At 35.6% G+C, this 144179-nt stretch overlaps 1 protein-coding gene across 3 annotated transcripts; it reads left to right on the top strand.

Annotated features, from left to right (window-relative positions):
• Positions 1–29621: 29621 nt before the first annotated feature.
• On the top strand, positions 29622–134075 carry LOC126975746 (connectin-like). 3 transcript variants are annotated; one of them, XM_050823763.1, is made up of 3 exons: positions 29622–29772; positions 131566–132608; positions 133226–134075. In XM_050823763.1, the coding sequence occupies exons 2-3, from the start codon at positions 131582–131584 to the stop codon at positions 133954–133956; spliced, it is 1758 nt and encodes a 585-aa protein (XP_050679720.1). In that variant the 5' UTR covers positions 29622–29772; positions 131566–131581; the 3' UTR covers positions 133957–134075. The 3 variants fall into 3 exon arrangements, with proteins under 3 accessions (XP_050679720.1, XP_050679721.1, XP_050679719.1); XM_050823764.1 differs by lacking the exon at positions 29622–29772 and adding an exon at positions 99017–99180; XM_050823762.1 differs by lacking the exon at positions 29622–29772 and adding an exon at positions 99017–99264.
• Positions 134076–144179: the final 10104 nt, after the last annotated feature.

Raw genomic sequence — 144179 nt, 5'->3', positions numbered from 1 at the left:
AGAACGATTTTGTGATCAGTTTTCAAAACCAAGATGACCGCCACTCAAAAGTATGATAACAACATTATGGGTATCGTGTCCGAGGTTCTCGAGGGTGCTGAGAACGATTTGGTGATCATTTTTCAAATCCAAGGTGGCCGCCGCACAAAATTATGATTTTAGCAATATGGATATCGTGTCCGAGATTCTCGAGGGTGCAGAGAACGATTTGTTGATCATTTTTCAAATCCAAGATGTCCGCCGCAAAAAAATATGATTTTTGCAATATGGATATCGGGACGAGGTTCTCGAGGGTGCAGAGAACAATTCTGTGATCATTTTTAAAATCCAAGAGGCCTGCCGCAAACAATAATGTTTTCAGCAATTAATGGATATCGTGTCTAAGGTTGTCGAAGGTGCAGAAAATAATTTTGGGATCATTTTTAATTCCGAGATGGGCGCCGTGCAAGATTATGATCAAAAAATATGGGTACCGTATTCGAGGTTCTCGAGACTGCACAGAACGATTTTGTGATCATTTTTTAAAATCCAAGATGGCCGCCGCTCAAAATTATTATAATTACATTATGGGTCTCGTATCCGAGGTTCTCGAGGGTGCAGAGAACGATTTGGTGATCATTTTTCAAATCCAAGATGGCCGCCGCACAAAATTATGATTTTAGCAATATGGATATCGTGTCCGAGGTTCTCGAGGGTGCAGAGAACGATTTGGTGATCATTTTTCAAATCCAAGATGGCCTCGGCTCAAAAGTATGATAACTACATTATGGTTATCGTATTCGAGGTTCTCGAGGGTGCAGAGAACAATTTTGTGATCATTTTTCAAATCCAATATGGCCGCGGCTCAAAAGTATGATAACTACATTATGGGTATCGTATCAGAGGTTCTGGAGGGTGCTGAGAACGATTTTGTGATCATTTTTCAAATCCAAGATGGCCGCCGCAGAAAATTATGAATTCAGCAATATGGATATCGTGTCCGAGGTTCTGGAGGGTGCAGAAAACAATTTTGGGATCAGTTTTAAATCCGAGAAGGCCGCCGCTTAAAATTGTGATTACTACATTATGGTTATCGTATCCGAGGTTCTCGAGGTTGCAGAGAACGATTTTGTGATCATTTTTCAAATCCAATATGGCCGCCGGTCAAAAGTATGATAACTACATTATGGGTACCGTATCCGAGGTTCTCGAGGGTGCTGAGAACGATTTTGTGATCATTTTTCAAATCCAAGATGGTCGCCGCACAAAAAAGTGATTTCTGCAATATGGATATCGTGTCCGAGGTTCTCGACGGTGCAGAGAACGATTCTGTGATCAGTTTTTAAATCAAAGATGGCCGCCGCTCAAAAGTATGATAACTACATAATGGGTATCGTATCCGAGGTTCTCGAGGGTGCTGAGAACGATTTTGTGATCATTTTTCAAATCCAAGATGGCCGCCGCACAAAATTATGATTTCAGCAATATGGATATCGTACCCGAGGTTCTCGAGGGTGCAGACAACGATTTGGTGATCATTTTTCAAATCCAAGACGGCCGCCGCACAAAATTATGATTTTAGCAATATGGATATCGTGTCCGAGGTTCTCGAGGGTGCAGAGAAAAATTCTGTGATCATTTTTCAAATCCAAGATGGCCGCCGCAAAAAATTATGATTTTAGCAATATGGATATCGTGTCCGAGGTTCTCGAGGGTGCAGAGACCGATTTGGTGATCATTTTTCAAATCCAAGATGGCCGCCGCACAAAATTATGATTTTAGCAATATGGATATCGTGGCCGAGGTTCTCGAGGGTGCAGAGCACAATTCTGTGATTATTTTTGAAATTCAAGAGGGCTGCCGCAAACAATTATGTTTTCAGCAATACGGATACCGTGTCCGAGTTTCTCGAGGGTACAGAGAACGATTTTGTGATCATTTTTCAAATCCAAGATAGCCGCGGCTCAGAAGTATGATAACTACATTATGGGTATCGTATCAGAGGTTCTGGAGGGTGCTGAGAACGATTTTGTGATCATTTTTCAAATCCGAGATGGCCGCCGCAGAAAATTATGAATTCAGCAATATGGATATCGTGTCCGATTGTTCTGGAGGGTGCAGAAAACAATTTTGGGATCAGTTTTAAATCCGAGAAGGCCGCCGCTTAAAATTGTGATTACTACATTATGGTTATCGTATCCGAGGTTCTCGAGGGTGCTGAGAACGATTTTGTGATCATTTTTCAAATCCAAGATGGCCGCCGCACAAAATTATGATTTCAGCAATATGGATTTCGTACCCGAGGTTCTCGAGGGTGCAGAGAACGATTTGGTGATCATTTTTCAAATTCAAGATGGCCGCCGCACAAAATTATGATTTTAGCAATATGGATATCGTGTCCGAGGTTCTCGAGGGTGCAGAGAAAAATTCTGTGAACATTTTTGAATTCCAAGAGGGCTGCCGCAAACAATTATGATTTCAGCAATATGGATATCGTGTCCGAGGTTCTCGAGTGTGCAGAAAACAATTTTGGGATCATTTTTAAATCCGAGATGGCCGCCGCTCAAAAGTATAATAACTAGATTATGGGTATCGTATCCGAGGTTTTTGAGGGTGCAGAGAACGATTTTGTGATCAGTTTTCGAATCCAAGATGACCGCCGCTCAAAAGTATGATAACTACATTATGGGTATCGTGTCCGAGGTTCTCGAGGGTGCTGAGAACGATTTGGTGATCATTTTTCAAATCCAAGATGGCCGCCGCACAATATTATGATTTTAGCAATATGGATATCGTGTCCGAGGTTCTCGAGGTTGCAGCGAAAAATTCTGTGATCATTTTTGAAATCCAAGAGGGCTGCCGAAAACAATTATGTTGTCAGCAATATAGATATCGTGTCCCAGGTTGTCGAAGGTGCAGAAAATAATTTTGGGATCATTTTTAATTCCGAGATGGGCGCCGTGCAAGATTATGATCACAAAAATATGGGTATCGTATTCGAGGTTCTCGAGACTGCACTGAACGATTTTGTGATCATTTTTTAAAATCCAAGATGGCCGCCGCTCAAAATTATTATAATTACATTATTCATTCTGTGATCATTTTTTAATTCCAAGGGGGCTGCCGCAAACAATTATGTTTTCAGCAATATGGATATCGTGTCCGAGGTTCTCGAGTGTGCAGAAAACAATTTTGGGATCATTTTTAAATCCGAGATGGCCGCCGCTCAAAAGTGTGATAACTAGATTATGGGTATCGTATTCGAGGTTTTTGAGGGTGCAGAGAACGATTTTGTGATCAGTTTTCCAATCCAAGATGACCGCCGCTCAAAAGTATGATAAATACATTATGGGTATCGTGTCCGAGGTTTTCGAGGGTGCTGAGATCGATTTGGTGATCATTTTTCAAATCCCAGATGGCCGCCGCACAAAATTATGATTTTAGCAATATCGATATCGTTTCCGAGGTTCTCGAGGGTGCAGAGAATAATTCTGTAACCTTTTTTGAAATCCAAGAGGGCTGCCGCAAACAATTATGTTTTCAGCAATATGGATATCGTATCCTAGGTTCTCGAGGGTGCAGAAAACAATTTTGGGATCATTTTCAAATCCAAGATGGCCGCCGCTCAAAAGTATGATAACTACATTTTGGGTATCGTATCCGAGGTTCTCGAGGGTGCTAAGAACAATTTTATGATCATTTTTCAAATCCAATATGGCCGCCGGTCAAAAGTATGATAACTACATTATGGGTATCGTATCCGAGGTTCTCGAGGGTGCTGAGAATAATTCTGTGATCATTTTTGAAATCCAAGAGGGCTGCCGCAAACAATTATGTTTTCAGCAATATGGATATCGTATCCTAGGTTCTCGAGAGTGCAGAAAACAATTTTGGGATCATTTTCAAATCCAAGATGGCCGCCGCTCAAAATTATGATAACTACATTATGGTTATCGTATCCGAGGTTCTCGAGGGTGCAGAGAACAATTTTGTGATCATTTTTCAAATCCAATATGGCCGCCGGTCAAAAGTATGATAACTACATTATGGGTATCGTATCCGAGGTTCTCGAGGGTGCTGAGAACGATTTTGTGATCATTTTTCAAATCCAAGATGGTCGCCGCACAAAAAAGTGATTTCTGCAATATGGATATCGTGTCTGAGGTTCTCAAGGGTGCAGAAAACGATTCTGTGATCAGTTTTTAAATCAAAGATGGCCGCCGCTCAAAAGTATGATAACTACATTATGGGTATCGTATCCGAGGTTCTCGAGGGTGCTGAGAACGATTTTGAGATCATTTTTCAAATCCAAGATGGCCGCCGCACAAAATTATGATTTCAGCAATATGGATATCGTACCCGAGGTTCTCGAGGGTGCAGAGAACGATTTGGTGATCATTTTTCAAATCCAAGATGGCCGCCGCACAAAATTATGATTTTAGCAATATGGATATCGTGTCCGAGGTTCTCGAGGGTGCAGAGAAAAATTCTGTGATCATTTTTGAATTCCAAGAGGGCTGCTGCAAACAATTATGTTTTCAGCAATATGGATATCGTGTCCAAAGTTCTCGAGTGTGCAGAAAACAATTTTGGGATCATTTTTAAATCCGAGATGGCCGCCGCTCAAAAGTATGATAACTAGATTATGGGTATCGTATTCGAGGTTTTTGAGGGTGCAGAGAACGATTTTGTGATCAGTTTTCAAATCCAAGATGACCGCCACTCAAAAGTATGATAACTACATTATGGGTATCGTATCCGAGGTTCTCGAGGGTGCTGAGAACGATTTTGTGATCATTTTTCAAATCCAAGATGGTCGCCGCACAAAAAAGTGATTTCTGCAATATGGATTTCGTGTCCGAGGTTCTCAAGGGTGCAGAGAACGATTCTGTGATCAGTTTTTAAATCAAAGATGGCCGCCGCTCAAAAGTATGATAACTACATTATGGGTATCGTATCCGAGGTTCTCGAGGGTGCTGAGAACGATTTTGAGATCATTTTTCAAATCCAAGATGGCCGCCGCACAAAATTTTGATTTCAGCAATATGGATATCGTACCCGAGGTTCTCGAGGGTGCAGAGAACGATTTGGTGATCATTTTTCAAATCCAAGATGGCAGCCGCACAAAATTATGATTTTAGCAATATGGATATCGTGTCCGAGGTTCTCGAGGGTGCAGAGAAAAATTCTGTGATCATTTTTGAATTCCAAGAGGGCTGCTGCAAACAATTATGTTTTCAGCAATATGGATATCGTGTCCAAAGTTCTCGAGTGTGCAGAAAACAATTTTGGGATCATTTTTAAATCCGAGATGGCCGCCGCTCAAAAGTATGATAACTAGATTATGGGTATCGTATTCGAGGTTTTTGACGGTGCAGAGAACGATTTTGTGATCAGTTTTCAAAACCAAGATGACCGCCACTCAAAAGTATGATAACTACATTATGGGTATCGTGTCCGAGGTTCTCGAGGGTGCTGAGAACGATTTGGTGATCATTTTTCAAATCCAAGATGGCCGCCGCACAAAATTATGATTTTAGCAATATGGATATCGTGTCCGAGATTCTCGAGGGTGCAGAGAACGATTTGGTGATCATTTTTCAAATCCAAGATGTCCGCCGCAAAAAATTATGATTTTTGCAATATGGATATCGGGACGAGGTTCTCGAGGGTGCAGAGAACAATTCTGTGATCATTTTTAAAATCCAAGAGGCCTGCCGCAAACAATAATGTTTTCAGCAATTAATGGATATCGTGTCTAAGGTTGTCGAAGGTGCAGAAAATAATTTTGGGATCATTTTTAATTCCGAGATGGGCGCCGTGCAAGATTATGATCAAAAAATATGGGTACCGTATTCGAGGTTCTCGAGACTGCACAGAACGATTTTGTGATCATTTTTTAAAATCCAAGATGGCCGCCGCTCAAAATTATTATAATTACATTATGGGTCTCGTATCCGAGGTTCTCGAGGGTGCAGAGAACAATTTGGTGATCATTTTTCAAATCCAAGATGGCCGCCGCACAAAATTATGATTTTAGCAATATGGATATCGTGTCCGAGGTTCTCGAGGGTGCAGAGAACGATTTGGTGATCATTTTTCAAATCCAAGATGGCCGCGGCTCAAAAGTATGATAACTACATTATGGGTATCGTATCAGAGGTTCTGGAGGGTGCTGAGAACGATTTTGTGATCATTTTTCAAATCCAAGATGGCCGCCGCAGAAAATTATGATTTCAGCAATATGGATATCGTGTCCGAGGTTCTCGAGGGTGCAGAAAACAATTTTGGGATTAGTTTCAAATCCGAGAAGGCCGCCGCTTAAAATTATGATAACTACATTATGGTTATCGTATCCGAGGTTCTCGAGGGTGCAGAGAACAATTTTGTGATCATTTTTCAAATCCAATATGGCCGCGGCTCAAAAGTATGATAACTACATTATGGGTATCGTATCAAAGGTTCTGGAGGGTGCTGAGAACGATTTTGTGATCATTTTTCAAATCCAAGATGGCCGCCGCAGCAAATTATGAATTCAGCAATATGGATATCGTGTCCGAGGTTCTGGAGGGTGCAGAAAACAATTTTGGGATCAGTTTTAAATCCGAGAAGGCCGCCGCTTAAAATTGTGATTACTACATTATGGTTATCGTATCCGAGGTTCTCGAGGTTGCAGAGAACGATTTTGTGATCATTTTTCAAATCCAATATGGCCGCCGGTCAAAAGTATGATAACTACATTATGGGTACCGTATCCGAGGTTCTCGAGGGTGCTGAGAACGATTTTGTGATCATTTTTCAAATCCAAGATGGTCGCCGCACAAAAAAGTGATTTCTGCAATATGGATATCGTGTCCGAGGTTCTCGACGGTGCAGAGAACGATTCTGTGGTCAGTTTTTAAATCAAAGATGGCCGCCGCTCAAAAGTATGATAACTACATTATGGGTATCGTATCCGAGGTTCTCGAGGGTGCTGAGAACGATTTTGTGATCATTTTTCAAATCCAAGATGGCCGCCGCACAAAATTATGATTTCAGCAATATGGATATCGTACCCGAGGTTCTCGAGGGTGCAGACAACGATTTGGTGATCATTTTTCAAATCCAAGATGGCCGCCGCACAAAATTATGATTTTAGCAATATGGATATCGTGTCCGAGTTTCTCGAGGGTGCAGAGAAAAATTCTGTGATAATTTTTCAAATCCAAGATGGCCGCCGCAAAAAATTATGATTTTAGCAATATGGATATCGTGTCCGAGGTTCTCGAGGGTGCAGAGACCGATTTGGTGATCATTTTTCAAATGCAAGATGGCCGCCGCACAAAATTATGATTTTAGCAATATGGATATCGTGGCCGAGGTTCTCGAGGGTGCAGAGCACAATTCTGTGATTATTTTTGAAATTCAAGAGGGCTGCCGCAAACAATTATGTTTTCAGCAATACGGATACCGTGTCCGAGTTTCTCGAGGGTACAGAGAACGATTTTGTGATTATTTTTCAAATCCAAGATAGCCGCGGCTCAAAAGTATGATAACTACATTATGGGTATCGTATCAGAGGTTCTGGAGGGTGCTGAGAACGATTTTGTGATCATTTTTGAAATCCAAGATGGCCGCCGCAGAAAATTATGAATTCAGCAATATGGATATCGTGTCCGATTGTTCTGGAGGGTGCAGAAAACAATTTTGGGATCAGTTTTAAATCCGAGAAGGCCGCCGCTTAAAATTGTGATTACTACATTATGGTTATCGTATCCGAGGTTCTCGAGGTTGCAGAGAACGATTTTGTGATCATTTTTCAAATCCAATATGGCCGCCGGTCAAAAGTATGATAACTACAGTATGGGTATCGTATCCGAGGTTCTCGAGGGTGCTGAGAACGATTTTGTGATCATTTTTCAAATCCAAGATGGTCGCCGCACAAAATTATGATTTCTGCAATATGGATATCGTGTCCGAGGTTCTCGAGGGTGCAGAGAAAAATTCTGTGATCATTTTTCAAATCCAAGATGGCCGCCCCAAACAATTATGTATTTGGCAATATGGATATCGTGTCCGAGGTTCTCGAGGGTGCAGAGAAAAATTCTATGATCATTTTTCAAATCCAAGATGGCCGCCGCAAAAAATTATGATTTTAGCAATATGGATATCGTGTCCGAGGTTCTCGAGGGTGCAGAGACCGATTTGGTGATCATTTTTCAAATCCAAGATGGCCGCCGCACAAAATTATGATTTTAGCAATATGGATATCGTGGCCGAGGTTCTCGAGGGTGCAGAGCAAAATTCTGTGATTATTTTTGAAATTCAAGAGGGCTGCCGCAAACAATTATGTTTTCAGCAATATGGATACCGTGTCCGAGTTTCTCGAGGGTACAGAGAACGATTTTGTGATCATTTTTCAAATCCAAGATAGCCGCGGCTCGAAAGTATGATAACTACATTATGGGTATCGTATCAGAGGTTCTGGAGGGTGCTGAGAACGATTTTGTGATCATTTTTCAAATCCAAGATGGCCGCCGCAGAAAATTATGAATTCAGCAATATGGATATCGTGTCCGAGGTTCTGGAGGGTGCAGAAAACAATTTTGGGATCAGTTTTAAATCCGAGAAGGCCGCCGCTTAAAATTGTGATTACTACATTATGGTTATCGTATCCGAGGTTCTCGAGGTTGCAGAGAACGATTTTGTGATCATTTTTCAAATCCAATATGGCCGCCGGTCAAAAGTATGATAACTACAGAATGGGTATTGTATCCGAGGTTCTCGAGGGTGCTGAGAACGATTTTGTGATCATTTTTCAAATCCAAGATGGTCGCCGCACAAAATTATTATTTCTGCAATATGGATATCGTGTCCGAGGTTCTCGAGGGTGCAGAGAAAAATTCTGTGATCATTTTTCAAATCCAAGATGGCCGCCGCAAACAATTATGATTTTAGCAATATGGATATCGTGTCCGAGGTTCTCGAGGGTGCAGAGACCGATTTGGTGATCATTTTTCAAATCCAAGGTGGCCGCCGCACAAAATTATGATTTTAGCAATATGGATATCGTGGCCAAGGTTCTCGAGGGTGCAGAGCACAATTCTGTGATTATTTTTGAAATCAAGAGGGCTGCCGCAAACAATTATGTTTTCAGCAATATGGATATCGTGTCCGATTTTCTCAAGGGAGCAGAGAACGATTTTCTGATGATTTTTCAAATCAAGGATGGCCGCCGCTCAAAATTATGATAACTACAGTATGGGTATCGTATCCGAGGTTCTCGAGGGTACAGAGAACGATTTTGTGATCATTTTTCAAATCCAAGATGGCCGCGGCTCAAAAGTATGATAACTACATTATGGGTATCGTATCAGAGGTTCTGGAGGGTGCTGAGAACGATTTTGTGATCATTTTTCAAATCCAAGATGGCCGCCGCAGAAAATTATGATTTCAGCAATATGGATATCGTGTCCGAGGTTCTGGAGGGTGCAGAAAACAATTTTGGGATCAGTTTTAAATCCGAGAAGGCCGCCGCTTAAAATTATGATAACTACATTATGGTTATCGTATCCGAGGTTCTCGAGGGTGCAGAGAACAATTTTGTGATCATTTTTCAAATCCAATATGGCCGTCGGTCAAAAGTATGATAACTACATTATGGGTATCGTATCCGAGGTTCTCGAGGGTGCTGAGAACAATTTTGTGATCATTTTTCAAATCCAAGATGGTCACCGCACAAAAAAGTGATTTCTGCAATATGGATATCGTGTCCGAGGTTCTCGAGGGTGCAGAGAACGATTCTGTGATCAGTTTTTAAATCAAAGATGGCCGCCGCTCAAAAGTATGATAACTACATTATGGGTATCGTATCCGAGGTTCTCGAGGGTGCTGAGAACGATTTTGTGATCATTTTTCAAATCCAAGATGGCCGCCGCACAAAATTATGATTTCAGCAATATGGATATCGTACCCGAGGTTCTCGAGGGTGCAGAGAACGATTTGGTGATCATTTTTCAAATCCAAGATGGCCGCCGCACAAAATTATGATTTTAGCAATATGGATATCGTGTCCGAGGTTCTCGAGGGTGCAGAGAAAAATTCTGTGATCATTTTTGAATTCCAAGAGGGCTGCCGCAAACAATTATGTTTTCAGCAATATGGATATCGTGTCCGAGGTTCTCGAGTGTGCAGAAAACAATTTTGGGATCATTTTTAAATCCGAGATGGCCGCCGCTCAAAAGTATGATAACTAGATTATGGGTATCGTATTCGAGGTTTTTGAGGGTGCAGAGAACGATTTTGTGATCAGTTTTCAAAACCAAGATGACCGCCACTCAAAAGTATGATAACTACATTATGGGTATCGTGTCCGAGGTTCTCGAGGGTGCTGAGAACGATTTGGTGATCATTTTTCAAATCCAAGATGGCCGCCGCACAAAATTATGATTTCAGCAATATGGATATCGTGTCCGAGATTCTCGAGGGTGCAGAGAACGATTTGGTGATCATTTTTCAAATCCAAGATGGCCGCGGCTCAAAAGTATGATAACTACATTATGGGTATCGTATCAGAGGTTCTGGAGGGTGCTGAGAACGATTTTGTGATCAGTTTTCAAAACCAAGATGACCGCCACTCAAAAGTATGATAACTACATTATGGGTATCGTGTCCGAGGTTCTCGAGGGTACAGAGAACGATTTTGTGATCATTTTTCAAATCCAAGATGGCCGCGGCTCAAAAGTATGATAACTACATTATGGGTATCGTATCAGAGGTTCTGGAGGGTGCTGAGAACGATTTTGTGATCAGTTTTCAAAACCAAGATGACCGCCACTCAAAAGTATGATAACTACATTATGGGTATCGTGTCCGAGGTTCTCGAGGGTGCTGAGAACGATTTGGTGATCATTTTTCAAATCCAAGATGGCCGCCGCACAAAATTATGATTTTAGCAATATGGATATCGTGTCCGAGATTCTCGAGGGTGCAGAGAACGATTTGGTGATCATTTTTCAAATCCAAGATGTCCGCCGCAAAAAATTATGATTTTTGCAATATGGATATCGGGACGAGGTTCTCGAGGGTGCAGAGAACAATTCTGTGATCATTTTTAAAATCCAAGAGGCCTGCCGCAAACAATAATGTTTTCAGCAATTAATGGATATCGTGTCCGAGGTTCTCGAGGGTGCAGAGAACGATTCTGTGATCAGTTTTTAAATCAAAGATGGCCGCCGCTCAAAAGTATGATAACTACATTATGGGTATGTATCCGAGGTTCTCGAGGGTGCTGAGAACGATTTTGTGATCATTTTTCAAATCCAAGATGGCCGCCGCACAAAATTATGATTTCAGCAATATGGATATCGTACCCGAGGTTCTCGAGGGTGCAGAGAACGATTTGGTGATCATTTTTCAAATCCAAGATGGCCGCCGCACAAAATTATGATTTTAGCAATATGGATATCGTGTCCGAGGTTCTCGAGGGTGCAGAGAAAAATTCTGTGATCATTTTTGAATTCCAAGAGGGCTGCCGCAAACAATTATGTTTTCAGCAATATGGATATCGTGTCCGAGGTTCTCGAGTGTGCAGAAAACAATTTTGGGATCATTTTTAAATCCGAGATGGCCGCCGCTCAAAAGTATGATAACTAGATTATGGGTATCGTATTCGAGGTTTTTGAGGGTGCAGAGAACGATTTTGTGATCAGTTTTCAAAACCAAGATGACCGCCACTCAAAAGTATGATAACTACATTATGGGTATCGTGTCCGAGGTTCTCGAGGGTGCTGAGAACGATTTGGTGATCATTTTTCAAATCCAAGATGGCCGCCGCACAAAATTATGATTTCAGCAATATGGATATCGTGTCCGAGATTCTCGAGGGTGCAGAGAACGATTTGGTGATCATTTTTCAAATCCAAGATGTCCGCCGCAAAAAATTATGATTTTTGCAATATGGATATCGTGACGAGGTTCTCGAGGGTGCAGAGAACAATTCTGTGATCATTTTGAAAATCCAAGAGGCCTGCCGCAAACAATAATGTTTTCAGCAATATGGATATCGTGTCTAAGGTTGTCGAAGGTGCAGAAAATAATTTTGGGATCATTTTTAATTACGAGATGGGCGCCGTGCAAGATTATGATCACAAAAATATGGGTACCGTATTCGAGGTTCTCGAGACTGCACAGAACGATTTTGTGATCATTTTTTAAAATCCAAGATGGCCGCCGCTCAAAATTATTATAATTACATTATGGGTCTCGTATCCGAGGTTCTCGAGGGTGCAGAGAACGATTTGGTGATCATTTTTCAAATCCAAGATGGCCGCCGCACAAAATTATGATTTTAGCAATATGGATATCGTGTCCGAGGTTCTCGAGGGTGCAGAGAACGATTTGGTGATCATTTTTCAAATCCAAGATGGCCGCGGCTCAAAAGTATGATAACTACATTATGGGTATCGTATCAGAGGTTCTGGAGGGTGCTGAGAACGATTTTGTGATCATTTTTCAAATCCAAGATGGCCGCCGCAGAAAATTATGATTTCAGCAATATGGATTTCGTGTCCGAGGTTCTCAAGGGTGCAGAGAACGATTCTGTGATCAGTTTTTAAATCAAAGATGGCCGCCGCTCAAAAGTATGATAACTACATTATGGGTATCGTATCCGAGGTTCTCGAGGGTGCTGAGAACGATTTTGAGATCATTTTTCAAATCCAAGATGGCCGCCGCACAAAATTTTGATTTCAGCAATATGGATATCGTACCCGAGGTTCTCGAGGGTGCAGAGAACGATTTGGTGATCATTTTTCAAATCCAAGATGGCCGCCGCACAAAATTATGATTTTAGCAATATGGATATCGTGTCCGAGGTTCTCGAGGGTGCAGAGAAAAATTCTGTGATCATTTTTGAATTCCAAGAGGGCTGCTGCAAACAATTATGTTTTCAGCAATATGGATATCGTGTCCAAAGTTCTCGAGTGTGCAGAAAACAATTTTGGGATCATTTTTAAATCCGAGATGGCCGCCGCTCAAAAGTATGATAACTAGATTATGGGTATCGTATTCGAGGTTTTTGACGGTGCAGAGAACGATTTTGTGATCAGTTTTCAAAACCAAGATGACCGCCACTCAAAAGTATGATAACTACATTATGGGTATCGTGTCCGAGGTTCTCGAGGGTGCTGAGAACGATTTGGTGATCATTTTTCAAATCCAAGATGGCCGCCGCACAAAATTATGATTTTAGCAATATGGATATCGTGTCCGAGATTCTCGAGGGTGCAGAGAACGATTTGGTGATCATTTTTCAAATCCAAGATGTCCGCCGCAAAAAATTATGATTTTTGCAATATGGATATCGGGACGAGGTTCTCGAGGGTGCAGAGAACAATTCTGTGATCATTTTTAAAATCCAAGAGGCCTGCCGCAAACAATAATGTTTTCAGCAATATGGATATCGTGTCCGAGGTTCTCGAGGGTGCAGAGAACGATTCTGTGATCAGTTTTTAAATCAAAGATGGCCGCCGCTCAAAAGTATGATAACTACATTATGGGTATCGTATCCGAGGTTCTCGAGGGTGCTGAGAACGATTTTGTGATCATTTTTCAAATCCAAGATGGCCGCCGCACAAAATTATGATTTCAGCAATATGGATATCGTACCCGAGGTTCTCGAGGGTGCAGAGAACGATTTGGTGATCATTTTTCAAATCCAAGATGGCCGCCGCACAAAATTATGATTTTAGCAATATGGATATCGTGTCCGAGGTTCTCGAGGGTGCAGAGAAAAATTCTGTGATCATTTTTGAATTCCAAGAGGGCTGCCGCAAACAATTATGTTTTCAGCAATATGGATATCGTGTCCGAGGTTCTCGAGTGTGCAGAAAACAATTTTGGGATCATTTTTAAATCCGAGATGGCCGCCGCTCAAAAGTATGATAACTAGATTATGGGTATCGTATTCGAGGTTTTTGAGGGTGCAGAGAACGATTTTGTGATCAGTTTTCAAAACCAAGATGACCGCCACTCAAAAGTATGATAACTACATTATGGGTATCGTGTCCGAGGTTCTCGAGGGTGCTGAGAACGATTTGGTGATCATTTTTCAAATCCAAGATGGCCGCCGCACAAAATTATGATTTCAGCAATATGGATATCGTGTCCGAGATTCTCGAGGGTGCAGAGAACGATTTGGTGATCATTTTTCAAATCCAAGATGTCCGCCGCAAAAAATTATGATTTTTGCAATATGGATATCGTGACGAGGTTCTCGAGGGTGCAGAGAACAATTCTGTGATCATTTTGAAAATCCAAGAGGCCTGCCGCAAACAATAATGTTTTCAGCAATATGGATATCGTGTCTAAGGTTGTCGAAGGTGCAGAAAATAATTTTGGGATCATTTTTAATTACGAGATGGGCGCCGTGCAAGATTATGATCACAAAAATATGGGTACCGTATTCGAGGTTCTCGAGACTGCACAGAACGATTTTGTGATCATTTTTTAAAATCCAAGATGGCCGCCGCTCAAAATTATTATAATTACATTATGGGTCTCGTATCCGAGGTTCTCGAGGGTGCAGAGAACGATTTGGTGATCATTTTTCAAATCCAAGATGGCCGCCGCACAAAATTATGATTTTAGCAATATGGATATCGTGTCCGAGGTTCTCGAGGGTGCAGAGAACGATTTGGTGATCATTTTTCAAATCCAAGATGGCCGCGGCTCAAAAGTATGATAACTACATTATGGGTATCGTATCAGAGGTTCTGGAGGGTGCTGAGAACGATTTTGTGATCATTTTTCAAATCCAAGATGGCCGCCGCAGAAAATTATGATTTCAGCAATATGGATTTCGTGTCCGAGGTTCTCAAGGGTGCAGAGAACGATTCTGTGATCAGTTTTTAAATCAAAGATGGCCGCCGCTCAAAAGTATGATAACTACATTATGGGTATCGTATCCGAGGTTCTCGAGGGTGCTGAGAACGATTTTGTGATCATTTTTCAAATCCAAGATGGCCGCCGCACAAAATTTTGATTTCAGCAATATGGATATCGTACCCGAGGTTCTCGAGGGTGCAGAGAACGATTTGGTGATCATTTTTCAAATCCAAGATGGCCGCCGCACAAAATTATGATTTTAGCAATATGGATATCGTGTCCGAGGTTCTCGAGGGTGCAGAGAAAAATTCTGTGATCATTTTTGAATTCCAAGAGGGCTGCTGCAAACAATTATGTTTTCAGCAATATGGATATCGTGTCCAAAGTTCTCGAGTGTGCAGAAAACAATTTTGGGATCATTTTTAAATCCGAGATGGCCGCCGCTCAAAAGTGTGATAACTAGATTATGGGTATCGTATTCGAGGTTTTTGAGGGTGCAGAGAACGATTTTGTGATCAGTTTTCAAAACCAAGATGACCGCCACTCAAAAGTATGATAACTACATTATGGGTATCGTGTCCGAGGTTCTCGAGGGTGCAGAGAACGATTTGGTGATCATTTTTCAAATCCAAGATGGCCGCCGCACAAAATTATGATTTTAGCAATATGGATATCGTGTCCGAGATTCTCGAGGGTGCAGAGAACGATTTGGTGATCATTTTTCAAATCCAAGATGTCCGCCGCAAAAAATTATGATTTTTGCAATATGGATATCGGGACGAGGTTCTCGAGGGTGCAGAGAACAATTCTGTGATCATTTTTAAAATCCAAGAGGCCTGCCGCAAACAATAATGTTTTCAGCAATTAATGGATATCGTGTCTAAGGTTGTCGAAGGTGCAGAAAATAATTTTGGGATCATTTTTAATTCCGAGATGGGCGCCGTGCAAGATTATGATCAAAAAATATGGGTACCGTATTCGAGGTTCTCGAGACTGCACAGAACGATTTTGTGATCATTTTTTAAAATCCAAGATGGCCGCCGCTCAAAATTATTATAATTACATTATGGGTCTCGTATCCGAGGTTCTCGAGGGTGCAGAGAACAATTTGGTGATCATTTTTCAAATCCAAGATGGCCGCCGCACAAAATTATGATTTTAGCAATATGGATATCGTGTCCGAGGTTCTCGAGGGTGCAGAGAACGATTTGGTGATCATTTTTCAAATCCAAGATGGCCGCGGCTCAAAAGTATGATAACTACATTATGGGTATCGTATCAGAGGTTCTGGAGGGTGCTGAGAACGATTTTGTGATCATTTTTCAAATCCAAGATGGCCGCCGCAGAAAATTATGATTTCAGCAATATGGATATCGTGTCCGAGGTTCTCGAGGGTGCAGAAAACAATTTTGGGATTAGTTTCAAATCCGAGAAGGCCGCCGCTTAAAATTATGATAACTACATTATGGTTATCGTATCCGAGGTTCTCGAGGGTGCAGAGAACAATTTTGTGATCATTTTTCAAATCCAATATGGCCGCGGCTCAAAAGTATGATAACTACATTATGGGTATCGTATCAGAGGTTCTGGAGGGTGCTGAGAACGATTTTGTGATCATTTTTCAAATCTAAGATGGCCGCCGCAGCAAATTATGAATTCAGCAATATGGATATCGTGTCCGAGGTTCTGGAGGGTGCAGAAAACAATTTTGGGATCAGTTTTAAATCCGAGAAGGCCGCCGCTTAAAATTGTGATTACTACATTATGGTTATCGTATCCGAGGTTCTCGAGGTTGCAGAGAACGATTTTGTGATCATTTTTCAAATCCAATATGGCCGCCGGTCAAAAGTATGATAACTACATTATGGGTACCGTATCCGAGGTTCTCGAGGGTGCTGAGAACGATTTTGTGATCATTTTTCAAATCCAAGATGGTCGCCGCACAAAAAAGTGATTTCTGCAATATGGATATCGTGTCCGAGGTTCTCGACGGTGCAGAGAACGATTCTGTGATCAGTTTTTAAATCAAAGATGGCCGCCGCTCAAAAGTATGATAACTACATTATGGGTATCGTATCCGAGGTTCTCGAGGGTGCTGAGAACGATTTTGTGATCATTTTTCAAATCCAAGATGGCCGCCGCACAAAATTATGATTTCAGCAATATGGATATCGTACCCGAGGTTCTCGAGGGTGCAGACAACGATTTGGTGATCATTTTTCAAATCCAAGATGGCCGCCGCACAAAATTATGATTTTAGCAATATGGATATCGTGTCCGAGTTTCTCGAGGGTGCAGAGAAAAATTCTGTGATCATTTTTCAAATCCAAGATGGCCGCCGCAAAAAATTATGATTTTAGCAATATGGATATCGTGTCCGAGGTTCTCGAGGGTGCAGAGACCGATTTGGTGATCATTTTTCAAATGCAAGATGGCCGCCGCACAAAATTATGATTTTAGCAATATGGATATCGTGGCCGAGGTTCTCGAGGGTGCAGAGCACAATTCTGTGATTATTTTTGAAATTCAAGAGGGCTGCCGCAAACAATTATGTTTTCAGCAATACGGATACCGTGTCCGAGTTTCTCGAGGGTACAGAGAACGATTTTGTGATCATTTTTCAAATCCAAGATAGCCGCGGCTCAAAAGTATGATAACTACATTATGGGTATCGTATCAGAGGTTCTGGAGGGTGCTGAGAACGATTTTGTGATCATTTTTGAAATCCAAGATGGCCGCCGCAGAAAATTATGAATTCAGCAATATGGATATCGTGTCCGATTGTTCTGGAGGGTGCAGAAAACAATTTTGGGATCAGTTTTAAATCCGAGAAGGCCGCCGCTTAAAATTGTGATTACTACATTATGGTTATCGTATCCGAGGTTCTCGAGGTTGCAGAGAACGATTTTGTGATCATTTTTCAAATCCAATATGGCCGCCGGTCAAAAGTATGATAACTACAGTATGGGTATCGTATCCGAGGTTCTCGAGGGTGCTGAGAACGATTTTGTGATCATTTTTCAAATCCAAGATGGCCGCCCCAAACAATTATGATTTTAGCAATATGGATATCGTGTCCGAGGTTCTCGAGGGTGCAGAGAAAAATTCTATGATCATTTTTCAAATCCAAGATGGCCGCCGCAAAAAATTATGATTTAAGCAATATGGATATCGTGTCCGAGGTTCTCGAGGGTGCAGAGACCGATTTGGTGATCATTTTTCAAATCCAAGATGGCCGCCGCACAAAATTATGATTTTAGCAATATGGATAACGTGGCCGAGGTTCTCGAGGGTGCAGAGCAAAATTCTGTGATTATTTTTGAAATTCAAGAGGGCTGCCGCAAACAATTATGTTTTCAGCAATATGGATACCGTGTCCGAGTTTCTCGAGGGTACAGAGAACGATTTTGTGATCATTTTTCAAATCCAAGATAGCCGCGGCTCAAAAGTATGATAACTACATTATGGGTATCGTATCAGAGGTTCTGGAGGGTGCTGAGAACGATTTTGTGATCATTTTTCAAATCCAAGATGGCCGCCGCAGAAAATTATGAATTCAGCAATATGGATATCGTGTCCGAGGTTCTGGAGGGTGCAGAAAACAATTTTGGGATCAGTTTTAAATCCGAGAAGGCCGCCGCTTAAAATTGTGATTACTACATTATGGTTATCGTATCCGAGGTTCTCGAGGTTGCAGAGAACGATTTTGTGATCATTTTTCAAATCCAATATGGCCGCCGGTCAAAAGTATGATAACTACAGTATGGGTATTGTATCCGAGGTTCTCGAGGGTGCTGAGAACGATTTTGTGATCATTTTTCAAATCCAAGATGGTCGCCGCACAAAATTATTATTTCTGCAATATGGATATCGTGTCCGAGGTTCTCGAGGGTGCAGAGAAAAATTCAGTGATCATTTTTCAAATCCAAGATGGCCGCCGCAAACAATTATGATTTTAGCAATATGGATATCGTGTCCGAGGTTCTCGAGGATGCAGAGACCGATTTGGTGATCATTTTTCAAATCCAAGGTGGCCGCCGCACAAAATTATGATTTTAGCAATATGGATATCGTGGCCGAGGTTCTCGAGGGTGCAGAGCACAATTCTGTGATTATTTTTGAAATCAAGAGGGCTGCCGCAAACAATTATGTTTTCAGCAATATGGATATCGTGTCCGATTTTCTCAAGGGAGCAGAGAACGATTTTCTGATGATTTTTCAAATCAAGGATGGCCGCCGCTCAAAATTATGATAACTACAGTATGGGTATCGTATCCGAGGTTCTGGAGGGTGCTGAGAACGATTTTGTGATCATTTTTCAAATCCAAGATGGCCGCCGCAGAAAATTATGATTTCAGCAATATGGATATCGTGTCCGAGGTTCTCGAGGGTGCAGAGAACGATTTTGTGATCATTTTTCAAATCCAAGATAGCCGCGGCTCAAAAGTATGATAACTACATTATGGGTATCGTATCAGAGGTTCTGGAGGGTGCTGAGAACGATTTTGTGATCATTTTTCAAATCCAAGATGGCCGCCGCAGAAAATTATGAATTCAGCAATATGGATATCGTGTCCGAGGTTCTCGAGGGTGCAGAGAACGATTCTGTGATCAGTTTTTAAATCAAAGATGGCCGCCACTCAAAAGTATGATAACTACATTATGGGTATCGTATCCGAGGTTCTCGAGGGTGCTGAGAACAATTTTGTGATCATTTTTCAAATCCAATATGGCCGCCGGTCAAAAGTATGATAACTACATTATGGGTATCGTATCCGAGGTTCTCGAGGGTGCTGAGAACGATTTTGTGATCATTTTTCAAATCCAAGATGGTCGCCGCACAAAAAAGTGATTTTGCAATATGGATATCATGTCCGAGGTTCTCGAGGGTGCAGAGAACGATTCTGTGATCAGTTTTTAAATCAAAGATGGCCGCCGCTCAAAAGTATGATAACTACATTATGGGTATCGTATCCGAGGTTCTCGAGGGTGCTGAGAACGATTTTGTGATCATTTTTCAAATCCAAGATGGCCGCCGCACAAAATTATGATTTCAGCAATATGTATATCGTACCCGAGGTTCTCGAGGGTGCAGAGAACGATTTGGTGATCATTTTCAAATCCAAGATGGCCGCCGCACAAAATTATGATTTTAGCAATATGTATATCGTGTCCGAGGTTCTCGAGGGTGCAGAGAAAAATTCTGTGATCATTTTTGAATTCCAAGAGGGCTGCCGCAAACAATTATGTTTTCAGCAATATGGATATCGTGTCCGAGGTTCTCGAGTGTGCAGAAAACAATTTTGGGATCATTTTTAAATCCGAGATGGCCGCCGCTCAAAAGTATGATAACTAGATTATGGGTATCGTATTCGAGGTTTTTGAGGGTGCAGAGAACGATTTTGTGATCAGTTTTCAAATCCAAGATGACCGCCACTCAAAAGTATGATAACTACATTATGGGTATCGTGTCCGAGGTTCTCGAGGGTGCTGAGAACGATTTGGTGATCATTTTTCAAATCCAAGATGGCCGCCGCACAAAATTATGATTTCAGCAATATGGATATCGTGTCCGAGATTCTCGAGGGTGCAGAGAACGATTTGGTGATCATTTTTCAAATCCAAGATGTCCGCCGCAAAAAATTATGATTTTTGCAATATGGATATCGTGACGAGGTTCTCGAGGGTGCAGAGAACAATTCTGTGATCATTTTTAAAATCCAAGAGGCCTGCCGCAAACAATAATGTTTTCAGCAATATGGATATCGTGTCTAAGGTTGTCGAAGGTGCAGAAAATAATTTTGGGATCATTTTTAATTCCGAGATGGGCGCCGTGCAAGATTATGATCACAAAAATATGGGTACCGTATTCGAGGTGCTCGAGACTGCACAGAACGATTTTGTGATCATTTTTTAAAATCCAAGATGGCCGCCGCTCAAAATTATTATAATTACATTATGGGTCTCGTATCCGAGGTTCTCGAGGGTGCAGAGAACGATTTGGTGATCATTTTTCAAATCCAAGATGGCCGCCGCACAAAATTATGATTTTAACAATATGGATATCGTGTCCGAGGTTCTCGAGAGTGCAGAGAACGATTTCGTGATCATTTTTCAAATCCAAGATGTCCGCCGCAAAAAATTATGATTTTTGCAATATGGATATCGTGACGATGTTCTCGAGGGTGCAGAGAACAATTCTGTGATCATTTTTAAAATCCAAGAGGCCTGCCGCAAACAATAATGTTTTCAGCAATATGGATATCGTGTCTAAGGTTGTCGAAGGTGCAGAAAATAATTTTGGGATCATTTTTAATTCCGAGATGGGCGCCGTGCAAGATTATGATCACAAAAATATGGGTATCGTATTCGAGGTTCTCGAGATTACACAGAACGATTTTGTGATCATTTTTTAAAATCCAAGTAGGCTTCCGCACAAAATTATGATTTTAGCAATATGTATATCGTGTCCGAGGTTCTCGAGGGTGCAGAGATAAATTCTGTGATCATTTTTGAAATCCAAGAGGGCTGCCGCAAACAATTATGTTTTCAGCAATATGGATATCGTGTCCAAGTTTCTCGAGTGTGCAGAAAACAATTTTGGGATCATTTTTAAATCCGAGATGGCCGCCGCTCAAAATTATGATGACTACATTATGGGTATCGTATTCGAGGTTTTTGAGGGTGCAGAGAACGATTTTGTGATCAGTTTTCAAATCCAAGATGACCGCCGCTCAAAAGTATGATAACTACATTATTGGTATCGTGTCCGAGGTTCTCGAGGGTGCTGAGAACGATTTGGTGATCATTTTTCAAATCCAAGATGGCCGCCGCTCAAAAGTATGATAACTACATTATGGGTATCGTATCCGAGGTTCTCGAGGGTGCTGAGAACGATTTTGTGATCATTTTTCAAATCGAAGATGGCCGCCGCACAAAATTATGATTTCAGCAATATGGATATCGTACCCGAGGTTCTCGAGGGTGCAGAGAACGATTTGGTGATCATTTTTCAAATTCAAGGGCTGCCGCAAACAATTATGTTTTCAGCAATATGGATATCGTATCCTAGGTTCTCGAGAGTGCAGAAAACAATTTTGGGATCATTTTCAAATCCAAGATGGCCGCCGCTCAAAAGTATGATAACTAGATTATGGGTATCGTATCCGAGGTTCTCGAGGGTGCTGAGAACGAGTTTTTGATCATTTTTCAAATCCAAGAGGGCCGCCGCTCAAAATTATGATAACTACATTCTGGGTATCGTATCCGAGGTTCTCGAGGGTACAGAGAACGATTTTGTGATCATTTTTCAAATCCAAGATGGCCGCCGCTCAAAAGTATGAGAACTACATTATGGGTATCGTATCCGAGGTTCTCGAGGGTGCTGAGAACGAGTTTGTTATCATTTTTCAAATCCAAGATGGCCGCCGCACAAAATTATGATTTAAGCAATATGAATATCGTACCACAGGTTCTCGAGGGTGCAGAGAACGATTTGGTGATCATTTTTCAAATCCAAGATGGCCGCCGCACAAAATTATGAATTTAGCAAAATGGATATCGTGGCCGAGGTTCTCGCGGGTGCAGAGAACAATTCTGTGATCATTTTTGAAATCCATGAGGGCTGCCGCAAACAATTATGTTTTCAGCAATATGGATATCGTGTCCGAGGTTTTCGAGGGTGCAGAAAACAATTTTGGGATCATTTTTAAATCTTAGATGGCCGCCGCTCAAAAGTATGATAACTACATTCTGGGTATCGTATCCGAGGTTCTCGAGGGTACAGAGAACGATTTTGTGATCATTTTTCAAATCCAAGATGGCCGCCGCTCAAAAGTATGATAACTACATTATAGGAATCGTACCCGAGTTTCTCGAGAGAGCACAGAACGATTTTGTGATCATTTTTGAAATCCAAGATGGCCGCCGCTCAAGATTATGATAACTACATTATGGGTATCGTATCTGAGGTACTCGAGGATGCAGAGAATAATTCTGTGATATTTTTTTGAAATCCAAAAGGGCTGCCGCAAACAATAATGTTTTCAGCAATATTGATATCGTGTCTGAGGTTCTCAAGGGTGCAGAAAATAATTTTGGGATCATTTTTATATCCGAGATGGCCGCCGTGCAAGATTATGATCACAAAAATATGGGTATTGTATCCGAAGTTCTCGAGAGTGCAAAGAACGATTTTGTGATCATTTTTGAAATCCAAGATGGCCGCCGCTCAAACTTATGATTACTACATTATGGGTATGGTATCCGAGGTTCTCGATGGTGCAGAGAACGATTTTGTGATCATTCTTCAAATCCAATAGGGCCGCCGTGCAAGATTATGATCACAAAAATATGGGTATCGTATCCGAGGTTTTCAGCAATATGGATATCGTATCCGAGGTTCTCGAGGGTGCAGAGAATGAGTTTGTGATCATTTTTCAAATCCAAAATGGCCGCCGCCCAAAAGTATGATAACTACATTATGGTTATCGTATCAGAGTTTCTCGAGGGTACAGAGAACGATTTTGTGATCATTTTTCAAATCCAAGATGGCCGCCGCTCAAAAGTATGAGAACCACATTATGGGTATCGTATCCGAGGTTCTCGAGGGTGCTGAGAACGAGTTTGTGATCATTTTTCAAATCCAATAGGGCCGCCGCTCAAAGTTATGATAACTACATTCTGGGTATCGTATCCGAGGTTCTCGAGGGTGCAGTGAGCGATTTTGTGATCATTTTTCAAATCCAAAATGGCCGCCGCTCAAAAGTATGATAACTACATTATGGGTATCATATCCAAGGTTCTCGAGGGTGCTGAGAACGATTTTGTGATCATTTTTCAAATCCAAGATGGCCGCCGCACAAAATTATGATTTAAGCAATATGGATATCGTACCAGAGGTTCTCGAGGGTGCAGAGAACGATTTTGTGATCTATATGATGATATCTATAAATAATATTATTACGTTGATATAATCCTTTCATTAATAATTAGGTATAGTTACGTAAAAAATGATAGTTCAGCTACCTATATACGCACTTGTTTATTAAAAATTATTTCATTTTCTAGTACACTCACTGCAACACTGACTTTTTCACATAATTTCCTAAAATATTCTACGTCGATCATCCCGCAACAGACAGCATCAATATTTCGTCATTTCTCTATGATCGGCTTGGCGTCGATCGGCGTTGTCATGGCGATATATTTATTTTGTTAGATAAATAATGAAATCAAATAAAATGTTATAATTCTTGATTTCTTAACTGTAGTAGGTAATTCGATGAATTGATTTTTACTTAATTAGTGTATCTTCCCATACCACAAGACGGCATTTTAATACTGTACCTATATCAAATTGTAAGCAATTCTGTCAACAACAAACGCGTGCGTACCGTTTTCGTATCGAGAGAGCGACTACGACCAAAGGGACCAATTGTCTCCATTAAGGCGATTCATTTTTGGCGTGCTAGTGACATATCTACCTCTTTTAATACTATAATATCATTGTAGACCAGAAGGTACTCTGTAAAACCCAGGAAATTGTTTACATTATCTACGTACTATGTAAATTGTAAAGGATGTGGGTTGCCCTGCTTAATATTATTCACAATACATCTACACATTGTCTGCACTACCGGAGATCTATTAATTATATTGGGATCGTATAGAATACCCAAATCATGCTAATCGCCGGTAGCGTCTCTACAAATAATATAAAACTAAAGAGTTTTATTATTTACTAGTGGACCCAACAGACGTTGTCCTGTACACATGTTTTAAATTTGTAAAATCGGTCCAGCCGTTAGGAGCAGTTCACTAACATACACATGATCAGGAGAATTATATTATATGGGCGGAATTGAGAATCTAAACCAATCTCAAATTTACTGAAACAAACAAAAAAGTCATCAAAATCAGTCCAGCCGTTTAGGAGGTAGTTTAATTGTGAATCTAAACCATTTTCGAATCCACCTGAAGACACACACCAATCTCAAATTCACTGGAACACACAAAAATATCATCAAAATCGGTCCAGCCGTTTAGGAGGTAGTTCAGTTGTGAATCTAAACCATTCTCGAATCTACCTGAATACACACAGAAAGATTCATTAGAATCGGTCCAGCCGTCTAGGAGGAGTTCAGTGACATACACATGCACACAAGAATTATATATATTAAGATTTGAACGTGCTAATCTCTGTATCCACCTGTCAGATTTGGATAATTATATTTCTATCTTAATAGCCAGCTTTGTGTAAAGTCTATTAATATTGGGCCATTTAGATTAGTCGCCAGAAAAACCGCTCCAGAATTGCTTTATTCGTACCGACTCTTGTTATTTATATGATAAATACGCAATTCTAAGTTATGTAAGTACAGTGTTCTACTAAGATCATCCGTCACATCCGAAAGTAAAAGTTCGGAATACTTTAAGCCTGTGTACAGATACGCCGCAAATTTGACGTTTATTTTTAAAGCAGGTGATAAAACATGACATAGCAAGTTAATACTCTGTTTACTGACTATTTAACTATGGTAATAATAACCTAAACACATGATCGGATTTGGTATGGTCAAACCATCGGACGCGGTCTGATATCGGACCATATTTATTTATTTATTTAAGATGTACCAACAATAACTCAACATTAACAATTGATTTGCACTTACATACTAATTCTAGGTTGCTTATTCTAATTAGGTTCTAATTTTTTCATAATTTAAATGCTGAATGCATTTAAATTATGAAAAAATTAAGTAACTTAGAAATAAATCTTAATTCTAGAAACTATACAATGTAAATAATTATAAAGAGATAAGTGTGGAATTACAAAAAATAAAAGTAAGAATTAATAAGTCATTAACAGTCTAATACAAACTATTATCTACCGTGGTCGTTATTTTTTCTTAAACTTTATTTCTAAATGACTTAAACGTGTCGTGAAAAATGTCAACGTCATGATCGTTAATATCATTGAATGTTGTAGATATTGTATTATAAGGACCGTATTGTTTCATATTCGTTCTAGAGTAATTATTTGAATGAATATTCAATAGTATGTCGCATTGTCTATCACACAAAGTTATTATTATTTCTGTCCACACCCCAACGAGTACGACGCCGCGCCGGACCACCGAACCTTCCGATGGTCCGGCCGTACCAAATTTGGAACATGTGTTTGGGCTATTAGGTTAAACCAGGCTTGATAATATTTTTTTGACAATCATCTTATTCTCATGAATGGTTTCGCGAGAGCGTAGCCTGTATTTGTTGTTTAACATCTAGCGAATTAAATTATCGTATTAAATTTATTTGAAGCGTTTCTCGGCAACACACTTTATCGGGATAACTCATAACATATTGAGGCTTTAAGACAACTTTCAACGCAAAACACATTATAAATTTAATTACTTAACAAGTTATAGAAGAACGCGCTTGCTTTCGCTGGTATAAATGTCAGGTATTGGGTGATGACCGAGTTCCTTTTCAAATATGTCGGTAGCGCAATAAGGAGAATCATTCCCCCTGACGGCACTCCCAGTTCGATCCTCGCCCGCGTACCAAATACGTGTGTTCTCTGATTTCAAATTCATACGTACGTTTTTTTGTCAGTCAAAACTTCTTTAGCGCCATTGGGCACTCTTGGGGCGTCTTTGGGATGCGTATAAAGTTTTAAACTCGCCTCAGTTCACGTGGCCTGATCGGAAATTCGTAATACAGTCGTTGAAATTATGGATGAAAGATTCTTACTTCTTTTTTATTTTTAATTTATTTATTATTTATATATATTATAATTAAATACATTGTTCTACATGCCTAATATAAATTTACAGTCTCAATCTCAAAAACAGAAACAAAGAGGCACCTTTAGATTAAATTCCTCTGGATGGCTCACTAGGAAACCCTGTGCAGAGCCAACCAGTGATTACCGTCTGCTATGTAATTTTATATAATGTTAATAATTAATGAAATAGAACTAAGACTGACACTTAAACAATATTTATCTAACTTTAAAGCATACCTATCTTATAATAAGAACTGTATAAAATTAATAATAATAGATAAAGCAAATAGTTATATAGATAAAGTAAAGTTATAAACAAATATTCATAATTAAATACATAAAGTTATATTAATTTTGAGTTAGTAATTTTCTCGGTTTCATCATAGCTTAACTGTAAAAGCCACTCTCGTACTGTAGATCTTACTTTGTAAGAAGAGAGGTCCGCAATTTTTATTTTATTATTTACTTGGTTATATATTGAAGGTCCTAGATAGTTAGCATGATTTCGACACATGACAAAATTGAACTTCTTATTAATTATAGTTTGGCTATCTCAACTTGATGATCATATGGTCATTGGACCAGTGGTTGGATCATTGTGATTGCGAAGCCGAAACACCGCGAGGTCGAGGGATCGAATCATAATGGCCCGCTAATTTAAAACAGCGGCTAAGGAGTGTTTTTTCTCATTCTGACTTAGGTCAATAGAAGAAGACAGGGTGAGACTTAGCAATGCTTTAAGTTAGCAGACTATTAAAGTAATAAAGATGGTGAAAAAGTTGATTTCTCTGAGAGATAAACTTTTTTATGCAAAATAATATTGTAATAATTCTGAATTGTTAATTTAAAAATCATTTAAACTCTTTTGCATATTCCTTTTCATAGCTATCTTGAAAAAATCTCTAAAAATATAAAAATCTGAATATTTCATCAAAATTGGTCAAGCATTTTTTGATTCCATATTGAACATACAGACACAAAATTTTATGTTAATCTAATACATTAAAATTAATTATTGCCAATTATATATATTGCATACGGATTATTATATATATTGTATAGGATATGGAGAGCCGGTTATACTGAATGCGAAAACTACTGAATTGATCGGAATAATATGTATAAACCTTAGATAAAGGATTGGTCTCCGCTGCACTCCAACTAGATACCGTACTACCTAAGAACAATAGCTTTTTTATTACGGCAACTATAAGATGCTTGTGTGCGTGGCATCTTGACACTCAATGGCATCTTTCAAATTTTGTAACATACGCTTCGTGTTATTTTACATTGAAATTAATAAAATACAAAATACTTACTGATGATATGGAATCCCAGTGTCTTTCTTATTTCTTGTAGTATTATTTTACAAAATTTTACTACGCGACCCGGCATTATAGTGTCAATTATTAACAAAGTTTAACAGCACATATGGCACTTCAACGTCACTCATTATTCGAGACTGGCTTGAGTAAGCCCCTTTGGGCGTAGTATTAGTTGCCGCACTTTGCAACTACGCCTGTGGTATCTAGTTGGAGCGCAGCGGAGACCAATCCTTAATCTAACACTTATACATAGGATACTACTTGTAAAAAAATGCATTTATTTTCTCAAAATTAATTCCTTTAGAATTCTTTTTGATGTCATTTCTAATACTCAAATACGAGACACTACTACCGCTTCGGAAACAAATGGCGCTCTGAGAGAGAAGAAGCGGCGCAAGACACTCTTCCAGCACTTTTTTTGCGCTCTTTTTAATCAAATATACAATATTGTATTGTCATTGCTATGTTTTTAGTATCTGACTAGTTGACCCGACAGACGTTGTTATGTATATCATAAATAAAGATTTTTATTAATTTGACAAGAATATATCATAACATCAAGAATTATTTCGTAAAATATGCTCCCTGTTGTTGTAATGACATTGTTTCACAGCAGAACTGTCAAACCGTGCGTCAATAAATTCTCTCATAGAAAATATGTCCATACAAAACAAATATCGGACGACGGGGGACACATCAAAGGAAAAACAAAATTGTTGTTTTTATTTAATTCCGAACACTTTCATATTTATTCACCTTTTAAACCTTCCCTGGACTTCCATATATAGTTCAAGACCAAAATTAGACAAATCGGTCCAGCCGTTCTCGAGTTTTAGCGAGACTAACGAACAGCAATTCATTTTTATACATATAGATATGGTGGTGATTACATATCGGAAACCTATATTTTTTGACTTAGAAATACATATATATTCGCAATACATATAATTGTGTGCTCAATTACATTTAATTAACACATTACAATTCACGAGATGAGACAATGAGCGGGCGCGGAGTACTTGATTTATATGACAAAACAACGTTTGCCGGGCGACCACTTGTATATTATATCTATATCCTGAAACGAAAATACAAGTGATTGATTCAAATTTAAATATTTGTATTCAAAATAGGATAGTGACATCACTTATTGAAAGTCAAACACCCATTCCAAAATGAAAGCCTCAGACCTGAGAAGAATGGGCGCAACAAACTCCGCGGGCTTTTTTTTTTCATCAAAAAACTATGTTTACAATTAAACATATTATTTAATAGCCTGAGGACGGTCGCTCCATTCCCAATCTGTTGTATCATTAAGAAAGTCATTAATTAGTCATTAATTAATTTAATTAAAGACAAATATTGGCCGAATTAACACTAAAGAAAACACAAATCATTTTAATCATAAGATGTTAATTTCTGTGAATTTTGCTCTCAATTATTTTTAAGGACCAAGATGATAAATTGTTTCTTCGTATTTCTTTTTCAAAATCATTTTGATTGAAACAACGAGATGAACCCATAAAATTTGAACATGCCTGGTCAAATTCTCAAACTTTACATGGAACTAATAATTTTAAACGGACCAATGCAAGGCGCAGGCGCAAAACTGTACGTAGACATTTGAAAAAGCCGGTTTCCTACGCACGTTCCGGTACTGACACGCCGGCAGTCATAGAGAATAGAACTTACGCGAATTACGAATAGTTAAACAATAAATACTTTAATGGCTTAACAAACTCATTAATAAGTTGACTAAAGTGAATATCATAGTGTAATATAGTGCTTCGTTTGCTTACAATAATAGATGGACTGGTAAGTTTAAACTTGTTTTATTATTTTAGTTTTTAAATTGCATAGTAAGTTTTAAATGTTTTTTTTTTTTAAATAATAATATGTGAATTGTTTACTACCGTACTTTACTATAGTAATATCTTATTCGAAGTGAGATAAATAATTAAATTGTAGTTTTTTTTCTGAATATTAATAGGGTTTACCTAATGTTTAAAGTGATATCTATTTTTCATACCTGATATGTGGTTAGGGAGTTTTTGTGTGTTTCATGTGATTACTTTTTAAATGTCTTTCATATTTTTTTTTCTTTTTCTATTCCTTATGGTTCTTTTTATGTTTACGAAATATCTTGACACCAACAGTGAATTAAAGTTCTGAAGGTTGATGCTGCTTCTATAATAATAATAAATAATAAATCATTTATTTTCAGGCATTTTACCAATAAATCTACAAACAATCTTAACTTAAATTACATTATACTTTGATTTTAATTAAATTACAGATATAAAAAAAAGTTAATATATTGTCATAATTACAATTTAAAAAAGAAATAATTAAATTATAGAAATAAAAATTATAAAATTAATATAGTCTAATACAATTCAATGATGTTTAATTTAATTTCAGTTCATGCATTATTAAAATATATATATATATATATATATATATTATGTCAAATATATAATATAAATAAATTGTCACAGGTCACAATACATATATTGTAATAATTAATTCGTGTACAGTTTATGTTGTTTCCTTTTTGATTTTTAAAAAGTTTTTAATATACATACAATTAATATGTTTTATTAAAACCTGTATAATATGACTTTGTTACACCAACGTTTTCATTTAAATTCAAATACATATTTTAATTCCAAATAGGATATATCACTTATTGAAGCTCAAAAACTACCACCCATTTGAAAAAGTATGTGTGTTAGTAAGTGTTTTAATAACTAATTATCAACAGTTGCATACAAGACTTTATCTACCCAGAATATGAATCCTCTAAAAGATTCTGAAACAGTTAGTCCTAGTAGTAACCTAATATCATCCATTACTGATTATATACAAATAAACTAAGTATTAATGAAAAAAATATTTATTTTAGTAGTAAGTTACAGTTTGTATAGTGCAATAATTAAAATTCACTTGAATATTATGTTCTTTTGCAGCGTTTAAAATGAATCGCTCCTATTTTGTAAACAAAACAATAAAATATCGAAGAAAAATGGCGGGGATTCGAATAACCTACTTTGTTTTACGGCGCGCGACGTTCTGGTAGTGTGGAACGCGCGTAAACGAAAATGTTTTTTTTTGAAATTCATACAGATCACGCATCGTGCAATAAGAATGTGGCTGTCTGTTCAAACTGTTTGAGCATGAAGGGATTGAAAAAAAAAATAGGAATGTTTTTGTTATGAAATTCAGTACAACATTACAACACTCATTTGGATGATGTAATGGTTATTAGAACATTGGGTGTTTTAATGTTGGCAATAAGCTAACTATTTCAGAATCTTTAATAGAGGATTCAAAGCATCGGTGTAGATAAAACTTATTATAAAATTATATTTTAATAGATTTCTAACACATTAAAGTTATAATGAAAAACAGAAACGCACTAAGTATTTCACCCTGAATAAGTAATTATTTTTAACTTGGTTCATTAATACGTCTAGACAAAATGTATCTTTTTTTATTTATGAAAATTTTTTGAGCAATGCACGCACACTAACACACAGTAACAAATAAATCGAGTGTAAGACGTGGCCTGTCACGCACACTAAAGTAATAAACCTGGCCTGTTTTCATCGGTTGCCTAGCAGTAAAAGGCTATATAGCGATTTCGCTTCTAGGATTAAATATACAAATTTTAATTTACATACTAAAATTTATGGACGACGAGGGATTCGAACTCGCTACGACCATTTAGCCAAACGTCCGAATGACGCATTATCATAAAGTTTTGATAAGAGTATGTTCGTTCGTTCAATTATCGAGTTAGGGCGCCATCTACAGGATCAACATAACAGTTACATGCTCAACCCTTATGATTTCCATATTAGCAAATATTAGTAGATTGACTTGAAGTGTTTCTCTTTCTCTTTCATTCTGATGGTGCCACCTGAAGAAGAAGAAGTGTTTAATTAAATGTATATTTAATTAAAAATTATATATATATATTTTTTTATGTATATTAAATTTTGTCAGTTGGTATTATCATGTTTATTCTACAACAATACATAGAGGTACTTAAATAAATTCAATCAGTTTATTTCTCAAAATAGGATAACTGGATTACTTTTTGAAGTCACAAGAAAATATATAATAGAATAATTATCTACTGTTTACAAATTAACATATGCATAACTTAAAATTATTTACATTGCTTTAATCCATGCACTTATCTGTAAAAACTGAAGCCGGTATATTTCTGAACGATTAAGTGTGTGTCGATCTTCTGACTCGCATTCGTATTTTTAGTTTTCGTAAACTATATAAAAAAATCGGTAATGGGTCAGTGGCACAAAAGTTTGAACCATTGTCTCTCACCATGGAGCACCGAGTTCGATGCTCGCCCGCCACGTGAAAATGTGTTTTTGGGTTTAGAATGCATATGTACAATGTCGGGCTCCTTTGCACAGGATGCCGGCTTATGGGTTCCTCAACGGCGCCTTTTTCCGCCGTGAAGCAATAATGTGTAAGCATTATTGTGTTTCGGTCTACAGACATGTAGGGCGCCGCAGCTAGTTAAATTACAGGGCAAATGAGACTTATCATCTTATGTCAAAATGAGACGAGCGCAATTTTTGGGGTTTCTCAAGAATCCTGAACGGCATCGCATTGTCATGGGCAGGGCGTATCAATTATCATCAACTGAAAGTCCTGCTCGTCTCCCCCCCTATTTGTCAGTCATTAGAAGTGTTCGTTAATTTGACGCTTTACGCTCTGGTGATATAAGAGAGTAACCGCGGTGATAACATACCATAAAGTGAGATGTTTGCTCGTTCGTCCTTTCTTTCGAAATAAGAAAAAAAATCAAAACTGTAAATATATTATTTATATTTGTCAAGGTCCAGACATGTTCATGGCTTCTTCATCCCATCAATCCTTTTATGGTACTCTTAAACTGCCTTATTATTATATATTATATCTTTATATATTCTAGCCCAGTATGAATGTGTACTGCCTCAAATATTTTTCAAGAAATCTACTAAAAAAATTGTATTTTGTTTATTCATAACCATCATCATCATTTCAGCCAGCAGACGCCAATTTCGTAGTCACTATACTATACTATATCTGGAGGGCAAAGCCAAATTGGCTTCGAAGAAACTGGGCGTCATTAATAGAGCACGGCAATACTTCAAGCCGGCCCACATACTAGCGCTCTACAAAGCGCAGATCCGGCCACACATGGAGCATTGCTGTCATCTCTGGTCTGGCGCACCCCAGTATCAGCTCGATCCATTTGACCGCGTGCAACGTAGAGCAGCTCGAATTGTCGGAGACCCAGTGCTCGGTGAACGGCTGGATCACTTGGCGTTGCGTAGAGATGTCGCTTCATTGTGTGTCTTCTACCACATTTATCACGGGGAGTGTTCCGAAGAGCTGTTTAACCTGATTCCTGTAAACGAATTCCACCTTCGCACGACACGCTACAAGTTAGGATATCATCCCCACCATCTGGATGTGTGGCGATCCTCCACAGTGCGGTTTTCAAGGAGCTTTCTTCCACGTACTACAAAGCTGTGGAATGAACTTCCTTGGTGGTGTTTTCGGGACGATACGACATGGCTACCTTCAAAAAAAGCGCGTACACCTTCCTTATAGGCCGGCACCGCTCCTATGATTCCTCTAGTGTTGCAAGAGATTGTGGGCGATAGTGATCACTTAACAACTGCTGGATAAAGGCTTCTCCCAAAGATCGCCATGACAATCGGTCCTGCGCTGCCTTCATCAAACGTATTCCGGCAATCTTGATCAGATCGTCAGTCCATCTTGTGGGGGGCCTACTAAGACTACGTTTATTGCAGAAATATAAAATCATATTATATTACTATTGTGATCTCCTTTTAAAGATAAAAGTCCTATAGAAGAAGACCCCGCTCTTCCATAGCAAAACAAAGACATAATCTTACTATACATAAATTACATGACACGTTGTTTGTCCGCGATGGGCTCCTAAACTAATGAACGGATTTAAATGGGGATTACTTCATGGAGTGCAGTTTAGTCCAACTTGAGAGATAGTATAGTTCTTATTTCGATTTGGGACCTATAAATATTTTTATTTTCAATATTTGTTTTGTATGGACATATTTTCTATGAGAGAATTTAGTGACGCACGGTTTGACAGTTCCGCTGTGAAACAATTTCATTCTAACAACAGGGAGCATATTTACGAAATAATTTTTGATGTTTTGAAATATAAAACAGTTGTTTTTTTACTATCTACAGAACAACGTCTGTCGGGGCAGCTAGTATGTATATATAAATTACATGACACGTTGTTTGTCCGCGATGGACTCCTAAACTAATGATCGGATTTAAATGGGGATTACTTCATGGAGTGCAGTTTAGTCCAACTTGAGAGATAGGATAGTTCTTATTTCGATTTGGGACCTATAAATTTTGTTATTTCAATATTTGTTTTGTATGGACATATTTTCTCTGAGAGAATTCATTGACGCACGGTTTGACAGTTCTGATGTGAATCAATGTCATTGGACAACAAGGAGCATACGTTACCTATGAAATAATTCTTGATGTTTTGTAATATTAATGGCAATTTTTTTTATTTATCTACAGAACAACGTCTGTCGGGTCAGCTAGTATCATATAATTTATAAGGAACTATGTACATAAGTATTATAAGCTAAAAGTAAAAAATCTTTACTAACAATAATATGATAGGTATTAACAATTGTTTATAATATTGCGTTGGATACAACATTCTCTGTATCAACCTATCGACCTCAATTAGAGTTATTTGCACACACGGTAGGTTAAAGCTTGCCAAATATTTTAATATCAAACGAACTTTTTTTATTGAACCTCAATCATTGAGGAATTTCTCTATCTGTCAACGGATCCAATTTTCGTATAAATAAACTGGAATGGGGCTATGAATTTATAGTATTATATGGGTTAAAAATAACGAAATGTGTGAATCATTTTTAACCGACCCTCTGTCGATATCACACGTCATATTTTATCGAAATAGTCCTTCCCGGCGTGATTTCACATACTATGCATTTTTAGGCGGAAACTCGCTAATAAAAATAATATTTAAAATTTAGTCTAAAGACATACACAAATATAGATTTTTTTTGTTTTTGCATATGACGTCATGAAGCTGATAACTCTTCTCACATTTTACTTACCCTCACATACCTATAAATGTGTGACGTAATTTCCGGCTGGCCCCAATTACGATCAAAACCAAAACAATTAAGTCACTACAGAAGAAAATAATTAAGTTCCAGAGGAGTTGCATTTCCGTGAAGGCAAATCTGTTAATCAAATATTGGAACGCTCGAGCGTCGAGTGTTCAAGAGTTGATTACGCAGGACCATTCAGTTCAGCAAGTTTATTGGAGCTGGCGTATTTTTACGTATACATAAAACTTTGGTATGTGATGAAAATGTTTTAATTGTTCAAAGTTTTAACATCGAAAATAGCTTCAACTCTGTGAAAACGTATTTAGTACCAGTCGAAGCCGTATGCAGTGCCAGATTAGTCATTTCTATAAAAGTAGCAATTTCTACGGGCCCCGCGCGAAAGGGGCCTTACATATTAAAACCCACTCAAACTCGCCTGAGCGTAATTATTCGAGTGAAGAAGAGCTAGAAGTGCTAGAAGAGAGGTGGACCAGCAGGGTAACAAAGTGGAAGGGTAAGTAGATGGGCAGACGATATAACAAAAAAAAAATAATAGTTGGGTACTGTTGGCTACAAATAGTTAAAGATAGAGATAAATGTTTTTTTTTATTATAACTGACGAGACGAGCAAGACGTTTAGCTGATGGGAATTAATACGCCCTGCCCATTGCAGTACAGTGCCGCTCAGGATTCTTGAAAAACTCAAAAATTGTGAGCAGCACTCGCGCTCTTCACTTTGAGACATAATATGTTTACATTTTACTGCTTCGCGGCAGGAATAGGCGCTGTTGTGGTACCCATTATCTAGCCAGCATCCTGTCTCATATGTGAAATGTGTGTTTTATAAATAATGTTTACTCATTAATGTTACAGACAACGGCAGAAATATCCGCCGTTGTAGTACCCATATTCTATCCGGCATCCTGTGCAAAGGAGCCTCCCACTTCTTTAGAGGAGGCCTTCACCTTCGCCTAAGCAGGGGTTCTTGTATAGGTAAATAATTACCTTATTTTCTTTATATAGTAATAAGCATTTAGTTAAAATCCACGTAATCACTGTAATCACAGATTTGCAGGAAATAAAAGGCTTTTACTTTATTTATATTGAGTTTACTTCATGTCACAAAAACTTGAAACGTTACACCTTTTCCTACTAATACAATCTACGTCAGACGCATTCGTTAACCGACTATTTCCAATATTGATCAAGGGCTCTTTGAAATAATTTGCTCGGGCCCCGCGTTTACTTAATCCGGCCCTAGCAGTATGAATGTATTCCGTATCAAAATCAAACATCTGCTTCTTACAATCAGTGAAGTTTTCAATTAATTTATTTTGGTTAAATTTAATTCATTCAGCCATCTCTCGGGTAAGCCATTATCCGCATGAAAAATAGGTAGACAGACAGATAAAAATGATTTAAATTAGTTTACTGCTACAACTTGTCATCATTTATATTTTATATGCATTTAGTAAAATTTTTTTTATAAGTAGATACGTCTGTTTCTATTTTATTTATTCTTCACCTTATTGGAAGGTAGGTACTTTTGTATTAGTACTCGTAATAATAATAACTATATTAAAATTGCACTACGTTAAAAGTTTAAAAACATATACTTTCGTATTGCCACTGACCACTGGACAGGCTTTTTCATATGTTTGACAGCAAATTTTTTGTGCCTATTTGAAGCGCCACTCGCGAGCGTCCAGAGAACTAATTTTGACGTATAATACAAATGTCTGCAAACGAGCGTTCAATATTCTAAAGTATTTTTGCATTTTGAATTATTTCGCTCGTTTTCCATGTTATTTATACTTCAGGAATCAACGTAATAAACTACACAATTTTTTTTGTAAATAGTTTTCCTATTGATGTTTGCTTAGCTGCGGTTGTCATCACTAGTTTTAGTACTGCAGACTCTCGCTACATGGCCAACAGCGCCAAAATGGCGAATACAGGCACAAAAGCACTGCTGTGACAATTGGGCCGAAAGCACACACGTCTACTGTGTCGAAAGTGTGTCATTTAATTCGTACAAATATGCAGGCAGAAATGTAGTTTGAGATTATATAAGTATAACTAACATACCTATTGATGGGAAACGATACTGGAAAGACACAGTTCATACAAACTTTATGACAGTACATAAGTAGTTGGAATCGCTTACAATATCCTTACCATTCTATATCCCTTGGTGTTGTATTAGGGGTTAATGTATGAAATTGCCGTTTTATTGTGGTACACAAATAAAATTTTAAAAACAAAATTTTATGAACGATGCGGGACTCGAGCCCATGACCTCCGGCGTTCCGTGGGGTTTTTCAGAGGTTGGTTAGAGCCCGGTGCTCTCTGAAATTTTGTTTTTCAAATTTTGTTTGCGTATTTATCCTAGAAGTGAGGGTTATCATTTATCACTTTAAAAACATAACATATTGTAATAGGTCCTTCGAATTGACATAGAACCTTCATGGTTTGAGATTTTTGAGTGAAACTTTTTTCACATAAGTAGTTCTTCTTAAAAAAAATGTGCAACATTCGATGATCGACTTTCAGTTGTTTTTTTTATTCAGCTTATACAAAAAAGATGGATACTTCGAAAATTCGAGTAATTTTTGATTTTACTTATTGAATGTTTAATAGTTAATTTTAAATTGTTGTGACTAATGATAATCACCATATTTATGTAGTTTTCTATAACATTTAGCAGCTAAGATCATCTTTATCTAGTTATATATCTACTCTGTTCAATCTATTATTTACCATCCTACAAATATTATGTCCTGCCCAGTGCCATTTAAGCAGCCGTAATTCTTATCTGTACATCTAATATTTTGTTTCCCTTCTTATACTCCCATTACTAATTATTTCTGTGTGAGTACCACGAGAGGAAAAAAGGAAGAAAGAGAGACCACATAAGAGATGGAGAGACATCTTCAGCAAAATAATAATATGTGGATCCCATTGAATGCGGATGGCACGGGAAAGAGATATTTGGAATGATTTAGGAGATGTCTTCGCTACGGAAGCGTCAAAATTTTAATAAATCGTAACGTAAATAAATAGTACTTAGTTAAAAAGAAACTGAAAAACACGAATTTTCTAGAAAACCGAACTAAAAAATAGAACATAATATTTTCTACTTTTTAGTTTGGTTTATTAATAAAAGCGTTATTTTAAGGTTTTTTAAACTATTATTTGCATTGTTAAATTAAAAATTCCCTTTGGTATTCAAAAATTTCCTTATATTAGATAAATCGGTTAAAGATAATGGTTGAAATTTAAAATTAACTCCAATTCCTGCCTTGAAAATTAAATAAATTACCGAAAATCTTATTTTGCAAATTATATAATGGAATAATTTTATCAAATTAATATATTGTCATCGGTCCTCAATATATCTACGAAGTTTGAACGAAGTCTGACCGTTTAAAGTGGATCAAAATCGAGCCCGAATGAGTCGGTTACAAACAAACATACATGCAAGTGAAGCTAATAACAAGCGTGTAAAAACTAGTTTAATTTAGTATTTAATTAATTAATTAAAATATCTAACGTAATTTTAACGTTAAGTATTTTATAGTGGAAAAATAAGAGCTATATTTATTTTAATTTTAAGGTCCTCACGACCATAAATAACATTCTTTTGTTAACTGAAAGGGTTAAAGATCAAATATTTTCAGCAAACTTTGCGTATGAAGCCTCTGTTGTTTGTCTACCATGACTTTTAGTGTTTACATACCCCAAAGGTAATTATTATGTATGTTTGCTCTCCTGTTAGCCAGAGCTTACGAGAGTTCCGTGTCTGGTTTCCTTCATCAGTGTTAGTTGCACGTTTCTACAACAAGATTAATTAAACTTTGTTCAAACTACTGATAGTTGCCACACCTGTGGAAACTTAGAAGGTTCTCGAATGATCGAGTCGCATTCTAATATGCTCAAATTCAGCTTTTAGAGAATTTATTGAATAAGGCGTCATTTTGCTTAAAAATTTATTATTACAAGTGGTACCTTTGCACAGGATGCCGGCTTGATTATGGTTTATTTTTTTTTTTTGAGAGGAGGAAATACGGTTACGTATTTACGCCCCGGAACGGGGCGTAATATGTCGGACTTGAGTGTCACCCCATACTGACTAAAACCTCCTCTGTGCTGTTAGCAGCTCTGGCTTTCACAGCGAAGTAGGACGTGGGCCGTGGAGTGGTTTGCGGTGGTTGACCGCGCCTACGCCTGCGAAGGCGGTGTGTGCGTGTCTGTGTCGGTGTTTGTGTGGGTGTCGCGTTCGCGATGGTGATGTCGTCATCCGGGTCTACCGTTACGTGTCTGGGACGTCTTATTGGGTTGAGACTATGGTGAAGGGTGGTGTACCCGCATGCCTTCCTAACCAAGATGTTGGGATGGTTAGGCGCCTTGTCAAAGAAGCGTCGCGAGATCTCTTTAAAGTGTTGAGCTATCGTCGGAAGCTCTAGGTCGCGGTGACGGTCAACGTTTCGGATGAACCACGGGGCTCCGGTTGCCATGCGCGTGAATTTATTTTGAACTACTTGCAAACGACGTAAGTAGCTCGGTTGGGTGTGCGCGAAAACGACGCTTGCGTATGACAGTATGGGCCGTACGATGGTTTTGTACAGCATCACTTTGTGTTTGAGCGGAAGTTTGCTTCGCCCACACACAAGTGGATAAAGGCGACTGAGGACAAATCGGGCTCTATTGCATACCGTATCAATATGTTTCTTGAAGTTCATATTGCTGTTAGTTCATATTGCTGTTAGGAGATTATGGGTACCACAACGGCGCCTATTTCTGCCGTGAAGCAGTAATGTGAAAACATTACCGTGATTAGGTCTGAAGGGCGCCGTAGCTAGTGAAATTACTGGGCAAATGAGAATTAACATCGTACGTCTAGAGGTGACGAGCGCAATTGTAGTGCCGCTCAGAATTTTTGTGTTTTTCAAGAATCCTGAGCGGCACTGCATTGTAATGGGTGGGGCGTATCAATTACAATCAGCTGAACGTGCTGCTCGTCTCGTACCTTATTTTCATAAAAAAAAAACATAAAGGTAAATGAAAAAATCTTTACAGTTTATTCTTATTGACAACATCTAAAATTATCCAAAAAAAAAAGTCGAAAATTCTGACTTAATATGTAAAATTATTGCAGTAATTGTAGATTACATGTTAGTGATTTTTATATTTCACTTAAAATAACTGAAAGCCTTAGCGAATGATAAAGACTTGTGTGTTATTCAAAAAAGAGTTACTCAAAATATTGTATTAAAGCCATGGCGTCTTGTAAATCTGAAAGAATTAGTTAATAATTTGTTAGGTTATAAACTTAGATTAAGGATTGGTCTCCGCTGCGCTCTAAATAGATACCACACTTCCTAAGAACAATTGCTTTTTTATTTACGGCAACTATTAGATAGATGCTTGTATGCGTGACACTCAATGGCATCTTTCAAATTTTTTAACATACACTTCGTGTTAATTTACATTGATATTAATAAAAATACAAAATACTTAGTGTTCACTGACCTCTACTATATACCACTGGACAGGCGGCTGTCAAAGTGCTTTTGTGCCTGTTTGATATTCGCCATTTTGGCGCTGTTGGCGCGAGAGTCTGCGGTACTAAAAATAGTAATGACAACCTCAGCAAACATCGATCGATGGTAGGAAACTATTAACAAAAAAAATATGTGTACTTTTTTACGATGATTCTTGAAACATAAATAGCACGGAAAACGAACGAAATTAATTCAAAATGCAAAAATACTTCAGAGTATTGTTACGTTCCTTCGCAGCCATTTGTATTATACGTCAAAATTAGTTCTCTGGACGCTCGAGAGTGGCGCTTCAAATAGGCACAAAGATTTGATGTCAAACATATGGAACAACCTGTCCAGTGGTATTTATACAGGTCAGTGTTACTGATGATATATCATGATCCCAGTGTGTTTCTTATTTCTTGTAGTATTATTGTTACAAAGTTTTACTACGCATCCCAGCATTTTAGTTTCAATTATTAGCAAAGTATTGCGTAGAGACGTCGCTTCATTGTGTGTCTTCTACCGCATTTATCACGGGGAGTGTTCCGAAGAGCTGTTTAACCTGATTCCTGCTGCTGAATTCCACCTTCGCACGACACACCACAAGTTAGGATATCATCCTCACCATCTGGATGTGTGGCGGTCCTCCACAGTGCTTTCTTCCACGTACTACAAAGCTGTGGAATGAGCTTCCTTGTGCGGTGTTTTCGGGACGATACGACATGGGTACCTTCAAAAAAAGCGCGTACACCTTCCTTAAAGGCCGGCAACGCTCCTGTAATTCCTCTGGTGTTGCAAGAGATTGTGGGCGGCGGTGATCACTTAACAACAGGTACGCTCGTTTGTCCTCCTATTCCATAAAAAAAAGTATAACAGAACATGTTGCCGTACTTTGTGACTACGTCTGTTTAGTTGGAGCACAGCGGAATTAATCTAAAATTATGAAATAGGAAAGTTTGACAAGGAGTTCAATGGAATTTATTGAGCTACAGATATAACTACGTCACATATAATTTATTCAAATATCTCATCGAAGATCTTCATTATCTATAACATTGTCTCTACATTTAATTGATAATCGTCTCTGTTGTCTAAATTAGCATAATATTAACATCCGTTGAGTGACGCACCTCATAGGAATGTCCTCCAGACCCTTATTACATCATTTGTCTGTAGGTCACTCAATTAACAATCGACGAACAAGTTAGAAAGGGCGTGCAAACACACCAGTTGTTTACCTAACCTTATAAACGTTGATGGTGAGGTAATTTTTAACGAGAATATTTGACCGAATTTCGTGTTTCATTTGAGAGATTCGATAGTCTAATGTATTTCGTGGCACAGTGTTAATTGATTAATAATCATTAAAGTGTGTGTGTTTACTATTTTAATAGCAGAAACAATACAATTTGACTGCTAGTTCACTGGTTCTTACAGAGTAGTAATTTTACAACAATGATATTTAAAAGTATAGATGGGTACCTATAGACCGACCGTTTATCTGAGTCCTCGCCTGCGGGGTACAGGGGCGCGGGGGTATGACGACAAAGGGGACTATCGGCCTATAGACAACATTCGATGTTTGTGAATGATACACTAACGCACACAATATGAATAATTTAACATTGCAATAGCACACTACATTATGATTACACGTCAAAGAAGGATAGAAAATGCAATTAAGCAAGCGAAAAAGAGATAAATCTAATCTGCTAGTTGATTCGTAATTCGAATAGAAAAAATGCAGAATAATTCATCAGATATGATTTTTTACCGTACACCGTGATTTATAGCTAAAATACGATTCTTCGCAAGACGGTATTTTAATATTTAACATTTACTTTTACGTTGTTTGACATTATTATGATCGTAACTACTTCACTTTTTATGGTTATGTCTATGATTCCGAAACGAAAGAACGACGAACTTCGAATTAATTCCTATTACCAAAGAACTTCGGAACGGAGAAGTGCAGACGTTCGTTTCGGAATCATAGACATAACCATAAAAAGTAGTTACGATCATAATAATGTCAAACAACGTTAAAGTAAATGTCAAGTGAATTTGGGAATAAGGTAAACCAAAGACAAAATGTCTCATCGCGAACTTCGGATCCGAAACACTTTCGTAATAGGAAAATGTACGATCCGTCAACCGAAACTTCGTGTTTCGATTTTGTTAATAGTTGTTCTGTACATTCTAGATAAGACACGATATTGGGTCAATTAAAAAATAAAACCCAAAGTATTTCGTTTATTTCTTGCCCTTCTTGTTTATATACTGAATATTGGCAACAAAGCTGTTATTGTAAATTTGTAGTATGTATGTAACAATTACATGATTAAATATTAAGATATGCTAAAGGTAATCTACAGTTTGACCTCGAAGTCTGTTAACGAACCATATGCCAACACCTTGCCGAAACGTGTGGGACGATTAAGGTCGCCTAGATCTGTTTTAGGCTAAGCAAATATTAATCTAGGCAAACACTTCTAAGATTTGTTCCGTTTGATTTATTTTTATGAAGCAAACATTCGAAAATACTTTTATGGAGTTTATGTTGAGTGGGCTACTTAGGCCATGCTGCATGTTTATGGATTCTAATTAATATGCCATATATTATGCTTATGATATATTTATTGTTATTCAAAGTATATTTCTTCACTATTTTCACACTTTTGTGTTTTTTTGTAACAATTTTATTAAGCAGTTATTCCGTTCCATTCTTCCTGAGAGAAACTTGAATGTTTTTAAAGATTTGTATTGCAAATGGCTAGTGAAGAAATTTACAGTATGGTCCACGCACATTAACAAGTTGACGATCTGATTTTTACATGCGATTCAAACCAGAAATACAATAATTAAAAATTGTGTAAATTCGATATTCTATAAATTGTCTATGTGCCGGGCTTTCTCTCTGAAACAAATTTTGGGGAGACTTTCACTGGCAGATAGACGATTTTCTAAGTAGTTGAACAATACTAGCGGTCGCACGTGATTATTTCGCGGAGAATAGATTTTAAAACTACGCTTTAGAAACTTACCTTACTGTTGTAGTAGAAAATGGACAGTTTCTACAATCAGTACACATGTACCTAACGCACTCATATTCTGGAAGGGGCAAACTGTGATGACTCCCATCTGAAGGGTCAGCACCGAATATCTCTCTACCTCTGGCACTGCTGATTAACATGGCTGGTTTTTTACATTCCACCAGGTAATATGCCATATAATAATAATATAGACACACTTTTACACAAATTTACTTGCCCCAAACTAGGCATAGCCTGTACTATGGGTACAAGACAATGATATATTTAATAGAAAATACTTACTTCACCACATATAAATATCCATGACTCGAAAAGAAACATCCTTATTGTATCATAAAAATGTTTGCACCTACCGGAATTCGAACTAGGGACCTCTAGCTCAGTAGGCAGGGTCACTAACCACTGGGCTATATGGGTCGTCAATAATTAATAACCTATTTGATAGTTTCCCCCTCTTTTTTTATTTCCTCTAGGCATCCTGCATTATAACCTAGCCTTAACTTAGGCTAATAAGTAATTCCATTTTAAGTAAAACTACTCGATGTATTAAGCTAAGAATGTGTCCATTAACACATTATTTTGTTAACGTCTCTATTAAGAGAAAGTCACTTTGTGCATGTGTCTTTTATAATATCACTGTTTTCACTAATATAACAAATACTAAAACAACTTATGAATCATCTTCCATTTTCTACTCCAACTAGGAATTTAAACCATCTTGGTTAAATTTTACCAGTAGGAGGCTCTTTTGCACTGGATTCCGACTAGATTATGGGTACCACTACGGCGCCTATTTCTGCCGTCTCAAGGTGACGAGCGCATTAATTATCCGCAGGGCCCTTATTTTAATAAAGAAAATTGACAGTGAAGTATCCAATTAGTACCACCATAATAAACTTTATACATCCTGCCATTCCCCAAGGATTCTAACCAATATATACATGAGTAAACAACTCGTATTCCGTAAATGCAACGTTGTCGGTTATATTTCAAGTGCAGCTGAGATTTAAACCGCGCTCTCGTAATTCATAAATATTTTCCGCTGAAGAGCTTTCGCAGGCTTTGGATTACTACGGTCGTGTTTTGTTTTTATTGTAGATTTTCCACTATTATAATACCTAGTCTTGCTTAAATACTGAAACAAACAAAAAAGATTTTTATATTGCAAATAACATTTTTTAATTTTACAGTGTGTTAGTTTAATACATAAATATAAAAAATATATAAAAAGCTTATTCGAAGTGGTCTCCATTGGCTGCAATATAGTAAATTACCGAATTAAGAATTGCATCAGGTTGCGTACTTCTATCATCTTGTTGTACGTCCGTCTGACATTCAAAATACTAAGGAGCCAGGCGTGGCGGACTGTATACGACTTGTCAATCAAAATCGGTTACAGAATCAATAGATTCACTTACCTTTTTTCCTTTCTTCTCTCTTGCATGCAGTGTTTGGCTATACGCTAGCATATTGTAAGTCTTTGTTCAAGTCTCATTCTCTCAGGAAAACGCTGAGGATTAACATTAAGTACAAACTTCTATGGTCCTTGTGTAACAATAAAAATGTTTCTTAATTATCGTGACCAAAGAGTACCGCTATTTATCTGGTCATACCAAATATCTTAAGACGCAGGGATGCCAAAATCTAGAGTATCTTAACTGAAAATTTTGTAGGAATATATACTCATTCGAATTTGATTAAATCAGAAATGAGGAGGAATCCCAAATGATTGCGAAACTGAAGTGGCAATTCATTATCAACGTTAAGCAACACGGCCCCACCACGGCACCGTGAATTTTAGAGAAAAAAGAAGGGGAATGTAAAGATTTTAATATATGCAGCCGAATTTTCATTACAAATAAAAATTGTATGGAGTGGCGCGCGAAAGGGCTACGAGAAAAGCACTCAATTCTCTGTAACAACGCATCCACACAGAGCAATGTTAGTTGAACTGCTAAATGGCTTGAGATTTGAACTATCTAACAGACGTTTAACAAAATCGTAGGAAGAATAACAGTAGTATAAAAAAAAACTAATAAAAACGCTTTAGTTGAAAATATAGCGGTTCAAAATTTAAAAATGAATATCAATTCCTGCTTTATCGACGGTAGATGAAAAAATTATATAAATTAACAAAACCTCATTTTGCAAATTGAAAGATGGATTAATTTTACCAAATTAATGTATTGTCATCGGTCCTCGATAAATCTACGAAATTTTACTAAATGAGTCAGTTACAAACAAACATACAGGTCAAGCTAATAAAAAGCGTGCAAAAATAGATACCTTGCATGTTACCATTCATTTAATACGTGCTAAATTGTTTTTGGTTAAGCAACTTTTGTTTCTCGATTGGAAAGAAACAACACTTTAACATGTAAGAGCTTGCCTTATCACATCAAGGAAACGCATTCATATCGGTTTTGTTGTTTCTGAGGCTAACCTACGCACACAAAAAACCAAAGATTCTAAAAACCATATTAAGTCCCGCTTATAAATAAAGTAAAACGTCTTTATGGTATCATGAAAAAAAAATCGGCTTAAGTACTCACGAATATAAACGATTTTAATTTATTTGTCACGATCACCATCACCATCGAAAATAAAAGCATGACATATATATTTTTAAGTATGGAATCGAGTAAATCAACCTATATAATATATAATAGTATTTTCGCGAGTGTTACACATATAAATAAAAAACATTTTTAAAGGATTAAAACACGTGTAATTGCAACTTTATTTTTACATTAGATTTTATGCGTATAAGTTACATTTGTATTATGTCCCCTTGAAAACGAGAAAGGTCTTGAACGTCGTGTTAGCCACAATAATTACAAAGCAACATAATGTTGGCAATATAATTAGCAACGTATTTACACAAATTTATTTAATAAAAGTTTATTTAATAATCATTATTATACGTTTTAACGTCACCAAACATTCTGATCTTTTCATAAAACCAAAAATATAAATACAAAAACCAAATTCAGCAGCATTCCGAATTAATGCTTGAATAGCTCGGTTTAAAATTTTAAAAGCGCAATGGGCTGCATTTAAACGATAAGACATGAAAATATTACGTAATTTAACGCATTCATTTCATTGAAGCGAAGAATTTTTTAATTAAAAGCACCCGTTATGAAACTCTAGAGTAATTCAGCAACGAATAGGCACTCAAACTTTTTCAATTCGACTATTTTGTTATGTTCCTTATAATCCCGTTGGGTCGGTTTCTTAATCGTGCGCTACGAATTTAAATACAACGATTTGCATTCGATAGAGACACTATTCTAAACAAATTATTTTCTTTTTCTGAGCAAATATGTCCAAACCGTCTCCCGCTCCCAAATTCGGGGCGCACGATTGAAAAATGTTACCTCCCGTTTTCCTAACTAACATTTTCCGGGGCATTTGTTGAAATGTCTTCCATAATACTATTTAAATATTTAGTTTATATGCTTCACCTTGAAGTTTTCCGGAACGCAGTTCAGTACGTCGCGAAGAGAAGTTCCCTTTGAACTTGGATGGCTATAGCTTAACTACTGAGTTCCCCATAATAGAGTATTCATTTTATATCTATATATATAAAAATGAATTGCTGTTCGTTAGTCTCGCTAAAACTCGAGAACGGCTAGACCGATTTGGAAAATTTAGGTCTTGAATTATTTGTGGAAGTCCAGAGAAGGTTTAAAAGGTGAATAAATAGGAAAATGCTGAGAATTAAATAAAACAAAAAATTTGTTTTTCCTTTGATGTGTCCATACATAATTTCTATGAGAGAATTTATTGACGCACGGTTTGACAGTTCTGCTGTGAAACAATTTTATTACGACGGCAGGGTGCATATTTTACGAAGTAATTTTTGATCTTATGATATATTATTGACAAATTTATATAAAAACATTATTTTATTTATTACATACAGAACAACGTCTGTCGGGTCAGCTAGTTATTAATAAATTCCCTACGAGATAACTAAATAAATTGTTCTCTGTAGGATTATCCTTTGTAATCTTCGAGATTGAAGTTGGGGTTGAAGATTTCGATCTAAGCTACCTTTCGATATTCCTAGGATAAGGGTCTATCGATTAGCAGACCTTTAACGGCCGTTCCCAATATACTATCTACATATAGAGATAAATTACTACCTTCTACTGTCAGTAATTAGCTGTCAATAATCTGAAGCTGTCCCAAAATACCCGATAAGTCATTCTTATCGCCTTATATTTGGACGCGTGAATTGCAATTTCCATACAAACTTATCGCTGGTAAGCTATACGTCGTCCCATTGACAGACAGCGTGCACGGATAAGGTGTAACCGTCGATAAGTTTATTGGGACAGAAAAGTCAACGATAGTTACGATTTTTATTTCAAGTAGGAGATAGACTGAATATTGGGAACGGCCGTTAGGGCTTCTCGTAAAAGTAATTCTAACTCCTTCAATATTTTCTGGTGTACGAACTGTTCTTCGACGTCCAGGCCTCTTCAAATTTTGTTCAGAACCATTTTCACGCCAATGACGAACCCATAACTTAGCAGTTATACGATTTGGCGCGTCACCCCTATTGTTATTATTAAACTGACGCCGGAATGCAGGCCTAACTTCTCCTATTGAATTGCTACTTAAGTAAGTTTCTACACGAAACACACGTTGTTGGACTGAGTAATCTATGAAAGTTCAAACGGATGTTGGAATAATGTTTCAAAGCAAAAAAAAAATATTGATGAAAACTAACACACTTCTCATAAATCAATGACGTTCCACGAAATTATGAATTAAAAATTTATTTTTGACAGACACCTACTTGATTAATAATTTACTTAAATCCCAAAGAGTACAGAAGATAATCCCATAGAGAACAACCTATTTAGTTAACTCGTTGGGAATTTATTAATTATATAAAATGGGTTGTCTATTTTGGGGAACCCAGTATAAAAAGTAAAATACTGTATCAAGGAGTTCTTATTCGCACATAAGAACTAATTGTTATGCGGTTGACCGTATTAAAAAAAAATTACAACTAGCTGACTCGACAGACGTTGTTCTGTAAACAATAAATAAAATAATGTTTTTTATGAATTTGTCAATAATATATCATAACATCAAGAATTACTTCGTTAAATATGCAACTTGCTGTCGTAATGAAATTGTTTCACAGCAGAACTGTCAAACCGTGCGTCAATAAATTCTCTCATAGAAATTATGTATGCCACATTAAAGGAAAAACAAATTTGTTGTTTTTATTTAATTCTCAGCATTTTCCTAATTATTCACCTTTTAAACCTTCTCTGGACTTCCACAAATAATTCAAGACCTAAACTTTCCAAATCGGTCAAGCCGTTCTCGAGTTTTAGCGAGACTAACGAACAGCAATTCATTTATATATATATATATATAGATTGAAAAGAGGTACAGAGGAGATCATGAAGTTAAGTAAGAACGGTCAAGAAGAAAAAAATGGGTAAGTATCAATTTTATTGTCAATTTGAAATGGAATCATCCATCATCACATTATTTTTTTTTGGCTTTGGGCGCCTTCTATCCTTCGCTTCACTTATGACTCCATACAACTTTCTCGCCTTTGTTCGAGAGTTAATTTTCAATACTCGGATGCTAACTTTAGAGCCCATTGCTACTTTTACTGTTCAATATGACCCTCATGATGTAAGACAGTGCTTTAGTCCCAAATCTACTGTACCAAACTTTCTGGAAAAAATATTTTCGTATTGATATGATAACTGGGTCGAAATTGCGTTATTTTCTCGTTTGTCAGTGGACAGTAGTACCTAATATTCTAACATGCTACATAATATTTACCAGTGGGAGGCTCCTTTGCACAGGAGGCCGGCTAGATTATGGGTACCACAACGGCGCCTTTTTCTGCCGTGAAGCAGTAATGTGTAAGGATTACTGTGTTTTGGTCTGAAGGGCGCCGTAGCTAGTAAAATTACTGGGCAAATAAGACAACATCTTATGTCTCAAGCTGACGAGCGCAGTTGTAGTGCCGCTCAGAATTTTTTGGGTTTTTCAAGAATCCTGAGGGGCACTGCATTGTAATGGGCAGGTCGTATCAATTACCATCAGCTGAACGTCCTGCTCGTCTTGTCCCTTATTTTCATTAAAAAAAACATGTATCATGTTACTGTATGTATGAATGAATGAATATCCATTTCTAACGTTCCATCACGCAGCTGCAGACAGGATAAATGTTTGAAATTCCATTTTCTTACGTGTTCTTTATATAAAGATTCACCTGGTTAGAGTATTACATACAAACAATGTGACAACCATACCATGATCTTTTTTTAAGTTGATCCCGGTTAGGATCATCTATATAAGAGATTTTATATATGAGAGATGTTAGAGTCCTTGATTCAAAGTTCCAAATTAATACGACGATTTGAAGGGGTCAAAAACTAAGTTCAATTATTTTTTATTTTTTCATTTTTTCATTAGTTTATTCCATTATTAAATCAAACAAACATATCAAGGTAATAAAAGATAGACAGACTGCCTATAAAAATTATTGTAGTTATTATTAAGTGAGAAAATAAAACTTTACGGACGTTTTAAAGTGGGTGTAAATCCCATTCAAAGATTCTTTTATGTTTATATATATACTAGCTGCCCCGACAGACGTTGTTCTGTAGATAATAATAAAAAAACTGTTTCATAGGAATTTACCAATAATATTTCAAAACATCATGAAATATTTCGTAAAATATGCTCCCTGTTGGTATAATGAAATTGTTTCACTGCGGAACTGTCAACCCGTGCGTCAATAAATTCTCGCATGGAAAATATTATGTCCATACAAAATAAAAATAATCATGGGGCCCAAATCGAAATAAAAACTATCCTATCTCTCAAGTTTGACCAAACTGCACTCCATGAAGTAATCCCCATTAAAATCCGTTCATTAGTTTAGAAGTCCATCGCGGACAAACTATGTGTCACGTAATTTATATAAATTAAGATATATTCTTAGTATATTTATATACCCAGATTATAAATACGTAATACAACTATTGTGTAAGATAATAAATATTGTAATATAGCTTTGCTTTGAGAGTGTACTAATAATAGTGTAATAGATTTAATAATCATTGAGATAATCACTAACACAAGTTTAGACTGACAAAATCCTAAGTTAATTAGTTCCATCAGGGTTAAAGTATAATTGGCAAGTCACGGAATGTTATTAAGCTGAGGACTCTTCAAATGAAATAAGAACAAAGTAACTACGCTCAAATTCGCTTGAAGTTTTTTATTGTTACTACAGAAACGTTTTCTTAGACTGGGTACAGATTAGAGAATTATTTTCCCCTGAATTGAAACGTAAAAAACCATCCGAAATCCTAAGATTAATAAATAAATATAAAATACTAAAAGTCACGCTTTAATAGAAAACCAAACTAAAAAGTAGAAAATAATTTTCAATAACTTTAAATAATAGGAAGGAATAGTAAGTTTAATAAAAGAATAGGATTTTACTGTAAAAAGCGAAATTCAAAGCTATTTAACGAATTAGGTTTATTGCAAAGATATTTTCCTAACCTAACAGACCCGCTGAGTGTTTTGTACTTTTTCCCATTCTCTCTATATGACCAAACTAACTTTTTTTATGGAAAAGGAGGACAAACGAGCGTATGGGTCACCTGGTGTTAAGTGATCACCGCCGCCAAGATTCTCTTGCAACACCAGAGGAACCACAGGTGTGTTGCTGGCCTTTAAGGAAGGTGTAGGCGCTTTTTTTGAAGGTACTCATGTCGTATCGCCCCGGAAATGCCGCACAAGGAAATCCATTCCACAGCTTTGTAGTACGTGGAAGAAATTTCCTTGACAACCGCACTGTGGAGGACCGCCACACATCCAGGTGGTGGGGATGATATCCTAACTTGTGGCGTGTCGTGCGAAGGTAGAATTCCGCGGCAGGAATCAGGTGACGGTTAGGAGCACCGAGCTTCCAGAACGAATGCAGGTGGGAAATGTGGCGGCTCTGGTTATATATTTATTTTCCATTACTTAAAACATAAATACGTATTTTGAAAATGTAAAATGTATCCGTTATCGAAAACATGTAGTTCAGCTATTATTTAAAATGTTCGTATCGTTCGTAACTATAAATAAAATAAATTTATATTTTTTTATATTGAGGAAACTACTAGATACTACCTATGTTTCGAAATTGTTTTATTTATAGAGTGAGTCCCCAAATATATTGTATATACAAGGCACAACCAAAGCTTTGATAATATACGTACAGGAAATAACGAAAGAACAATAGCATTTATTTCACAATTACGCTACCTCGTGGGACTAATCTGTCACCCAGATTAACCCTACACATGCTACGCTAAGCTCTCTTTTCTACCGCATTTTTCTGTATTAATTCTTCTTCTGCCACATCAATTATTTACTGATATCAATAAGTACCAAATATTAACAAAGACATGCCTTGGAGACATTCAGTTTGGGCAAAATTAAACACATATCATAATAACAGAATACAATACCGCACATTAACAAAAAATACCCGTTGCACTGAGATAAAGGTTATGTATTCAGAGAATTGTTACATTAACATTATCTCTAGGAGCTGATAATAACTTGTTTTGTATTCGTTGGGTTACCGTGTGACTAGCCAAGCATGTTGGCGGGTGAATCTTAGTTCAGATTTGTTTGACTTTATGACTATTTTTAAGAGAAAAAAGAAGTATATCCTGGAGCAACTTCGCATTGGAACTTGATTGTCTACAATATGCTATTAAAAGATCTTGCGGTATTTTGGCCGCATTACCCGACGCCCCAGTAATTTAGACAAACTTATAGTTATAGGCAAGTTCATCATCAACCGGAAGTCGTCCACTGCGGGGGGCCTACCGACACTGCGTCTTCCGGTACGTGGTCGCCATTCGAAGACTTTACTGCCCCAATGGCCGTCTGTCGAACTATGTGCTCTGCCCACCGCCGCTTCAGTTCAAAACCACGCAGACGATCACGGACCAGGTCGGCAGATCAAGATACTCACTGGCCTACCACTTACGACCACAATAAGGAAGGCCGAGGACCGAAACGAGAGGAAAGCTTTAGTGACACACGTTACGAAAACCTTGAATTGCCGACACGACCTTCAGAAATGACGAATGCGACCAAGAAGAAGATGAATATTTTACTCAATTCGTCAAAAGATAGGCGAGTTTAGTACTTTTGAAAGAGGAGAAAAATATTTGAATAATCACATAAATGCTAGTTAACAATAGCGTCAATAATTCAATCATGTATAATATTGATTACAGTAGTTGGTATAATATATTCCTGTATGAAGCTTTGCGTTATTTTTAGAAAACATTAACCTATAAAATTATTTTTAGATTTGAACTGGGATCACCTCAGGGTATTCCAGGTGTTCAACTTTATGTGTAGTTTGATGCGAAATATCGTACTCAAAATGTAAGATAAGGTCAAAAAGCAGCATAAGCGAAGTATATAATAAAATATAGAAATTTAAATTGTTGATTAAAAATCACAAAAATATTTCTTATTTCAAAGTATTTACATCTATTGTCAGACCTGACTGTCTCCGAATTCTTTTCTTATGGGTATAAAGTTGAATACGATTATGAGTCCTCCGATAGTTGTTTGCATATATAAAAGAATCCTTTTAATCCTTTTAATATTGACACACTCTTACACAAATTATTTTGCCCCTAACTAGGCATAGCCTGCAGTAGTATGGGTACAAGACAAGGATATATTTAATACAATATACTTACTTAAACATACAAACACATAAAATCCATGTCTCGGAAACAAACATTCATATTCGTCATATAAATGATTGCACCTACCGAGATTCGAACCCGAAACCTCAAGCTCAGTAGGTAGGGTCACTAACCACTGGGCTTTAGGGGTTGTCTTTTGAGAGCAAAACGCTTTAAATTATTACAATTTAGTCAGTTTAAAGTGAAGTGTAAGCTAGTAATCGGGCCGGTCGAGGCGGTGCAGTTTTATGCATATTTTAAGAAACATGTGCGCAGTAACCTAGATTTGACTGAAACCTACATTTCTTCCACATGTTTGCATTTTCAACCGACTTTAATAAAGAAGGAAGTTCCTCATTCAGCTGCAAACTTTTTTCTATATGTATGTATGTTATCCTATTTCCCCGCCAATTTTTAACTGATTTAAATGATTATTTCTTAAATGTGTAAGTGTATTTCTCGACGGTTCGTTGATAATTATTATGTAAGATTGATTTATAAACTGTATATTCAGGTGAAAGGAACTTTTAATTAATAAATTCTGACGGTGGATATTTAGAGCGTTTCGCACTACGTCCGATCCGTACCCATGAAAACACGGTTCAAAGTTGTCGTAGAACTATTTCTATGGTAGTTTACGCACTAGATCCGGCTTCCGTCATCTGACTTCTTTCCGTCAACCGTTAGAAATAGCGCTCTTACTGTCTATCTTAAATCTAAAGGACGGTCCGTGAAGATAACACGTTTGCGGCATTGCATTATGTGTATATAATAATGCAATGCATATAATAATAGGGTTAATCATTCCGGAATTCTTCGATATCCATCTGTCTGTTTGTCACGAATCTTTTTGTCTGAAACACATGGAAAAATCAAGTTGAAATTAACATCAATTTCTAAATGAACCCAAATCAAAGATGTGGTTATTTATACAATATATTTTTGCACTTTGCCGGTAATTTAAAACCTAAATACTTCCGTTTATTAAAAATTACGAAATGTTGCAACTTGGACTGACAGCACAAACAAAGAAAACAATCTGAAAAATCTTATTTCTTGAAATATACAAGTTTGTGTATAATATGTGAACTCAACCCATTTTAAGCGCCTATAATAAAATTGATAACAAAAATCTCTTCTGACATATTTACATGTCAATGTTCTGTTTTATTACTTTTACTATAATATTGTTTATATTTAAATTGTTTGCTTCGGTTATTATATTTGGAAGTAATTCTCTAAGAGTTACCTATACGGAACCCCTTTACGAAGACTGCGCTGTTTATTTGTCTCATTAACATCTCATTGTAAGCTGAAAATTTGAGTGAATTTCACTATAGAGTAAGGATGGTATTAAGTTTAGCTATTGCTGCTTTAACGAAAAACAAATAAAAAGCAGGATATCAATGTTAAAAAAAGGCCACCCCAGATTTCGAACCTGTCGCAATAATGATGAAATATCTTGTCACATCCTAAGCCCCAGTATTGCGCGGAGCTTTGGAGTATAACAATCGTTATCATAAAACAATTAACATGGCAACGGTTGCTAACCATGGGCGGGTGAAGGAATTCCTCAAATGGGTTGAGGGCGAGACATTTAGGCTGAGATCAGACTCATCTAGAGAGTTTAGTCGAAGTCCGTATTTACGACTATAAACATTTTACCAGTGGGAGGCTCCTTTGCACAGGATGCCGGCTAGATTATGGGTACCACAACGGCGCCTATTTTTGCCGTGAAGCAGTAATGTGTAAGCATTACTGTGTTTCGGTCTGAAGGGCGCCGTAGCTAGTGAAATTACTGGGCAAATGAGACTTAACATCTTATCTCAAGGTGACGAGCGCAGTTGTAGTGCCGCTCAGAATTTTTGGAGTTTCAAGAATCCTGAGCGGCACGGCATTGTAATGGGCAGGGCGTATCAATTACCATCAGCTGAACGTCCTGCTCGTCTTGTCCCTTAATTTCATAAAAAAAAACATCGCTTTGACTGCGAGCTAAGCTTATGCTTAAGTCCACCATAACGACGACTTACGAAAAACTCAGACTATAAGCCGAACAAAAAGGAGATCAACAATTTCTTGCATCATCACAATTACTGTTGTTCGACGATTTAAAATTCGCGTGTAATTCAGTGTCGGCTGTCACAAATCTAATAATCCGTTTCTCATACCAGATGATTTAACAAGTCCGCATTTGGCATAAATAATTCAACAATTTTCATTTAATTCAATAAAACTAATAATCAAATAAGTTTTGGATACTGTTGTAACTTAGTATACTTTATATTGTGATAGTTTGTTTAATAATAATCGACAATGTACTGTGTATAATGAATCGTGCGCTTGACCTTTCTAATTGACTGTCATAGCTGTCATGTCAGCTGTCAAATGACTATAAATACCAAATCAAAAATTTCGCTTAGCTTGAACTCAGCTGAGTTTACGTAAGTGAAGTCTGAGCAAAGTCTAAGTATCTACGCTCTATAGATGTTAGTCTAAATAAATAATCAAAATAATATATACCTACTTAAAATACAATTTTTGGAAAATGAGTAACTATGGTAAATATCAAGTCGCATATACTTGCGATGTGTCAGATATTTAGTGGTATTTCTTATATATATATATACATACTAGCCGTTTCCGCCCGCTTCGTTGGGCGAATTTTAAAGGAAAGACCGTTGGAATTCGAAAAATAAACCATCTAGAATTAATTTCGCATTGAATGGTGGCATTCAAATAAATCGGTGTAAAATTAGATTTTTGCGTAAAAGTTACATTTATATTTTAGTTAACCCGACGCTTCAAGACCTTTTCAGATCTCGTTTTCAGGTCCCTGAAACCGTTACAATTACACGCGTTTTAATCATTTAAAAGTGTTTTTTTTTTAAATGTGTTAACTCACGTTAATCAAAGAAAATACTGAATGGTGGCAGTTTCATGTCGATACGATCAGTGGTTTAGACGTGAAAGAGCCTCAAACAAAGACCATTTTCATTACATAGATATTAAGATTAATATTGAAATAAACTAGGTATGATGCCCTACAAAGTATTTTATTCCTATGGAGGCCACAGTAGTTATTTGTAAAGTTAAGATAAATCTGTATCGTATTAACCATCAGGCCAGTGTCAGGATGCAGTGAACACAAACATTAGCTTCCTCGGTTGAAGATAAGGAAGTCAAACGCATGACCGAATTCCAACAGTTGATTTTATATGCGTTACTGTCATGGTTAATGAATGCGTTATTTGTCCGTTCTAATTACTACTCTTAGATAACTTTGTTGTTTATGACCGTCACTTATCTTGTTTTTACAAGTTCAATTCACTTACAATGGTTGTTTGGGTTTATTCTCTTAAAGTCCCAGCCACTGTTCAGGCATTATCTATAAATAAATTTATATGTTTTATTAAAAAGATGACTCTGTTGTAAATCCTACTAACTTCACAGCTGAATATCTAGGTGCTCGGATAGCCTGGGATTAGATTATGATTATTTTATAGCAATAGCAATGACAGTACAATATTGCATATTTCATTAAAAAGAGCGCAAAAAAATGCTGGGAGAGTTTCATGCGCTGCTTCTTCTCTCTCAGAGTGCCAGAATAAGAGATAACACTGATCTTATTGAATAAAGAAATTTTGAATTTGAATGTGATACAAAATTTTGTGTTTGCATTTTAATAAAAGCATCTTAATGGTGAATTTCAAAATAACAGCCGTAAATCTTATTCGAATATTTTGTTTAATTTATTTTTTTAAGTGTAAGCTCTTCTTACTAGCTTGTCTGTGGATATTAAATGAGACTGAGCCGTCACACCTGGGTATGTAACGCAAGTTCGAAGTAAATACTTATAATATACAGCTGCTCGTTGAACGTGGTCAAATGGTTTGAGCTGATATTGGATAGAATAATAGATAATTGTTACCACAACGACATCTATTTCTGCCGTGAAGCAGTAATGGTCTGAAGGGCGCCATAGGTAGTGAAATTACTGTGCAAATGAGACTTAACATCTTATGTCTCAAGGAGACGAGCGCAAGTACAGTGACGATGAAAATTTTTGGGATGTTCAAGAATTATTAGGCATTAGCCGCTCAGGATTCTTGTGAATTGTAATAGGCAGGGCGTATCAATTACCATCAGCTGTACGTCCTGCTCGTATCGCTAAAATGCGACTGACTTGAAGTACGTTTTTCTTAGGTCTGAGCCATACCTTTTCGAATGGGTGGTAGTTTAGTCAGATAGTTTTGACTTTTAAGAAGTGATATATATATGGATTGTCTATCTTTTCAGTTTCCTTTTTTCTTTTCAGTGTAACGAGACCTTAATAAAAAGCCAGTCAAAATCATCGCAATAGGTTAGCCAAAATAAATGAGATAACATCTTTGCTATTCATGTTCGACCCTTATTGCTTATATAAATAGCCAAACAGTTGTACCCATGTGTCTTGAAAAATGTCAGAAAAATAAACAAGCAATATATAACAAGCTCAGTCGGTATACGAATTCATACGTTTCTAAGCAAAACTTGACCTAAATCTAAGGAAAACACTACACTTGACTTAGCCCTAACAAGAAAATATTTGTGTATTTACCGCTTCTGTTTTGAATAGGGTACTGTGGTGTGTTTTCCTAGAAGCCTTAAAAATATTGTCAGCATGTATATATAATAACAAAGGGTGTGAATTTGTGAATTTCTGTGTGTTTGTTTGTGTGTCAACCTATTCAATGCACCTGTGAAAAAATACAATTCCAAATTAAATGGTAAACGCTCTAGCAAGCATTATAAGATAAGGTGTGACTTAGTTAGTTTGCTTAGAACTGAGCTTAAACTTACGACAACAATTGATAAAGAATTTAATTTTGAGGAAACCAATTGAGAAGTTCTCGATTCTACACCCAACTGTATACTTATAAATGGTTGACTTAATACAGCAATTGATAACAGAGGGGAATGCCCATTTGCCCCCTAGGTTTTTCTCATGCGTCAAAATGAAATTAATATAGTGTTTATTTGGTTAATTTTTACCATATCTGGCCATCGGAAGCAAAGATTTGAACAAGGGATTCAATTTAATAAAATAAAACTAAACATAATATAGATTTTCCTGTAAATGGCGGAGATGGAAATATAGCCATCAAAACCCGGATTTTAGTCTCAAAAATCATATAGGGGTTAATCATTGGATGTTTACATAATATCATCTAACGGCAGTTTTCAGTAACGTATCTCTAGTTACGGATAGACTGCTATCACCGTTTAATGACAAGATCTTATCTATCCATATTTATGTCCAATATAGTTATATTATTAGTTATAGTCCAATGCTATCTGTCGATAGGTTATTGAAATGTAAGTAAGCGTAAAAGGATAGATTTGTCCACCTCGAGTAAGTTAAACTAAGGACAGATAGGCTATTGAAATCGGCCGTAAAAGAAGTTTGAATTTAATGCAATTCTAGACGACGGTCTATACATTTATGGGCAATATCCAATTATTTTAGCAAAGAACATTGTTCTATCAGGTGATAAGTTTCAGCTAGTGCTACATAAATATAAATTCCCAGCTCAACGTAATCGTTACAAATGGTCGGTTGTAAGAAATCAATCGTTGTAAAGGGAATTGCGACATGCTCAACATGGATAGAGTAAACAATATTCTAAAATAAATACATTGAACGCAACGTGCGAAGATCCAGTTTCTATGTGTATAACTATGGATATGATTCGGGGAAACTATAACGGCTAAAATTAACTCTTGCGTAAAATTGCTGTGGAGATTTTTATATCATTTAAACGGGGTTGGGTATGTGACTTATAGGTATAGGTATTCACGGGCTACTTTCCGCAACTCGACGGTTGCTAATCTTGCCATCCCAACTCCTCAAGAAAGTTACTTAAACGTCTGATGTCACCTATGAATTCGGGGAGAGTCCTCGGTGAACCCGGGTGTTTGGCCCGGTATGTGGCCACTCTACGGCACTCCAGGATGAGGAGTGTGGCTGTTTCTTCTGTCTCCATGCAAGCCCTGCACAGGGGACTATCAGTGACACCAATATTAAACAGATGCTTGTTAAAGGGACCGTGACCCGTTATTACATGAGTTATCTTACGTAATCTTGATCGTGTGAGTTTCATCAGCTTGCGAGAGAGCCTCTGATCTATGCATGGTAGAGCCTCTTTTGTCTGTCTGCACCCACTCATCTCCGTTCAGTATTTATTATGTAGCTCCTTGGTGTGCTGCCTTATGACTGATGCAGGCCAACCAGAGGGGAGAGGGACAATGGGGTCCGGTCCAATGGCTATCATCTCTGAGCCCCTCCTTGCTAATTCGTCAGCGGCATCATTACCTCTGGAGCGTATCTGACTTTATATGTATTGAAATGAATTGTACGTGGCATTTTAGGTTAACATTTTGAATTTTTATTTAATTATAAGAGGAGGCAAACGTGCACGAGGCTCACAGGATAGATAGTGGTGAGGCAACCGCCCATGGACATCCGCAACAACAGGTGTCAAGAGATGCGTTGCTGGCCTTTAAGGCTCTTATGCTCTTTTCTTGAAGGTCTATGTCGTATCGGTTCGGTAAAACAGCAGCCGGTAATTGATTCCACAAGGTGCCTGCACGTGGCAAGAAAATTATTGCAAAACACGCGGTAGTGGAATGCGAGACTTCAACATAATGCGGGTGGTATTTTGCCTTTTACGTAATATGCGATGGTGGAATTTGGCCGCTGGAATCAATAAGAACAGCAATTGTATGAGATAATAATAATAATAATAATATTGACACACTTTTTACACAAATTATCTTGCCCCAAGTTAAGCATATATAGCCTGTGTTATGGGTTACAAGATAATGATATATTTAATAGAATATACTTTTAGGTTGCGCGTGCGACACAAAACATCTCACCTACAGCTATGTATATAGTTACAAACCTACCTTGGCTGACACGACATACCGACGAATCGAGAACCTCCTCCAATAGGCTTCGATTGATCTGTGATTTTACATAGAAGAAAAATATGGAAATATTAGTCACAAAACAGAATATTTGTCAATTATTATTATTATTGTATTGTTTTGACGACCTGTATAGCCGAGTGGTTAGCGATCCTACCTCCAATGCTGGAGGTCCCGGGTTCGAATCCCGTTAGGTGCAAGCATTTATATGATGAATATTGATGTTTGTTTCCGAGTCATGGATGTTTATATGTATGTTCATTATGTATTTATGTATAAATATAAACTATGTATTTATGTATGTTTAAGTAAGTATTTTGTATTAAATATATCGTTGTCTTGCAATCCATAACACAGGCTATATGCTTAACTTGGGGCAAGATAATTTGTGTAAAAGTGTGTCAGTATAATAAAAAAATATATAATATACGGATATTATAATACATTAAAAAATATCTCGCATCAATAATCATAAATGTTTCCTCTTACTTTACTCATGACTATATTATATAATGACTTTACATTTGTTATGATGAGTTTTACATTTAGTGAAATATCAGTCCAAACGAAACTAAAAATGTCTTCATGATTCAGTCACCACTCAGTAATTTATTATAACATGTATTACTTTATCATAATATTAAGGTTATCAATCCCATCCATTTAAACAAATAACTACATGGTTTGGCCATACAAATTGTTATAACCTTAGATAATTTATAAGTCTAGATAGAGCCTTTTTCTGTTAGACAATCGATAAAAACCGGTTATTAGTATATTAGTTTAGTGTGCGTGACAAGCTACGTTTTACACTCGCGATTTGTATGACACTTTGTTTTAGTGTGCGTGCATTGCTCAAAATAGAGACTAGTTCTATAGTCTATTTTATTCGACGTTTTCACAGCTGTCATGGTCTATCTATAGATGTTTAAATGATCTAACGGCCATTTTCAATAACCTTTCTATCGTTATCGTTTTACGCTTACTTACATCAATAACTTATTGACAGATAGCATAACTATGGATAGATAAGATCTTGTTTATTAAACGGTGACAGCAATGTATCGGTAAGTATCCGTCCATGATAATGGAATTATCATTCATGTAGAAAAAACCAAATGTATGGCTATTTTTTTACCCCACAGCCACACAAGGGCTGTAAAATTTTCTATTATATGTCCTATAATACGTATGAATGCCTACATAAACAACAACATTGATTTAAGCAACTGTAATTGTAAAGCTATAGAACAGGTAACATCCTACAGATACTTGGGATTATATATTGACAATCATTTTACGTGGAGTTTGCATGTAGATAAGGTATGTTGTAGATTACGCTCCATATTGGGAAAGTTGCATAATTTCTAGAATATAGTCACTAGAAAGGTATTGTATATGATGTACTTTGCATTGGCGGCTCCTATAATCACATATGGGTTGAGTGTGTATGGTCTAACTTTCCCCTCACATCTAAACAAAATTAAAAGATTACAAACTAGAATTCTAAAACTTCTTGTTGTTCAAAAAAATTATGAAAAGTTATTCCAAATATGAAAAAACCCTACCAATTGGAAAAAAAAGTTAAATTAGTAATAATGACTAAACACTATCAAGACAATGATTATAAGATAGAAATTAAGCATATATAATAACCCAACTCGTTTGTCAAAGAAAGACAAATTTGTTATCCCCAAAATTAAAAACAACTATGGGAAAAGAGAAAAACGATGGATAGTGCCCACTGTCATAAATGAACTGCCACAGGATTTTCTAAAAGATGTTTCTTCTAAAAATCACTTTAAACACATTCTAACAAACATTATCTATCACTGTGCCCATGAAATGGATTTAATATAAGTTTATTTAATTTATAATTTTAACTTTACTATGCCGTGTTAATTTACAAATACGAAATAAGTTTAATGCTGTACATTAGGTTTAATAGTAGTTTTAGGTTAATAGTGTAGATTTAGTTTTATTGTAAGTAGTATTGTTAGTATTATCTTTCCACGAGAGCTGCTGCCGACAAACTACTTACGAGTTTGGCAGACTGTACTCATGAAATTTGTAAAGGCTACTGGAACAAATGAATAAAAAAAAAGGTTAAACTAAGGATAGATAGGTTGTTGAAAACAGCCGTACTTACTTTTGCGTATTTTCACAAAATAGAACACTGACAATTTCAAGTTATGATGGCAACACATTTTCACAATGGCTAACGATTACAGTAACAACTTAGACTAATAGATCCATTAGTATTAAATGCAATGAATTAGTTGTTGATACTAAACTAAGCAACGTAAATTATGCTGCTTTAAACAAAATTTGAAAAATTATCAAAATATGTGCAGCAATTTATTTCAGTTTAAAGTAATTACTTCTCCATTAGTTATTTTTTTCATAGTAGATGTTTCTATTATCGATAGTCGTTGTCAAAATAGTTCATGATTTTTTTATAAATATAAGGGACGAGACAAGCAGGACGTTCAGCTGATGGTAATTGATACACCCTGCCCATTACAATGCAGTGCCGTTTAGGATTCTAGAAAAACCCCAAAAATTCTGAGCGGCGCTACAATTGTACTCGTCACCTTGAGACATAAGATATTAAGTCTCATTTGCCCAGTAATTTTACTAGGTACAGCGCCCTTCAGACCGAAATACAATAATTTTTATACATTACTGTTTCACGGTAGAAATAGGCGTCATTGTGGTACCCATAATCTAGCCGGCATCCTGTGCAAAGGAGCCTCCCACAGGTTTACATTTAACTAAATTATATTATCATTGTTGTCATCGATAAGGGTAAATATAATTTCCCCACTAGATATAGATTGCAATCCGAACATTCACAATGTTCGGCTGAACTGTTCACCTTAATTTAGTGTTCCTATATACAAAACTATCTGGCCCGACGGACGCTGTTCTGTCAATAGAAAAAAATGATGAAGGTATTCGGGAATAATGTAGTTTAAAGCCATCGAAAATTTAAATGAAAGTAAATGAGTTAAAAATGAAACAAGAACCTTTTTTCTGAATGATTTTATAATAATAATATGATAATGATTAATATCGTTTTTGTGTAAACCGCTTCTACATTACCGCTTTATAATTGACAATATTTTAAAGTTTAAGGATGGATATATGGTATGTTATCCTTAAGAGATAGACATATGCCATCGCGGACTTTTCTGTAGACCTATTTAAGATACACATATCCATGATACATTACTTTGTTATATCTCAAAGGGTTTAGACAGAGTTTTCGTTAAAAGCTCCCAGGTGGCTTATTTTTTCCAACACCTCCAACAAATATCGTTAATGAATACGAAAATGTATACAAAAACTTAACAAATTATATACTAAAATCTTCCTCGAGAACCAAGCTATCGATTGGTGAAATCAGCATGAATCGGCGCTGTAGTTTTAGATTTTATCGCGAACAGACAGACAGAGCCTGGGACATACATAACAATTCAGAAGTCAAGTCTATGACGTTCTATACATAATAGAACGCACTGACCTGTATAAATACCACTGGACAGGCTGTTCCATATGTTTGACAGCAAATTTTTGGTGCCTATTTGAAGCGCCAATCGCGAGCGTCCAGAGAACTAATTTTGATGTATAATAAAAATGGCTGCGTACAATATTCCGAAATATTTTTGCATTTGAGTTAATTTTTGGGTCGTTTTCTGTGTTATTTATGCTTCAGGAATGAACGTTATAAAGTTCACAATTTGTTTGAATAGTTTCATCACTAGTTTTAGTGCCGCAGACTCTCGCTACATGGCGAACAGCGCCAAAATTTCGAACATAAAACAGGCACAATAGCACTTTGACAGCCGCCAGTCGAGTGGTAAATAGTAAAGTCATTGATAAAATGTCATTGAACCAAGTAAATTTATAGCTAATAATATCTTAATACCACAATTTCCAAATAAATTAAAAATTATTGTTCATCGAAATGCTATGTCATCTAAAATCATCTTGGTCGCTAGGTCGCGAGAATACTGCACGTATTAATAATAAAGCGTTCTAGCGCTGCATGTTTGCTCTTTGTTTAGACGACAAATTATTCTTTCAGCGCTGCAGCGATGTTTACTTTAAGTTTAACAATTAGTTCTCGATAATTTCTCTACACGTTAGTAATCAATATAGTAGCACTAGCTATTCCCGCCCTCTTCGCTGGGCGAATTTGAAAACGAAATAAATTAAATTTTATTCATCTTATTACAAATACAAAAAAAAAAATAGCCCTAAACCATCCAGGATAAATTTCGCATAGAATGGTGGTAGTTCATGTTGATACGATCAGTGGTTTAGGCGTGATTGAACCTCAAACAAAGACTATTTTCATTATTTATTTAAATAAAAAAGAATTGCTGTTCGTCAGTCTCGCTAAATCTAGAGAACGGCTGGACCGATTTGGCTTATGTCTCCCGTGGTTCAGAAATCAAATAATTAAAAGAATAGTTCAAAATTAATAACTAATTAGAATTTTTATATATTTTAAACTTTCTCAGGAGGTAAAAAATAAACTTAATTTTAGCTAACTGTAGTTGGTAGATTAATTACAGTTGTTAGCATAATTAGGTTACTTTACAGAAATTTTCATTTGTGGGCATCATGGAAAAACAATTGGATATATTTTAATTATTCAGTCTTCTAAGTTTTGTTCCTTAGACACTAGGCCCTTATCTAGAAAAAAAAAATTGCGATATCTTCATTGAATATTATGTTTATAAAGTTTTAAGAAATAAATATTTTTATAAGTAGGTACTTCGTGCTTAGTAATGTGTGTGGACGTGGGCGATGTCGCGGGTATGTGCTTGTATATATATATATAGATCATACAAAGCGTGCGAGAGAGAAACATCTCTAACGTAGACACATTTAAATAGACAAGGTAAGTGAATGTATGTATAGTTACTGTAACCGATTTTGATTTACAAGTCGTCAACAGTCAGCCACGCTTTGATAATTGGTCAAGCATCGGACAGTCAGTTCGTCTATACGCTAATATATTCTAAATCTATGGTAATACATAATAGCTCTTTGATCTTTCTGGTAAAATCTATCTAATGATAAACATAGTTTATTGTGTGACCTCAATCCATTTTCATTTCCATAATATTATGGACAAGCTGCTGCCCGCGACGTCATCTGCGTGGACGGTATAAACCAGCAAATGAGCAGTGACAATATATAACCGATTTGTTAGTCGCCCTATTTTGCATGAATAATAACAAGAGCCGACCTCTTTAAAATAAGAATTAAATTCCGCCCGGACATACAAAAAAACAGACAAACGGACAAACATTATGTAAAGTATGTTTTTATTTTTTTATTATGAAAATAAGGGGCTTGATGAGCAGGACGTTCAGCTGATAGTATTTGATACGCCCTGCCCATTACAATGGAGTGCCGCTCAGGATTCTTGAAGAACCTCAAAAATTCTGAGCGGCACTACAATTGCACTTGTCACCTTGAGACATAAGATGTCAAGTCTCATTTGCCCAGTAATTTCACTACCAACGGCGCCTTTCATACCAAAACACAAGCATGCTTATACATAACTGCTTCAGGCAGAAAAAGGGGCCATTGTGGTACCCATAATCTAGCCGGCATCCTCTGCAAAGGAGCCTCCCACTGGTACAAGAGTAGATATGTGTAGTGTGTAGAACATATTCGAGCGTGACAGCTCAATATCATTCAATACCCACAAAATAAAGCGGTCAACGTGCCTAAAGAAGATTACATTTTAAAAATAAGCAAGGCTTTCATATATACAATACATTGAAACACAAAAGGCTCCGTTTTGTACTACCAATTTGAGAGTCTATTGAAAGTCCCAATTTCCAGTAATGTGTTCAGTGAATAAAACTCAGAGCTCACTCGTGACTCGTGACTGGAATTGTTACACAATCCGTTTACGACTGCATCACTAATAGTTGTAGCCCCGCTGTGTAAACAATGATCAAGTATCATTGGTCTGTCCTACACATTATTTGGTAATGTGTGAATCCATGTGAAATCTGTTAGCGTCACTCAATTGATGAAATTGTGTTATTTGAGAAGTCAAGTGCTAGTTACATTGAAATGCTATGGAGGCGTTCGGGAAAGATATGCAAATTGAAGAGATGCAGGGAATATAATATACGATTCATTATTAAATTAACATTGAAACCATAAAAAATTTAGGCTTCAAGATAATGAGAGAAATGTAAGATTTTGGGAAGAAGATAATTAAAGGTTTTTGTAATGAACACAGTGATACACAGTTTGATAATTAGTTTACATTTATTGGTATATAAAACATAGATTTATTCAGACTCAGAGCTTACTTTTTCAATAAATGATATAAGAAAGTGGCTTATGGTAACTAAAGTATGAAACAAATACTTTGGTCTTAATATGGTCTATATGTCTTTGGAATACTGCGTCAATTACTGTTTTTACACAGTTGTTGATACAGTGTGACTGCTGCACATTTTCAAATTTATTTTGTCGTCCAATAACTCAATCAAGGGAATCGCTGTATTCGATGCAAAATTTACATTAATCCTCTTAACTGCATATGAAGTCCTGGTACATGTTGCTAGGATGCCACATGATGTCAACCGCTATGACGAATGATGAAGACATTACTATCACCTCTACCATATTTATGTTCTCCTGGCGTCTATGTAGTAATACGTTGAGCGCATGATGTCAGAATATACTCGCGTCATACACAAGAAAGTCTCTTCTTCCACTATGATCGCCCGGTACCAAAACTCTGTATAAAGCTTCCTATCTCAATCTCTCGCTGGCTGAATCCTAAACATTTACCTGTTTGACTCTATCGTCTCGCTTTTTCATTTCATCGAGTTTCAAATCACAACGTTTCTGAAGAAGTTTGACTTCAAAAATATTTATAGCTTCGTAATGACATGACATATTTGTAAAAAATAGACGAAAAGCGAGATACAGCTGCAGGCCTGCAATAATTTTTAAATCTCAAACTAAGAAGCAGATAAATCTTATAGCGAATAGGGAGATCAAGGAGGCGGTATTGATCAGACAATGGTGGAGGGAATGACATAAATAAGTCATGGCATGGACAAGAGCTTCCTCTTAAATTAAAAGAAGATGAATTTTATAATTTAAAACTGTGATCATCGCAGGCTGAAGTTACGAAATTGTGTATTGTTAAATTAACATATCATTTATTTTACATTTATCCAAAGCTTATCCGATGGTAAGCAAGCTATCGTGGTTAAAGTAATGGATTGTGTATCAATATTTCATTTTTATTTTATTTTATTAGAACCACCGACAGACATAATTTTTTTTACATAATTTGAGTCTTAGGTACTAGTTAACATATAATTCTATTTACAGCATGTGAATTTAGACAGAATTTATTCATAGCTGTTAATTGTTACCTATATCGGATTGATATATCTTAACAGTCACGCGTTTTAAGTAAGTTACTAAGTAGACAAGCATCCAAGTTGCGTCGAATGGCGGCATTTCGCTAATGATTATAATCAACAATAATAATATTTGGATGATGGTAAGAAAACAATTGTTTGCAATTCCATCGACTGTGTAAATGGGGTAGCTATGCGGGTTTGAGAGGCGTTAAATGAGGCAATTAGTCGACCTCTGTAAAACCACCAGTATTTCCATAAGAATTTTCATTAAGAGCACCTTACTTGTGTTTGATTTTAGTTCAGAATTATAGTATTTACGCTAATTTATAATGATCTGTCTGTCCGTCTATCTGTACGCAGCAATAGTTAAGTTACTGAAATGCCTGGACTGCTAAAATTTTTTGACAGGGTGTTTTATTATTTATATTATGCCTTTTTACTTTTTCTATTGACTTACTTGTGTATGCCTTTTAGTTTTTGACGTTTGAGTTTTTTGTTGCGTTCTTTTGCATATATAGTAATTGAAATGATTTGTAAATTGCATTAAAAATAAGAACTTATAACACCTAATCTGAAAATTTATTGAATTAGGCGATACTTTGCGGAAATCCATAATTATACAAATGATTTAGGCTTTCTTTAGTGTTAATTCCGCCAATATTTGTTTTTAAAAACAATTCGACACGTGTTTCGCCTCTACACGACTACTACGACTGAGTCTGAGTCTGAGATTTGAGTCTCGTGCCAGATTTTGGCGAGACAACACGTCCTGAGGATGCCTCGTGTAGAGGCGAAACACGTGTCGGGTTGTTTTTAAAAACAAATATTGGCGGAATTAACACTAAAGAAAGCCTAAATCATTTGTACACCTAATCTGTTTTGAAAAGTTTGAAAACCTTAGAGTTTCTTGCTCATTCTTCTCTGAGAAGATCTGCCTTCCGAATGAGCTGTATGAAAAAAATTACATATTTCAAGTGTAATATGATTATGAAAAAAAAAATATGTTTGATTTGATTTTTTGACAAAGAGCCAGTATTGTGTGTAAGAGTTTTTATGAATTTAGTTTGAAAGTTTGTGGGAGTTGGAATGATGGTGTCATCACTACATATGGAGCCGTCACTTATAAGTTATTGAGATGGACGTTTACGAGGGTATTTATTGTTGTTTCGCAACTTGCCTTATTTGATTTAAAATTTACGAGATCTTTGTATGTAGGCCGCGTTTATTGTTAAGATTTTGTGTTCTATGCTATTATATTATAATGATTTTTGGCTTGTTGTTTTTGATAAGCTAAATGGAATGTGGTGAATACATAATCGAAATAACTGGTAATGAAAATTAAAGCAGATTATATTTTGTTTGTTTGATCTTAGTTAGCTTCAGTTAGCTTCAAAACTAGCTTTGAAAGGACTGACAGATTATTTTTTATTTTTATGAAAATACGGGTCGAGACGAGCAGTACGTTCTGATGATGGTAATTGATACGCCCTGCACATTACAATGCAATGCCGCTCAGGATTCATGAAAAGCCCAAAAATTCTGAGAGGCACTACAATTGCGCTCGTAATCTTGAGACATAAAATGCTAAGTCTCATTTGCCCAGTAATTTCACTAGCTACGGTGCCCTTCAGACCGAAACACAATAATGTTTACACATTACTGCTTCAGGGCAGAAATAGGCGCCGTTGTGGGACCCATAATCTAGCCGGCATCCTGTACAAAGGAGCCTCCCACTGGTTACGTATTTTATGACTATTGTATATCTGAAATGTTACCAATTTACGGATTCGAATGTACGTCACAGCCGCAAGTTTTTGTGACTAATTGTTGAGGCTAAAAATGAAAATGGCGCTATATTTTCATTTTCGTACTGTTTTCGGAGGCTCGTAAATAACAATTCTCCTGACAATAACGGAGTTACTCAAAATACGATTTATGGAGAACGCTTAAATCATTCGGTACGGCTTTTCACTGATGGAGACTAACGTATTTAAAATTATTTCACGTTCACAAATCATTTTAAATTAATTTTGTAAATTTTCACTTTAAAATCTTTTGTATCGGTCTTTTCACAGCTTGTACACAAGTAATAAAAAATATATTTAAAATCTTTGGCGGATACTAAATTTATTTGGATCTATCACTGATGATATTTTTTTTATGAAAATAAGGAACGAGACGAGCAGGACGTTCAGCTGATCGTTATTAATACGCCCTGCCCATTACAAGGCAATGCCGTTCAGGATTCTCGAAAAACCCAAAAAATCTGAGCGGCCTGTCACCTTGAGACATAAGATGTTAAGTCTCATTTGCCCAGTAATTTCACTAGCTACGGCGCCCTTCATGCCGAAAACCAGTAATGTTTAACATTAATGCTTTACGGCAGAAATAGGCGCCGTTATGGTACCTATGGGTAGATTATGATCTAGCCGGCATCCTGTGCGAAGGAGCATCCCACTCGATTCAATATCTCTGATGATGAGAAAGCTTATTTTAAACGCGGGATTATAATTATGACGGAGATAATATTATGATATTTACTTTACGATATTTCTTCTGAAAGCTGTGCAATATATCGTTACATTAAGAAGAATAATCGAAATTGTTACATCATCTTACAGTTTATGTCTTATTTATTTTCAGGTAAGATCAGAAGGCTTAATTAAGTACCTAAGCAGGCAGTAATAACTAAATCTCAAATTATTCAATACCAGCATATATGTATAAGTAGTAGATATAAGTAGTAAGTTGTTCCTAAGTAAGCACTGAGTGTCCCGACCCATCTCAAAATATTAAGTCGAGAGGCGATTTACATAGCTTATGAAACTTATTTAGTATAACTTTAATTAATTCAAAATAAACTTTAAACATTAAATGTTGTATAACTTCCAATATAAGCTGAACTTGGAAGTTTTCTTATGTTAATATTTACTTTAACTCTTGGATATATTTCCTTGTATTATATATTTACTAGCTGACTCGAAAGAGGTTGTTCTGTAGATAATAAAAAAATACTGTTTTATAGGAATGAAGTAATCGCCACTAAAATCCGTTCATTAGTTTAGGAGTCCATCGCGGACAAACAACGTGTCACGTAATTTATATATATTAAGATGTACAGTATCCATTGTAATCGATTTTAAGCTTTTGGTAAATAAAGACCTTTTATAAACTAAATTAAAAACTCCTTGTATCGTCGTATCGATTCTGATTATTCATTGTCCAGAGATTTGATCAAAATGTTCATTTATTATTAGTTTAGGTCTAACTCGGAAATAAATGAAGTTTTTCCTTTTTTATTTTATTCTCTCGATTAATATTAATTTAGCTTAAAATATATTTTCGATAAGTTTGATCACAACAGAAATTGTGGCGTCACTGGTATAATCATCATTAGAATGTGAATGTGTGTGTTTCGGCCTGAAGGGCGCCGTAGCTAGTGAAATTACTGGACAAATGAGACTTAACATCTTATGTCTCAAGGTTTTTGCTCGCTCTGAGTTTTTAGGGTTTTCAAGAATCCTGAGCGCCACTGTATTGTTATGGGCAGGGCGTATCACAGTTATGAGTTTAGCGCTAGGCGCCTTGTCGTGAGGACAAGTGAACGATGAACGCGAAGAAATTCTTATTCACGAGATAATCAATAAACCAGGAAAAACTGCCTCACTAAAACGTAATAAAACAGATTATTAAAATAAGTATATAAAATTATTTATGTAGTTACATTTAAAGTTGTATTTCCCTTGCTGGCATAATGAAATATTCAATTTCTTTAAGGGTATCTACCTATTTAAATTGGTTAGCACAAGATTTAACCAATTTAAGTGACGACCATTAAACCATTGCTTGTTATAAGAACGAAAGTCTTATTAAAGCAATTAAAACGCGTTACAATGGTGTCTTGTTCAAAATATGGGTCGTCACGGTTCAGAGGTTATCTCAATATTAGGCTTCCTCTTGAGTTTCGGATGTTTATGGTCACGTGAGTAATATACGAGTTGGGACGGGTATTTAATGATCGTATACTAAAAAAAAATCTTTTCAGATCAGATTTAGATCTAAAATCATTCTCACCATCTGGATGTGTAGCATTCCACCATATTGCGGATTCTTAAAAAACTGTTTCCGCAAATAAGGTCTGTCTTCGGATCAGATTTAGATCTAAAATCATCCTCACCATCTGAATGTGTGGCATTTCTCCATAGTGCGGTTTTTGAAGAACTTTTTTCCGCAAATAAGCTCTGACTAAAGATCAAATTTAGATCTAAAATCATTCTCATTGTCTGGGTGTGTGGCGGCGTACCTCCAAATTGCAGTTTTTGCGGAAATTTTTTCCGCAAATAAGGCCTGTCTTCAGATCAGATTTAGATGTAAAAAGATTCTCACCATCTGGATGTGGTGCGTTCCTCCATAGTGCGGTTTCTTAAGGAACTGTTTTCCACAAACATCCGTCTTCAGATCGGATTTAGGTCTAAAATTCTCCTCACCATTTGGATGTGAAACATTCCTCCACAGTGCGGTTACTTAAGAAACTGTTTTGCGCAAACAAGGCCTATATTCAGATTAGATTTAGATCTTAAATTCTCCTCACTATCTGGATGTGTAGCGTTTCTCATTAGTGAGGTTTATTCAGGAACTGTTTTGCGCAAATAAGGTCTGTATTCAGATCGGATTTGGATCTAAAATCATCCTCACCATCCGGATCTGTGGCTATCCTCAATAGGTTCTTAAGGATATTTTTTTTTACGCCTAGGAAGTATAATTTCTTGCATGCGTACATAAATACTCACACATTTTTTTGTAGGTCCGTCTAAATTTGTCCATTCCCAGATATTTAGCCATGATTTCTTCCTACGTCCAGCGATTTGCTTACCATCCGTGCTTGATATAACTTCGGTACATTCAAAAAGGCTTACAAACTTGAGTCGATTTTCAGAATTCGGCGAATTCATTCAAGAAAAACTCATAATATTTGGATAATTATGGATTTCCGCAAAATAACGCCTGATTCAAATCTAAAAGGCCGGCCACGCTTCTATTCTAAATTTTCATCAAGTGACCAGTACGCTGGTTTGTTCCATAAAAAATAGTAGATGTTACTAAAATACGACACAAAGACATAGGAATGCAATATTTATACATAATATATAGACGTAATTATTGCCTACCCTAGCCTAGTCGCTTGAAGAACTATTAAAAAGCAAATAAAAAAAAATGGTGATCGACAGTTCTATTATGCCATGCCTCTTAGCTGTCAAATCTGAGCATTAAGAAAAACATTAAACCAAAAACAGATAAGACACAAAAAGCAACATGGGAAGCATAATGCGGATCAGAAACGTAAATAAAGTACGTAGCGAAGAAATAAAAAAAAGAACCCAGAACGCAGATGAATTAAGACATGCACTAACATTGAAATGGCAATGGGCTGGCAACATTGCAATACACGGACAGATGATGGACTGTAGAGACCACTAAATGGAAAGCACCACTAGGCAAAAGAAGCGCCGATAGACCAAAGTAGCGATGGGCAGATGACATTGTGCAGGCAGTGGGGAGAAACTAGACTCGTCAGGGCAAGGCTAGGGAAAAGTAGAAAAGGTTGGGAGAGGCCTAAACCCAAAATAGGGTTCATAACCAAAATTAAATAGAAAAAAATAATTAAATGGTTCACTTTAATTAAACTACTAAATACTACATTTTAATCACATCAAATTTCCAACAACATTTAAATTGTAAAATAAGGGTTATGGAGTAAGTGGCTCGTTATTATAATTAGTATCTCCAATATCTCCCTATCCAAATTAATGTATGTATATAATTAACACATCCATCTGGCTTGTGTGATAAGCGTAATATTCAATCAAATAGGAATTACATTACTTATTCAGTACACGTTAATTATAATTAGGTAGTACCCCGCAGTTGGATCATTCAAAATTTGCAATTAATAATTAATACATTAATAATTGTATAGATACTAATATATAATAGATGTTTCAATAATTTGAAGTTAGCAATGTTGTAATTAATACAGAGTAAACAATGTTTTGGATATAATACGCGGGATTACAGAAATGAATGGAAATTTGTCAATGTAATTTAGACTGATCAACTATCCCATTTAACCGAGTTTTCGAATCCATAGTATTCTTGGCATCATCTTTGTTCTGAATCCCATTAATAATAATTTACAAACATGTTTTCGGATCTTTGAATATTGTTTTTGGACCTTCAAGCAAAACCGCATAACTTTCGGTTCCTCACCCTCCACGGAATATGTAACGTTCTACTTGAACAACGGTCATTCAACTTGAAGTCTATATATATATACTGGTGGATATACATGCATGATTCAGCTTGAAACGAGTGACTGATGAATCGATTCTTTTCACCAGGTCCTTCATCCTTTCTTACCTCGTCAGCATAGTCAACCACCAATCCGTTTTTGTAAACTAGTCCTACCTCGCTGGTTGCCTCACCTAACCCTTACTCATAACCAATTTTCACGTGCCGCTACTTTTGGGACTACGTTTTAGCGTTATTTATTTTTTATTTAAATAAGGGATGAGACGACACTACTCTTGCGTTAGTCACCTTGAGACATAAGATGTTTAGTTTGATTTGCCTATTAATTTCACTAGCTACGGCGCCCTTCAGACTGAAACACAGTAATGCTTACATATTTCTGCTTCATGGCAGAAATAGGTGCCGCTGTGGTACCCATAATCTAGCCGGCATCCGGTGCAAAGAAGCCTCACTGGTAAAAGCAAAAAATTATGACCACAGAGTAAAAACCACTTCAGCATCTCCAAAGGCTACGCCTTCTTTGCGTACAGAAATAACTACTCTATCAGGTAGGAGCTAGATAGTATATTGCTTGGCATCCACTGACTATTACTGATAGAACCGAACAGAATTTGCAATTGGCTAGGAATAATACCTAATATACAAAATAAACAGTATACATACCTTCCTTCCACTATTAGTCGCTAACCCATGTTACCCAGGGGACTACCAGTAAATGGAAAGATTTTTGCTGCGCGCTCCTTGGTCAACAATGCTGCTCTGATTTTGGATTTTCAAGAATGAGCAGATTTGCCTTGTGATCGGTAGGGCTTATCCTCAGCTCATTCTCTTCCCGCAGTAAAAAAGCTAATAAGTATATTATATCAAAAGTACAGAACCCTTTCATTATTTTCAACGTTGACTCTGTTTTCGCTCTTTCAATTAAGTCAATAAGAAAGGGCTTCTTAATAATGAACCGTTAATTGTAGGGTTCATATTTGCTGGGTCACTATTTAAGTTTTAAATGCGACTGAGTTTTAAACATCTTCGTACAAAATGCAATTTAAAATCTTTTTTAGCGGACTTGTATATAGCCGTACCTTTTATCACCTCCAAATAATATGAGAATTACAAATTAATTAATTCATTTGAATAGGATGTACTTATTAGTGCCGCGATTTTTACGCTTTTAGTGCGCATGAACAATGACGTCATAGTTTATAACAACAAACAAACAAGCTCAAGCATATAGGGTATATGCAAGTAGGTATGACGTATATATTGTATTATGAGCAATGACTTGTTTGATCGACCGCTTTTAGTGGAAAAACTCGAGATACGCAAAATATATAAACTTACAGAATTGCTTGTATAAATATAAAAAAGTTAAAAAAACTAAGACGCCGATTTCTCAGTACCCATAAAAATGGGTCAACCTTAATTTGTTCTTATTATTCCACGGATAACCAACTGCTTGCAGTTGCAAATGTAAAGCAAGTACCACACAAAAAATGTGAGTAAGAATATAAAAAATAAAACACAGGATTGAAACTAAAAAACTACATCAACGCTTCAGGAATTTGCAGCGAGTCAGCCCAGAACAAAAAGAGCTGAATGATTCACACATCTTCTATTTTAGCGTAACGGCCACATCAGTATCGATTTTCTCTTTTAAAAACGAACGACTATGTCAAAAAAAACAAGAGACGTACAAACTTGCAGAGTTGCAGCTAATATAAAGCTGATAAATCTTTGCAATGATATTTTTAATTAAAATAAATTTTAAGGAGATAATATGAGTTTGTTTTAAATATTCTTATGATAGTGTGATCTGTTATATTGAGAATATCACATCTTCTTCTTTATTCTCGCCCTAACTCATTTTAATTGGGTCCAGATCCCTTATCTGCGCAGGACTTCTGTCTTGGGTCGTCTGCTTAAAAGCATTTATGTGTGCTGCTTGCATATCTTTGTTTATGACACATTGCCTTAATTCCTCGTCCTCTTGGTTCGGTGTTATATAAAGCAGTCTCTTAGTCATGTGATCTCCTGGCCGCCTCATAACATGCCCGTACCATCTAAGACTAGTCTCCAGTAGAATTTCTGGGATTGGTCTTACTCTAAAAGTGCCCTGAATGTACTCATTCCTTAAATTGTCGAGGCGAGTGAAGCCACCTTCTAAGCAATTTAATCTGAACAATTTGTTATGTTTCAAAGTGATAACCCGCACTTACGCGATTAAATTTATTACACAAATTTTGATAAAATCTTGTATGCTTTGTTCATCTCTCAGGTGGTGGTTCCATCTACAGGATCTGCTTTACAGTTGATAACCTGCTCAACCCCAATGTTTGCATATTAGGAAATTGACTTGAGATGTCGCTCTTGTAAATCTAAACAATTTGCTATGTTTGAAGTGATAACCCTCACTTCTGGGATTAATACAATAACAAACGATGTGGGACTGGAACCCACGACCTCTCGCGTTCCGTGCGAGTGCTTATGAAGCCACAACCTAAGAGTTGAACAAAGCATACAAGATTTTATAGAGATACGTCACTCGAATGGTTCGCTCAGTTGGGAGAGCACTCGCACGGAACGCCAGAGGTCGTGAGTGCGAGGCCCTCATCGTACACAATTTTGTTTTCAAATTTAATTTGTGTACAACTACAATAACAGTTAAATCTGGGTGACATGTATCTGGTGTTTCAGCTACTTTTTGAGCGGCCAGCATTTTCAGCCTTATTGATTGAACCTTGAGATTACTTTAGAAACAAACATTATGAATATCATTAATCATAATAAAATACATCTATCAAAAAAAGGATAGATTAAAAGCGTCACTTGCGCAATAAGTAGAAACTCTGTCTCTCACCACGGTGCCCCCGGTTCGATCCTCACTCGCTGATTTCACTCCAGGTCTTTCCGATGTCTTTCGCTTCGTCAATGACAGTCGATAGACTTCAACTAGCTCTACTTTCGAATTCATATTTTTTTTTTCTGGAATAGGAGGACAAACTAGCGTACGGGTCTCCTGGTGTTAAGTAATCACCGCCGCCCACATTATCTTGCAACACCAGAGGAATCACAAGAGCGTTGCCAACAATCACTTTTATTTGATTATTTAAAATAAGAAAAAACTACATTTTTAATATGTTTGTAGTGCCAGGTCTTATAAACAATAGTCTAGAATTGTTTCTATTTTTATATCAGAGAGTGTTTTGTTTTTGAAGTATGATTATATGATAAAAACACAAATATGTACTTAAAATAAAATATAACGTTGGTATAAAATAGAATATAAAAGTAAAAAGCTCGTAGCGTTAGGTATATTGAAATGACTGTTAAATAATTGTTGACCTTCTTACCGATTCTGCTGCAGTTATAAAAATGTATATTGGCGTTAAAGATTTCAATCAATCAATAAATCAATCAAAGTCACTTTAATGCCATTTAATTTAAGTCATGTAGGTTATGTTACACTTATGAATGACAAAAGTTTTCTTTTTTTTAACAATAATAATAATAAAATTTATTGCCGTGAACTTAATTTAAGTATACAATATCAGCTTATTACAAACATACATTAAGACAAAAGGGAGTAAGGCTCAGCTTATGCTGCTTGAAATAATATTTCATGCAGCGCTGGTTTTCAGCCATTCCCATCTCCCTAAGGTGTAAGGTGGGATACATAGTAAAGAGGGCAAACTAATAACGATTACAATGCAGATCTAAACTGTTTCCAAATATATCAACCTCTGTTTAAATTATGGATGTGTTTAACTTGTAACTGTGACATTCATAATGTTAACACGAGGAACAAACATAAACTTGTTATGCCTACTACTCGGTTGGGTCGAGTTAGTAAGTCTTTTGTTGGGCGATGTATATGCTTCTACAATATGATCCCAGAAAATGTACGAAACAAATGTGTTACGAAATTTAAAAGAATTGTTAAAAAACGTTTGTGTGGGAAAGGTTATTATAGCATAAACGATTTTCTTAATGACACCACGGACTGGGATTAAAGCGAACACCCTCAGGCTCTTTAATTATTAATGTTTATTGTACGATATTACATTGTAATCCATATTTTATATAAAAAAAAAGCCCGCTGAGTTTCCTGCGCCCATTCTTCTCAGGTCTGAGGCAGTCTCTTTTGAATGGGTGGTAGTTTTTGACGTTCAATAAGTGATTATAAATCCTATTTTGAATAAAAATATTTGAATTTGAATTTGTGAGTGTGAGTATGTGTGTTGTATAAATATATGAGTGTGTGTCAATGTGTCGGTTTAAATGTAATATGAAACGAGTTGTAAAGGTTATGGTTTAATCATGAAAAATATTTATATAAGGGAAGTTCTTTCCATACACAATAATTAAAATTTTCAGCTTCCTGTTGTTTTTTTAACAATGCCATTTTATATTTACCCTTAAACTGATCTATATTTGTTATAATTCTAAGAGGTGGTGGCAAACCATTCTAAATACGGGAAGCCATAAATTTGAAACTGGATCTATATCTTGTTGTCTTGTAGTATGCTATATTTAATAAGTTTTGAGAGGCAAAACGTGTACATTTTAAATTAGAACTTCCGCTCAAGGACAATTTTTCAAATAAATATTATTTTACATTAACAACCACATCGGAAAAGGTTTGAAGTTTAGTAAGAAGAAAGTAGGTTGCCACGCATACTCGCCGCAGTGAAGTTGCCTTTATGAAGACGCTTTATATGTATTTATTATCTCGCTGTGTGCAGATGCCGCCTTTGATTGATGCCGCTTTCGGCATTGACTCTTCTTTCACCACGTGACCACGACAAATTAGCTATAAATTAAATACCACATTTTAAAGTGAAACTTTTATTACATCGTCTCAAACTTTTTCGTCTGCGTGTTGCATGTCGCGTGACGGTAGGGCGGCGCCTATAGTTCGCAGCAGCTGACCGTGTAGTGTATAGACTATATTACTCATTTGTGTCAGTGCTCCACGCTATTTTGTTTGTTTTTATCAGTGTTTAATGTAATCCTTTCCAATCAATATTTTTAAACCAGGGCTAAGACACAGGGTTCAATAAAAATATTAGTTGGAGACTTAGTCTACTTTTATTATTGCCTATTATCATTCCAATTTTCCAAGTATAAAATTAAGATTGATAAAGCGATTTTTATAGCCTTAATGGAATATTATTCCAAAAAATTTTAGTTAAATGTCTATAATGTGAAAAAAAGTTTAACTTTTACCGTGGTTTCATAAAACCACACAATCCTTTTTTTATTACTATAACAATTAACGATTCTTCTCCATCCTTGTGTCTTATATTGATTTGTCTATAGTAACTTGTAAAATACAACAGCTTGTAGTTAATTGATAAACTTAATTACGAGTTAAACGGGGCTAACCTTTACTAGTAAATTTTTTACTGGGATTAGGAAGCATACAGAGCGTTTCAAGCTGTGAAGTACACTTATATATACCATTTTATTTATACAGTATAACTGACACTTCTTCTCCTTCGATGTAATAAAATTAGGCACTTAGTTTCCTTTAGCCCTATGTTTCCCCGGGATATAAAAAGGGTGTTGTAAAAGGCGACTAAGGGTATTGACCAGTGGAAGGCTCCTTTGCACAGGATGCCGGCTAGATTATGGGTACCACAACGGAGCTTTTTTTGCCGTGAAGAAGTAATGTGTAAACATTATTGTGTTTCAGTCTGAAGGGCTAGCTAGTGAAATTAGTTAGAGACTTAACATCTTATGTATCAAGGTTACGAGCGCAATTGTAGTGCCGCTCAGATGTTTTTGGTTTTCAAGAATCCTGAGCGGCACTGCGTTGTTATAGGCAAAGCGTATCAATTACTATCAGCTGAACCTGAAGCCTTACTGTCATAAAAAAACTTGTTTGACCAAAAAATTCCCTACACACAAATGATATGTAGATTCATCACCGAGTGCGCGAGTCTTTCGGTAATTTAGGGTTTACTTTATGGATGAGGAGAACAAACGAGCGTACGTGTCACCTGATGTTATGTGATCACCGCTGCCCACATTCTCTTTCAAAATCAGAGGAATCAAAGGGGCGTTGCCGGGCTTTTAAATAGGTGTACACGTTTATTTTAAGGTATCCATGTCGTATCGTCCTGCAAACACCGCACAAAGAAGCACATTCCATAGCTTTATCAAACGGTAACTGGCACAATTTCACATAATCCTTTAACATTTTATTAATTATTATAATTGTAAATTGTAGGATCTTTTACGTATAGCTTTACGTTGGCCAAATGTACCAGTAATTATTGATTTTTTTTTTATGGAATAGGAGGACAAACGTGCGTACGGGTCACCTGTTGTTAAGTGATCACCGCCGCCCACAATCTCTTGCAACACCAGAGGAACCACAGGAGCGTTGCCAGCCTTTAAGGAAGGTGTATGCGCTTTTTTTGAAGGTACCCATGTCGTATCGTCCCGGAAACACCGCACTATGAAGTTCATTCCACAGCTTTGTAGTACGTGGAAGAAAGCTCCTTGAAAACCGCACTGTGGAGGACCGCCACTCATTCAGATGGTGTATATATGTAATTTATAATAATAATTATAAAACGAAACTACTTGCCTACTCTTAAATTTATAACAAATTTAACTGTAAATGTTTTCAGCAAATAAAGAACTTTGAGCTCGACTTTATTGCACATGGAAGAAAAACAAGACACGCCATGTTTAGAAGTATGTAAAATCTAAGGCTGACTAACAACTAACACGTCGAGGTTAAGTTTATATAAATATTTAATATTTATATTTAATATTATTCCATTTATATATATGTAAATTGTACGAAATCTTAAAACAACAGTCATCGAAATTCCTCAGTGAATTAATATTTCCGTGTGATAGTTTTTTGACATTTTTTTCATAAGTATGTTTTCTCTTTAGTGTATAAAAATTCGTGACTCTACTGTTTTTCTGTTGGGGATTGCTCTCGTTTGACGATCCTGGGATGACCTGGAAGAGAGGTATCGTCAAATAGGAATTTCTCATCTAAATTGAAAATATACCTTAGTAAAAACTGCTAATATTCATTAGACGAATATTTTCAACTAAAAACTTAACTATATATTATATAATACTGCTAATAATCTTTTGTTAAATTGATATTATTGTTACTAATGATTTAGAAATGTATTTTATAAAATTTGCAGGTCATAAATGTGGCAAACATGTACTTTATAATATTTATGTAACATCAATCTAACATGTTTATGCAAATAAAAACTTTGACTTTGACTTTGACTCGGTTCTGCTTTTCATTAATATTCATTCTTTCGTAATTAACCACCTTTGTAGGAAGAAAGGTATTATTTCTACCTAATATACTTCATTGAGATATTTAATGATCGAAATAACTAACTCTTCAATAACACACTGCGATCTCAGTTACAACAATAGATTTCACAGCAACACATTAAATATAATATGATTTATCCATATGTTAAATTTCAGAAACTAGTCAACAAGTTATTGCAATGAAAAACAATCCATCATACCTGGTAATAGATAGGAGAGTTGCATGTACGGATGCATTTCGACGAACGTAAACCAATCCATGCAGATAGGCGTACTAATGGAGATCTAAACAAATGCATTCCTTGATAATAAATAACACTGGAAGGTGATAAGCGATATTGAGCTCTATAATCGTGTAACGAAAGTTTATTTTAATAATATATTAAAGTAGTTAGTATTAAATTGAATTTGCCTTATATAACAATTACATCACCTATATTTCTTGTGCTGAGACATGCAATTGACTTATATTTTCCGATTGCAAATTTCGAAGTAAAGACTCTTTAGGCGCACTTTATTTTATATGTAGATAAGAATGTGCCGTCACGCTTGGATATGTAACGCTTGAGTGGACTAAAGGCGACTTGCGCGGAGATAATAATAATCGACGTATTTCGTAATTTTAACCTCCCCTTGATTAAGTTCCACCTTCACACGACACGCCACAAATTAGAATATCATCCCCACCATCTGGATGTTTCGCGTTCCTCCACAGTGCGGTTTTCAAGGAGCTTTCTTCCACGTACTACAAAGCTGTGGGATGAGCTTCCTTGTGCGGTGTTTCCGGGACGATACTACATGGGTACCTTCAAAAAAAGCGTGTACAACTTCCTTAAGGACGTCAACGCTCCTGTGATGGTGTTGCAAACGAATGTGGGCTCACATAACACTAGGTAATGGGTCTATTATATAAAATTCCATACCATGCAAATTAAAAAGGCGATTTTTTTCAAAAGAATTTAAAAATAGCATATTGTTGTATCTTACCAGTGGGAGGCTCCTTAGCACAGGATAACGGCTAGATTATGGGTATCATAACGGCGACTATTTCTGTTAAACATTACTGTGTTTCGGTCTGAAGGTCACCGTAGCTAGTGAAATCACTGGGCAAATGAGACTTAACATCTTATGTCTAAAGGTGACGAATGGTTTTTCAAGAATCCTGAGCGGCACTGCATTGTAATGGGCAGGGCGTATCAATTACCATCAGCTCAACGTCATGCTCGTCTCGTCCCTTATTTTCAAAAAAAAAAAAAAATCTTCTATAGAACCTTTTTTGTGTAACAGCTCCTCTCGCACTTGTTGATTTTTTTTTTTTTTTTTTCAAATTCATTATGGACAAAGTCAAATGAGTCCATAGTTATAGCAACAGTAGATTGCGTCATTACAATGCTTAAATTCCACCTTGCATTGTAGGTATAAGGGTATAAAAACATTTGTAGCATTAACATTTAAATGAACAAGGGCGACAACTTTATTTGCAAGCTCAACTTTATCTCCATAAGCGTCTTACATAATTTCCGAAAACGCTTTTTGACAAATTACGGTGTCAGCGAAAAAATATCGAATTGTTTTGTTCAGTCCGTCTTGGCATTTAATTGTCTCTTTTTTGCAATCGTGGGCTTTGATGAAGCAGTTTTGCGAATTATTAATTTCGCAAAAGATTCACGTAATATTGTTTGGTTTTTGTATCGCACTGGGTTCACTTGGTTTTTATGATTTTTTCTTAAGACAGTAAGGGACGAGACGAGCAGGACGTTCAACTGATGGTAATGCAGTGCTGTTTAGGATTCTTGAAACACCCAAAAATTCTGTGCGGCACTACAATTGCGCTCGTCACCTTGCGACATACGATGTTAAGGCACATTTGCCCAGTAATTTCACTAGCTACGGCGCCCTTCAGACCGAAACACGAGCCGTAAAGCAGTAATGTTTACAGATTACTGCTTTACGGCAGAAATAGGCGCTGTTGTGGTACCCATAATCTAACCGGCGGTTTTAAAATGTTTATTACATTTATTTTAGTTTTATAGTTAAGTATACTGTCTTATTCCCCTGGAATATTATTCCAGGGTAGTGCGCTTACTCCTATCATCAATCCTCTTCTTCACCTTAACACTCTTACCGTCCATTATAAATGCTTCAATCCGCTGGAGATCATTCATGAAAATTTCGAAGAGTCTTTACGCATATAAATATTTGTTTCTAATGTTGTATCCGATGATTTCTTAAACATCAATGTCTGGGGATTTTATTCATTAATCCGTTTAGTTACTGCCCATACAGACTTAAAGTTAACAATAGGATCTACATTAGTTTAACTGTGGAAACCTATCAACAATTCGTAACTTTAAACAAGAATTGCAAAAGTTACAACCAACATCTTACCAAACAGAAACTATAATTCCCGCACAAGCAATGAATTCATATTTCAGTAGTTTTAATTAAAGACATCATCTGGTAAACTATTCTGCTGAAAGCCACAAAGTGAAAAGGAATTATTCTTCCACTGTGTTCTTGTTTTCTTCGTGTCGTTGTCCTTAAGTGATCCATTGAACTGAATCTTGTTGTAGTTGTTTAGATTTGCTAAGCGTGGGCTTCTTTATAGATTTACTAGGTGAATCATATGTTTATATTTGGAGAAATTGACTACAGCGTATTGAAAGTATGTCGATAAACAGCTGCACGGTTTTAGAAAATGATTTTAAGCTCTTTTAAGTGGAGTTGGATTTGTGAGTAAGATAATACAGATAGGGTAACTAAGGTAATATTGATGGAGAATTTTTGTGAAGTAAAGTCATACCGTCGCTTTTTACAAGCATTCATAGGGGTCAAGGGTATGTTGTCACCACAGATTTGAGCTGTCATTTAGAGCAGGCCATGCCTTCTGTAACTGACGATAGCTCCTAGTGGTTCAGATCTGGGCTAGTCAGCTCTTCTTTAAACCGGAACGTTAATTCAACCAAGCTTGGGGTCGCGCCTTGTGCCTAGGTGCAGAGTCTTGCTGGAAAATCAAATGTACATTTTTAAAAAGCGAATTGCTAAAAATAGTATGAAGCCTTAAGGCTTAAGAATATACACATTGTTCGAGGCTGGCTTGAGTACACCCAAGTGGGCGTAGTATTAGTTGCCGCACTTTGCGACTATGGCTGCGGTATCTAGTTGGAGACCAATTCTTAATCTAAGTTTAGATCTGACAATAAACCAAGACTAGGCAAAATATAACGCTGACAACACTGTCAATACAATGATAATTCTGAAGTTATCAGATATAACTTTATGCCAAGTTTATTTGTAAGTACGTAGAAGTTTAAGGCTGGTTTGCATCATGTTAGCTCGTTAAGGTTTAGTTAAGGTTTAGGTCAAATTTAACGTAAACAGTAACACTGACTTTGATATAAGACTGCGGAATTTAATACACCATCGTATTCCTAGGCATAGTTAAAGTTAATAAGGTAAATATCACGCCAATGTGGAATATTTATTTGAAACTTTTGACAGTTCGCTATTTAGCTATATAACATTAACAATAGCTTTAACCGGCGAAGATGGGATGGTAACGGTGAAGAGTTAATGAGCTATGACGTTATCTAAAAATGGTCAAATAGTACAACTAATTTTTGCTTAACTGATACTTTAACATGTTTGTTATTGCTAAAGTTATTGCAACCCAGCCTTAAAATTGTAACAATATTCATGACCCGACAAGTTATACTATTGTATTTCACAAGTAAATTTTATAAAGTATCCTTCAAAATATTACATAAAAATTACAGATTTTTATTCTTCAAAGCAGCTGAGCTTCCAAAGAATACAATATTCACGTAGAAAAAATAGCGGCTAACTGTTGACCTCTATTTTTGTACAGCAACGCATGTTTACAAAAACAAGGTGACAAACATATCAGGAGTGTAAAACGTAGGTTGTCATGCCCACTTAAGTAAACAACCTGGCCTGTTTTCATGCTTTGCCTAACATCAAGAGGCTCTATCTAGACGTATAAATTATCTCAGTCTTAAAAATAATATAGTTTAACGTGGATAGAGATACAAAGAGTTTCTTGCGCCGCTTCTTTTCTCTCAGAGCGCCATTTGTTTCCGATGCGGTAGTAGTATCTAGTAGTTATTAGAAATGACATCAAAAAGAATTCTAAAGGAATCAATTTTGAGAAAATGAATGCCTTTTATGCCTTTTTAAAGATCTTGTACAAAAAATTAAGAGAGATTTCCAACTCATTTTTAAAATAATAGAAGCTAATACAAAAGTAAATGCTATTTGATGACGTCAGCTCGGTCCCGGGTCTGCGTGACTTAGAATACTAAACGTACAATTGTCGTAAAGTAAGGACACCAGACAGAGACTCATTTGACGTTCGACTTGTTTCCTCCAGGGAGCACTATTTACGTAACTGTACTGTACGAAGGACGACAAATGGACGAGAGGTTATTTTGTTAGGAGCAGCTCTCAATGTCATAAGGTCGATATAAAGGAAAGGCTTTTTTACTAATTTAGAATATAAACCTTATACATTTTGCGTACCCTTGTTATGAGCTATATTATTAACTTTATGACTTACGTAATTATTTTATAGTACGAGTGTTATATTTTTTAAATCTAAAGCTTACAAACTTACTTTTTTATGTATTACAGTCATTGATTTTTTTTATGGAATAGGAGGACAAACGAGCGTACGGGTCACCTGTTATTAAGTGATCACTGCCGCCCACAATCTCCTGCAACACCAGAGGAATCACAGGAGCGTTGCCGGCCTTTAAGGAATTGATGTATCTACAATAAATTACTAATCTCCCAACCGCCTATTAAAAGGTCGTCAAAAATGTTTGAGCGGCGACAACGCTACATATATTCGTATACATAACTCAAATAACATTAAAAGATTCATTCAAATTACCACCTTATTTAGTGGCAGTAATGTTTAAAGTCTATTGTATACGCTCGTTAGAAGTAGTGAAACTACGACACGCGCGAGACGGCCGCGAACACGAGGCAAGAACATTTTGTTTTAGCAATTGAAACGTCAAGGTAGTTAAACAATTTTATTAATTTAAAGGGGCCCTTACCTGAAATACAACACTCCATCCTTTTTATGTTTCAATATGCTGTTATTAGGACAGTATTTCGCTGAACACTTTGTCATTGCATGGCGTTGTATTCAAAGCGCGGTCGCGACACAACTGAAAGAAAAGTCTGCCTAACAGATGTGTAAATTTGCGTGTGCCAAGCATAATTTGCGTAAAACTCACGCGTAAGTTTAAAATATTTTTTTTTGGGGCTCTTTCTTATGTTGTTTTTTTATTGTTTTGTTATTGTTCAAAAATAAGTAAACAATATTAAAAATACATTTCAAGGCGACGAGTATATGCAGTATCAAGTTAAAGGTAGTGTAAAATGACCGCTTGATCAGAACAATCACAGCATTTAAATACAGAGATTGAAATTACTTATCATGAATTTGCTTCAATAACAAAGTTTTATATATGATACGATTATCTATATAAGTTAAATTTTAAAACAAAATTTATGAACGATGCGGGGCTCCAACCTGCGACCTCTCGCGTTTCGCGCGAGCACTCTTCCACTGAGCCAACCGTTTGTGTGACGTCACGTTCAAAAAGCTTGATACACATTCACGATACGATTCACGTTCATATGTCTCATTCAACTCTCAGGTTGTGGCTTCGTCTACAGAATCTACTTTACATATTTTGATAACCTGTTCAACCCCAATATTTGCATATTAGGAAATTAACTTGAGAAATCGCTCCTACAAATGCCACTATTTGTGTTATTAAGCCAAGTGAGGGTTATCACCTTAAAAAATAACCAAGCGATTAACTATAATTCTGTTAACGAACTTAAGCAACGAACTAAATTGGTGAAAATGTCTTTAAATACTCAATATAGCGTACGGCTATTAAAAGTACAAAGATTTAATTAAATATATTTTCTAGAGTAAAACTGAACAAAAAAAATATACTGAATACTTATGGCAAGACTAGGTTTGCCTAGCAAGCCCATTTGAACAGGGACATAAAGATAACAATTTTAATTATTATTTGTCAATATTATCAAACATGAGCTTATTTTTGGAAATATCATTGGAATTTTTTTTTTTTATGACAGTAAGGGTCGAGACGAGCAGGACGTTCAGCTGATGGTAATTGATACGCACTGCCCATTACATTGTGTGCCACTCAGGAGTCATGAAAAACACATAAATTATGAGCGGCACTACAATTGCGCTCGTCACCTTGAGACATAAGATGTTAAGTCTCATTTGCCCAGCAACTTCACTAGCTACGGTTAGTTTCCTCTTACGACACCCTTGGGCCTGGTTCTTCTATATTTTTAAATGCCAGGGGAAGCACAGGGCTAAAAGTGATAATGTTTTGACAAAAGACTAATTTGGAGTAATAATATATGGATATTATAGTAGTAGTCAGTAATATTATGCTACCGACTAATACATAATTGACTAAAAGCACCATAATATGGTTAATTGTATGTAATAAATATTGTAACAGCAGTTTCAAATGGTCTCATAGATAATCAATGCAAATTGTATATTTGCAAGGCAATTTCACAGCACTGCAGACATTATACGCTAACACTCTCCACTACATTTTGCCGCTTATATTTTCACGTATTTCAGCAATAAGCCGCCATTTTTTAAGCTTAACTCAACGATCACGCACGGGTCCGGAAATCTCATATTAAATGTTGGTTATTTGCCTTTTATAGTGCTATTATTTCTATCGTTGAATTTTATAGCATTTATATATAGGACTATCTTAATATATATAAATTACGTGACACGTTGTTTGTCCGCGATGGACTCCTAAACCAATAAACGGATTTTAATGGGGATTACTTCATGGAGTGCAGTTTATTCCAACTTGAGAGATAGGATAGTTTTTATTTCGATTTGGGTCCCATAATTATTTTTATTTTCAATATTTGTTTTGTACGGACATAGTTTCTATGGGAGAATTTAGTAACGCACGGTTTGACAGTTCCACTGTGAAACAATTTCATTATAACAACAAGGAGCATACGTTACGAAATAATTCTTGATGTTTTGAATATTATTGGCAAATTTCTATTAAACAGTTATTTTTTTTAATATCTACAGAACAACGTCTGTCGGGGCAACTAGTTATACTATAAAATGCAATAGTCTTTATTGGCCATTTGTAATACAATTAATTCTTAAAAGAAATTCATTGCTTAAAAATGGAACTACGAGAATAGGTTATAATTTAGTTTATGTGTGATTGTCATTTGTTTTTACATTGTGCAGTATTATCGCTATGTCTTTTATGATTATCGCAGTTGCCTTGAAAGCAGAACCTAGAAACTTGAAAATTTAATCAAAATCATTACATATCCTTTATACATTCTTGTATAATGTTATTTATGTATTTCAATTGCATGAGTGTTCTTTTGAATGTGAAAATTTTCCAGTTTTATTGTTTGTTATTTATTCGTCCAGGGTAGTGAGCAATTTCTCAAAGATTTCTGCAGTAAAATGTAGCTTTGTAAAAAGAACCCTCCACACATTTTGCGCTTAACGAGATTATGTAATACTGTACTGTGTAATTTAGGGAAATTTCATTAATTTTGTCGATGCAGAGTTATACTTTTCAGTTTAAATTAAAGCACAGAATGGCTATTAAGTCTAAGGCAGTGGCCGGAGATTTAGGAAATATGTACAAAATGACATATTGTTTTGTTTTTCTATTATAACTATTTACTTGGTAGTTCAGAGCACATCCATAGCTTACATCAATCATCTTTGGTCTTATTCACTTCGCTCCCAGAAGTGAGGGCTATCACTATAAGTAGGAACTTTGCAATAAGAAGATTAAAAAAAAAAATTATCTGAAAAAGCGACATAACAGCTTACCACGCTTACGTGAAATCTATAATTAGGTATGGTATCACAATATGGGGTAAATCGTCAGTAATAAATAGTCTTAATAGCGCAAAAAAAGTTTAAGGGCTGCAGCGGGAAAAGTGTCCCTTGATAGCTGCAGACCCGTTTTTTAAAAACAGAATTTATTAATGATTAATGAATTATATATGTTTGAGAGCAGTGTGTTTGTTTGAAAAATTTTAGCGAATCTAATAAATATGAAACCAGTTATCTTTTTCTATCCAGGTACCCCACAATACTCCTTACTTTAGAACTACATTGTTTCAGAGAAACTGTTTTTGTATGTGCATAAAAATCGATAATCACATCCCAAAGATAACTAGAGAGGTATCGTCAAATAGTTATTTCTCATCTATATTGAAACTTGGTAAAAACTGCTTATTGAATATAAGATGAATATTGACAATTTTTTTATAATATAATTTAATAGTTTAAAATTTGAATTAAATTTAATCTAACATGTATATCCAAATAAAAACTTTGACTTTGACTATGAAAAAAATAACAAATTGTTTAGATTTGAAAGATAAACATATAAACTCAATTTCCTAATATTATGTAAAAACTAGCCGTTCCCGCTTGCTTCGCTGGGCGAATTTTAAAAGGAAATAAATTAATGAAGAAACGTTGGAATTCAAAAAATGATAATAAGGGACGAGATGAGCAGGAAGTTCTGATGGTAATTGATACGCTCTGCCCATTACAATGCAGTGCCGCTCAGGATTCTTGAAAAACCCAAAAATTCTGAGCGGCACTACAATTGCGCTCGTCACCTTGAGACATAAGATGTTAAGTTTCATTTGCCCAGTAATATCACTAGCTACGGCGCCCTACAGACCGATACCTAATAATAAAATTATAACGACCTTCGCCACCTTGAAGATTCTCGTTGAGGAATTTAATTTGAAACTTTGTACGTTGACTGTTGGTAGGGCGTCCAATATCTGCGTTATGACAATTCTAGATATTATTATAGAAGTTACATTGCTTGAGTTTGGAATGGTAAGTACCTTAGATCATTTATACGTCGAGACAGGCTGTGACAGCTGTGTGAGATAAAATTGAGGTTGACTCTTAACCTCTATTTTGAGCAATGCGAAGTGACATACAAATCGCGAGTGTAAAACGTAACTTGTCACGCACACTGAAGTAATAAACCTGGCCTGTTTTCATCGGTTGTCTAGCAGCAAGAGACTCTATCTAGATGTATAAATTATCTAAGGGAGTTACTCTTACATTTAATTTAAGGCATCTACATATCATTCAATATCTATTATTTTTGATGGTTTGTGATTCTTCGAGTAATAGTAGAATGTCTAAGAAATGGGAAAAGTGGAACCATGTTTAATAAGAGCAAAGAAATGGACGTAAGGCTCGCGTGATGAAAAGTGAAAAACAAAACGCCCATGGACATTCGCAATACCAGAACTGAAGAGATGAGATGCTGGCCTTTAAGGTGCTCTAAGCTTTAATGTCCCTAAGTCGCATCTGTGCGAGAAAACAGATGTCGATAGACGATTTGTAAAGGTGGCTGTGCGGGGAAAAAGTGTATTGTAAAATGGGCAGTTGTGGAAAACCATAAATCAACATAATGCACATGGAACTTCATATTATAACCTAATGTCTGACTTGACTGTGAAATTAGCCTGGCGGTATCAACCCGAACAATTCCTTAATATCACTCTCCATGATGAACCCGATAGAAGATGAAGAGAGACTCCACTTGCTGCTCGATGTCAAATAATAAAGCCGATCAAAGATGATTTGGTTCCTCGTTGCGTGCCGTCAAATGGAAGAAGCTGGCACTGGGGATCCCCGACCCAGATGTGAAAAGAGTACTCCAAGAAAGGTCGAATTTGTATAAGACGGCGGCTTGAAGAGAAGTACCACCTCGTCCTATACACACCAAGCTTTTTAAAGTCAAAGTTGGGGTCTCTTCCAAGAGGCCGCGGAAATTACCTTTTGCTTCTTTTTGGTAACTATTGAATGTAAATTGATTGTCTACAGGACAGGCTATGCCTAGTGTAGTGACCAAATACTATGTTATTTTATGCGATAAAGTGTTTGTATATAGTGAATGAGTAATATGTAACTAGAAATAAGTCATTGTTTTATGTCCCACCAACAAGTACTAAAAATGTTCAAAATACTTTAATATACATGGCTTGTAATAAGTATAATATGAAATTTAATAGTATTGATTTACATACATGTTCGTTCAAACAGTTTAAGATATTACGGAATACTTGTATATATAATTTTATTTAAGTAAGCAATAATCCGTTTGTTTTTTCTTCTAAAGTTTTGTAAGCTTTTGTAAGTTTTTATTTTGTTTATCCTCTTTTTGACTGCTCACATGATATGTATATTAGTGGAAACTTTATTGGAGTGTGTACAAATATGTTTAAATGTATTAAATACTGTTTGTTTCCCAAAAATAAATAAATAAACTGCTGGTTACTGGTGGTTATCCTTTGAGTATATAACTCTATAAGAGGGTGTAATATTATATGTTGTTTCAGGCATATTTAGGCACACGAAATCATCCATATCGAGTATCAGTCTTTAAGTCATTATATGTAAAAATATGTTAGACAATTGATATTATTCAATTAAAAATTCAAATATTTTTAGTGAAAATAGGATATAAAATCACTTATTGTTAAATAGCAAGAAAACTAAATACATTAAATTTACCGTACCAAATGACAAAAATGTAAATGCAAATGTTTTTGTTAATCGGAGAGGTGATAGAACCGGTGGAATCTGCTATATTTCTTGGCATAACTCTAGATTCCAATTTACAATGGGACCCACATATTGAAGGATTGGCGAACAGACTTAGTTCTGCAGCATACGCGGTTAAAAAGATTAGATAATTAACTGAAATAGATACGGAGCGACTTGTATACTTTAGTTATTTCCATAGTATTATGTCCTATGGTATATTGCTATGGGGTAACGCTGCCGATATTAATACAATATTTGTGCTGCAGAAGAGGGCTATTCACGCTACTTATAACCTAGGTTCTAAAGAATCATTGAAAGCAAAGTTCAAAGAAATTAACATCATGACAGTTGCTTCTCCATATATTCTTGATAATGTAATGTATGTTCATAGGCACATAAGTGAATTTGTCAGAAACTGTTATAACCATAATGTTAACACCAGAACAGACATAAACTTATGATGCCTACTACTCGGCTAAGTCGAGTTAGTAATTCTTTTGTGGGGCGATGTATATGCTTTTACAACAAGATCCCAGAAAATGTTCAAAACAAAAGTATTACGTTATTCAAAATAATTGTTAAAAACGTTTGTGTGGTAAAGGTAAGAACTATAACATAAATGACTTTCTTAATGACACAAATTGGGAATGGAGCGACCGCCCTCAGGCTATTAAATAATAAGTTAAATTGTACAATGTTACTTTGTAAACATATTTATTCGATGAAAAAAAAGCCCGCTGAGTTTGTTGCGCCCATTCTTCTCAGGGCTGAGGCATTCATTTTGGAATGAGTGGTAGTTTTTGACTTTCAATAAGTGATGTCACATCCTATTTTGAATAAAAATATTTGAATTTGAATTGAAAGTTTAATCTACCACCCATTCCAAAAGGTATGCCTCAGACGTGAGAAGAACGGGCGCAACAAACTCAGTGGGCTTTTTTTTGTATAATGTAAAATCGTACAATACAATTTATTATTTAATAGCCTGTGGGCGGTCGCTCTACTCTTATGAATTTCGTAATACATTTGTTTTGAACATTTTCTGGGATCTTGTTGTAAAAGCATATGCAACGCCCCATAAAAGACTTACTAAATCGACTTAGCCAAGTAGTAGGCATTATAAGTTTATGTTTGTGCCTGGTGTTAACATTATGGTTATGACAGTATCTAGCAAATTCACTTATGTGCCTAAACATAACATTATAAGGAATATAGTATTGAGAGGCAACAGTCAAGATGTTTATTTCTTTAAATGTTTCTCTCAATGATTCTAATTTAGTAAAATACAGCTCAAAAATAAAAACTATTGAAATAGTATTTTAGTATCTCGCATAATGGGACCACCTTAGATTACTGATACGACTAGCTAGACTATAACAGCTGCTGTGAAAACGTTGAAAAAAATTTAATTTAGAACTACCCTCTATTTTGAGCATTTCACGTACACTAACCTAAAGTGTCATACAAATCGCGAGTGTTAGACGTAGCTTGTCACGCACACTAAACTAATATTCCTGGCCTGTTTTTATCTGTATATAATAATTATAAAAGAAACGCAGCCGTGAGAAACAAATAGACGTACATAAAATGTCCCCAGCGATCGGTGATCTCATATGACGGATTTAGAAATCAGCTGTTTGTGTGAACGCTTTGTTAGTAAACCGCGAATACCAATTTACGGGAATAATGTCGGTACTCATACCGCTATGTTGGTCATTGAGTCATTGTCGTAAAGAACACATGACTGTGATTACTGATTATATACATATATACTACAGTACAATCAGGGGCGTGCATTGGTTTTATAGCAAGGTAGGCACAGTGGATCTAACTAGTCGTAGTTGAGCTTTGGAATAAGCAAAGATTGCTTACCGTAGGTATTTAGTATCTAACGTAAGGAAAAATTGTATGAGTGGGTGTTCAATAGAAGTTTGGTAATAAAACAACGGAACCAAATTAACTTTTACACTAGTGCTATATCTATTTAGGTTCATAACGGGGTAGGCACTGCCTAGTTACCTATATCATATGCACGCCCCTGAGTACAATTACATCTATACTAATAAATGAAGAGTTGTTTTTTCCTTCGGTTATAATGCGAAAACTACCGAACCGAATAACACATGTAAGTACCATAAGATGCGAGGGTTTTGGAGAAGGTTTTAGTATATAATTTATAACCATAACCATGTCTTATCCGGAATTTTAGATCATTTATACTTCTATATAGACTATGACAGCTGTGAAAACGTCGAAAAAATTTTGAACTACCCTCTATTTTGAGCAATGCACGCACACTAACACAAAGTGTCATTCAAATCGCGAGTGTTAGACGAAGCAGCGACAGAAATGACTGTACAATTTTGTATATTTTTATTGAAAAGAGCGCAAAAAAAGAATGCTGGGAGAGTTTCTTGCGCTGCATAATCTCTCTCAGAGCGCCATTTGTTTCCGAAGCGGTAGTAGTAGTAGTAGTTATTAGAAATGACATCAAAAAGAATTCTAAAGGAATCAATTTTGAGAAAATAAATGCGTTTATGCCTAGCTTTCCACGCACACTAAACTAATATTCTTGGCCTGTTTTAACTGTTGTCTAACAGCAAGAGACTCTACCTATCTCATCACCTTGAGTCATAAGTTGTCAAGTCTCATTTGCCCAGTAATTTTAAAAGTAGCAAGCCGTGCAATAAGATGTTAGAAGAAGATCTTTTACATCTTGATATTGAATCTATTTACGATTGGTGTTGAAGTAAAGAAATGAAGCAATCAAGTAACGTTGCAAGCCACAAATATCACAATTTAAGGAATTCGTGTTTAAAGTTTAATAAATATTAGTGTATTCCATACATGTGGGTTGGGCTACTAAGTCATGATGTCCTTTAAAAAGTGACAGTAAGGCATCACATAACCAGTTTTGTGTTCTTAACTCAATTTCGACATGATTGTGGTTTGGAACGTTTTTTTGGAATTATGTCCAAATGTATGTAATGTATCCTTGTATGGAATTAACCCTGAGATTGTAAGAACAATCTGAAACAGTACGTTCCTTTTAGCACACATAATTTTTCACGATACGTTTAGATTAATATGATGTAGCAAATATCTATTAAATTGTTTTTTTTTTGGAATAATTAATACTTTATAAGGTTTGGAGTTTGAGTATTGAAGGTTTTCTTTTTTCCATCTGCATGTGTCAATCAATTGATCCACGGTGGAAAACTTATAAAAAAAAATTGAAACTAAATCTTTTCTTCGGTAGATTACTGATAATATCTCTTACTTTCTTGTTCGTACAATTCCATATAGAAACAATGCTTATTATAGCTAAGATTAATATTTATGACTAGCCGACCCAGCAAACGTTGTATTGCCATCATAGTATCATCATCAACTTATAGTTAATACACTATAAACTATAGGTAGCTAAAATAAAGTTTGTTTTTTTAGCTACTGAGAAAGTAAGCAGATACAAAGATTCTACTTAGTTATTCATTTTAAACTATTCTTTCAATTTGATTTCTGTACGACGGGGGACACATCAAAGGCAAAACAAAATTGTTTTTTTTTTTTTTTTTAATTCCGAACATTTTCATATTTAATCACATTTTAAACCTTCTCTGGACTTGGACAAATAATTCAAGACCAAAATTAGCCAAATCGGTCCAGCCGTTCTCGAGTTTTAGCGAGACTAACGAACAGAAATTTATTTTTATATATATAGAATATACCCTTTATTTAGAATATAATACGGTATTTTCAGTTAAATTTGTTCAACAAGATATTTAAATTTTATGATAAACTAAAATTTTACGTTCATAATTCTAACTTATATAAATGTGAATGTATTTACTTACGCTTTCATTTTTTAAGTACTGAACTAAACATGATGGAATTATGCACTCAAGTTTTCAGGAGCACAGAAAGAATATTAAGAATCTTTTAATTCATACAAGTATGTACAATAAAGTAAAAATAAGTATATAAATAATTTATTTGGCTATTCACGACAACACGAGCCCAGCGAAAAGACACAAAAGGGTCTTTTTGGTTAATGTAGTGAAACACTTGCGTTGTGTAGTGTAACTTAAATGTACTGAGTATAAATGTCAAATAACATAGATATTGTCTTCTCCTTAATATAGAACATAAGAAAACTGCTAAAATATTCTTAATTTTACTAGAGTTCACTTAGAGAAGTGAGTTAAGAAAATTGCTTATTACACTAGATAAGATTGTAATAAAGAAAATATGAAACTCTTACTATAATAAAAATTATCTTAGAAACTAAATCTACAGCTGATTAAATATTTGGTAAAACAATATGCGTTACAACATTATCTTTTCTTAATTGAATGAAAATTGACCCCTAGAACCAATGCAAGATTTCAAAAAAACAAAACTGGAGTCAATGACAGGAGACAAATCACAGACATCAATAATTTATCCAAAAGTCATAAAGCGAAATGCTGACTGGCGCAAATGCCAGTGACAGACAGAATTGTTCGCACAATGCTCTCGAAATTGTCACTACAATTCGTTGCAAATCACAGACCACCGCGCTATAGATGCTGATGTAAAAAGTTGCAAAAAAACAAAAACAATAAAAATCTGGTATCCGGAACATAGTTACTTCCCTACGCTTGCATTGATCTCCGATACCATATAAAATATTTTGTTTAAAAGAGAACTGTAATTACTAGGATGGAGAGGTTTTACCAGTGGTAGGCTCCTTTGCACAGGATGCCGGCTAGATTATGGGTACCACAACAGCGCCTATTTCTGCCGAGAAGCAGTAATGTTTCAGCATTACTGTGTTTCGGTCTGAAGGGCGGCGTAGCTAGTGAAATTACTGGACAAATAAGACTTAACAGCTTATGTGTCAAGGTGCATTGTAATGGGCAGGGCGCATCAATTACCATCAGCTGAACGTCCTACTCGTCTCTACCCTTATTTTCATAAAAAAGGAGATCTTCACGCCTAAAAAATTTGCGATTCGGGATTATAATTACCTCAACACCCACTAAACAAAATTAAAAAGCACCTACAGTTTTTCGCTTCAAAATTGTTGTAAAACTATTGTAAAATAATATTGACAATATGAGTAATCTATAATGGCCTTAAGAATTATGTTTTATATAATATATATTGTTTGTATAATTACTATAACGCTGTTGATCACCAATAAATAAATAAAATAAAAAAATCTTTAGTAGATTAAGATTATTGGGTAGCTCTTAACGCAATGTATAATTCCATTCATTCATGAAAGGCTATTTGTATTAGTAAATTTGTATATATATATATAGCCTTTTCTCCGGATAAAAAAAAATATTTTAACGACAGACTGTGATAACATAACCTTCAATTAATTTTTTTCTCGTTTTCTATTAATCTGTTTGCCAGTCGGCAAAGGCTGACTTCCCCGAAATGGATTGATGGACTATTTGCTATTCTAAAAAAAGTATTCAGCATATACAATAGCAATAACGAAAAATTTAGACTAAAAAAAAATTTTTAATTAAGTAATTTTGGAGATATCCTGATATGAAGGGTATCCTAATCCAAATATTTAAAATTACAAAATAAATTTAAAGATGTGGCCGCTCTATTCAGTCGAAAAATTCAAGCGCGACCTACCGCATTAGCTATTTCACATCAAAATAATGTAACAATTCAATTCTACGGAGTTGATGAGAGGAGGTTCTTATTCAGCTTGCTATAAATTCCTTACTATAAATTTAAAAAAGCAATCTGTTACATGAAGATTATTGCTCTAACAAAATCTTGTACAATAATTAGCCTCCTCTGTTATGAAAACACATAAAATTTCCGGATAGGTACTAAGGAAGTGACATTTTAAATACTAGTTTGGACCTTAGCTCTCAAAGTACTTCAAACTATATTTTCTTTGTATAATGCGAGTATTATACCTTTAAATAAAAAACTTATTGAAGTAATAAACTCGACTAATAGAAGCAGTAGTCGCCCTGAAAATGTTTATTTGTAAAAAAAAACGTTTCTTGTATCGGGTTTATTCGAATTTGTTAAACTTTTATCTGGTAAAAGCCCTAAAATTTTATATGTGCTCTTACAAATAACTCAGAATGGAAGAAACCATTTTAATGAAGTTAAATAAGCAAATATCGTAAATGTTCGGTTTTAACCGAATTTAAGGAATGAAAAATTCTCGTTGTACTAAACGTTAACCGGTTAGAATTTATTTTAAGATTTCTAACCCTTGATTAAAAGTATTTATTCAAATAATAAGCTTTTATCGGCAATATTTTATATGATACTAGCTGACCCGACAGACGTTATTCTGAAAATAATAAAAAAATACAGTTTTATACGAATTTGCCGATAATATTTCAAAACATCAGGAATTAATTCGTAAATAATACTCCCTGTTCTTATAATGAAATTGTTTCACAGTGGAACTGTCAAACCGTGCGTCACTAAATTTTCTCATAGAAAATATGTCCATACAAAACAAATATTGAAAATAAAAATAATTATGGGACCCAAATCGAAATAAAAACTATCCTATCTGTCAAGTTGGACTAAACTCCACTCCAAGTAATCCCCATTAAAATCCGTTCATTAGCTTAGGAGTCCATCGCAGACAAACAACGTGTCACGTAATTTATATATATTAAGATAAGCGCCAGAAATGACACTTATAAAAGATTTGATGGAATGCAGTAAAAATACACGAGTGAGTTTTGATTAGTATAAAGCTATCCATTTTATATTAAATTCTTCACTCAGCTCAGTCAGGCTTATGAAATTGTTGACGGCGACTCTGTGAAGTTCCGATTCGGAGCTTTACTCGTCTTTAGAGTTTGGAGTTCAGTAATCAGTTTGATATCAGACGTGCAGTAGTGAACTCGTGTGTACGGGACTTTACTGTCGCACGAAGTTGAAACGTTCTATGGATAATTGGATACATACGGATTTTCTTGTGGTATGTGTTTTGATATGGGGTTTGACCGTTAATTGGAAGTTTGTCATGTGTGAAGCTTAAAGCGGTTTAATCTAAAAAAAAACGGTGAGCTTAACGTTTTTTATTTATTTTTTAACGTTTATTTGTGCATTAAACTTGTGATTAATCTATTCGATACCATTCAAAGTGTCAAGATATCGAGATATCCTTTGCATTAATTACTTATGATCTGCCAAATATTAATTTGTATTGTATTGTTGTTTTATTAATTTATTTTGATTTAGCAAAGCTATAGTTATAACAATACCACTAAAAAAGGAATAAAAGTGTACAAGTATTATTTTATTATATTAAGTATAGGTAAAAATAGCATGCATAATATTATGAACAGAGGTAAAATTACTGCTACTTTTATAGAATATTATTATGTGCAACTCGAGTTCTTAACTGAACAAAAAATAATGAAAAATATATTAAATCCATTTAAAGTTATCTACACAAATTTAATGCAATTGTGATAATACAATCTAAGCAGAAATAACAACACTATTCTTAAAATGTTATAATATAACTCTATCAGGGTACAAAATAAAAAAATTTGGTGATGTGCTAAATTAATTCGTACACTGGAGAGAGGTACTGTGCCAAATTAAATGATCCCTAATCAATTAAATATTATTAAAATATGAATTTAATATAACTTTACCAGTGGGGGGCTCCTATGCAAAGGATGCCGGCTAGTTTATGGGTACCACAACAGCGCCTATTTCTGCCCTGAAGCAGTAATGTGTAAACATTACTGTGTTTCGGTTTGAAGGGCGCCGTAGCTGGTGAAATTATTGGGCAAATGAGACTTAACATTTCGTCTCAAGGTGACGAGCGCAATTGTAGTGTCACTCAGAATTTTTTGTTTTTTCTAGAATCTAGAGCGGCACTGCATTGTAATGGGCAAGGAGTATCAATTACCATTAGCTGAACGTCCTGCTCGTCTGGTCCCTTATTTTATTATATAAATTGAGTTATTGTTACCACATTGATGCTTCTCAAGTAAATCCTAAGTCTTAACAGAAAACATTGCTACTCGTATCAGATTTAAATGTTCGAAATATTATTTTTTGAAACTAAATAACTAACGAATGATTTCTATAATATTCTACTGCTATCGGTCGCTGAAATCATGCGGTCTGTTTCGAACGCTTTGGTGATTCCTTTTTTATTATTAATTTTATTGGTATTTCTCATGTATGAATGTTACAGATTATGTGTTTCTGTGGATTTCAAACTAAAGATTGACATTTTGAAATGTAGATTCAAGATCTACTGACGGGTGATTGTATGTATGTCTTGTAACGTAATGTGTGATGGATGTATTGTATGTATATAATCTTAAACTATAGACTGGGACTGTTCTTATTAATATAATCAAATCAAATAGTTTATTTCTCAAAAATATAATAATAACTTCGCATATTTGAGGTTTTCAATTTCTTAATTACGTATTTCATCGTGGATTTTATTAAAGAAACTGACACCTTGTATTAAATGATTTTCGTATTCCTTACCTTTAGGAATTGAATTACTTTAAGTGCAAATATATTTTGATGTATATTCTAACAATGAGAATTTTGGTTTTGACTTTTGTCAAGGTTAATCACTATTTAAATGGTAACTTAACATTGAAATTGCTTCTGTATGTTCATAAGCACATTGAGGAATTTTCTAGAAACTGTGACATTCACAATGTTAACACGAGGAACAAACATAAACTTGTTATGCCTACTACTCGTTTGTGTCGAGTTAGTAAGTCTTTTGTTGGGCGATGTATATGCTTCTACAATATGATCCCAGAAAATGTACAAAACAAATGTGTTACGAAATTTAAAAGAATTGTAAAAAACGTTTGTGTGGGAAAGGTTATTATAGCATAAACGACGTTTCTTAAACCACCACGGACTGGGAATAAAGCGAACACCCTCAGGCTCTTTAATTATAAATGTTTATTGTACGATATACAATTGTAATCCATATTTTATATTAAAAAAAGCCCACTGAGTTTCTTGCGCCCATTCTTCTCAGGTCTGAGGCAGCCTCTTTTGAATGGGTAGTAGTTTTTGACGTTCAATAAGTGATTTTCAATCTTATTTTGAATAAAATTATTTGAATTTGAATTTATGAGTCTTGTAAATATATAAGTAGTTTTGTAGTAAATTCATTATACATTTGACTTGTGGTCACGCCTACAAGCAATGCTGGTCAGAATAGTAAGTTTAATTACTCACTTACTTATATTGTCTAAGTTTTATGTCAGCTATAGCGCAGGACATTTAAAATGCATAAACAGCAATTTGAAAATTATTAGAAAAATTGACGTGATGGTGTTGATGACAAGTTCACAAAATAAGACGTGATACATGAATAGAATGCAGTCGAATGCGTTGAGGATTCTTAATTGAAGCCCCACAATTGCACTCATCACTAAATGGTTATAAAGCGGTTTTTTTTTCAAATTGTTATAAATATAATAATAATATAACATAATATTGACACACTTTTACATAAATTATCTTGCCCCAAACTAGGCTATGCCTGTTCTATGGGTGCAACAAGACAACGATATATTTAATACAATATACTTACTTAAACATACATAAATACATATATAAACATCCATGACTTGGAAACAAACATCCATATTCATTATATAAATGATTGGACCTACCAGGATTCAAAACCAGGACCTCTAGCTTAGTAGTCAGGGTCACTAACCATTCGGCTATATGGGTCGTCATGGGTAATCTCATAATAATTTAATAATTCGATTGAAATTAATTTTAATTCGTTCGTGCACAATATAAAAACTGCTATTTCCGCTTTTCTTTGATACAGCGCATATCCCATGTCATTGTGGACAGTCTCTTTAATAGTATTTCCCTGTGAACTTTAATCTCATATTTCATCCCCATGTAGGTCAAAGTTAGAAAAATGCTCGAACAAAATGTTCATAAATTATTTCTTATCAAGTGCCTAGACAAAGTTTCAGTTTTATCTTCGATAATGACGAATATCCATACAAACTGCTATCCCCTATTTCAACCCCTCTATTTATTTTTTTGCAATAAAAGCCTATGTTCTTTTTCAAGCTCTAGACTATCTCTGTACTAAATTTAATCAAAAGCGGTTCGGTAGTTTAGGTGTGATAGCGTAACAAACAAACATACATTCACATTATTAAGTGAATGTAAGTTTGTTTTTCATGTATTTTTATTGCTAGACATATTAGACAACACCTTCTACTTTTCTATTGTCTTCCAGACAAAAGGGTGTTTTTTTAGTGATTAAAAGCACATTGGCACATTATTGTATTTTTGTTTTTGCTACATTCTATAAATTTCATTTGCGAAACATGTTAACAACATATATTTATTCAAATAAAATTTGAGAAACAAAATATTATGAACGATGCGGGTCTCGAACCCACGACCTCCGGCGTTCCGTTCCGGTGCACTAACCAACTGCACGGTTGGCTCCGCTGGAGGTCGTGGGTTCGAGTCCCGCATCGTTCATAAAATAAAATAAAATATTTGTCATTCAAATTTTAATTGTGTATTAATCCTAGAAGTGAGGGTTATCACTTTTAAAACATAAAATATTGTTTATTTAAAAAATAAATTTTAATACAAGAGCGACATCTGAAGTCAATTTAATAATATGCAAATATTGGGTCTGAGCAGGTTATCAACTGTGAAGTAGATCCTGTAGATGAAGCCACAACCAGAGAGTTGAACAAAGCATACAAGATTTTATAACAATACGTTACTCAAACCGGTATATATTATAACCTATTTTGACCTAAATTTTCACAAATTTTATGATTTATTGCAAATAGATTAGAGATTACATATAAAGAAATCCTAATAATATCCTCTCCTCAATTATAAGTTGTGTAAAAGTCCATTACAAGTTGTCAAAATTAAAAACAGAACTTATGTGAGTGGGTGCGAATTAGCCTAAAATAAACCGCGTTGCAAGCGTTTCAATTCAGTTACTCAGAGTCTAATCTGGATTAACACTTAATTTACTTTTTATCACAATGTATCCAGTTCAAGTTGCGGGCATTAGCTCCAATGAAATATAAAATATAGCGCCTCTAATGTTTACTGTAACTTTCTACTCTAGGATATTCTTAGCTTCAGTTTTATCTGTTTAACTTCAATTATCAGCAACGATATAATATGTCAAAGTGAAATTGAAATAAGCAATAGGTAGTTCAATTATCTTACTTATCGTGCTCAACTAATATTAGTATCAAGTACTTTTACTTTTATTTGTTTGGTGTAGACTAAATTTAGCAATTGTACAAACCTCAGTGGTTTTTATTGCTTTGAAGTCTCCTGTAAAATTTTTTTTTTTTTTTTAAATAAAGAATATTGCATTTACTTTTTGGAATAAAAAAATAATGGCAAGCCAATTTTATCCTCAGGGATTTGACGACCCATATACCGGAATGGTTAGTGACCCTGACTACTAAGCTAGAGGGTCCCGGGTTCGAATTCCGGTAGGTGCAATCATTTACATGATGAATATGGTTGTTGTTTTCCAAGTCATGTATGTTTATATGTATTTATGTATGTTTAAGTAAGTATATTGTATTAAATATATCGTTGTCTTGTACCCATAGAACAGGCTATGTCTGTTTGGGGCAAGATAGTTTGTGTTAAAGTGTCTCAATATTATTGCATATATTTCCATGTCTAAAGTATCCCGCATTTTTTCAAAGAGAATTCTGACTGAACACTCCATCACCCTAGGTTAAGAAATTCAAAAAATATTTTTTAGCAGAGCCCTGTGTCATGCTTCGGTTCATACTTGAACAAAGATTGTTGGAATATATATACTATATTCATGATATATTTACATTAATGCTCATGGATGGGAATATATCCACGTAGTGTCTCCAGATTCCATGGCTACTGATGCACAAAACAGCCCAATCTCAAGCTGCTTTGGAACTGTTGCATCTATTTCTAGATTTTCGACTTGATTTAGGCATTGCCGAAAAGTGATTTCAAAACTTAAATTTGAGACTTTGAAAATAGCATCATATCGATTTTTTAACAGTGGGAGGCTCCTTTATACCGGTACGCTTGAATTGATCTCCGTTACCATATATTATATTTTGTTTAAAAAAATACTGTAATTACTAGGATGGAGAGGTTTTACCAGTGGGAGGCTCCTTTGCACAGGATGCCGGCTAGATGATGGGTACCACAATGGCGCTTATTTCTGCCGCGAAGCAGTAATGTGTAAGCATTACTGTGTATCGGTATGAATGGCGCCAAAGCTAGTGAAATTTCTGGGCAAATTGAAACTTAACATCTTATGTCTCAATGTGACGAGCACAATTTAAGTACCGATCAGAATTTTTGGGTTTTTGAAGAATCTTGAGCGTTAGTGCATTATAATGGGGAGGGCGTATCAATAACCATCAACTGAATGTCCTGTTTGTCTCGTTCCTTATCTTCATAAAAAAAGGTCGATTATTCACCACAAATAAATAATATTCGTGTTAGTTACCCGCTCATGAGAAACCAAAGTTTCGCGCTATTTTAACAGATTAAATAAAAACAAAATCCAATGCAAACGTGAATGGACGAATATCGGCATGAATTATTTTGCACGTATGATAGCATTATCTCTCGGTTCAGAGGTTCGGCTTTGCGATGACTTGCATCGAAATACTTATGCATCTCTTGTATTCACCAGACCTTGCCTTTAGTGAATCTCACCTAGTTTAGGGTTAAAGAAGTTGAAGTTTTTGAATAATTATATAAGCAGACACATACGATGATACTGTAGCAGTAGTCTGTGCAGTGCAGGAATTTTCATCATCATCATCATCAGCCGGAAGACGTCCACTCCATTACAAATGCCTCCCCCAAAGATCTCCACGACGATCGGTCCTGCGTTGCACTCATCCAACGTATTTCGGAGATCCGGATCGTCGGTGCATCTTGGGGGGGGGCTTACCAACACTACGTCTTCCGATACATGGTCGCTATTCGAGGGATTTACTGCCCCAACGGCATCTGTCTGTCAACTATGTGCCATGTGCCCTGCCCACTGCCACTTTAGTTTCGCAATCATTTGGTTTTGTGTGAAGCAGTGACTTTGGTTCTCCTATGGATCTTTAAGTCCTCGAAATTAAGTCTGAGAACTGTTAAGCGTACTCAGACTTTCGTTACTTAAAACTAAGCTGAGTGTGATAAAACGCGAACTTGACTTTTGCATTGGGCTGTCTTAGCTTTAGCTCAGCATAATTTCAACTGTCAAATTACTATAAAAGCGAAATCAAATATAATTACACTAAAAAGTAAAGTCTGAGTATAGTCTTTATACCAGTGGGAGGCTCCTTTGCACAGGATGCCGGCAAGATAATGGGTACCACAACGGCGCTTATTGCCGTGAAGCAGTAATGAGTAAGCATTACTGTGTTTCGGTCTGAAGGGTCGCTGTAGCTAGTGAAATTACTGGGCAAATGAGACTTAACATTCTACGTCTCAAGGTGGCAAGCGCAATTGTAGTGCCGCTCGGAATTTTTGGGTTTCTCAAGAATCCTGAGCGGCACTGCATTGTTATGGGCAGGGCGAATCAATTACCATCAGCTGAACGTCCTGTATTTACATAAAAAAAGCTTACAAAAGGATAAATGGTACCGAGTATATTCAAAAGGCGACTTTATAGAAAAATAAAATCGTTTACACTTCTTGTTGAAATCTTCGTGTACATTTATTTATACATCAACAGTGACTCATCTCATTTTGTGCGTACATTTAGTTCTCTACGTAGTTTTATTGTTTCTTCAGCAATAAAACTGAAAATAACTTTATTTTTTTGATACAATTATTCAAAAAGTTTACAGTTTAGCTATAGGATGTTTTGTGATAGTTTCAAGTGATATCTTAGATGAAATATTGGATGCTGCAACTTACAAACTAATTTGTTATGTATATTACAGCCATTGCAAAATACTCTATTTGATTGAAAAGAGTGGCCGTTGAGTTTTTTATATGTTCTTCTCACGAGCTCAACTTTTTACGAACTTATGGTAAATTCAGTAATTTAAAAGAAATATTTTTACTGACGATTCAGAAACGCTTAGTTTGAGCCTAATTAAATAAACTTTAACTTTGAAAAACTTTACATTTTAAACTTATAATTTAATTTTACTTATTATTATATTACTATGTATATAAAAAAACACGTGGTGTTTATAAAAGGAGCCACTCAGCATGTGTTCGAACACAAATGTGTTGCAACGCTGATCTTCTGTGACCCCCGCGTGACACATGAACCTCAAGGACCTCGCCTGAATAAATTATTACTACATACATACAAACGTACATACATACATACATATAATCACGCCTCTTTCCCGTAGGGGTAGGTAGAGACTACTTCTTTCCACTTGCTACGATCCTTACATACTTGTTTCGCTTCGTCCACTTTCATTATTCCTTTCATACATGCTCTTCGGTTTAGGGTACTCTTGACCTGGCCTTTTTCCAAGACGTCCCTGATTTGATCTTAAAACGTCCGCCTAGGTCTTCCCCTTCTAACACTTTCATTCACACTGGCCTTATACACTTTCTTCGTCAATCGTTCTTCATTCTTTCTCTCGACATGTCCAAACCATCTCAGTATAAATTATTACTATACTAACTAAACTTAAAAACAAGAACAAACATACGAAAAGTTATTATCATTAAAACATAATAATGTCAAATAAATCAGTAAACAAAAGGCTGGATGGAATAAAGACTTCGATATTCATTTAACAGATATCCAATTAGGTGGTAGTTGGTCCCTAGTCTGAGTATTTGGGATAATCAACGCAGATCTTATTAACCATTCGTATAGCATTACAAAAAAAGAGATAAAAATATTCATATAATTATTTAATTAATATCTATTCGTTCTTTATACATATTCTTTAAAACAATTTAACTTTAATATTTTCAAGTTAGTGCCGAGTTAAAATAACTACATTACAGTACATACCTAATTTAATGGCAATACCAAATAAAATGTTGGACGAGACTTTTTATTATGTTTTACAATTTGTAACTACTTGTCTTATATAAGTAGAAAATTTTTAATTAGATTTATTCGTAATTTTGTCGCGCACATACTTACAGCCAATTTAATACTTATATGGTTTTCTCATGAATACCAAGACCTATATTCTAGACCACCCGTGTGGTCTATACGGGAAGCACCAGCTTTCAATAAAAAAAAAGGATTAATCAAAATCGGTTCACCCAGTCGAAAGTTCTTAGGTAAAAAACATAAAAAAAATACCCACGAATTGGGAACCTTCTCTTTTTTTAAGTCGGTTAAAAAAACACTCGAATTTTAAAGCTTCTCCATTTTGCATTCTATTGATAAATAATCACAAAAGTGATAATCGAAGCTGTGATCTATCACTAAACAGACAATCTTATGACAGACCAAAAAACTCTTCATTTGTACCAGGAAAACATAAATAAAGAGAAGTCGCAACAATTGCTTGCTATATCTTACTATTTTATTTTTGTTGAGAGTGATTTCTATGCAGGCCGGCATTTGTAGGTGACTTTCAAATACATAAACGGAATATGATAACGGGATGAGTCAAAATAATTTCACGAAGACGCGTCCAGCAGTCTGATGAATAGAATGATGTCATACTGCATTATAAAGCTACAGACACACTAAAACGAGCATTGAGAGTATTATAGGCCTAGGCCTCGTGACTTTGTTCAGACTTTACTTATGTAAAATTTTTCGGATTGTGATAAAACGTGAACTTGATTTGTGTATCTTAGCTTTAACTCAGTTTAATTTCAGCTGTCAATTTTTTTATGACAATAAGGGACGAGACGAGCAGGACGTTAAGCTGATAGTATCAAAAGGCATAAAAGGCATTTTTTTTTCTCAAAATTGATTCCTTTAGAATTCTTTTTGATGTCATTTCTAATAACTGCTAGATACTACTACCGCTTCGGAAACAAATGGCGCTCTGAGAGAGAAGAAGCGGCACATGAAACTCCCCCAGCATTCTTTTCAATAAAAATATACAAAATTGTACAGTCATTTCTGTCGCTATAAAATAATCACAATCTAGTCTTGAGACATAAGATATTAAGTCTTATTTGCTCAGTAATTTCACTAGCTCCGGTCCCCTTCAGACCGAAAGACAATAATGCTTACACATTACTGCTTCACGGCAAAAATAGGCGCCGTTGTCGTCCCATAATCTAGCCGGCATCCTGTGCAAAGGATCCTCCCACTAGTAAACTGGCTATAAAAACGAAATAACAGATTATGCTAAGCTTACACTCAGTGAAGTTTTACGTAAGTAAAGTCTGAGCAAAGTCTTAGTAGTCTATTAAGATTTCAGCCTGAGTTACGAGCGTAATTGCTTGCCATTCCAAACCTCAGGTTTAATCAACAATCCTAAGCGGCACTGCATTTTAATGTATTCCTCTTTCCGTAACTTTTTTTCATTAAAGAAAAAATAATAAACAAACAACTGACTTCAAAAACACTATTCAAAAACAATAGATATATTGGAATCGATGTCCTCCCGCCGCGGCCGCGCTCATGCCTCCTCACGTCGCGTGTGCTCAAGAACATCTCACCAATAACTATGCATGTCATTGTGCCATTATAACTATTTCTGCCATTGTCACGTCTGGACCAAATTGCAATGGGACTACATGGGAAGCACCAGCTTTCAAACAAAACAAGAATTATCAAAATCGGTTCACCCAGTCGAAAGTTCTGAGGTAACAAAAATAAAAAAAATACCGACGAATTGAGAACCTCTTCATTTTTTTGAAGTCGGTAAAAAAAAGGAACTAATTTCTGATGCTGCTGTGAAAAAAAAAATTGACAAGGACTCTTATTTCCTTCATTATTTACTTAGGTATAAATAGTAAAATCAAACTATAAAACGAATAAAAGTTCGTTCGGCAGTTCTGCGAATATTATTCTGGATTATGTGTTTCGTGTGGTGTGTACAAACATTTATCGGTTAGTGTGTCAAAGCTATAACAATTATATACTTTATGAGTTACGAACAATTTATGACACACACATGTTTATATAGAGCTGATCATTTTGCTAAATTTAACCATGAATGAGAAATAACGATGTGGTCATGTTTTGAAAGAAACAGTGTGGCTTACAATAACTTATAGTTATAGTTAACCTATGGTTCATTATGAGAGGTCGTAAAAAGTTACTATTCATTTAGTTCCTCGAAATCTGTACGAAATAATAATTTATGACTATTTGACCTCGATTCATAAAACAATTTAGTGGGAGGCTCCTTTGCACAGTTTGCCGGCTAGTTTATGGGTACCACAACGGCGCCTATTTCTGCCGTGAAGCAGTAATGTGTAAGCATTACTGTGTTTCGGTCTGAAGGGCGCCGTAGCTAGTGAAATTACTGGGCAATTGAGACTTAATATCTTATGTCTCAAGGTGACGAGCGCAATTGTAGTGCCGCTCAGAATTTTTGGGTTTTTCAAGAATCCTAAGCGGCACTGCATTGTAATAAGAAAGACGTATCAATTGCCATCAGCTTAACGCCATGCTCGTCTTGTCCCATATTTTCATAAAAAAATGTAACCTTAGATTAAGGATTGGTCTCCGGTGCGCTCACACTATCTAAGAACAATAGCGCGATTTGTACGTTACTTTGTGTTAGTGTGCATGCTCTTTGCTCAAAATAGAGGTTAACAGTCAACCTCAATTGTTTTCGACGTTTTCACAGCCGTCACTGTCTATGTAGACATATAAATGATTTAAGTTTACAATATTTCCTTCGTGTTATTATTGTGTTCTGAACCGTGTATTTTGTTCAACAATAAGATTATTTTAAAATAAACAAAACATCGAAAGCTCAGTAAATATTTAAAACAATAAAATAATTAATATTTCACAAACAACATTAATATAACACTGTATCAATAAACAAACAAAAACTCTTTCTACGAGTTCAACATCCGTTTTAAGATAAACAAAATATAACTGTCGTTATCTCTGCACCAAGTAATTATGTTTATTTTTAAATATGAAGAGCACTTATATTAAACTATAATGGATACCTACTTAAGTATCGGCGTTTGGTAATCATTTTAAGACTAACGAATATTACACTACATTTGTTTTATTACAAGGCTTTTATTAGCTTCACCTTGTTTGTAACCGACTCATTTGGGCGCGATTTTGACCCACTTTAAACGGCCAGATTACGTTCAAACTTCATAGATCTTACAAGGATCAATGACAATACATTAATTTGATAAAATAATTCCATTTTTCAGTTTGCAAAATAAGATTTCTCTTAATATGTATAATTTTTATCTATCGCCTAATAAGCAGGAATTGATGTTAATTTTCAATTTCAAAATAAATTTTCTGCTTTTTAGTTCGGCTTTCTATAAAAAGCGAGTTTTTTAGTTTTTTTTTAACTAGTATTTATTAAAAAATGGCTCTGTCGTTATACTACTCCACAGCTGAATATCTAAGTGATCTTCGTTCTTCTTAGGACTGAGGCAGTCTATTTTTAATGGGTGGTAGTTTTTAACGTTCAATAAGTGATTTTGAATCCTATTTTGAATAAAAATATTTGAATTAGAACTTGATCGGACAGCCTGGGACTAGATTATGATTATTTTATAGCAACATCTAATACAATACTGTATATTTTATTGAAAAAAGCGCAAAAAATAATTCTGTAATAGTTTCTTGTGCCGATTTATCTCTCTCAGAGCGCCATTTGTTTCCGAAACTGTAGCAGTATTAGAAATGACATCAAAAATAATTCTAATTGAATCAATTTTGAGAAAATAAATGCATTTTATGTCTTTTTATAATTCTCTACATTAAGTAGCTACTGTCCAGTTAAGTGGCGTTAAAATTGTGTAATTTCTGTATTATTTCCCTTAAGGTTGATGTAGTGCAGCTTATTATTTGACTATTGTAAATGTAAATATAAGTATGTGTTGACATAATATTACATTACGATACAAGTGCGCAAAGTAGGTCGTTCCCGCACGAGCGAAGTGAGTGCAGTATGACCTACGTGCGCACGAGTATCGTATACTATTTTTCCTATTAAGTTGCGCAAACTTCGACCACTATATTTTTTTTTACACTTTTACACAAATTATCTTGCCCCAAACTAGACTTAGCCTGTACTATGGGTACAAGACAACGTTATATTTAATACAATATACTTACTTAAACATACATAAATACATATAAACATCCTCGGAAACTATCATAAATATTCATCATATAAATGATTGCACCTACTGGGATTCGAACCCGGGACCTCTGGCTTAGTCATTTATTTTCAAATATTCCCGCACGCGCAGCTACATTCCCGCACGCTCTTATCAACGTGTGGGAAAGTGGTACTTTGCGAACGCAAATGCATGCGCAAAATCGAACTTTGCGCACGAAATAGGAAGATACATTATCCTCACGAGTGACCTTTGTTGCTTTTACTCCTATTTTTTTATAGAAGAGAAGAGAAACGAGTGTACGGGTCACCCAATGTTAAGTGATCACCGTCGCCCACTTTCTCCTGCAATACCAGAGGAAACACAACAGCGTTGCCGGCCCTTTAAAAAAGTGATAAGTGAAAAAAGTACCCAAGAGGCTCTATACACCTACTATCTAGACGTATAAATTATCTAAAGAAAAAGCAAAGTAAGCCTGTAAACAATTGAAATACGCATTATATTTGTATATTAAAAACAGCCTAAGAAAGTAATGATCACACAATAATCGCATCTGCCATTTTATGACTTAAGCGTATACAATACTTCTCTTATGTTTGTTATATTTAAGCTTTTAAGATCTATTATTCCGTAACACGTGCTTTTTATTTTAAATGTAAACTTAATAATTAGAGTTTGATGACTCCCAATAACATTTGAACTTTATTTACACTTGCACTCTTAAATTATGCATTTTTTATGATATTTTGTAGGCGGATGTAACGCCTAAAGTTATTCTTGACCAACATGCAGGTAACTCGGTATTTTTAAGTACATTCCTTTCTCTCTGAGGACTATGTGACGTATTCAGTGGGCATAAGATACATATTTGCTTAAGTACACTCCTCCAGTTATGTGGCTGCCTGTAAATATAACAAGTAGGTTGCCTTAGAGAACACATAGCCGACGGTACTTAATATTATACAATAATATACCAGTGGGAGGCTCCTTTGCACAGGATGCCGGCTAAATTATGCGCAGTTGTAGTTACTAGAGCCGCTCTTTGTAAATATTTGTGTTTTTCAAGAATCTTGAGCGGCACTGTATTGTAATGGGTAGGGCGTATCAATTACCATCAGCTAAACGTCCTGATCGTCCCTAAATGTAATTAAAAAAATACTATCAGTCCCCTGGAGACAGACGCGCGTGTTGTGTCTATTATAGATAACTCATTTATATATTAGAAGCTATCTACTTGTGGTAGCGTAGTGGGACGAGTCGTTCCCTTCCTTTTAAATATGGCACAGATATCATAAATGGGTGCCACTACTGGTAGCTGGATGATTCTGTACTCGGAACCGCTGCCTCATTAAATTAAAATTAAATTTATCATATACATTTATAGCTTTATAATGAATATAATTGTTAACTTGTTTGTTTGCCGACCCATATAGCCCAGTGGTTAGTGACCCTGGCTACTAAGCTAGAGGTCTCGGGTTCGAATCCCGGTAGGTGCAAGGTTTGTTTCCGAGTCATGGAGGTTTATAAGTATTTATATTTAAGTAAGTATATTGTATTAAGTTTATAGTAGCAACCTTGCAACCCATATCACAGGTTTATGCCTAATTTGGGACAAGATAATTTATGTAAAAGTGTGTCAATATAATATTTTACTAACTGCCCAGCAAACGTTGTATTGCCATATAAAGTAAAAAGAAAAAAATCAAGAATTAAAAATTTTGGGGTATAAAGACTAGATGACGACCGATTCTCAGACCTAACAAATAGTAAATCGTACATTAAATCTACCAACTATAGGTAGCTAAAATTAAGTTTGTTTTACCTCCTGAGAAAGATAGAAAGATATAAAGATTCTAATTAGTTACTCATTTCTGAACGACGGGGTACACATCAAAGGAAAAAACAAAATCGTTGTTTTTATTTAATTCCGAGCATTTTCATATAATTATTCACCTTTTAAACCTTCTCTGGACTTCCACAAATCATTCAAGACTAATATTAGCCAAATCGGTCCAGCCGTTCTCGAGTTTTAGCGAGACTGACGAACAGCAATTCATTTTTATATATATAGATAATATAACGCTCGCATAATACCTTTATTATTTTCATATTGACACACTCTACTCTCTACCGGGATTCGAATCCGGGACCTCTAGCTCAGTAGGCAGGGTCACTAACCACTGCGCTATAGTGGTCGTCAGTTCAGTTCAGTTCAGGTCAGGGTATTTATTTACACAGTGTGTGAATTAATGTGTACTCAATAACTTTTGTGTTTTTACTTAGTAATTTACATTAATTACTTTTCTGTAAGGTTTAAGGCGTTGAAATTTTGACGTTTGAGTATTTTTGTTGCATCACTTTAAATATATTGTAATCGAAATGATTTGTGAAACGATGAAGCTGTAAATGTTGATTTAAAAGAGTAGCAATGAGTTTCTTGCCGCTTCTTCTCATCACCCTTTTCCGAAGTAGTGGTAAATGTAAAGAGAAAAGAAAACTTTTGACAGTCATAAGTATGATTTCCATGACCTAGTTACATCAATAAAGTGATTTTGATTTAGGTGCTTTGATTTTATATATTGTAAAATTTACTTCCACTGAGCCAACCGTTCGAGTGACGTATCGTTGATAAATCTTGTCTGTCTTTGTTCAACTATCAGGGTGTGGCTTCATCTACAGAATCTACTTTACAGTTGATAACCTGCACGAGCCCCGCATCGTTCCTAAATTTTGTTTTTAAATTTCATTTTTGTTATTAATCCCAGAAGTAAGGGCTATTCTTTGAAACAATAACAAATTGTTTACTTTGTGAATATTGCCTAATATCAATTATATACAATATGTTATGTTTGTAAAGTGATAACCCTCTTTTCTAGGATTAATACACAAATAAAATTTGAAAAACAAAATTTTATGAACGATTCGGGATTCGAACCCACGACCTCCGGCGTTCCGTGCCGGTGCTCTAACCAACTGAACTAACCGTTCGATTACCGCCTCGATATAAAATTCTGTTTGCTTTGTTCAACTCTCAGGTTGTGGCTTCATCTACGGGATCTACTTTACAGTTGATGGTTAGAGCACCGGCACGGACCGCCGGAGGTCGTGGGTTCGAATCCCGCATCGTTCTTAAAATTTTGTTTTTCAAATTTTTTTTCTGTATTATGTCTTTATACTTAAACTTTATACTTTTTTGCTAATATTTTAATCTGTTACTGGACAAACTATTACTGTACCTCAAACATTCTAAAGCATTGGTCATAAAACATCACCCATAATCTTTACTTACACCTGGCTGCAAGGAAGTCCGAGAGCACACTTACAATTTATTACTCACCCTGATATTAAACCGTGCTCTATTTTGCGAGACTGAAATTCAACTAGAGCAAGTTGGTTTTACTCTATTTTTCGGTAATAAAGTTTTACATATTTAGTTACATTATAGTAATGGAAAGTGCCGTAGGGCGAGGTTTGTAAAAAGGGTGATAAAAGCTGTTGTTACAGATTTAGAAGTATTGGAACTTTTCTTTTTATAAAAACTGAAAATATAATAGCGTATAGACGACCTAAGCGTATAGACTTTCTCCCTTATTCATAATAGTCTGCTAACTTAAAGCATTGCTAATTCTCACTCTATCTTCTTCTATTGACCTAAGTCAGAATAAGAAAAAACACTCCTTAGTGGCTGTTTTAAGTTAGCGGACCATTATGAATAAGGGGGTTTAACCCTTGGAAATATAATATTGAAGAATATTTAATCATTGTATGCCATTAACCTAGGTCCTAAAGAATCATTGAAAGGAAAATTCAAAGAAATTAACATCTTGACTGTTGCTTCTCAATATATTCTTTATAATGTAATGTATGTTCATAGGCACATAAGTGAATTTGCTAGAAACTGTCATAGGCATAATGTTAACAACAGGAACAGCCATAAACTTATAATGTCTACTACTCGGCTAAGTCGAGTTATTAAGTCTTTTGTTGTTGGTGTGTGATGTATCTGCTTTTACAACAAGACCCCAGAAAATGTTCAATACAAAAGTATTCCGACCGCCCTCAAGCTATTAAATAATAAGTTTAATTGTACAATATTGCTTTGTAAACATATTTTTTGAAATGGGTGGTAGTTTTTGACTTTCAATGAGTTTTGAATAATAATATTTGAATTTGAATTTCTTCTACCGCATAAATATTAACATATTATATACAAAATAAACTTATTTCTATAACTTTTAATTTAAAAATAAATTTTTATAGTAAGAACCCCTCGTTCTCAAAGGCCTCCTCTAGAGATTTCCAACTATCCCTGTTCCTTGCAGTCTCCATCCACTGTTCACCGGCCACTTGTATGATATCATCAGACCACCGGGTTGATGGTCGACCTCTACTTCTAGTGCCTTGTGGCCCTTTCCAACGTGATATCTTGTGACTCCATCTATTCTGCCAGTCTAGCTACGTGACCAGAATACGAACAATACAAAATGCGAACATACCATTTAAAATAAAGTAACAAACACAACCCCTGCGGGCCTACCATGAACTCTTATTGCGATTCAATTGACAACCTAAAATATACTGCTTTGCTATTTCGTACCACGACGTGATTAGAGCTATCTAATTTAGGTTGACGTCAAATCAACTGATTAAATCGCAATGATGTCAATTGAATGTCAAAAATGATATCAACTGAATCGCAAACTGATCTAGTTCGTTCATTCATTCGTACCATGAGGTGTTATTTGAACCTAAACTGGATAGCTAATTTGTCAAAGTGACCGTTTCGAAAAAAGTTGCTACTTCCTTAGAGGAAAGTGAATCGTGTTGTTAATAAACTTTTAAAATATAGTGAAAACATAAAAAAGAAAAATTTTATTGACTAAAGATGAGATGAAAATATTTTATTGGATTTTTTTGTAAAACAAAATACTGAAAATAAATACCAAAAATGAAAATACTAAAGACGAGGCAGTAAGGGCCCGGGCTATAGCCTGTTCACAAGAACGAATTAAAAATATGTACTCTGTGGTCCTGTCAAATCAAACATCAATGGAGGTGCGTTCATAACTCGTTATTTTTACGAAAACAATTAAGCTAACATTTAATTTGTAATTTAAAGAACTATATTTATTTATATTACTATTATTTAATAAGTATAAAAAAGGGCTTAATGGTTCATAACGTGACGCAATTGCGCAATTTTAAAATGTATTTTTAGTATTTTCTACGCAAAAAAAACCGCTAAAATCATATCATTTAAGGATTCGAAACGCAATTTTATTTCGTTCATTCTTCATAAGCGATCCAAACGGCATTCAGTAAAAGGCACTTAATGGTACGAATTTTAGTGATACAGTTTAGGTAGGTTTTTTTAAAGGCCGGCAACGCTCTTGTGATTCCTCTGGTGTTGCGAGAGAATGTGGGCGGCGGTGATCACTTAACACCAGGTACGCTCGTTTGTCCTCCTATTCCATAAAAAAAACCTAAACTGAACTGCGTCGGATTCGCATCGCTTATTAAAATTTGATGGTAGGCCTGGTAATGGTTTTCAACGCATTGAAATTCGACCGAACACTTTCTACCACAATGAACCTTCAGTCCTATTCTGCTGGCTAATCCCTTCCGTGGATTCCGCTCGTGGTTGCTAAGACTTGGAGGAAACCCAAGTCAGTTGTCTCGAGGCAATAAAGTTTAGGTCGGCAATGGCCATAAGACCATCTTTGTGGTCGTATAAGACCACAAAGATGGTCTTATACGACCTTCCGTAGCCATCTTTATTCTTTCAGTGACCCAAAACCAAGTTGGGTGGTCGTCATGACATTGGGTGAGCCATTCGTGACAATATCGTAATCTCCATGATTCACTTTCATGTTAAAATTAAGGAATACGTTAAATAAGCTTTGGATGAGGGCAGCGCAGGATTGATCGCCGTGAAGACCTTTGGGGGAGGCCTTTGTCCAGCAGTGGACGTCTTTTTTAAATCCTGATCTTAGCCATGACGGTCACTCAGTAAGTTATTTAAATCATTTTTTTATGTACTTTCGAAAAAACAACAATTACATGTCATAAAAAAAGAATATGACGATATAATCAATTAAAGAAATAGAACTCTTGCGGCCATATAATAAGATTTAATTCAGATCGCACCGCGCTATTACCCTACATTTTGATTCACCTAGAAGTTGCCTCTCTTTCTATGACGTGACCCTTAGTTCTTCTTCACTTCTCTTTTAGTTCCAAACTTTCATTTGGCTGCATGTTATTCGCGTCATGATATGAGTAAAGGTGGTGCATGTATTCTTGTGATGTCTAGCTTAAAATATAAAGAAATCATATTTGTATCAGAAATGTCAATAAAGGGCATATTTGAGTGCTGCGCTATTGATCTTCTTGATCATAATATAGTAGTTTTATGTATGTATAGAGTACCATATTACATTTTGTATGTACTTGAACTCTTCTATGAACGTTTTGAGCACATTTTGCGAAAGTTGAATACTTCATCTCATAGAAAAATTGATGTTTGTGGTGACTTCAATATAAATATTTTGATTAACACAAAACATGCACGCGATTTTGAAAATTTTCTACTTAATTGTAATTTAAAACCACAATTTCGAGAAGTCACAAGACCTGCATCAGGAACATGTCTAGATAATATTGTACACAATTTCAAACAAATATGTAAAAGCATAACTATCGCCTTTTACCTATCAGATCATAATGCTCAAATTATCATATTTGAAGTTAAAAAGACATGTAGAATTCCATACTGGCGGATCAAGGTAAGTGACTATAGTAAGGATAACTTGGAAAAGTTTAAACATTGCATGGAAAATCTTTCATATCATCAAGTTTTAGTTTTAGATGACCCTAACGAAGCTTATGACACGTTTATTGACATATTTAAATTATTTTTTGACTTATGCTTTCTAACGTGCTTAACTAGTGTGTTTATGGAGCCAGTTCTACCTCAAGAGTTTGTTTAAATTATAAAATCACTAAAAACACACGTAGTGTAGGTTATGATGGCATCCCCACAAAAGTAATTAAGTATGTTGCTCAGTATCTCTCAGAACCGCTGAACCATATAGTTAATTTGAGTATAGTGCACGGAGTTTTTCCAGAAAAATTGAAACATGCCATGATAAAACCTCTTTATAAGAAGGGCAATACAGAAGAATTGAAAAATTACCGTCCAATCGCACTGTTTGATGATGATAGCACCGTAATTATTAAAATATGTAATGATAAGGATAATTTTGAATCACACATAAATCACGCCTTGGACAAAACAATATTGTGGCTTAATGCAAATAAATTATTAGTAAATCTAAAAAAACTAGTTTAATGCAATTTTATTTAAGAAATAATAAATTTGGGAATCTGCCAATTAAACAAGAAGATCAATATATAAATGCATCCAGAACAGCTAGATTCTTAGGTATTACAATTGATAATAAACTAACCTGGAATCAACAGACGGACACAATTGTAAAAACTCGCAGGCATACGCACTATTTCATCTATTCAAGATTACCCATATAAAAGCCCTACTGTCTGCATATTACGGGTTAGTTGAATCTATACTTCGCTTCGGTAGTATATTTTGGGGCAACAGTAGCGGAGGCCATGCAGTACTTCTTTCACAAAAAAGCTGTATAAGAGCTATGTTTAAATTAAAAAGGACAGTAAGCTGCGTACTCTACTTTAAAAAACACAGTATTTTAACGTTACCTGCGCTATATATTCTAGAAGTAGCTGTCTTTGTACAAGACAACCCCCACCTTTACAAAACGAGATCCGAAGGCCAAACGAGAAATTTACGTTTTGAAAATCGCTTATGTCTGGAGAAATCAAACATCACTTTAAAACACTCAAGTATAATCTGCATGGCACAACAAATTTATAATAAATTACCAGAGCATGTGAGAAATTGGCCTAAAAGGGAATTTAAACACAAACTTAAAATATATTTAGCGCATAAATGTTATTATAAGATTAGAGAATTTTTAATAGAAAATGACTTTGAAGCCTTGAAGTAACACTGACAAATAAGTATTTAGTAACTGCGTATTTTGAACATAATTTTTAATTTAACTGTGACATTTATAATATTTTTTCTTAATAATAATATGGTCGTTCTTATTTTTAACTTCATGATGCAATTAATTTAATTTAACTTTATTTCATGATGTAATCAATTTTGTTTTATGATAATTATTATGATTTGATTATAATATCTATATGTCAAATATTTGTATGCTCAATAACGGGCACGACTTGGAGAGCTACAATCTTATTATAAGATAAAAAGATGTGGTGTCGTGGGACACCAGGTAGGAACGAAGTTCCTTCGGCTAATGTAAAACGACACAATTTGTAAAAAAAAAAATCGTGTTCAATTTTATGTAGGTTTTCTTGATTTTTCTCTTAAATTTTGCAGATTAGTTTTTATTTAACTACACGAAAGTATTTAGGAAATTCAGTATTTTAGGAAATAATAAATTATATATAATAAAAAAAATCGTAATCCAAATTATCAATTAATATAACAAAATATGTCTCTTTATTTTTGTTTGACAACATAAAATTACATAGAAATAGAAACGACTGTCGCGCCTGCGCACGTCTCATTTAACGGTTTTATTCCACGGACTTTTTCTTACGGTTTTACTATCTCATTTTTTTCAGTTAGGTCCCGCAGCAAAATCCCTATCTCCTCCAAGCCTGCCATAAGGAATCGATTCGTTCCAATAACTTGGAGAGCTAAAACAAATAAAGATCTTACTTACTTACCTTACCTCTTCTGACATATAACATTATATTATCAAATTTAATGCACAACTGGGAAGAGACTGACCCCCATGTCACGGGCTGTCCTAGTTTGGGGGTCGAGGGTAATTTTAAGAAAAATTGTATTTTTTCTTTGCAACAAATAAAGATTTATTATTATTATTATTAATGAGTCTAGGTATTTCTCTATCTACAGGAAACTGTCGGCACGATAAATTGCCATAACCAAATTACAAGAAAAGAAATAACTGCGGCGCAGCCAATACCAATATGAGGACTGTCGACTAATGAATACTTCTACCAGTAAAAAGTAGAGTAAAGCTTCAAAATTTCCCACTGAAATCAAGTACAGCACACGGAAGTCGGCCAACGTAGCTTTCCTACGTCATGACTAATTTATCTAAAATTGTACCTGTGTCTATTCTCATCTTGTAGGTAATGTAAACAATGTATTTTATATCTCTTTTGAAATCTGCCGCGTCCGTTTAGCGTGGCTTGTTGATATTTAATGGATTTTCTTATTTAAAATACTACATTTAAATTCTCGACGGTTCTCAATGGACAGCTTTTTCTAAATTAGTGATAGGTACATGAATAACTATAAGTAATTTGAAGAGTTCGTAATGTTAATATAACAGCTTCTTACATTCTTGATTCGAGATCACTCTATTAAGGGTCTGTATAAAGTCCTCTAAATTATTTAAAAATTTTGGAGATTATTCGAAATAACAGAAAAAAAATGTAACACATTCTAGTTTTCTTATAAGTTTGTCAATATTTAATCATTCCTTTTTGTATTGAGGATCACCTGATAGTCTCTTATAAATATGATACCCAAATATATGAATTCTGTAGTTTGTTCTGTAGCCATTCATTTTCAAGCAGCTCGAATTGTCGGGCACCCAGTGCTCTATGAACGGCTGGATCACTTGGCGTTGCGTAGAGACATCGCTTCATTGTGTGTCCTCTACCGCATTTATCATGGGGAGTGTTCCGAAGAGCTGTTTCACCTGATTCCTGCCGCCGAATTTCACCATCGCACGACACGCCACAAGTTAGGATATCATCCCCACCAACTGGATATGTAGCGGTCTTCCACAGTGTGGTTTTCAAGGAGCTTTCTTCCAAGTTCTGTGCTGTGGAATGAACTTCCTTGTGCGGTGTTTCTGGGACGATACGACATGGGTACCTTCAAAAAACGAGTGCGTAAACCTTCTTTAAAGGCCGACAACGGTCCTGTGATTCCTCTGATGTTGCAAGAGAATGTGGATGGCGGTGATAACTTAACACCAGGTGACCCGTACGCTTGTTTGTCCTCCTTTTCCATAAAAAAATCGTAATATTACACTCAGTCAAACTTTTATCCTTCTCAAATACTATCACTTTCGTCTTTCTTGCATTCAAACCTCTTGCTTTTAAAGCTCTCGTGCAAACAGTCCATCATTTGTTGCAACTCATTACATAACACAATATTATGCTATCGCGACACTTCGTAAATACTGATTTGTTCTGCAAACTCGTAATACATAGTTTTATTATATCATCGATAGTTTTCGCAACGTACGCGATGATTTTATGCCCTTGGGCACACACAGCTCCGTCTTCCAATCTGAGTGTGTAGCCATCAAGGAAGCTGCCAACGCAGTATTGAGAAGAAAAGTACATGGCCACAGAATCAGAATTCTTTCTGACAGTATGACGGTACTAACAGCGCTGAAGGGTACCTACAACTCAGGGCTAATATACAAGTGTCACCAAACCCTGGAACAAGTTGCCTCTTATAACCGGGTGATTCTGCAATGGATCAAGGGACATAGCGGTTCGTTGGGTAATGCTGCAGCGGATGTTGCTCGAGGACGAAACGGTCACTTACGTAATCCTTGAATGTGCGGGGGTGGCCAACCAACGGGCAAAAAACTTAACCAATACGAGGTCGCTACTGGAAGTCTGCGAAATCTCCAGGAATGTTCTGAACTTATGGAAGGAGTTGGAGTAACTGGCCAATACTGCACGCAAAATGGACCCATGCAAAATTTTTAATTGCGGAAACAGGAGCCCCTATACCAAACCATACCATACACCTTGGGTAACATTATTGCAGTTTTAGTAAAGATTCCTATTTTTTTTAATATATCATAGCCTATGTCACGCGGGGATATTGTAGCTTCACAACAGTGAATGAATTCCAATCGGTTCAGTAGTTTCGAAGCCTAATCAATGCAAATAAACAATCAAATATTTCCTGTTTGTAATAATATTAGTATATTCAGAATAGAATCGAGTACGGTTGCATCGAGAGTGTGAGTAATTGATGCTCGGGTGAATTAATCGATTTTGATAATTGAATAGTTGGCGTGATTCAGTGTTAACAATTAATAAACATACGTGACTAATTATCTGTGCTTATATATTTATCTTGTACTTAAATCGGTTTGAATCTATTATCTCGTTCAAAGTGTAAACATTATGACTATACACCGATTAGTTTCGTAAGAGTCGAAATGAGATGAGCTACGTACCAAAAGTAAGTTTCTTACGGTGTTGTTAAACAATTATCACTTAAACTCTACTCTAGTAGCTAACTCGACTATGGAGAAACCGTTTTAAGCCGGTTCATTCATCAAAACTTTTATAATAAACTTACAACGTTTAATAAAGCTTGAACAAATCGCATGAAAAGTTCTCTATGCACTTAAACGTTAATCGGTTAGTCTTTTGTTCGGTTATATATCATAATCGTTTTTATTTAAAATAACAATGCAATTACCTTTACCGGCCTTTGAAATGACTAAATTTTCTTGATTTAATTTATTTTGTAAAGAAGTAAAAACATATTTATCTGAAGTGTTCTTGTTATATGTGGTACACGATGGTTTTTTCAAAAGAGTCGAAATTTAATATCTAACTGCCATATCTTGTTGACTTCTAACACACGCCACTTCTGAATCTACTGCCAATGTATCAAGGGTTTTTTGGTTAAGACTCGGTCTGATATATTTTGTTCGGTTTCTTAGCGTAATGCTACAAGCGCCAAAATAACTCCGAATATTACCAAAAACAATAATAACAAAACGAATTCATAGAAAGAAGAAATCTTTCAAAAAACCCACCTTTTTAATTAGAATTATTAATAGTATTAACACGACTAGGACGCGTGGTTTAATCGTCGATTTCAAAAAATATTTATTTATGTGCCAATGGTTGAAATATTGTCGAAAATAACAAAGTATCTAGAAACAACCCTGTTAAACTTGTGGAGTATTTTCTTATTGGTTATGGACCTTATAGACATCATATCTAGACCTCATATTTTATTTCTCTTTAAATGGGACCAATGCCGAAACATATTTTCATATTCAAACGAGAGAATTTTCTGTCCAATAAAAAATATGTGTTCAATTTTAAATATTATATTATTAAATTAAATTACATAGCAAACGGTTAACACTGCTTTACTCTGTACAAACAAGAAGTGGGCGTACTCGAGCCAGTCTCGAACAATGTGTGTCGTTGACGTGCCACATGTTCTGTTAAACTTTGTTAATAATTGAAACTAAAAAACTGGGTTACGTAGTAAAGCTTTGTAAAAATAATACTACAAGAAATAAGAAAGACACTGGGATCACATATCATCAGTAAGTATGTTGTATTTTATTAATTTCAATGTAAAATAACACGAAGCGTATGTTACAAAATTTGAGAGATTCCATTGATTGTCAAGATGGGCACAAGCATCTAATAGTAGCAGTAATAAAAAAGCTATTGTTCTTAAGTACTGCGCAACCTAGTTGGAGCGCAGTGGAGACCAATCCTTATTCTAATAACTGTCCATTGGCTAGACCAATTGAGCTACACAGAAACTATAACATTAATCAAAATAAGCGGTGCCATCGTTTGACGAGTGGAGGGATAACGCATTTTCGTTTTTCACTTTCATCTTTACCAGTGGGAGGCTCCTTTGCACAGGATGCCGGCTGGATCATGGGTACCACAACGGCGCCTATTACTGCCGTTAAGCAGTAATGTGTCAGAAATACTGTGTTTCGGTCTGAAGGGCGCCGTAGCTAGTAAAATTACTGGGCAAATGAGATGTAACATCGTATGTCTCAAGGTGACGAGCGCAGTTGTAGTGCCGCTCATAATTTTTGGGTTTTTCAATCATTCTGAGCGGCACTGCACTGTAATGGGAAGGGCGTATCAATTACCATCAGCTGAACGTCCTGCTCGTCTCGTCCCTTATTTACATTAAAAAAATCTCCACTATAAAACATGCAAAAGAACTTCGCTACAACAATAATTTTGTTGTTTTGCCATATAAATTATATATGTAAACCTTCCTTGAGCTTCAAAAAATCTATTACAAAAGATTTCATTGAGATCGGTCGAATAGTTTAGGAGTTATTAGGGAACATACAAACATACATTCTCTTTTATACATATAGATTGAGAAATCTAATAATAAATACACACATGTGTGTTATAAACCTTCTCATTTCTTTAATTACATAACATTTTCCTTTCTCCAGAAAAATTATTGACGTTAAGGTGTGAAGGTTGATAGATTGTGTCGCGAAGGATCAGTGACGTGGAACAGCTGATATCCAACGGATAGCTCTCGAAAACCTTTTAGCTACGCTCATTTATCTTGCGAATATATTTATCGGGACGTGACTAATGTATCAAGAAAAGTCGAAGGGATATAAATAATCAGGACTCTCTAGGCCTTACAAATAAACTTGGTATAAAGTTATGTATGAGAATAAACCAAGGATATGCTAAATGTTTACCAATACTCATTTTGCGTAAGATTATTGTGCTGCAGAAGAGGGCTATTCGCGCTATTTATAACCTAGGTCCTTAAAAATCATTAAGAGATTTTTTTAAAAGAAATAACCATTTTGAATGTTGCTTCTCAATATATTCTTGATAATGTTCTATATGTTCATAAGCACATTGAGGACTTTGCTAGAAACTGTGACAATCAGAATGTCAACACGAGGAATAAACATAAACTTGTTATGCCTACTACTCAGCTAAGTCGAGTTAGTAAGTCTTTTGTGAGTCGATGTATATGCTTTTATAACAAGATTCCAGAATATGTTCAAAACAAAAGTATTACGATATTCAAAAGAATTGTTAGAAAACGTTTGTGTGGTAAAGGTTACTATAACATAAATGACTTTCTTAATGATTCCACAGCAATCTGGGAAAGGAGCGACCTATTTCAGGCTATTAAATAAAAAGTTTAATTGTTCAATATTACTTTGTAATCATATTTTTTGATAAAAAAGGCCCGTTGATTGTTGTTCTTTTCAGGTCTGTGGCATTTTTTTTGGAATGAGTGGTAGTTTTTCACTTTCAATAAGTGATGTCACATCCTATTTTGAATAAAATTATTTGAATTGGAATTGGTTTATTCGGACTTATAACTTTACCTGCGTTTATTTGCTAGGGTGCCCTGACATTCGGATAACTCCAAAATTATTATTATTGTATTGACAGTGCTGTCAGCGATATATTCAACATTTTGTATATTCTTGGTTTATTCTAAGGTATAAATTTATGCCAAGTTTATTTGTAAGGCCGTTAGAGTCTGGTAATCACACTTTTATTCGCGTAAAATTCTCTATTGTATAATAATGGATGTTTGTATATAACAGTGGGAGGCTCTTTTGCACAGGTTGTCTGCTGGATTATGGTTACCACAACGGCGCCTATTTCTGCCGTGAAGCAGTAATGTGGAAGCAATATTTGTTTCGGCCTGAAGAGCGCCGTAGCTAGTGAAATTACTGGGCAAATGAGACTTAACATCGGTTGTCGCAAGGTGACGCGTGCAGGAGTAGCGCTGCTCAGAATATCTGATTTTTCTATAATCCTAAGTGACGCCCTGCTCATTACATTGCAGTGCTGCACTGCAATGTAATGAGCAGGGCGTGTCAATTACCATCAGCTGAACGTGCAGCTCGTGTTGACCCTTACTGTAATAAAAAAAATATGTTTCCGTTCCATTTCAGCACCAGTCGACCAATTAATATGATTTTTTCTTAAACAAATATGGCTTAAGTTTTGCGTTGCTTTACTTTACAGATTATAATCTTATGCATTTTAACATAATTCCATGGCTTCAATATCTGTGTTATCTTTATCTTATCTTTCTGTTTATTATCTTAGTGCAACATCAGCTTGTCTTGTATATCTAAGTGCCCTTTAATTATGCAAGATTTCATATTTGTTGCTGAGGTTACACGATATTATACAAATTATTTAGCCATGTTTCTTGTGGGGATGATATCATCAAATCTCCTTGTCATACTCGGTACTTTTGATGCTGTTTTGAGACTAAATAATAAAAAATATAAAAAAATATATCGAATTAGGGCGTTACTTTGCGGAAATCCATAATTATCCAAATGTTTTGAGGTTTCTTTAGTGTTTTACAGCCGAACAATCACAGCGCATCATTTCATGGGACGAGGGTATAAAAGAGCGGTTTCCGGATCCAGTCTCGTGCCAGATTTTTGCGAGTCAACATGTCCTGAGGATGCCTCATGTAGAGGCGAAACACGTGTCGAATTGTTTTAAAGATATATATTGGCGGAATTAACACTATAGAAAACTCAAAACATTTGGATACTTTGAACTAAGTTTACACCTGAAAACGTGTTTAGAGATTCAATTCGATATTATTATATTACGATACGACAAGGGTACCTTTAAAAGCGCGTACACTTTTTTTTAATGATATTAAGGGACAAGACAAGCAGGAGGTTCAGTTGATGGTATTTAATACGTTCTGTCCATAACAATGCATTGCCATAGGATTATTGAAGAAAACAAAAATTCTTAGCGGCACCCAACTGCGCTCATCGTCTTCAGACATAACATGTTAAATCTCATTTGCCCAGTAATTTCACTAGCTACGGCGCCCTACAGACCAAACCATAATAATGCTTACACATTACTGCTCCACGGCAGAAATAGTCGTCGTTGAGGAACTTATAACCTAGCCGGCATCCTGTGCAAAGGAGCCTGCCACGCTGCTGTGATTCCTCTGGTGTTGCAAGAGAATGTGGGCGGCCGTGATCACTTAATACCAGGTGACCTGTACGCTCGTTTGTCCTCCTTTTCCATAAAAAAAAAATCGGATTTCACCAACAAAAACGTTTTCTTTTTCAATTTTCAAACTCAGCTTACGACAACACACTCAAACTTGGTGAAACCGTCTTGTGTTTAATCGAGATCAAGACTGGCGTTTGAACTCGTTTACGTAAAACTGAGTATTATTAAACTTAGTTTGAACTGTGATTGGTTAAAATCGGGGGTAATGGTTTCCTATCATCGTACAAAATATACATAATGCACCCAATATATACAATATGTTCGCTTTAAATTCTTATTTAATATAAAGTTCTTGGAAGGTTAAACATCTTAAGGCGTGCTTTGCTCTGCAGCACAATAATCATACGCGAAATCTGTATTGGTAAACATTTTGCATATCCTTGGTTTATTCTCAGGAATTGCTTTATACCAAGTTTATTTGTAAGGCCTAGAGAGTTATTTTATTTTTATGGTTATTAATATTTATTGTGCATCATCTAATCTTGTTATGAGTGTTAAATAACTTATACCATTAATTTGCATGCCTAGTTAAACCTGGCGAAAGATGTACAACTGTAAGATCATTGTAACATACCAGGTTTATACGCAAATGAAGAATTTGATTGATTGATTGATTGACAACACTGCTATGCAATGTAGGTCGTGAATGAGACTCAATGTCACGCTCGACTCTGTAACGATGGTTTGGGTAAAGTCGACTCGAATCATCCTAGGGGTCGTCCTTCTCCGTCTCTTGAGAAGATGAACATTGTTGTTATTTGTTATATTTGACTTGGTGAAAATCTCTTTACTTTCGTTGCTAGCACTTTTTTATTTTTAATTTAAAAACAAAAGTAAAAATTGATTCCTTAAGAATTATTTTTGATGTGAAACAACTCACTACCACCACTTTGGAAGCAAATGGCGCTCTGAGAGAGACAAAACGGCCTGAGAAACTGTCTCAATATTTTGTTTTAGTATATTATTCTTCTGTAGGTCTATTGCTTTAAGCCATATTCATTTTAAGATATATTGATATCAACTACCCAGTCAAAGTAAAAAAACTAGCGATTTTCTCACTTCACTTCATCACTTCTAGATCGCTTCAGCTATTTTATGCGTGTCCTAGTAATTCACAAAAAAATTTAAATATAAAACAAATTTATTTGTAAAACCATTATTATACAAATCGAAGTCAACTTTTAAAAGCGTTTTAAATATCAAATAAAGTCATAGAAACGAAATCTCAGAAAGAAACTTTACACATTCAAACTTACTTAATATAAAATTTTAGACTTATGTTAATATTTGTTACGATTCGTACGGCTTAATAGCTTTTCCGTTTGGTAGCATATAGATGCGATGATACATTCAAATTTACATATTTATCTGGTATGTAATAGGTGCGTAGGTGTATAATATCTACTATCTTTAAATGAGCAATTCTTGTATATATATATATATATTCTGAATCTCGGAAACGGCTCCAATGATTTTAATAAAATTTAGTATACAGGTTTCGGGGGCGAGAATTCGACCTAGCTAGGTTTCAATATTAAAAAATGTAATTTATCCGTGTTTTATATATATATATATATATATATATATATATATATATATATTATATACACAAGACTATAATAGCTCAGATGGGACGTTGGGTGATCTGGAACGCAGAAGACCCTGGTTCGAATCCAGATGTCCTATAGTATTTTTTTTTTCAAGTTTTGTACATTCTTTAAAATCCGAGCAAGGCTCGGTCGTCCAGATATTAATACATAATTTGATGTACATAAATGACAATAACAAGATGAGGACTTTATATATTAAATTTATTATTTTGTATGCAATTGGTATTTTGTTCTGTTAAGATGAATACGTCAAAAACCAATTGTTACTAAGCATTTTTATCTTGTTGGAACGAATTGATTCTCCATGCAATGAAAAGCAGCTTTAGAAGGGTTTTCCGAAGAGTTTTAACTTAATCCTTGCTACTGAGTTCAACCTTCATATGATACGCCATAATATAGGTTCACGCACAACGATACCACGTGGTTACCTTAAAAAATGCGCATGAACTTGGCATTGCAGGAGTATGTGCAGTAATTTTGCTGTGTATTGCAGGACTCCTAGAAAACTTTACATAGTTTTTAAGGTTGGTACCCGTCGTATCGTCCTGGAAATACCGTTTAAGGAAACTTCTATTGCTTGGTTGTACGTGGAAGAAAGTTCCTTAAAACGCGCTGTAGAGGTGCGCCAGACATCCAGATGGTGGCCATATTATTCTAATTTGAAGCGTGTCGTTCAAAGGTGTAATTCAGCGGCAGGAATCAGATGAAACAGTTCTTCAGAACACCCTGTAATAAATGCAATACACACGATGAAGCGATGCAACTCCAAGTGATCAAGCCGGTCACATAGCACTGGATTCCTGACAGTTCGAGCAGCATTCAGCTGATACTGGGGTGCGCCAGAGCAGAGATGACAGCAATACTCCATATGTGGCCAGAGCTGCGCTTTGTAGAGCGTTAGAATATAGGAATTTATGCCATTTCAGTCATCATTTGCCAGTCATTTTTGCTCAACTTATGACGCCAAGCTTCTTCGAAGCCAATTGGGCTTTGCTATTTACATTTGGAGGTCATTACCTCGGAATTAGCAATCGCTCGAGATTTCCAGACCCAGTATCCCGATATTAGGCGAGACAATAAGAGAAGTGTTGTCGAAGATCGGTGATACGACAAATGATGTTTTTTTTTGTGGTAAACGCAGAGATTTGAGTCTTCTGGTCGTTAAATTGGACAATGTTCATTTTACCCCATTACGCGACCTATTTAGGAGAAGCATTGTTACCCGGACCGCTTGATATTAATATCTAAGTGCTCTCCGATAACTTATCTAAAATTATATTCTATTTAATGCAACAATTTCATCAGAACAACAATATAATTGATACCTAGTTAGATATTCTATTGTGCTTGCTAACAGAAACTTGAAACTCTTAACTTAGCAGTTTTACAAAATATTTTAATGACGCATTGTTTATATAGACTTTGTAATGTCAGAGTTACCTACTCATTATACAGCAAGTTTAGTACCAAATTTATCATTTTGATCACTCAATGACAGCATTACACCTTATAATACTAAACTAGTACCTCTGCCTTTCTTTCTGGAAGACAAGCGTGGTGGTATGTCTATAAAGAACACTTCGGTGTACCGAAGCTGTAGCTATCGATGGCAAAGTTAAATGTATAATGAAATGGTAATAACTGTTGCAATAATTAAAGTCTTTGTTTTATTTGTCTCCATTACTGATGCTTCAACCACTTATAGGTCTGTATGAATATCAAAAGTTACATACATTTAACCCTTTACCACTAATTCGTAAAAAGGTTGAGCTTTAATGAGAAGAAGTAGCAAGAAACTTATTGCCACTATTTTAAATGAATATTTCAATAAACTTTAACATTTTAAAATTTATCGTCATAACATCGTAACTCAAAAGGAATATATGTAAATTCATAAAAAAAGCTTTTACGTGGCACTAAAAATTAAACCAATTAAAACCAATTGATCCCAAAGACTTGTATCTGAAAAACCCTGTCTTCTACCGCATTTATCACGGGGAGTCTTCCGAAGAGCTGTTCAACCTGATTCCTGCCGCCGAATTTCACCTTCGCACGACACGCCACAAGTTACGATATCATCCCCACCATCTGGATGTGTGGCGGTCCTCCACAGTGCGGTTTTCAAGGAGCATTCTTCCTCGTACCACGAAGCTGTGGAATGAGCTTCCTTGTGCGGTGTTTCCGGGACGATACGACATGGGTACCTTCAAGAAAAGCGCGTACACCTTCCTTAAAGGCCGGCAACGCTCTTGTGATTCCTCTGGTGTTGCAGGAGAGTGTGGGCGGCGGTGATCACTTAACACCAGGTGACCTGTACGCTCGTTTGTCCTCCTATTCCATAAAAAAAAAGACTGTATTCTATTCACATCTACCTTTACTTATCGTAATCTACAGTTTATGTAAGAAGTCATCATGTCCTATGCTATATATTTTCTAATACCATAATGATCAAGATTTTTCCCCATAACTCGTCTAATAACATAAATAGATTTTGGTTATTGTTTATAGCTTTCAGACAAACAACTGTTTCAGAGATTTCAAACTAAAAAATAATATAAAACTAACTGCTTTTTTTCTTTTTTCAGATACAATACACGCAAAATGAGCTGGCAAATATTAGCACTTACATGCACCATTCTGATCTTACATAGTAATACAGAAGGCATTCCACATCATGAGAAGCGTGAAGCTCCATCCGATCTATGTAAACAAGTATTCAATGCAACAAATAAAGTACAATGCTTCTGCACGAAAGATACTCATGAACCAAAAACAATAAGATCAGCTGATTGCTATCCCACCATCAATGACGTCGCACCAGATGACCCCATTTGGTCAACATTCGAAGACTTAAAGAACCTTCATAAACTTACATTTGCAAACACAAGAGGGATCGTCTTAAAATACATACCAAAACGTGCACTTGAGCATACCAAGTATTTGCTAAAACTTGAGATGAAATACGGTAACATCGAAACAATAGAATCGTTTGATTTCGCAAATTTAACTTTCATCGAAGAAATCACACTACGAGACAATCAAATAAAAGTGTTAAAGAAGAACGCATTTGCACATCACAGGGATTTGGTCACTCTTGGTCTTGATACAAATGTAATTGTTGAAATAAACAGAGACGTCTTCATCGATTTACCCTCTCTTGAAAAGCTTTATCTTACGAGCAATAAAATAACTACGATTCATGATAGAGCATTTATACACTTAACCAACTTAAAGGAACTCGAAATAGACAGAAATATTCTATTTAGCCTTAACAGTGAGACATTCTCGGGCTTAAATAAATTAGAAAAACTTGATCTCAGTAGCAATAGCTTGGAAGTAATTGGTGATAATACATTTTTACCACTTAGTAATCTCAAATCGTTAAATTTGGATGGAAATAAAATTGAAATGCTGGACGAGAAGGCCTTTCATGGTCTTCCTAAACTACAGTCGCTTTCACTTGCTCATAATTCAATCAAAGATTTAGGAAATGATAAACTATTCATAGGATTAAAGTCTTTAATGGTATTGAACTTAAAAAGCAATCAGATTAGCAATTTGAAACCTGAAGTGATGGAACCATTACTTGGTAACTTGGCAAAGAATATCAGCAGTTTAGATGTTGAGGGTAAGATTTCCATTTTAAAATTATTTGTAAAAGAGTTTTACAACATTCCCAAAATTTAATGATATGCCTGATCTGGAAATGGAAAGCTAGAAAGGCCAATTTTTAAGGACTATTGAAAAACTTAATACAAACTAGAATACTTTTACTTTTAATTTGTTTTTCCCGGAAAATTTATCAATTTGTCCACACGCATATCGCTGAAGTTTGGGATACCTTGCTATTAATGTCATTTTGGCAAATTTTTCAGTATAAAATATTTATTTACCAAGCATAATATTAAATAGTGGGTTCGAATCCCGGTAGGTGCTAACATTTATAGGATAGATAGGGATGTTCGTTTCCGAGTCATGGATATATATTTGTATTTATGTATGTATAACTAAGTATATCGTATTATTAAATATATCGTTCTCTTGCAACTCATAGGACAGGCAATGCGTAGTTTGGGGAAAGATAATTTGTATAATAATGTATCAGTATTATATTAAATACGTAGGTACGCGTGTAAAAAAATATTTTGTAAATTAATACTTTTAGGACTAACTATTGGCTTACTAAACTATCAATACCAAAAGAATCAATCATATTTTTAGGTAATGAACGTTAAATTTTTCCAGATAACATGTTCCCTTGCGACTGTCGTCTGGATTGGTTCCTGTACCTGATGAATACCACTAGCAGTCATCACTTATCGCTGGGCATCGAAAACCTGAAATGTATTCCATCTAATGAAATTCGTGATAAGTGGACGAAAACAGTTGAAGCTGAGAAAAACGCACCAGAAACTGAGGACAATGCACCTAGTAACGATTACGAATACTACGACGACACACAACTAAGTGGCAAACTGTTTTACATCGACATGCGCTTTCTGTTAAACTGTACAGCAAATTTCGATAATTTACTAAAATCAGAACCAGTAACGAACAAACCAATTATAACAAAACAGAAAGAAACTTCTGTAACTAGCACTACTAAGTTAGTTACAATAACAACAACTCTAACAAACACTGATAAAGTTACAAAAAATCCATTGAATGCAAATGCAGAGCCAACGACGAAACATCCAGAGACATTAATTGACAATAATTCTGTTGGCAATATAAAGAAGTCAGATTTATACACAACTAGCAAATTGTCTACTGTGTCAGCAAAGCCTATGGCTAACAATTTATTTGATGACCATGATATGGCATCTGATGAAGGTAAACCTGATAAAATAAAAGCACATAGAAGTATTCAAGACGATGTAAATGAATTTGTTGAAGAAAGAAAGAACATTGGATCTAAAAATATCGGATGTATAACTATGTATATCGCGGCACTTAGTATTAAATTAGTAATTTAAGTTTTAACTGATATATCTCATGTAGTTTATTAAGTCGTTATTTAACTTTCACAGTCATTTAGATATTATATTATAGGCTAATAAAAGATTGTTTAATAAAATTTTAGGTTGAACTATGACTCGTTATATTATTTATTCTTAACGACTTTCTGAGCTGCAGTCAACAATTGATGTGTGATTACAGTGGTCTGGATCTGTCATGAATCTGTGTAGAAACAAACGCTCCGTGTTTAGTTCAATTGATTTAAAATTTGATAGTTAGTTCTAATTACATTATAAGCATAATCTGCTACAATTTGAGGTTGTGTTCAACTCTTGCTGTCACCCATATTAAACGAGTGGTTAATATGTTACTCGCAAAATATAGGGTGGAAATAATAAATTATTTCATTCCATTATTATGATGACGATATCAATAAACGGATTACTCTTGCTGAAAGTATTTTACTAAAAACTATAGGACCCGACAGACATTGTCCTGTACACAAGTGTTAAATTTGAAAAATCAGTCGAGACGTTAGGAGATCAATAACATACGCAGGAGAATTATATATGGACTGTATTGAGAAGCTAAAAAATAATCAAAATCAGTCCAGCCATTTAGGAGGTAGTTCAATTGTGAATCTAAGCCATCGTATCGAACTTGGGTTGCGGCGCTGGGCACAAAGGATCCGAACTGCAAAGTTCTTAAGAGGAAATATGACCGTGCCTCCAGATTTTTTATGCGAAGCCCGTGCGAAGTCAAAGCACGTCATCAAAATCAGCGAGCAGCTTTCCAATTACCCGACCGGAACACGCAAGTTCTGGTCGTTGTCGAAAGCTGCTCTTGGTAACTTCAACCAGCCGTCCATGCCGCCGTTGCACATGAGGAATGACACCCTGGCCCATACGAAAAAGAGAAAGCCGATCTCCTGTGCGCTCTATTCGCCTCCAATTTGACTCTTGACGACAACGGAAAAATACCGCCGACCATCCCGCGGTGTCAAAGCTCTATGCCTGAAGAACAGTTCAGACAGAAAACTGTTAGGCGAGCTCAGTTTTCGTTGGACGTTAGGAAGTCGAGCGGGCCGGATGGCATTTCTCCAATCGTGCTTATAACGTGTGCCCCTGAGTTGATGCCGGTGCTAACGCGTTTATTCCGGCACTCTTATTCCAAAGGCGTAGTCCCTGACTCATGGAAGTCAGCCCTTGTCCATCCGATCCTAAAAAAAGGAGACAGTTCGGATCCGGCAAACTACAGGTCTATTGCTATTACCTCCCTGCTCTCCAAAATCATGGAGAGCATAATTAGCCGTCAGCTCTTGGTATACCTAGAGGGTCACCAGTTGATCAACGACCGACAATACGGCTTTCGGCATGGTCGGTCGGCAGGAGATCTTCTGGAATACCTAACACATAGATAGGTGGGGGCTATTGAAAGCAAGGGGAAAGGCCTGGCAGTTAGCCTGGATATAGTGAAGGCCTTTGATCGTATATGGCACAAGGCGCTCCTCTCAAAACTTCCACCATTTGAGCTTCCCGAGAGCTTATGCAAGTGGACTTCCAGCTTCCTCACTGGGCGCAGCATACAAGTCGATGTTGACGGTTTTTGCTCGAATCCCAAGCCCGTGAACGCTGGAGTGCCCCAAGGCTGTGTGCTATCTCCCACGCTGTTTCTTCTGCATATCAATGATATGTTCGACACCTCCAACATACATTGCTATGCAGTCGACAGCACTGGTGATGTCGTATACATGGGCCATGCAGGTCACTCTCGGGAAAACGTCGACCAGTGCCGGGAGAAACTTGTGTCTTCTATCGAGTCCTCTCTCAAGAAGGTCGCGGAATGGAGTAAATTGAACCTTGTCCAATTTAACCTGTCAACCTATTCGTGACAAGGAAACCAGAGCTGTCTAACCTGATCCCTGCCGCCGAATTCCACCTACGCACGACACGCTACAAGTTAGGATATCATCCCCACCTTCTGGATGTGTGGCGGTCCTCCACAGTGCGGTTTTCAAGGAGCTTTCTTCCACGTACCCCAAAGCTGTAGAATGAGCTTCCTTGTGCAGTGTTTCCGAGACGATACGACATGGGTACCTTCAAAAAAAGCGCGTACACCTTCCTTAAAGGCCGGCAACGCTCTTGTGATACCTCTGGTGTTGCAAGAGAATGTGGGCGGCGGTGATCACTTAACACCAGATGAACCGTACGCTCGTTTGTCCTATACATAGCAAATAGTTACCATAAATTCATCACCAAATCACACACACCAACACTCCGATCCCAATAGATGTATTTCATAAAAAAATATTAAATAAGATTTAAAAGTTTATAAAATGAATTATTTATAATATTTAGACAATATACTAAGGGCGTAAGAGCTTATTTCATTATTCAATTTGATGGATTTTTTAGAATCATTTCAAATAGGAAGTTGGAAGTTAGTGATCACAAAATTGGATTTTACATTGAACAGACGGCTCTCAGTGTTGGAGTAGAATTACAGGGAGTTGCATCTGTCGAATTAAAAAAAAAACAAACCGAGCCTTCATACTATCCTATAATAAAGTTCAAAAATTATATGTTCATTAATGTGACTGACGATGATTATATTTACTAGACAACTCTGCTCACCACAATCTTAAGAAATATAAAATGGATCGGACGTAAATAAATAATAATTAGTATATTGATACTATCTACAGGGATAAACTACTACTTTCTACTGTCAGTAATTAGCTGTCAATAATCTGAAGCTGTCCCAATATAAGTCATTCTTATCGCCTTATATTGAGACGCGTGAATTGCAATTTCCATACAAAATTCTATCCCTGGTAAGCTATACGTCCTCCCCTTGACAGACAGCGTGTACGGATAAGCTGAGTTACCGTCGATAAGTTTATTGGGACAGAATAGTCAACGATAGTTACGATTTTTATCTCAAGTAAGAAATAGACTGAAAATTGGGAACGGTCGTAAGTGTCATTGAGTGTCAAGATGCCACGCACACAGGCATCCTACAGTTGTCGTAATAAAAAAGCTAGTGTTCTTAGGTAGTGTGGTGTTTAGTTGGAGCGCAGCGGAGACCAATACTTAATCTAAGTTTATAGTTTATTTTATTAGCCATTACTATTTGATAGATGTCGTACACTAGTACAAACGATTCCAAGATCAGTAACCATTTAAATAAAATTCTTCGAAAGGATTAAAATGAGTGTTATTATAACTGCAGTTTTAAATTATATTATGATTGTGTATAAGTAAATATTGTATTTTTTATTTAACTCAATGTTTCAATGCCTTTATATCCCCAGTAACCTGAATCATACGGTTCCACAAATCTTTTTTTTTTATGGAATAGGAGGACAAACGAGCGTACAATCTCTTGCAACACCAGAGGAATCACAGCAGCGTTGCCGGCCTTTAAGGAAGGTGTACGCGCATTATTGAAGGTACCCATGTAGTATCGTCCCGGAAACACCGCACAAGGAAGCTCATTCCAAAGCTCCTTGAAAACCGCACTGTGGAGGATATCATCACCGCCACACATCCAGATGGTGAGATGATATCCTAACTTGTGGCGTGTCGTGCGAAGGTGGAATTCGGCGGCAGGAATCAGGTAAATCAAATTTATATCTTAAATAAAACAGGTTTTACACGTAAACGTTTGTTTGTTTTCTTTGGCATCGGATGTGTGTCAACAAGAATCCGAATATCCAAGAGGAAATTAGACAATGTTTGCCTGTTTTGCCTTATTTAAAGTCAAAAAACTCATTCGGAAAGATATCACTCAGAAGAATGGACGCAAACAACTTAGCGAGTCAATGTTTGTATGAGTAAAAAATTATTACATCAGTATGTTTATCGCGAATAACCTTAGTGTCTATCGGTGCATTAATCTTAAGATGTGGTATTATAAGCTATTTATAATTCAGACGACACAGAGTTATTTAAAAAGACGTAAAATGTTGAATTTTGTACAAGTTTTTGGGTTCATGTTGTAGAAACACATACCCCAATCGCCTAATTAAAGAATTACTATTTTTTTTTATTGAAGTAGGCGTTACTTTGCTGAAATCCATAATTATACAAATGATTTGAGTTTTCTTTAGTGTTAATTCCGCCAATATTTGCCTTTAAACAATTCGACACGTGTTCCGCCTCTACACGAGGCAACCTCAGGACGTGTTTGAGTCTCGTGCCAGATTTTGGCGAGTAATACTAATGAAAACTCAAATCATTTGTAGAATTACTAAATTAATAGTAGATTCATTTTCTTATATATAAAATTCTCGTGTCACTATGTTAGTTACCTTACTCCTCCGAAACGGCTTTACTGATTTTTATCAAATTTTATATGCATACTCAGTAGGTCTGAGAATCGGCTACTATCTATTTTTCATCCCCCTAAATGTTAAGGGTCCACCCCTAAATTTAATTTTTATTTATTTGGACGTAATATTTTGTTTTTATTTTTTTATGATACAGCATTAAAAAATACATACAACGCTAAACTTTAAACCCTCTACGATCAACCCCTATTTTTGTATCGCGATTTTTATATTATTCTGTTCCATCCACAAATCCGCTATAGGTTTTGCAAGATGGCAGTGGATCTATACTTACTATAATTCTAGTACGATAAATTTGGTAGGTCTGAGAATCGGTTGCATCTACTTTTTACACCACAAAAATTTTTTTATTACTTTATATAGCAATACAACGTTTGCTGGATCAGTATGATTATAGAACTACGCTGAGTCTCTGACTCTGTCAGTCTGTCAAGACACTTCTTCTCAAGCGCGTCGAATCAGGTTGAAACAAATATCAAATACTTACCTCTGCGATCCCTTGTAGAAAGCAAGTAAAAATTTAACCATTTACAAGTTACAATACACATTAAATATAATATTAATGAACAGGTAGGTTTAAAAAAAAATTACTTTCCGTTGACATCTCAAGGGAAAAGTATAGAATAATTTGAATATTGTTGAAATTTGTTTATTATTATAGTAGTGTGAAAAGAAAATCTTATGCACCTACTTAATGGCAAAGCGTATATTGTATTGTTTAAGAACAGCCACCAGTGGGAGGCTCCTTTGCACAGGATGCCGGCTAGATTATGGGTACCACAAAGGCGCCTATTTCTGCCGTGAAACAGTAATGTGTAAGCATTATTGTGTTTCGATATGAAGCGCGCCGTAGCTAGTGAAATTGCTGGACAAATGAGACTTTATCATATGTCTCAAGTTGACGAGCGCAGTAATTGTAGTGCCGCTCAGATTTTTTTGGTTTTTTATGAATCCTGAGCGGCATTGCATTGTAATTAATTACCACAAGCTGAACGTACTAAAATAAAAATAAAAAAATGTGTTAGACTTTAAACTGTCCCCTCTTTAGGATTACTAACCCTATTACAACAATTATTTGTAGTTATTTAGTGAATACAAATATGCAGTATTTATATAAATTACAATGTATCTACGATTATGCTGTCTGTCTGTTAATCTGTCTGTCAAGCTGTTTCCTATAAAACGCATTAGTCAGGCAGCTGAACTGTCGACAGTGTGTAATAAGCTTTTGCCGAGTAGGGATAGATACTAACGTTGTACTATCCATAACTATACATATCCCGTATAATATTATAAATGTGAATGTAAGTTTGTTTGTTACGCTTTTACGCCGGAGCTACTGAACCGATTTTGTTGAATATTGGTACAGCAATAGACTAGAGCTTGGAAAAGGACTTGGGCTACATTGTATCCCGGAAAAATCCATGGTTCCCGCTAGATTTCGATGAACTATAACTATACCAATGGTAGGTTAAGTTTCCCATAGCAATCTTCCTCGAAATAAGATTCATATAAAATGTTGGAAATGGGAGTGAAAACGGGAACAAGAACGGGAATAAGACATGAGATAATCTTAAATGTGAAACTTGCTTATTATTTTTAAAAACCCTTTATCTATGCGAACGAAGTCACGGGCATCAGCTAGTATTACATAAAACCATGATAATTCTTCGAGAGATTTCAGAATAACATCTTCTTTTTCAAAAGTATGCATAAACAACGATGATGCATGAACGTAACAAAGACTAGCAAATGTAAGATTTTTTCTTGCATGATTAAGATCGAGTGAGATCATTTATGATTTCTGCCTTGTATAAATAAGAAATATACTTCTTACCTGAGTTTTTCTTAAACTTCAATATCATAGCACTTATTCTTCAAGGAACATTTATTTCGCTCCTGACAATGGAACTGCCATCACCCTAATTCCTGACTTAAAAAGCACTTGTGCTGTAGTATACCTACCAGTTTGGAGGATGAGGGTACATATGCAATAACGGTTCTCCAAAATATTTTATGGTAAAAGGTGACGAGGCGTGCTAGACGAACGTGCAATGGTAAGTGATAAACCCTGACTACTTTACAATGCAGTGCTCAGAATTCTTCAAAAAAAACCTAAGCGAAACCACAAATTTGCTTACCTCTTGTGACATGAGATGTTAAATTCCAGTAGCCGGATAACTACACGATCTATACCGAAAGGCAAACAGTGTTTGTACAAAAATTTTATAAAATATATTATGCAAATTTTAAGTCTCTGGTTGACGAGTGCAGTACAACAACATGGAGGTCGTATCCTATTAAAACGATGCCCAATGTACTAGATTCTATTATCCTGAAACAGATAGAAATAAATAATTTTGAACAGTATCTGAAAAACATAAATTCTAGAAACAGACTGCAGCATCAATAATTCATTTAATAAACTGACTGTATTAAATATTATTGAGGAAATGTTTAATTCAGATTAAAAATCATATAATCAGCAATGTCAGTACAGAACAATGAGTATCAATGTTGCAATAGCACTGTGTCTTAATAAAATATGCGATGTATTAATAGATAAAGCAACAATAGAATATGCCTGAATATCGATGGAATGACATCCAGGGTATCTTCAAAAACGTGTGCACATGATTTACCTTATAGGCCGCCATCACTCATTTTAAGTGGGACGGTGCTTAGTCCTTACCAGGGGTGGGACTACTACTAAATCTATCCTTTGTGTTCTATGTTGTGACAAAATTAGATAACTAACTCTACGCGCAATTTCAGCATGGTAAAAATTGCAATACCTACATTAAAAAGTAAAGTTAGTTATTTAATTGCGTCAGAACATTAAAAATGAATTTTATAATTTCGAACTTCTATATAGTTATTTTCGGAGCCAATCTCCAGATGGCGCCAGCTTTCAAATAGACAGCTCATAGTGCATAGAGAGGGCTCTCTTTTCCCTATATATTATTATACTCTTTGGTCCTTACTTACCGTCATTTATTGAGAAGATAAATATTTTATACATCATCCTCACTTCTTATTTATATCTACTCTGTGATTTTACCAAACAACTATAAATTTTGGTTACGCGCCATCTATCGTTGGCTTTCTGAACGATAACGTGTTGTCTGTTAAGATAAATTTCTTCGTACAGTTGGTGGTAAAAGTACTACAAAATAAGTCGAGATGGCACTGTTATGATAACTATAAAATTTTCATTACATTTCACACACGCACTAATCCACTGCCATACAAAATATTTGAAATATTTTTATTTTTCAATAGAGATAAATAAATAATGAAAATATTAATTATCATTAACCGTGTTTGCAATATATCAAGTAAATTGAATTTATTTATAAATGTTGACATTCATACCCCTGCACTAATTTATAATTTTTATCTCCGTTCTATTTTGCCTTTTATAACTTTGGAACCTGTGTTTTGGAACAGACATGGTGTGAGTGAAGGGGATGGACGGACGCACACGATGTTGCAGAAGTAACATGACGTGGTACATTTGATAAAAATTAAAAAACCAGTATTTTTGCAGAAATACTGGAGTCCTTTTCAATAAAAAAAGGAATAACATAACTAAGTAGTATTTAATTATGAAAATAGTAATTCGTATTTTTTTAATAATTAAATTGTATCCATTTTGTCGTAGCTACAGAAACAGAAAACTCAATACGTGAAGTAGATATTTTTAAGGATTCTTAACCTGCTTTTAAAAAAAATATTACGAGATTGTTAGGCGCCAAAATATGATTAATATCCTTCTTCTTCTTTTTCTTCTTCTTTTCAAATTCGTATCTTGATTTTACAATTTTTGCTTTATTTTATATAATTGTTTTCTTGGTGTCACGGAAGCAAAGACTGTGCATGTTGTGACACCTTAATTTGTTGTACATTCAATTCATTATTTGTTAATATTTGATATATTTTAAGCATATTAGAATGTAACAACTACTGGTTGTCCTATAAATAAATAAATAAATAAGTAAATAAATACGAACATATGAGTGAATTTATTTATTAAGGTTGTTCATTTCATGGTACACCCCCGGAACTTTAGGTAATGTGTCATTTACTTACAATAGAAATTATAAAATTCTAAGGAACACCTTTAAAATTATTAAATAAACAATCTAAAATCTGATTAGGTTGGTGTACCTTCGCGCTGCTCAAACCTACTAAAACTCCTGTTCTCGTCAGAGTAATATGATAATAAATTTTATTATTTTTGCACAGACAATCTAATATCTATGTGGTAGGAATATTGTCAATGCCGTGATATTACAATTTCACTAGTGACATTGGCCGCTGCGCTCGGAGGAGCGTTGTGATTATCAGTGTTAATTTATTTTGATTGATGATTTTGATTACACTAATGCACAACTAAAAATAATTACTCTACAATAAACACAAGAAACAGAGCAATCAGAGACGGCCTTATAAAGTAATGACCAGTTAAAATTGTCAAAATATCATTGCTTTACAATATCACTATAGTGTACCCGTGACATTACAATTTCACTAAAACCTAATAGTTAATTGTAACATAGTAAAAAATAAAGTCAATTGACAATCTACCGATTAATTATAATATCACTAGTGAAATTACATCACGGCTTTAAAAATATACCAGTAATATACATAATGTATAAATATTTAAAGGAAATCGACAATACAAATAGAATAATCAATTCTACGTAATTGAATAGTTTTTCACGATGTCGCCATTACGTGATCCTTTTAATCCGGTTTTTGGCCCGACCGGATATAGCCGCCGTAATGGTCCACTTATCCGGATGTATTGAAGGAGCCTCAACGTACTCTCAACTATCTTAACACACTTAAAGGAATTTAATAGTTTAAGTGGGATCTCTATCTTTGTGATTTAATTTAGCCTTTAGTTTTATTTATTTTGAATGTGCTGTATACAATCTATGTACTATATTATAACAAAGCTATACAAGATTTTCACTTGAATGACATACTATCACACATAAAAGTTACATTAAAAACATTAGGTTTTGTCATCAGGATTTGCAAAGAATTTCATTATTTTCAAGCGAAAATAACGATTTATAATGCATTTTTTCTGTGGTATGGAGTCCTCACTATCAAATACTAATAATATAGTAGATTAGAAAAAATTCGTTTTATATGGCATCTTTCTTATCAATCCAATCTATGCAATCTATTAGAAAACTATTCAGAACGTTTGCGATATTTTAAGATGCACACACTGACTGATAGGAGGAATATATTGGATTGTCTCTTTTTATATAAAATTGTTAACAGTGGAATTGACTGCCCCGAAATTCTCTCGTTAATTAATGTATCCGCTCCCATGAGACTCCCGAGAATCAGCAAACACGATACATTTTCAACAAATACTGCAAAGTCTTACCTAGGTCACTTTCGTACTCTTAATAGAATTGTTCACACTTATAATAGTCTTCCGAAAGTTGATCGAAGTATAGACATTGTGAATGGTAAGCTCTCTGCGTTTCGGTATAAACTTCGGAAATTGATATGTTGCTAGACAGGAATATAATTTGCTGCTCAACAAAAATTATTCATTTAATGTAATATTTTAGTTCTGCCGTATTTAAGTAAAATAAGTTTTGTTTATGTTTATTTATAATTATTGTATTGTATCGTTGCCTGTGGTCGTTGCCTGTAAGTGCAATAACACTTAGACTTATTTAGAATTATATTTAATGTAATTAGTTAGTGATTATTGTGTTGGCGATGCTAATAAATAAACAAATTAATAATAGGTATTTATACTAATATATACCTACATACTTATTCTTCACTTGACAGTTACTCATACTAACTTATAATATCATTTTTTTTCAGAGCAAACAAAATGAGCGCACT

Source organism: Leptidea sinapis, chromosome 37, assembly GCF_905404315.1.
Source record: "Leptidea sinapis chromosome 37, ilLepSina1.1, whole genome shotgun sequence".
Classification (NCBI taxonomy): domain Eukaryota; kingdom Metazoa; phylum Arthropoda; class Insecta; order Lepidoptera; family Pieridae; genus Leptidea; species Leptidea sinapis.
The sequence above is the reverse complement of the archived record's forward strand: the minus strand, read 5'-3'. Positions and strand labels throughout refer to the sequence as shown.

Excerpts from the sequence above, each read along its gene's own strand:
- LOC126975746 (XM_050823763.1), top strand. The coding sequence starts at position 131,582 with ATGAGCTGGCAAATATTAGCACTTACATGCACCATTCTGATCTTACAT. Across the intron at positions 132,609-133,225 it reads CAGCAGTTTAGATGTTGAGG|ATAACATGTTCCCTTGCGAC; the intron begins GTAAGATTTCCA and ends AAATTTTTCCAG.